At 42.1% G+C, this 106,395-nt stretch overlaps 3 protein-coding genes across 10 annotated transcripts; 1 reads left to right on the forward strand and 2 right to left on the reverse strand.

Annotated features, from left to right (window-relative positions):
• Positions 1 to 4,798: 4,798 nt before the first annotated feature.
• Positions 4,799 to 6,754, forward strand: LOC102922168 (interleukin-27 subunit beta-like). Its single transcript, XM_076559740.1, has 3 exons — positions 4,799 to 5,326; positions 5,927 to 6,059; positions 6,331 to 6,754. The coding sequence occupies exons 1-3, from the start codon at positions 5,260 to 5,262 to the stop codon at positions 6,686 to 6,688; spliced, it is 558 nt and encodes a 185-aa protein (XP_076415855.1). The 5' UTR covers positions 4,799 to 5,259; the 3' UTR covers positions 6,689 to 6,754.
• An 8,293-nt stretch (positions 6,755 to 15,047) lies between these two features.
• Positions 15,048 to 73,717, reverse strand: LOC102920016 (uncharacterized). Of its 4 annotated transcripts, XM_076559732.1 has the most exons (5): positions 73,540 to 73,707; positions 54,815 to 54,941; positions 54,546 to 54,606; positions 49,197 to 51,004; positions 15,048 to 17,062 (listed from the first exon to the last, which is right to left on the reverse strand). In XM_076559732.1, exons 1-5 carry the CDS (start codon positions 73,540 to 73,542, stop codon positions 15,990 to 15,992), a joined length of 3,072 nt encoding a protein of 1,023 aa, XP_076415847.1. In that variant the 5' UTR covers positions 73,543 to 73,707; the 3' UTR covers positions 15,048 to 15,989. The 4 variants fall into 4 exon arrangements, with proteins under 4 accessions (XP_076415847.1, XP_076415844.1, XP_076415846.1 ...); XM_076559729.1 differs by lacking the exons at positions 49,197 to 51,004; positions 54,546 to 54,606; positions 54,815 to 54,941; positions 73,540 to 73,707 and adding exons at positions 21,382 to 21,442; positions 21,651 to 21,777; positions 23,416 to 23,818 and having other exon boundaries at positions 15,048 to 18,033; XM_076559731.1 differs by lacking the exon at positions 15,048 to 17,062 and having other exon boundaries at positions 38,257 to 51,004; positions 54,815 to 54,965; positions 73,540 to 73,717.
• A 13,804-nt stretch (positions 73,718 to 87,521) lies between these two features.
• LOC102922475 (zinc finger protein 431-like) lies at positions 87,522 to 104,909 on the reverse strand. Of its 5 annotated transcripts, XM_076559713.1 has the most exons (5): positions 103,651 to 104,909; positions 96,387 to 96,513; positions 95,916 to 95,976; positions 94,732 to 94,801; positions 92,082 to 92,255 (listed from the first exon to the last, which is right to left on the reverse strand). In XM_076559713.1, exons 1-5 carry the CDS (start codon positions 103,651 to 103,653, stop codon positions 92,217 to 92,219), a joined length of 300 nt encoding a protein of 99 aa, XP_076415828.1. In that variant the 5' UTR covers positions 103,654 to 104,909; the 3' UTR covers positions 92,082 to 92,216. The 5 variants fall into 5 exon arrangements, with proteins under 5 accessions (XP_076415825.1, XP_076415824.1, XP_076415826.1 ...); XM_076559710.1 differs by lacking the exon at positions 94,732 to 94,801 and having other exon boundaries at positions 87,522 to 92,252; positions 103,651 to 103,759; XM_076559709.1 differs by lacking the exon at positions 94,732 to 94,801 and having other exon boundaries at positions 87,522 to 92,255; positions 103,651 to 103,759.
• Between the last annotated feature and the right edge of the window lie 1,486 nt (positions 104,910 to 106,395).

Consider the following 106,395-nt stretch of genomic DNA (forward strand, 5'->3'; position numbering starts at 1 on the left):
TTTTTACCTAACCACTTCTAGGAATGTGAACAAAGCAAGTAGATCCCCTTTTTGATATACTAACAGTCATTAGCACTCAGTTGACCTCCTCTTTCACCAATCCCATTTTGGGTTGTAAAAGAAAGCCTGGTGGTCCCTGCCTGAGGAGAATTCTTATCTGCCTTGATGTTCCCATAGAATTCAAGCCTGGTGACCTTGTTCGACCAGGGGATTGCTATGGCTTGGGTTTATAACTGGATTCCTGGGAGACTTAGGGGGACATGGAGAACTGAGAGACAGAACAGATTGGGATAAGGGGGATTTTGACAGAGAGAACATATGGATGAGATGGAAGATGAGGAAGAGTCAGATGGAGAAGTACTAACTGGGTAAGAACGAGAGGAAAAGGACCTAGATGAGGCAGAATTGAGAGAAGAGAATTAAGATAGAACTTCGAGGGAGCAATAGATGAATACAGAGAGAAATCAGGCAAGAAAGGAGCTAAAAGCAAACAAAAGCTTATATAGAGAGAACTGACACAGAATAATCAAGTGTGTGGACTAAGGAGTTTCATGTACATAGATTCATTTCTTTTCTTCAGTGATTAATTATCAGCTGGTTGTAGATTATTTCAGGAATCTGGGAGGGAACTATTGAGGGGCTGGACCCCCTTAGTCCTCAATAATGTTCAATCTGGATATGATAGGATTTCTGCATCACATAATCTAGTTTCCCAAGACTACTCATTTGTACCTCAACTTGGAAAATAACAGGTGGAGTCACATGCTAATGCTGATTATAGAATGGCTGCATGTTGGGAGCACAAGAGGTGTAGCAGGCTTTCTTTTGAGCAACCAACCAGCTCACACATCATGACACAGAGACTTGTTAGCTATGAATGCTCGGCCATATTTTATGCTTCTCTTACTCTTATAACTTAGCTTAAGCTGTCAGAGCTTTTTACCTTTCATTCTGTATGCCCTCTTTTCACTTTTCCTCGGTGGCTGGCAGGCTGGTGGCTGGCTGACCAGCTCTAGGTCTCCTCTTTCTCCCTCCTTGCTTCTCTCTTTTCTCTCATTCTCTCAGCTCTGCCTGTGTCCCATACCATCTTACCTCAGGGATGAGGAAATGCAGTGCATTCTTAGGCATATCCTGCAGATGCAGCAGATGCAGGCTCAGGGCCACTGAGGACACAGCTCAGCCGTTCAGTCTCCATTCTTCTCTTCTGCAGGCCAAAGCCTCAGGGACAACCTTCCCAGGCCCCAGGTTATGTACAGCACATATCATGTACTGGGGGCCCAGCCAGGGACCTTGCTGTCTTAGTTGGGGTTTCTATTGCTGCAACAAAACACTATGACCAAAAAGCAATTTGGAGAGAAAAGGGTTTATTTGGTTTATACTTCCAGATCATACTCCCACGTTAGAAGAAGTTAGAAGAGGAACTCACACAGTGCAGAATCCTAGAGGCAGGAGCTGATGGAGAGGCCATGGAGGATGCTGCTTACTGGCTTGTTCAGCCTGCTTTCTTATAGAATGAGGGCCAGCAGCCCAGGGATGGCACCACCCACAGTTGACTGGACCCTCCCCCATTGATCACTAATTGAAAAAATGCCTTATAGCTGGATCTCATGGAGGCGATTCCTCACCATTTCCTCACTGAGGCTCCTTCCTCTCTGATGACTCTAGCTTGTGTCAAGTTGACATACAAAGCCAGCCAGTAGAATTGACCCCTTGTCAACCTGACACATAAATACATCACTTTTAAAGCCACAATACCTCCTTTCTTATTCATCCCCAAGATGTCACATTATGGATTTCAGTGCAGATTGGTAATACTAATGTATCTAAAACTTTTATGTCATTTTGTAAGTAGGCCTCAAAGGATCAAAGGGTCATAAAAACCTAGACCCACTTCACAGAGGTCAAAAGGACCCCAGATAAGTATTCCTAAAGATGGTATTTTTCCTCTCTCCTGGTCTTGGGACTACTGATTTTCCCATTACTAAGGGTATGGACCTAAGGGTTCCAAATAAGTTCATAAATTTTAACTTCTGTTCCTAGTTTAAATTTGTCTCAACAGATTTCTACTCAGCTGGCAGTCACCTCCAGGTTTCAGTCGCTGACTCCACTGCTCCAGATGACTGTGTGCTCTAGACAACTGTAAGCTCTAGACTTGCTAAAAGCTGATGTGGACCAGCCCAGCTAACATGGTTCTTCCCTGTCCCTATGGGGTCAGGCAGCTACATGCTTCTGACCAATTCCCCCTTGCCCAGTCTTTGACTAGCTTTTCAGCCTTTTGGGGCCCCTGATAGCGGCACCCCAATGCCAGCTCGAAGCAGTTCTAGAAGAGAATACGTCACCCATGTTCCCTGTTCAGAAAAGGTTGAAATGCTGGGTCAAAAGGAAACTCCCTGTCATAGAGACAAGATGGCTAACTATACATGGCCATTATTAGAGAGGGATACTTAGGAGCTAACTGTCCAAAACCCATGATTGGGTTCCATTAGGCACATGAGAAGGGGGAAATGTGAGACCAAAAGGAGCCATCTTAGAAATAAGACCAAAATGCTTTCACCCTAAAATTAAGGCCTAAGATTTCTCCATTTGGGAATAGGCCATTAGTTACTGAAACCAGTCAGTTCAGATTCCAGAAACCAGGAAGTGTAGAAGTTCAGAATCACAAGAGAGTCACGAGGTAATGCCTGCCAGACTATGGAATGTCCTCTCCCTGGTTTCCAGGGTAACTGGCCACAGAAATGCCCCCAACTGAGGACAGCCAATGAGAAATGGTGGTGGGCAACCACTCCCTTAGAAGTAATTTCTAGAAGTCCTTAGAAGTGAGCCAATCAGAATTGTACCCGTACTAGCACCCCTAAATGTTGTAACCTGTGACTTTTCCCTTTAAAAACTGAGCTTGCAGACAGGTGGGCACTTCCTCCAGCCTCCACTGCCTTGGATGTATTGGACGAAGTCCCTGCCTAGGCTTGTATTGCTTTTGGATATCCAGAATTAAACCTTGCTTTTGCATTCCGGCATGCTCGTCTTTGGTAGTCTCTCTGGGGGTCACGATCTGGGCACAACAGAACCAGAGGATCTTAATTCAAAATAACAAATGACCCTATAGAGTCTTTGTCCTCCTCTCTGAAACATCACTGCCAGGCCTCCAACCTCTCTACTGCTCTCAACATTCTTGTCTCCCAAGCTCCCACAGAACATCCCACCGAGCTCTTAGTTCCAAAGTCTTGCCACAATTCTCCCAAAAACACTGGCAAGTTTGTCATGGCAATACCCCACAATCCCAGTCCTAACTCATTCTAGTTAGGCTTTCTATTGCTGCAACAAAACACCATGACCAAAAAGCAATTTGGGGAGAATAGGGATAAATTGGCTTACACTTCCAGATCATACTCTACCACTGCAGGAAGTCAGAACAGGAACTCCCACAGGGCAGGACCCAGGAAGCAAGTGCTGATGCAGAGGTCATGGAGGGTGCTGCTTACTGGCTTGCTCCCCATGGCTTGCTCAGCCTGTTTTCTTATAGACCCCAAACACACTACGGAAGGAAGGCACCACCCACAGTGGACTGGACCCTCCCTAACTGATCACTAATTGAGAGAATGCCTTACAGCCAGATCTCGTGGAAGCATTTCCTCAGCTGAGGCTCCTTCCTCTCTGATGACTCTAGCTTGTGTCAAGTTGACATGAAACCAGCCGGTACACTTACCGATGGTGCCCAGCTGACCCCAGCACACATTGCCGTCCACACTCTGGGACTCTGATTCCCATCACTCTGCAACACCTGACATGGTACAGCTTCTGATATGCCACCGACATCACTACGGTCCACCTAGGAGTATAAGAAGAACCATAACCAGTGTGGACCAGTGCGTGAGGGCAGCGATGGGGAAGGTGGGCTCAGAAGGTAACTTGTGCTTCTGGACCCAAAACTCAGTTATGGCAATAAACATGAGTTCAGTACAATATTTAAAAAAACCAGGGAGCTGGGGGTGCTGGTGTGTGCCTTTAATCCCAGCACTCAGGGGTCAGAGTCAGGCAGATCTCTGTGAGTTCGAGGCCAGCCTGGTCTACAGAGTGAGTTTCAGGACAGCCAGTGCTACACAGAGAAACACTGTCTCAAAAAACCAAAAAGAAAAAAATGAGAAAGAAAGAAACCAGGGAATTGAGTTGTGGCTTAGGATTAAAGCCCCTTCACAGAAAACCCCAGTTAGCAGGTGGAAGCTAGCAAGGTGTAATTCAGGTCCTGGGATCTGTTCCTACCAGAGTTTAAAAGAAAAAAAGTGAATAAATAAGTCCAGGCTGGATTCTCTTGTTCTTCATCATTTCAATACTTAGTTCATCTTGGCGGGTTTTGTTTTGTTTCATTTTGTTGTTGTTGTTGTTGTTGTTGTTGTTTGTGTGTGTGTGTGTGTGTGTGTGTGTGTGTGTGTGTAAATTAAATTCAGGACCCTATGCCCTAATGTTATTTTCTGTTTTTTCTTTTGAGATGAAGGTCTCTTGTGTCTCTCAGGCTGGAGTTAGAGTCACAGATGTCCCTGTCTCCACTTCCCACGTGCTGGGAGGACAGATTGCCATATCATGCCTGACTTTCCATTTGTCTTCTTTCCTGGCAGGGCCCCTGCTCCTGTCTCCCCCAATTTCTGGGCAAATTCCCTGAATCCCCTGAATCCCCAGGAGGCTCTGGGCTCTCTTGGTGCTGAAGAGAGGGGTGTGGCCTGGAGTTTCCCAGGACTCCAGTCTGTCCCGGGGGTTCCCTTGGGTGTTCTGAGCAGGTGTCCTGCACAGTTCAGAGTGTCCCTGAGGCTGGGGACACCTGGGTGGCAGTGGCTCTCTGTTGTCTGGGCCCTGACAGTTTTGGGGAGATGTGGGTGGTTACAGGGCCACCACCCTGCACTAGGACCAGTCTCTGGGCCAGTGTCCCCTGTCTCTCTCTGTCCCTCTTTCTCTGTCTCTCTCTTTCTTGCTCCCCTCCTATCCCACATCTGTCCTCTGCCTCACCCACCTCCCTGGGGCTTCCCCATCAGCAGGAAGTAAGGCCACCCAGTGACTTCTCCCTTTTGGGGCCCTCCCCCTGCCCCACCTCAAGGCCTTCCACACTCACACACCAGGCAGCTGCTGACAGAGCCTGGGCTCCCTTCTCCATCGCAGCTGTCTTCTGGACGACGGAGCCCCACTGGGCAGGTCCTCACCCAGGGCCAGGCTCCCCTTGAGCTTCCTAGTCCTTTGCCCCTGTCCTCCAACCCTAGAGAACAGAGCACAGGCATGTCCCAGCGGCTCCTCCTGTCACTCACCCTCTGGGCAAGCTGCTCCCCGGGCAATGCAGGGATAGGTAAGTGGGCACTCTGGGGACGGGGCACCTGGGCCTTGGGGACCAGCCCTTTCCTTTCAGTCTCAGGTCATATCTGGAGTTGGGTGGGATCTCACACCTACCTATACCGGTGGGACCTGTTCCCATTATGCTATAGGGATGGGGAAACTGAGACCCAGAGGGGCAAAGCCTCATTTATCCAGGCAGAGGTACCTTTGAGCTTAGAGGTTTGTGGAGATAGACAGTTGACTCTCAGCAATCCCCAAGTTTCACCTTTGTGACTCAACTGTGGATCAGAAATGCTAGGCAATGCTGGGTATGATGGTGCACATCTGTCATGCAGCCCTCAGGAGGTTGAGTTAGCAAGCTTAGGAGTTCAAGGTCATGCGCAGTTACACAGTGAGTTGAAGGTCAGCCTAGGCTACATGAGATCCTCCTTAAAAACGTTTTAAAAAAGAAAAAGGAAGAAAGAGGAAGAAAAAAAACTTTTCTTATCTAGACAATGGATCAGTTGAGGCCCTGGGGTGGGGGGTTGTAGTAGGCATGGGAGCTCACGCTTCCATGTCTGACAGAGACCTGCTAGGCTCCTGGAAGCTCATGCTCTTGTCTCTCCCGCCCTAGCTGCTCTGAGCCAGCCCAGGGTCCGATGCCGTGCCTCTCGGTACCCCGTGGCTGTGGACTGCTCCTGTACGCCGCTAGGGGCTCCCAACTCCACGATGGCCACGATGGCCACGTCCTTCGTCGCCACTTACAGGTCAGAGAATGGAGAGGGGCCAGGATGAAGTGGGGAACCAAGAGATTCCATTGTCCTGCTCCACTCAGGGTCGGAGGCTCCCTGAGACCCAGAGGGGCCTGTCTCCGAAATAACAGGACAAGTGTGGGGTGTCGGTAATCTAGGGAGTTCTTCAGAATCCACACACCCGGTGTCCCCTGTTTGTGTCCAGGTCCCACGGTCAGCTGTGGGTGGACGGGAACTGTATGGACACCCAGTGCCCTTCCTGACCCCCACGGTGCTTCCCTCGCAGGCTAGGCGTGGCTGCCCAGCAGCAGAGCCAGTCCTGCCTACAGCCGAACCCCCAGGCCACTGGGTGCACCATCCCTGATGTGTACCTGTTCCCCATGGTGCCCTATGTGTTAAATGACATGGTGATGCACCCCAGCAGGAGTCTCCTGGGATTTGTGGCTGAGCAGATCAGTGAGTGTCTGTCTTTCCCGCCCCTTACAGTCCCCACCCTCCACCACGGCGGGCCCCCCAGTCTTGACGTTCCCTGCAGCCTCCCTCCTCAGGCTCTCTTCCAGCCTCACTTGCCTCCTGTTACTTCTCCACACCCCAGGCTCGAGCCTGCCTGGGGTGTTACATGGCTTCCTTCCTTGGCCTTCTAAGGTCTCTGATGGCACGTCAGCTCCTCAATGAAGTCCCCCTCCCCCAAAAAAAAGTATATTGTTAAACATGAGTGACAATCATGGTTAAGAGAGGACTAATGTTGAGGTGGCATACAGGGCTTTAATCCCATAGGTAGGTAGATCTCTCAGAGTTCAAAGCCATCCTGGTCTACAGAACAAGGTTGAGGTATGTCGGGGTCAAGAACCCAAGACCCTGTCAATAAGGAGAGAGAAAGAGAGAGAGCAGTGAAGTTCAGTGAAAGAATACACAACCCTCAAAGGGTTAAACATGGAGTCTCCACATGATCTCCACACCCAGGTGTCTGCTCAACAGAAATAAAAATGTTCAGCCCTACAAATCCATGGCAACCTTATTCACAGCATCCAGAAGGGGGCAGCCTGTGCCACAGGTCTTCCTGTGGATGGATGGACACACAATGTCCATCTGTCTAAACTGGGGACACCACTCAGCCCTGAAGAAGTGAGGAGGGACCTTGAGGACACAGTGCTCAGTGAGCAACCCAGACACGAACCAAAAAGCATGGTCTCCAGGACAGGGGGATCCAAAGACAGGAGAATAGTGGGTGATGAGGGTCAGGGAAGGGTAGGGAGATGGCTAATGGTGTAGGCCTTGTGTTGGCATGAAGCAGTGTTCTAGAGGCAGACAGAGAAATGTAAAACTCTCTGAGGATGCACCGATGTCCTCCAGCACAGTCTTGTGCTATCAGAATGGTGTCTCAGAAAAGCCCTTCAGCCCGTTAGGGACTTTCACTCTGAAATTTTCTCGTTGTCATGACTTTCGTCAGCAGTGATGATGGCAATTCAACAAATGCTTGCTCCTTGAGCAGATGGGTGAATGAATGAATGCATGACTGATATGAGTGCATAATGAATGCATGAATGATTTAATGAATGAGTGAATAAATGACTGCATGAATGATACAATGAATGAGTGAAAGACCTAATGAGTGAGAAAATGAATACCTGAATGACTTAATGGTGCAATAAAAGCATGAATGAATGAGTGTACAAATGGATAAGTGAAGAAACTAATGGATTCAATAAATGAATCCATTACAATTAAGGAGTTAATGAATCAGTGAATAGATCTGCATGTGAACCAAACAATACATAAATGTGTAAGTGGGCTGGAGACTAAGTTAAGGAATTAGTGAATGGTTGAATGAACAAGCAAAGGAATGAACTGATGGTATGAATGGATGAGTAAAAAAAAAACAGAGCAAATGCATGAATGCTGTCTGAAGGCAAGCGAATGTATGAATAAATGAAGGTGGGAATCAGTGCCTGATGAATGAACCAAATGAGCTGCTCCTCACCAGGCTCTCTGTTCTGCACAGTCAAGTCCGATCCCCTGGAAGGCGTGTGCCTGCGGGACAGTGGCTACAGATGTTCTGGCACCCCGCTGCCTCCTGGCCTTTCCCGGGCATCTTCTCTCTCAAGTACCATATCCGCTACCGGCGCCATGGAGCCTCTCACTTTCGCTAGGTGAGAGGGGGCTAGGAGAGGGTGAGACAGGATTCCCTGAGCATCCTCAGGTCTCCACCTCCAGCCTCTCTGTGGGAGCGCTGATGTCACGTGACTCTACAGCTGCCTTGCAGAGTGCTGAGGGTTTTGAACTCACAGCAGGCACTTTACCCAGCAAATGGGCTCCCTAGCGCCCAGTGCATGTTGGTCCTACCCACCACCACCTCCTCTCTTCCTGCAGGTGGGAACCATTGAAGCCATGACTTTCACCCTGAAGGCCGCGCAGCCCCATTCCAAGTACTTTGTCCAGGTGTCATCCCAGGACCTCATGGACTATGGGAAACCAAGTGACTGGGGCCTCCCCAGGCAAGCGGAGAGGACTCCCCAGAATGCATGAATGCATAAATGATTTAATGAATGAGTGAATGAATGACTGAAGAGGGACTGGATCCATGATAGCAGACCCTGATGTTGTCTACTTCAAAGTGACTGGGTTTGGCTGGCCTGGGTTCGAGTCCAGACTGCACGTGCTGGGATGGTTGGCAGCATTGAACAACTGACTTGACCTCTCTGGACCTCAATTTCCAAACCTGTGGGGATGGTATTTTTCCTTCCATCCGTGCCAGACTTTGAGAACTGGAAATGTGCTTTGATTAGACATTTTAATTAAATAAGAATCATTAGCCTGGTAGTAGGGGTGCACACCTTTAATCCAAGTACTTGGGAGAGCACTCGGGATGTAGAGGCAGGTGGATCTCTATGAATCTGAGGCCAGTCTGGCCTACAAAGCGAGTTCCAGGACAGCCAAGGGTACACAGAGAAACCCTGTCTGGAAAAAAACAAAACAAAATTATCATTATTGGGTGGAGGGTGTGGGGGATGGGTGGAGGGAAGAGTTCGAGATAGGACTTGTGTGTGCCTGGCTGTCCTAAACCAAGCTGGCTTTGAACTAACAGACATTCTCTCCTGTCTCTGCCTTCTGAGGGCTGGGATTAAAGACTTAACGCCACCACCACCAGACAAGAATTACTATTGTCTTTTTTTAAATTTAAATATTTTCATTTTACTTTCAAAGATGTGCCTGTCATGGCATTACAGTGTCCACGGAGGCCAGCAGAGGGCGACAGAGCCCTGAGCCGGAGTTACAGGAGCACGGTGTGGCAGCTGGGTCGGCAGGCCTTGGGCTCTTGAGCACTGAGCCACCTCTCCAGCCCTTTGTCCATCTAGTCCGCTGAGTGAGAGACATGGGGGGTTGTCTGTGTTGGAGTGCCCACGACCCCCAAACAAGACCTTTATGACGAAAAGCAGTTGATGTGGCTCAAGGTTCAGGAGCCTGGGAGGACCCAGAAGGAATCCCACGTGGTACAATATCTAAAGGTGGAAAGATCCGGGAGCACGCGGTGGGAGAAAGAGAGGGGATAAAGCAAGGTGTAAGGCCCGGGTTCCCCTCACCCGCCATGCCAAAGAAAAAAAAGAGGAGAGTTATCAGTTGGTGAATGCAGGGTCACACACACACATGCACACACACACACACACACACACACACACACACACGGACACACACGCACACACGGACACACACGCACACACACACACACATGCACACACACACACACACACACACACACACACACACGGACACACACGCACACACGGACACACACGCACACACGCACACTAACACACAAAAACTGTTTCCCCTACTAAGAGCCGAACTGGATATAGAACAGCCTTGTCCAAATGAGGACAGGGGAAAAGAGTGGTGGGAAGCCAATAACCAGCCTGGAGACCCTGTCTGAAAAAGAATAAGAAGAGGAGGAGGAGAGTTGGGGGCGTGGCTCAAGGAGCCCCTGCCTAGGATCCCCATGCGAGGGCCTGTTGTTAAAGGCCATTGCTGAACCCATACAGACTTGTCTGTTAACCATTTTAAAGGCAGGGCTGATAGTGTCTTTGAAAGATCAGCAGCTGTTGTGCCCTGTTCTTGTACAATCTGGATGGCTGGTGACTGTTCTTTATAATATCTTCTAATATTTTTCTCAGAAACGTGTTAGTTTGTGGTTTGTTTCTGAGACTGGAAGAATGTTTATCTGGGTATTCCACTGTTGTAATAAATCACAGCCATATAAATTCATAGCTATGTTAGCCACATATGCCTTTAATTTTTCTGTGTGTCCTTCTGGCCCTATACATGTGACTCATCTTATGCTCTGTTTCACTTGAGATAATGTTCCAATCACTAACAGCTGAACATTTACCTCCGGAAGAGGCCAATCTGGATACCAAGATTCTGGTGCAATTATTGTTACACCCACACCTGTGTCTACAAGACCCTCAATAAGAACATCATTTATTCATATTTTTATTTTTTTGTCTTTGTTCATTTATAGAAGTTTCCCAAAAAATTCACTTTATGGTTTTTCCTGATTCTTTTTGTCCTCTCTGCTGTAGCTGTTCTATCACCCCAAGCACTATGGTTTTTTACAATAAGCATTTGGTTATTTCATTGCTCTGGGAGGGGTTTTCTTCTACAATGGCAGGAAAGGACTGAAATGAATTTGCCATGTGAGCCTGCAAGAGGCCCGTCAAGAGGCCCATCAGGAAGTTTCCCAGTGGCAAAGGAAAAGGATGACCTTGTGTGTCCCTTGTTGATCTACATTTATTAGTCCACTGTTTGCCTTTACAACACCTTCTGCATAATCCAGAAGGGAGGGGCGTTCTGCTGACATTGTTCTTGAAGAAACATTTCTAGGAATGCCCTGTTTACAGTCCCTTTTTAGGTGACCTTGCTTACCATAATTAAAGCATCTGACATTATTCTTCAGCCTTCAGGAAATCACCGCTCCTATCCAAGTATCATCATCATGAGATTCAATAAAATTGTATCTCTGATCCTTTATTTGAAGGGTACTGATCTTGCCTTTAATGGTCTAATTATCCTTTTGCATGCTGCACTGGCATTTTCAAAAGCCAGAGATTCAATTACTATCTCTCTAGCTTCTGAATTAGGTATCATTCTATTTACGGCTGAAGACAGCCTTTGTAAGAAATCTGTGAAGGGTTCTTTTGGGCCCTGTATAACTCTCGTAAATGACTCAATATTCTTTCCTGCTTCTTCAAGTCTGTCCCAAGCACTCAGGGCTGCCATTCAGCATAAAATTAGGGTGTGGTCATCATATAAAGATTGTCTTTTTTTTTAAATATTTATTTATTATGTATACAGTGTTCTGCCTGCATGTGTGCCTGCAGGCCAGAAGAGGGCGCCAGCTCTCATTACAGGTGGTTGTGAGCCACCATGTGGTTGCTTGGAATTACACTCAGAACCTTTGGAAGAGTAGCCAGTGCTCTTAACCTCTGAGTCATCTCTCCAGACCCCAAGATTGACTTTTTATTATCAGTATAATCACTATGGTGAGCCACAAGGAAATGATAAAGGGAGTCCAGCTGTATATGATTAGCTATACTTTGACCAACACATGGTCTGTCAAATGGGAAGTCATTTATTAAGGAATATTTAGTGTTATACAGCTTCAATATTCAGCTGTGTCTTGCTATGAATTCCTAGTGCTCATAATTCTCGAACCTGTGTGTGTAAACCTCTGTTTCAGGCATATATACTCAAAGTACTTGGATAAAGTCACATAGGCACAACCTGACTCCCTTTTTGAGCATTTGAATTGGGTATCTGCCTTTTGCAAATATTTCCTTTGAGCCACATCCAAAGATAGGGCCAACCCAAAACAAAGCATTAAAAGACAAGCAAGGAACAGCATGGCTACCAGATCACCCGCTAGGTGCCTGAAGCTCCTGAACTAAGGTAAAATGTCCATTCAGTGGCGACCTGGCTCCTAGATGTATAGCTTTGTTCCTTGTGCAAATGAAGCTCAGACCATGCCCTTCCTTCAGGCTTAGGGGCATGGCAGCCAGATTGTACCGGGTACAGTAAGGACTGGAGCAGAATTCCATAGGCACACAGAAGAGAGGAATAGAGATTCTGTAGATGGTAAAGCATATCTCTTATAGTCTTCATCAGGGCCTGAGGTAAGGACCCAGGAAAAATAGATGGAGGTTGAAGGAATAGAGGACAAAGATGAAACCAAAACCATAAGTGCTTATTATTACCAGGGTTATGAGGGGACAGAAAAGGTAGGTACATAAAGGAACTGAGACTCAGGACAGAACTGAAGCTGTATAGATAATTTTGTGATAAAGTAAACAGACAAAAGAGTGTAGTGTACATAGATTCCTTTCACTCAGATTCCCCACACCCAACACAGCATCTTCCCCAGGACTCTGGGAGGAATTTTCTCACAGCTGGAACTTTGGAAAATTCCATTAATCAACTTCTCTAAGAAGTTGATCTTGGAAAATTTCAAAACTACTAGCCCTACATTATTGTTCTACAGTCTTAGCCTCCTCTTTCCACCAGGTGCTCCATTGTAAATGGGGCCCAGCCTCTAGGACAGCTGTAACCAAATCTTTGTAGTCCTGAGGAAATAATTCTATTACAAGTAGGCCAAGAGTTTAACATCTGCTTTAAAAGTGGAGAATGCATACAATGAGACTATAGCTTCTTTAAATCTCCTCAAATCTAACATTTCCACTGGAGTCCAGTTAGCTCGTACACAGCCTTGAGCATTTGGCAGTTCCTGCAAGGGTACTGGATAGATTAAGATTAATTATTTGAAAACAGGCTGTTTCTCTGTAACTGTATAATTCAATGTTGAGATAGGTTCACCTTTAAATTCTTCTGTCTTAATCTGAATATCTCTATGATTTGTTTAAACAAGTTTTTCTAAAACTATTATCTTGGCATTCAAATTAACCAACCTTTTTAATGCTAAAATAAAAATGACCAAACAAATACTATTCATAATTGACATTATATAAATCCCATGAACATTAATTTTCCTCTTGTAAATTGTTCCATTTTCAGAATTCCTAATGTGTTGTCAGAGACCAAATTCTCCGTATTGTAAATGTTTCCCATTTTTTTTAATGTGGAAAAAATTTCTCTTTTAACTAATTTCTCCCTTTAGGATATTTTAATTGACTCACCAAATTTGCTGAGTGCATAGAACAGTAGACGTCCAAAGGAGTTTCAAGTCAGCTTAGTCTTTTAGCAATTGGAGACAGGTATCCAGAGAGAGGCCACCACCAACCAGGAAAGAAGAAACCAAGGAGACTCAGCTTTGTGTAGCTAAGTATGGAGCCAGGGGGGCCTTCAAGGGCATAAGCAGCTTATTAGTGAATTCATGCCATGAACATTGGGCACCAATTGTAAGACAAATGGCTAAATAGCCTCCAAAAAAAAAAAAAAAAAGAGCCAGATATTAGGTCAAAAACTGACAGATCAGGGAAGCAGAACGAAGCTAGCCATGTTCATACCACTAGAAATCCTCAGCCAAAGAGAGAACCCTACTTCCTGTATACACACACATATCTTTTCTGTGCCTGCCATCTCACTTCCTCTCTCTACCCAGCTACATCACTTCCTGTCTGTCTGTACAGACCTCCAGACCTCTATGGTTAACCAGTGTTGGAATTTAAAGACATGTGCAGCCATGCCTGGCTCTGTTCTCAGTGTGGCCTTGAACTCACAGAGATCCGGATTAATCTCCACCTCTTGCATGCTACGATTAGAGGTTGTGCTACCATTGCTCGACTTCTTGGTTTAATATAGTGACTGACTTTTTCCTCTGATTTTCAGATAAGCTTTATTGGGTTGCACAAATAAAGTATCTCCACAAGATTCTCAGGGCATTTCAAACCCCAAGATATTAGATCCTGGGCCTCGTTCCATCCTTCCATGCTGAACTGGTAGCATTCCATGTCAAGGAAGATTCTGGATTCCAACCCTATCCTAGGAACATTCTGATCTTGTCATGACCTCTGGCTACTAGCTGTGTGTCTCCAGACACATAGTTAGGCTGTTCTGTGCTCTGGCTTGCTCACTCACTAGTCCAGCCCTGTTCTCCAGGTACTTAAGCAGCCAAGGTCAAGGGGCAGGATTCAAGTGCTAGAGTGTGAGTTCTAGGCCAGCCTAGGCAACTGAGACACTTTCTCTCAAAACACACACATACAGTTTTAAACCAATTTTTTTTGTTTGTTAACAGTTTTGGTTTGGTTTTGGGGTAGGGTCTCAGTGTGGCTGTGTACAAAGAACTGGTTATGTCAATGCTTTCATATCAGATGGCTCTCCTTGGATAGAATGGTTACTTAGCACACACGAGACCTCTGCATAAACGTTTTGATAGTGAAATTTGTCATCCTAGTAAAGAGGTGGAAGCAGAAAGGTCTTAAGTTCAAGGTCAGCCTGAACTTCATCAGTCTCTTTAGAGAAAATTAACAAAAAATATCAGGGCTCTGTTGTGGGATGTTCTATATGGCAAATGTGTTGCTCTGATTGGTCAATAAATAAAACACTGGCAAGTGGCTAGGCAGGAAGTATAGGCAGCACTAACAGAGAGGAGAAAAGAAAGAACAGTAAGGCAGAAGTAGTCACTGCCAGCCGCCACCAGGACAAGCAGCATGTGAAGATGCCGGTAAGCCACGATCCACGTGGCAAGATATAGATTTATAGCAATGGATTATTTTAAGATATAAGAATAGTTAGCAAGAAGCCTGCCACGGCCATACAGTTTCTAAAATATAAGTCTGTGTTTACTTGGTTGGGTCTGAGCAGCTGTGGGACTGGAGGGTGACAAAGACTTGTCCTGACTGTGGGCAAGGCAGGAAAACTCTAGCTACAGGGCTCAGTGGACATCATGGATTGGTTCAGCAGGTAAAGGTGCTTGGAACCAAGACTGATGGAACTGGTGTGGTCTCAGAACCCAACAGATAGAAAGTAAGAACTGGGTCACACAGGCACACAGGCTGATATCTGATTTCAAAGTATATTATTCATGTACACTCACAAAGACAAAAATCATAAATTGAATCTTAAAAGAAAAAGGGATGACAGATGGTTTAGCAGTTTAGTACCTAGTGTGGACTGCACAATGACCACTGCTACTTGACAAGGTTCCAGCATTTTGACATTGCAGATCTAAATTCTCCGGCATCTTTTTATTTCAATTTTAACAATTCTCACTATATGTGATGAAGTCTCCTTATCCCTTCTAATGTGGGAAGTTTTTTTTTTTTTTTTCTTGTGAGCTACAGTGGAGGATGAGAATTATACATAGGAAGTCTCTTTAAACAAAATCTTGGAAAAAATTCCCACCACCTTGGAACCATAGAGTATGATAACTATGCCTACTCTCACAAAAGAATCCCCATTGTATCCCCTTGAGTACACCAAGAATAGAGAACTTAATGATTTACTGGGCATACCTAGTTCCAAGGATGAAAGCACACTGGAAGAAAACAATGGGCTCACATCCACAAAGGCATTTAGATACTTGCTGAATTAATCACTTTTGCCTCAAGAAAAATGCTGTGATGAGGTTGATAGCTGCTTTTATCCTGGAATCATCCAGTCTGTTTTTAACCTTGCTTTAGTCTAAACTGAGATTCAGTTATACAGTATAAAGGGTATAGTCCTTTTTCAATAAAGCAGCAGCCATGCTGATTTACGCTAAGATCATGGCAGTCTCCTGCCATTGCTAATGCCCCATCTCCTCTTAGGGACCTGAACACGTATGGAGCTGGACTACAGCAAGTGCGTCTTGTAGACATTTAGTTTCCAGCACCCACATAGCAGATCACATCTGAAATTACCACATTGATTACATCCATATGGTACTGTCCAGTATGAATTTTTTCATGGCTGTGAAGATGATTCTTCTGTGCAAACATTTTACCATATTCAATACATTCACAGAGTTTCTTTCCAAGTATGAATTCTTTCATGACTATGAAGACTTCTCTTCTCTGTAAAGGCTTTACCACACTGATTACATTCATAGCGTTTCTCTCCATTATGAATTATTTCATGTCTGTGAAAATTCCTCTTCTCTGCAAAGGCTTTACCACATTGATTACATTCATAGGGTTTCTCTCCAGTATGAATTCTTTCATGACTTTGAAGACTACTCTTCCGTGCAAAGGCTTTACCACACTGATTACATTCATAGGGTTTCTCTCCAGAATGAAGACTTTCATGTCTATGAAGATGACTCTTCTGTGCAAAGGCTTTACCACATTGATTACATTCATAGGGTTTCTCACCATTATGAATTCTTTCATGACTGAGAAGATGACTCTTCTCTGTAAAGGCTTTACCACATTGATTACATTCATAGGGTTTCTCTCCAGTATGAATTCTTTCATGACTGAGAAGATGACTCTTCTGTGCAAAGAGTTTGCCACATTCATTACATTCATAGGATTTCTCTCCGGTATGAGTTTTTAAGTGAGTGAGAAGACGACTATTATATGGAAAGGCTTTACCACATTGATTACATGCATAAGGTTTCTCTCCAGTATGAATTCTTTCATGACTGAGAAGATAACTCTTTCGTGCAAAGGCTTTACCACATTCATGACATTGATAGGGTTTCTCTCCAGTATGAATTCTTTCATGACAGAGAAGACTACTCTTCCCTCTAAAGGCTTTACCACATCGATTACATTTATAGGGTTTCTCTCCAGTGTGAAATCTTTCATGACTCTGAAGACTTCTCTTCTCTGCAAAGGCTTTTCCACATTGATTACATTCATAGGGTTTCTCTCCAGTATGAATTATTTCATGTCTGTGAAGAACATTCTTCTGCACAAAGGCTTGACCACATTGACTACATTCATAGGGCTTCTCTCCCGTATGAATTCTTTCATGTCTGTGAAGATCACTCTTCTGTACAAAGGCTTTACCACATTGATGACATTCATAGGGTTTCTCTCCAGTATGAATAATTTCATGTCTGTGAAGTTCATGCTTCTGTGCAAATGCTTTACCACATTCATGACATTCATGAGGTTTCTCTCCAGTATGACTTTTTAAGTGACTGAGAAGATGACTGTTATATACAAATGCTTTACCACATTCATGACATTCATAGGGTTTCTCTCCAGTATGAATTCTTTCATGACTGAGAAGACTATTCTTCACTCTAAAGGCTTTACCACATTCATTACATTTATAGGGTTTCTCTCCAGTATGAAATCTTTCATGACTGTGAAGGCTTCTCTCTTCTGCAAAGGCTTTACCACATTGATTACATTCATAGGGTTTCTCTCCAGTGTAACTTCTATTATGTATTAAGGGACATTCAAAGGCTTTATCACATTGCTGAGATTCATACCTTTTCTCACTAGTTTGAATTCTATGTACTTGATGAGGACTATGACATGCAAAGCCTTTACATCTTTGATTATACTCACAGGGTTTTCCTTCCAAATGAGTTCTTTGGTGTTTTAAAGAGCAATCACATCTAAAGGCTTTATCACATTGATTGTATTTATAGAGATTCTCTTCATTATTGGGTGATTGGTGTGTTTGAAGATGCCTGTAACAGCTAAAGCCTTTGGTAGATGACTCACATTTATTATATTCTCTTAACACATGAGGTTTTCCACATCTTTGAAGAGAACTTGAAGAACTCAGAGTTGGACCACACTGACTGCATTCATAACATTTTCTTATACTGTGAGCCACACTACATGTGCACAGTGAACCAGAAGAGAGAGATGAATTTCCATATTCCTGGTACTCATTTTCTCCAATGAGAGTTTGTTGATGAATTTCCACTGAAGCTGGAAAACCAGTTAATTGTAAACTTGTATCACAGTCATCATGTCTTCTCATAGTGGGGACTACCACATATCTTTCAGTTGTTCTGAGAGAGACAGAACTACAATGTTTCTTTCCATGTCCCTTATGCTCACATGGATTGTGTCTAGAGTGACAGATGACACACCTGCTAAAGAAAGATAACAAATAAAGGGTTTTCACATTGCATTCCCATAGTTGAATTTTTTTGTGTCATACAGATGTAGAATAGTGATCCATGTTTCTATATCTCCAAGTCACTCATAAAGTGCTCCTCTCAGTAAACTATGCTAAATCACTCACGACAAGAAAATGAGGAAACCTAGCTTTAATATGGAAGCTTTACTTATAAAAGGTCTTGGACATACCTAATCTCCTCATCAATGTGTATACCTTATATGATAAATGGAAGGCATGGCAGTAAGTGGATGGACAGTCCTACAACATGCCTCTCACATGGCTATGATTGAACCTGTTACATCTATTCTGGCATTGTTTCCTTGTCTTGTCCTTAAAGGTGTTGGTGGAAATGTGTGAATAGTGTGGTTACACATGGGGGTTTCTGATAGATTTTGAATGCCCAAGTTTACGTGTCCTGAATGTGTCTTGCTAATTGGATGTTTTAAAACCTATAAGGCTTGTGAATCCAGGTTGAAATTCTGCTGGAGAATATCACGTGGTCTGCCACTACTCTAATTACAAGCAGCCACCCATCTGGGAAGGTGCAATTTTGGCTAAGGTCAGACAAAGAGGTCAAAGACTTCATGCCATCTTTAATAAGGGGAACCATGTAGCCAGCTGCCATTTTGATTGAGGTTAAAGATACTTCACCACCATCTTTAGTAAGGGTAACCACTTGGATTGGCCCACCAAGGAGACATTAGGTCTCCAATACAAATTGGGTTAAGATATATTTCAATTTGATAATTCCTGTGGTTAGGATACATATCTGTTTGATAATTCCTGTCCTGTTCCTGTCTGTTCTCTCTGTTCCTGTCTGCTCTCACACACTGAATTACTACATAAATGTCTCCAGGCAGTTTGTTCTGTTTGGTCCCTCCTCCTTTCGTCCCTCCCACCAGAGCTGCCTCCACCTACGCAACCACCACGGCCACCACCACCACCACCTGTCCACTAAAAATTACAGACTGAATCATCTTGATCTTACTAACACTGGTAAGCTCTAACTAATATTGGGTAACCTGTATTTCTAGACTTAACTTACGTATGCCTTCAAATTTAAGACTAAACAACATTTATCTAATTTACATACACCTAACATTCTCAAACACCCTTAGAGATGTTTTGAGAATATGGCATTTAATATAAAAGCTTTTTATGAGAGACAGGGCAACTCCTGGAAGCATCCTGCATCTTCTCCAAGAAGATGGATGGCCACAGAAGAACTTCCACCTGGAGGCTTGCCTCAAATGTAACAAAGCCAGCCACACAGCGAAAAGCTGCTTCACACCTTAAACTACTGCTGAGATCATACCCAGACTATGCATAAGTTGAGCACTGGGGGAACAATTGTCCCACTCTGCCAAGACAGGTAGGCCAATTTCTCCAAATTTCTACTCCAAAAAGAATCTGTCAGATGCTCTGCATTTGGCATCTGAACAAGTGCTACCTCTGAAACTTGTCCCACAGTGACCATAGACAGTCTTGGGACTGCCTGGGTAACTGGAAAGCTAGCTCACTCCTGCTCATTTACTTATCTTTCTCAGATCTGATGGTGTTTGATGACCAGGGTTCTAATAGATTTGCCAATTTAAAAGAACCCCAATTGCAAGGATAAAAGCACCTTAGAAATTTATTAGTAAGTTTCCTATTAAAAATACATACAGGTGTGCCTCATTCACAGACTCCATGGTACAGGATAAACTAGTTTCTGCTATAACTTCAGAAGTTCAAAATTTTAACTTTGATCAATGCAGTTTTGATAAACTGACAGAGCACTGATTACAAACAGTCTTCAGGGGTCCTTAAATTTCTGTGGATTTTAATCTTTTCAGCATTAAGACATAGGTTAGCACTAGAGAGGACATAGAACCCTGCAGGCATGTTCAACTCCCTCCTCCTTCACTCACACAACCTCCTTTGTTCAGTGAATTTAGACTTAAAAATGTTCATGCCTTAACCCAAGGCCATAGCTTTTTACCATGATACCAAAATAAAAATCTGTACTAGTAGTTTTAAAGACACCTGAAGGTTCCTGGGAAAAGGGTTCTGATACTTTGTAAAGAAGTCTGGCCTGATGGAAACTATTATTACTTTCCAGAGTCTAATTTGACCCCACTCATTTTTGAGCATATTCTCTAGATTCACTCTTCCTTCCTGGGACAAGGCCAAACCTGCAGGGGCCCTCCACATACACCAGCCCCTGCAACAGCTCTGAAGATGCAAACGAAGCAAGGGCACCAACTGGAGAAATAATAACAGGCTGATTTCACCAAACTGCCCACTCATAAAAAGCTCCATATCTCTTAACTCTTATGACACATTCAAAGGATGGATGTTCTCCCAACCTCCAGGGCAACAGCAGATGCTATGGCTCCAGTACTCCTGGAACACTTCATCCCTAGATTTCGCATGTCATCTCCTCAAACTCCTGGGACTTCACTGCTGGTACCACCTCTCTGGGCACAAGTGGGCAACTAACCAGTAATTGAAACCTAGATTTCCAAGATGTCCCAATTAAGGGCATATCTGCCCTCATGCCTCACTCATTCACCCTTGACTCTTTTGTACAACCAGGACACTTGTCAGTTCCATTCTTTCTATCATTCTTCCTACTACCAATGGGTAGCCCCATTCAGAGGGCCAGTGATTATATCAATTTTTTTCTCCTAGCTGCCTGCATTCTGTCTCCTCAAGAACAGATTCCTGTGCATGGAGGTGGTGGCAAACACCTTTAATCCCAGCACTCAGGAGGCATAGGCAGGCAGACCTCTGTGATTCAAGGCCAACCTGGCTAGACAGTGAGTTCCCGGTAAGATAACAAAGCTACACAGAAAAACCATGTCTTGGGGGAATAAAAAGAACAGATTCCTGAGGTAACCTGGATGGCAGCTATCCAAATGTTACTCCACCCACTCCATCCCCACATCATCCCATGCCAGCAGGAAATAGAAAGACTTGAACCTGCACCCATATAGACCGAAAAAGATTGAGAGTTTGGAATCTCCAGTTCAGGGAGCCCCGTTCCACAAAGCCCACGACTGGCGGCTCCTCCTCCCAGGGATGTCTGGGACCATGCCCATGCCTACTGGCTATTTAAGACCAGGCCCATAGATCTGCCATGGGTGCTCTCCTCTTCGGTCTCATGCCTTCCTGAGAGCCCCTGGAGTCCTTTGCTTTGCTATGCACTGTTTATTAAATCTGGATTTATTAATTTGGTTTATTTGACTTATTGCATCAGTGATGGAGGAAGCCAGCACCCGGGGATCTGATATTTATCACAGAAATACATATATGCAATCTTGGACATGAAAAATACCTTCCATTTCTTCTACAGCTCTGACAATGTTCTTCAATATTATGGTCTTCCCATTTGTAACCTAAAATACAGTACCAGAAAATGTATGTGATATATTACTGGAAATTAGGCACACTTGAAATTACTATCTTTCATGAAACTTACTACCATGCCTGATTTATTCACCAGATTATCCCCCTTTCATATGCAAAATCATAGAAGACCACCAATCCAAAGAAAAAAGCTTGTCCCCCTTTAGTTAAAATGTGACAGAAAGCTCACATTCTTACCTATACAAGTGAGGTTCCAGTAGGTTTCCAGCATCACATCTTTGTAGAGACTCTTCTGGGAAGGATCCAGCAAAGCCCACTCTTCATGAGTGAAGTTTACATGCACATCCTCATAGGTCACTGCATCCTAAAATATCCCATATATATGTTCTTAATTGAAATGATGAGACTGAATTGCAAATATACACTTCATTGAGAATATATTTATATAATTCTGTGTGCTCAAAACAGTCAATGACATTGGTCAGTAAATATCAAATGCAGTCACCAACTCATTTTGAAAGGAAACATCAAAAGAGAATGACACCTTCCATTCCAGTGCCTAAAGAACAGAATATGGCACAGCATGAGAAATGCCTGGCCCAACCTCTAGTAAAAAAAAAAAAAAAAAAAATTGAGCAGGGCAGTGGTGGCACATGCCTTTAATCCCGGCACTGGGGAGGCAGAGACAGGCGCATCTCTGTGAGTTTGAGGCCAGCCTGATCTACAGGGTGAGATCCAGGACAGGAACCAAAACTACAGAGAGAAACCCTGTCTTGAAAAAACAAACAAAAACATTGCAGATAAGGCATAAAGTACTAAGCCAATGCTGTTTAAATTTCCAGAGATATCAGTCACTCATTGTGTATAAGATGTCTCTTCTCTTGGTTGTCTAAGTTTAAATGAATGTTTAATTTTTCACAGTAAGTGGATTCAAGAACAAATTTATGATTTTAATCTATATTATTTGGCATGCTCTTGTCTGTTACTGCAATTTGGCCCTGCTCTTCAAGTTGCCCTCTGGAAATTCTTGGTTAAATTCTATTTTAAAAAAATGTAACAGAACAGGTTACTCTGTTACAGGAACCTGAAACAGGGTAGGTTGTTAGCTAATTAGATAGTGTGGTTGTGAAGGCCTAGACTTCACTTTAAAGGCTCAGGAATATGCCATGATAACTCAAATGGATACAGAGTAGTATCCTCCTGAACAAATCCTGAGAGCTATAAGATAATTCAACCTATGGGATAATTACAGTCTGAAATTACTTTACCTATTCAAGTATTATGTAATTTGTTTCAAATTTTACAAGGTGACTCAGATTTAAACATTCCAAGACAATTAACAGCTAAAGTTGAAAATAAACATGGCCCAAGTAAAACAAAAATTACAAAATGCCTTTGTGGATCAGTAGATCTCACAACTGGATGTATTTTAGTAATTTTACTTTCCACTCACTCCCCTAATGGACTCATTATGCAAAGGGAAGATACTATTTTTAAATTGAATATTCCTAGCTCACAAACAGAGTAAAATGTTAAAAATCTGTACAGATTAGGTTTCTAAATTAATTATAACATAAGTAATAAGACTTCGTAAATGCTGAGAAATGAATCCAGCTAAGAGTGCAGTAACCTATTCTAATGCTGAAAGTATACAATTATGGATGACCAATGATGATTGACAAAGAGTTTGTAGTCATTTCTTAGGCAAAATTAACAAAAAAAAGTCTGAAAAGTAAGTGACCTCGGTTTATACAAAAAAAAAAAAAAAAAAAAAAAAAAAAAAAAAAAAAACCTGAATGTTATCTTCTTTGCATAGTGAAAAGAGCACTATTTCTGGGGCTCTTACACTTTATACTGACACACATAACTTAGGAATGGTAAGGTATAAAGCAGGAAAGATCAGTAAAGAAATTCAAAGTCCATATGCTTCAGTTCAGAAAAACAGAGTTATATGGCATTCTGATAGTTTTATTAGACTTTATGAATCTCTTAATATACTTACTGATTCTCTATATGCAGAAAGGATTGCATTGCATATAGAAACTGCTAAACTTATTGCTGATAATTCAGAATTGACTTTGCTATTTTTGCAACTACAACAATCAATCCTGGTGAGAAATTATCCACAATATATCACTCATATTCGGTCTCATACTGGGTTTCTAGACAATTAGAAAAAGAAATTTAAACATTGATCAATTACTGATAGGAAATGTGTTGGAAGCTTCTGAACTTCATTTAAAAAAAAGTTAATAGCCAAGGCTTAAAGAAAACAGTTTTCCATTACCTAGCAACAAGATAAGGAAATTAATTTAAAAAAAAAAAAAAACTGTCCTACATGTTCTTTGTATAGTCAAATTCCATTAGCTGCAGGAACTAATACTAAAGGTATATACACACATTCAAATAATAATAATAATAATAAAATTGATAAATGGATGTATTTCACTTAACAGAATTTACAGACTTTAAATTTATTCATCATACCATTAGAATTTACAGACTTCAAATTCATTCATCATACCATTGATACATACTCTAGATTTCAATGAACATCTATTACCTTAAGTTCTAAAAAGGCTGATTCTATTATTACATATTTATTAGAAACAATGGCCATAATGGACATTAAAACAAATTAAAACTATAATGCCCATTAAAACTGATATGTTGCCGGGCGGCGGCGGCGGCAGAGGCGGTGGCGCACGCCTTTAATCCCAGCACTCGGGAGGCAGAGACAGGCGGATCTCTGTGAGTTCGAGGCCAGCCTGGGCTACCAAGTGAGTTCCAGGAAAGGCGCAAAAACTACACAGAGAAACCCTGTCTCAAAAAATAAAAAAATAAAAAAATAAAACCCTGATAATATTTCCAGGAAAATAAAAGTTTTTTTTCTGACACAACATAAAACACATTACAAGGTTACTATATAATGCTACAGGTCAAGCAATTGTTAAAAGATCTAATCAAGGGCAAAAGACACAGTCCATAAGACAAAAAGACAGCCAACAGAATGGGAAAAGATCTTCACCAAACCCACATATGACAGAGGATTGATCTCCACAGTATATAAAGAACTCAAGAAATTAGACATCAAAATACTGAACAGTCCAATTAAAAAATGGGCTAAAGACCTAAACAGAGAATTCACAAAACAAGAAATAAAAATGGCTGAAAGATATTTAAAGAAATGCTCAACATCCTTAATCATCAGAGAAATGCAAATCAAAACGACTCTGAGATACCACCTTACACCTGTCAGAATGGCTACGATCAAAAACACCAAAGACAGTCAATGTTGGAGAGGATGTGGAGCAAAGGGAACACTCCTCCACTGTTGGTGGGAATGTAAACTTGTACAACCACTGTGGAAATCAGTATGGCAGTTTCTCAGAAAATTAGGAATCGAACTACCTCAAGACCCAGCCATCCCACTCTTGGGCATATACCCAAGGAATGCTGATTCTTACCATAAAGATACATGCTCAGCTATGTTAATAGCAGCACTATTTGTAATAGCCAGAACCTGGAAACAACCTAGATGCCCGTCAACGGAAGAATGGATGGAAAAAATGTGGCACATATGCACAATGGAGTACTACTCAGCAGAGAAAAACAATGACAGCATGAAATTTGCAGGCAAATGGATGGAACTAGAAAAAATCATCCTGAGTGAGGTAACTCAAACACAGAAAGACAGTCATGGTATGTACTCACTCATAAGTGGATTCTAGATATAAAATAAAGAACAATCAGACCACAACCCATAGAACCATGGAGGCTATATATATAGCATGGAGGTCCCTACAACAACTGTGGCTTATAATAAATTTTGGTTTTACTCAATTATTGAAAAAAAAAAACTAGCCAAATGAATGGAAACACATGAACTATGAACCAAAGGCTGGGGGGCCCCCGGCTGGATCAGGCCTTCTGAATAGGTGAGACAGTTGATTGGCTTGATCAGTTTGGGAGGCAACTAGGCAGTGGGACCAAGTCCTGTACTCATTGCATGAGTTGGCTGTTTGAAACCTGGAGCTTATGCAGAGACACTTGGCTCAGGCTGGGAGGAGGGGACTGGACCTGCCTGGACTGAGTCTACCAGGTTGATCGCAGTCCCGGGGGAGGCTTTGCGCTGGAGGAGGTGGGAATGGGGGGTGGACTGGGGGTAAAAGGAGGGGGTGGGAGGGGGGAGAATAGGGGAACCTGTGGCTGATATGTAGAACTGAATGGTATTGTAAAATAAAATAAATAAAATTTAAAAAAAAATCTAATCACACACTAAAGGAGGTGCTTTTTAAACAGAAGGAGGATATACGGACCCCCAGAGACAGACTGCACAATGCCTCACTAACTTTAAATTATTTAAACTAATGACACAGAGACAACAGCTGCTGAAAGACGGGGGCTGGGGGGGGGGTGTGGAACTGCTGAACTGAGTCAGCCTGTGTATTATAAAGATGTTTTAGCCGGGCGGTGGTGGCGCACGCCTTTAATCCCAGCACTCGGGAGGCAGAGCCAGGTGGATCTCTGTGAGTTCGAGGCCAGCCTGGACTACCAAGTGAGCTCCAGGAAAGGCGCAAAGCTACACAGAGAAACCCTGTCTCGAAAAACCAAAAAAAAAAAAAAAAAAAAAAGATGTTTTAACATCAAAATGAAAACCAGGGAAAGGGTTACAATGGGGTCAAACCTATGTTTTTACAGGAGACAAAAGGTTGCGGATCCAGGCAAAATTGAGAAAGTCCAGCAAGAGCAAGAGGAATTTCTCAGACACTTTGGCTGCTGAGATGAATGACATACCTCTGGGGGTGGGGTACAAAAACCTTTGCAGTGGATGGCTGAGCCTCCCACCTGGGCACAGCTTAAGACTTTGTGTGACAAAGAGAAGGCAGTAGATCACTGGCTCAGAAACCTCAGGATGCTACAAACCTGTTCCTTGCTCTGCTATCTGTGGTAACTAGACAGGTAACAGGGCCAACTGTACATATTGGGCCTATGTTCCTAATACTACCCAAGATAATCATAGTAAGTTTTATATTCTTCATGCATCTGGTTTTAGAAGACAGGAGATTAATGCTACTAGTTCCACAAAATCTACTGTCTGATGAGATGTAGGTTTCCAACAAGGAATCTGACTGGATACATGGGCAACCATGGAAAGGTGAGAAACCTCGGGTGCTAATTAGTATCTCCCATGCAGATGTCATTGACTGGAGCCCTTATGGCTCCCCTCAAGGAAAACATTCTCACTCATTATTAAGATGACACAAATATAGTTTAAATACAACTGCAGAAATTAGCTCTACTGTTAATGAACCTGTTCAATGGCATGGAGTTGGAATGTCAAGTCCTCTCCTACAATTTGGCAATTCAGTTCAGACTAACTTGAAGGAATTAGCAAGTACTTTCCACCCTCTTAAAGCGTGGGAAGGAGAGTTAAACATTAAGGATGAAACTTTGTCATTTAGACTAAATCAAAGCCATCCTTTTATAGTATGTATACCATTAGCTATACTAGTACTTACTAGCTACTGAAGGGGCCTGTACAATGGCACCCTAATAATTACAGCATCACTTGTGAACACTGTACCCTTCATACCTATGTTAATTCTAGTATGTCTTTAATGTAACCTCTGAAAGTTTCGACATTCTTAGAACAAGGCCAGCAGTATGGATGCCAGTAAAATCGTCAAGGTCATAGCAAGACTCACCTGTGATGACCTTGGTGCAGAAGCTCACTGAAAGAATATTAAGAAAAATACATTGAATGCTTGGACTGATTATTGCAATAGTTATGGGCATTGTTGCATTGGCTGCTACTGCTACAGCAGCTGGATTGGCCCTTCATAAAGAAAGCCAAACTGCTGAGTTCACTAGAGACTGGCACAAACAATCTCCAGAACTTTGGACTCAACAAAATAAAACAGTGAGATAGTTGATGGAATAGCTGATGTGAGACAAACTGTTATTCTGTTGGGGGATTGCCAGTCGCCATGTCAGAGGAGCAGCAGATGGCAACTGATTTCGAGGGATCGGCCCACCAGGATATAAAACTCTGATGGGTGAATCTCAGATATGCAAGGCCCTGAAAGCCTCAGCCCCAGGATGTTTCTTTCCACTGCTGTGTCTTTGTATGCTTGCCACTGCCATTGTTCTCTGGAATCTGGCATGGTGTGAGTGGGTGTGGGGGTCCCCACTGCCCTTAATTGTAAATATAACCAACCGTCTTATTAAATAAGAAACACAGAAACAATGCAAAGAAGAAAGCCAAGAGATCAGAGCTACGAGCCTTACCGCCTGCTGCAGCTAGCCTCTTCAGCCAAGAGACCTCTCTGAAAGGGACCTATTTCCTGTGTGTTTGTCTTTATATAGTCTTTCTGTTCTGCCTTCTCATTGGTTGCAAACCCAAACACATGACTGCCTCGTCACTGTCTGTCTGTAGAGACTCCTGGTCTTCTATGGTATTGAGATTAAAGGCTTGTGTCTCCAATGCTGGCTGTATCCTTGAACACACAGAGATCTACCTAGCTCTGCATTCCAAGTGCTGGGATAAAAGGTGTGCGCCATGAAAGCCCAGATCTGCTATAGCTTGCTATTAGCTCTGACCCCCCCAGGCAACTTTATTTATTAACATACAAATAAAATCACATTTCAGATAAAATATTATCACCATACTTAATGTAGTATGATTATCTCTTAGAAATATCTTGTTTTACTGGGCATTTTTACCTGTGGATTATTATGAAGATGACTTCCTCCTAAGCTGCACTGTTTAACTGAAGCAATGATTTTATACAACAATAGTGTAAGTTTAAATGGGATTTTGGTGATTGAGGGTCTTTAATATATATAGTAAGGGATTATGATGGAGGTCAGTTTAGTGGAAAAATTAACACAGGAAAAGATAGGATAAAATGCTGTCTTTGTCTCTGATAAGTCAGAGGCTGTAGAAGATTTAAAAAAAATGAAACAAGACAGTGTCACACTGATAGAACACATGAGTTTCTATTCAGGGTCATACAGACTATGGCTTAGGTTAATGATTAAGAGAAAACAATTGAGTCAGGATCATATCATTAGAAAAGGCCTTTGACAAAAATCCAACATCCCATCATAATAAAAGTCCCGCAGCAATAAGGCATACAAAGAACATACCTAAACAAAATAAAGGCAATTTCCAGCAAGCCTATAGCCATCATCAAATTAAATGGAGAGAAACTCAAAGTTATTCACTTAAAATCAGGAACAAAACAAGGCTGTCCTCTCTCACCATATCTATTCAATATAGACCTGAAAGTCTTAGCTAAAGCAACACGACAACTGAAGGAGATTTAGAGGATACAAATTGGAAAGGAAGAAGTCAAAGACTATTTATTTGTATATGATGTGATAGTGTATGTAAGTGGGCCAAAATATTCCACAGAGGAACTCCTATGGCTGATAAACACTTTCAGCAAAGTGGCTGGATATACCATTATCTCACAAAAATAAACAGTTCTCCTGTGTACAAATGGCAAAGGAACTAAGAAAGAAAACAGGGAAGGACACCTTTCAAAACTGCCTCAATTATATAAAATATCTTGGGGTAACTCAAACCGAGTGAAAGACTTTTATGATAAAACTTCAAGCCTTTGAAGAAAGAAACTAAAGAAGATATAAGAAGATGGAAAGATCAACCACACTCTTGGATTGATAGGACTAACATATTAAAAATGGAAATCCTACCAAGAGTAATCTGCACACTCAATGCAATCCCCATAAAATCCCAACACAATGCTTACAGACCTCAAAAGGACAATCCTCAACTTCAGATAGAAAAATAAAACACCCAGCATAGCTAAAGCAATTCTGAACAATAAAAGAACTGCTGGAGGTTTCACCATTCTACACTGTATGCTGTACTACAGAGGTATAGTGATAAAAACCACATGGTACTGGCATAAAAACCGACGCATGCATCAATGAAATAAAATTGAACCCAGGCCTGAACCCACACTCCTATGGACACCTGGGTTTTGATAAAGAAGCCAGAAATAGACACTGGAAAACAGCATGTTCAACAAATGGTCCTGGTCAAACAAGATGTTTGCATGAAGAAGAATGCAAATAGGGCTGGAGAGATGGCTCAGAGGCTAAGAACACTGGCTATTCTTCCAGAGGTCCTGAGTTCAATTCCCAGCACCCATATGGTGGCTCACAATCATCTGTAGTGAGATCTGGCTCCCTCTTCTGGACTGCAGGGATACATGCAAAAAGAACACTGTATACATAATAAATAAATAAATCTTAAAAAAAAAAAAAAGGGAAGAATATAAATAGGTCTATACTCACCATCCTGCACAGAACTCAAGTCCACATTTATAGGAGACTGTATGGGGGTTGAGGGATTAGCTCAGTGGTATAGCAATTGCCTAGCAAGCTCAAGGGCCTGGGTTCAATCCTTAGCTCAAAAAAAAAAAGAGAGAGAGAGACTGTATGACCCTGCCCTGTGTGAAATGTTAGCTGCTGAGTACTGTATGCTACACACAAGGCACAGCCAAATGCCCAGTGTCTCAATGCTCTCACCTGACTGAAGTGAGACAAACAGATTTGCAGTTACCACCATGAGAGAGTTGTCCAATCAGAAATTTCAGTGGCTCAGGCTAACCTCCCCAAAATGTACACCCACCAATTTGGTTTTCCTTCATTCAAATGGTATGAATTAATACATACTGGGAAAGTACACAGAAAGGCACTCACCTGCCCAATCATGTCCTTTTTGATAACAGAGACACCTGCAGCTCACTGACTTAAACAATCTCCAATCTAGCTATGGCCTAGTCTATTTTCCCCTGTGGTATACACAATAAACTCTTCCTTCTATTCTGGTCTTAATGGAGAAGCCATGCTCCACACACAAATCCTATCCCTGTTAGTGCAATGGACAGCCCATTCCATGACTCCAATGGGTAGTTGTAGAAGTGTGTGCTACTTACAGGGTGATGGTGGCACACGCCTTTAATCTCAGCACTCAGGAGACACAGGCAACTGAATCTCTGTGAGTTTGAGGCCAGCCTGGTCTACAGTGTGAGTTCCAGAACAGTCCAGGCTACATACAGAAACTCTGTCTAAGGAAAAGAAAAAAAAGTGTGCTGCTGCAAACCTTTAATCAAGAATTGAGGAGGCTGAGTCCTGAGGGCAGCAGCGTTATTGCCCTGTGGGCCTAAACACCGGGACCAACCCAAAGAGAGTCAACAGAACAAACCTTATCTTAAAATATTGTTCTGAATACTGGAAGGTGTAACTGTTTTGGAATTGATATGCCTTCCCAATGAGATATCATGCCACACACTTAGAGATTAATTGAGAAAACTCTCCTTAGAAATAGAAAGCCTCCAGCTCTACCTAACACACAAAGAGGAGCGGGCCAGGAACAGATTTGTCAACTTGTATATACAATAGGCTTATGCATTCCACATATGCTCTCAATCTGGAGATGTGCTGTTTACTGACCTCCTGATAGCATGGCTTGCTCAGTTTGATTCCTTATAGAACTCAGGACAACCTGCCCAGGGTAGCACCAACCACAGTGGGATGGGCCCTATCAATCATTAAGGAAGAAAACACCCCATAGGTTTGCCTACAGACCAGTGTGACTCTATCTTGTGTCAAGCTGACCAAAGCTAACCAGCATACCTCCTGAGTCATCTCACAGCCCCCAAAGACAGATTGTTAAGCAAACCTCAACTCTTAACACTTGCTTTTCAGCATATATGTGTGCATGCACACACATGAAGTTTTGAAAATCTGTCAAGTTTAGGGCTGGAGAGATGGCTCAGCACTTACCACCAGTTACTGCTCTTGTAGAAGACCTGGGTTGGGTCCCAGCACTAATCTGGTGGCACACAATCATCACTAAATCCCCTTGCAGAGGATCTGATGCCCCCTACTGTGTTGTGTGGGCACCAAACACACACACAATGAACATACATTTATGCAAGCAAAACAGTCACACACATAGAATAAAATAAATAAACAGCACTAATTAAAAACACCTACCCTTGCGGGGAACCGTGGCACACACCATTAATCCCAGAGGCAGAGGCAGGTGGATCTCTGGGTTTGAGAACAGCCTGGTCAACACAAAGTACTAAGACAACCAAGGCTACACAGAGAAACCCTATCTTGAAAAATTAAATAAACAAATAAAACCATATCCACATAACACTTTTATGTCACCATGGATAAAACAGCCAGAAATACTTTGAAATTTGACTAATATCTGTAGGCAAAGCTATAAATTTGTAATAAAAAGAATCAGCGAACTAAATAAAAGTAGAGAAATTCCAGGATTGCGGACAGGAAGCCTCAATATTATTTCAGTACAAAATTGAGCTACAGATTCAGCAACAGTAAAGTAAAAAGTCCAACAATTTTTCATACCAACCATAGAAAAATGATGACAAAGGTCACCATGAATGAAAAAAATGATCAACATAAGATTAGGTAAATAAACCGCACACACTCTGACACCATCTGAATTTAAAACATCATACAACTGCAATGAAGACTGGACTGTCTGGGAAAGAATTAAGAGATCATCAGAACAGGGGGACAAACTTAGAAATGAAAACACAATTAATATGGAGTTAATTGTGACACAGGAGGCCAGGAAACCCAGTAAGAATGGCCTTACTGACACACGTGACTGGACCACCCTGTCATCTACACGCAAATGTGTTAATGGCACAGAACTCACACCCTGCACAGAATTACTGCAGACAGATCTACCTACACCTGAATGTTCAGTGCCAAGTGCAGAACTTCTAGAAGACACTAGAGACACCAGGGCTCTGTGAGTTAGCAAATCTGTCTTCCCTGGAGACAGTAAAAACAGCACGTACAAGCGCCCTGCACCATAACTTTGACAACAAGGATGTTTCCACAGTTTCCCGCCTCCCATGGTCTGCGCCTGCGCACCCGGGGGCGCGACGTAATTACTTGGTCCGCCGGTTCCCGCGCAGCTCCCGGAAGTGGCATGGCCCTTGTGTGACCTCACTGTGTTGGGCGGCTGTTTCCCAGAGCCCAGGAGGACCCCACACCTGTTCCCAAGGCTCCTCCCCGCATGGGGACGGCGGCCCCTCGCTCACCATGGTGGATTCCCAGCTCGCCGCGCTCCCCTTCCAGCTCCCGGCAGCCGGTCACAGCGCAGCACACGGAACACGAGGGTCTCCCTTCCTCAGTCGCGGAGCCCCAGTAGCCGTCGCCAAGTGGGATCGGAAGTACCCGCCCACATACTGACCGGAAGTCAGTCTGGAGGCCGTGATTGACTAGTGATGCCTGAGGGACAGGGGCAGCTCCCTTAGAGAGAGAGTGCAGTGAAAAGATGCAAACGCCCATTGTGGAGTTGCTGAAGGAGGCAAAGGCAGCAGGATCAGGAGTTCGAGGCCATTGTGGGCTACACATTTTAGCACTGACTAAGGTCGGGGTGGCATACACAGCTTTAATCCCAAAGGTTGGCAGATCTCTCAGAATTCAAGGCCATCCTGGTCTACAGAACGAGTTTGAGGTAAGTCGGGGTCAAGAACCCAAGATCCTGTCAGAGAGAGAGAGAGAAAGAGAGAGACCAGTGAAGTTCAGTGAAAGACTACACCACCCTCAAAGGGTTAAACATGGAGTCTCCCAGGTGTCTGCTCAACAGAAATAAAAATGTTCAGCCCTACATATCCTTGGCAACCTTATTCACAGCATCCAGAAGGGGGCAGCCCATGCCACGGGCCTTCCTGTGGATGGATGGACACACAATGTCCATCTGTCTACACTGGGGACACCACTCAGCCCTGAAGAAGTGAGGAGGGACCTTGAGGACACAGTGCTCAGTGAGCAACCCAGACACAAACCACAAAGCGTGGACTCCAGGACAGGGGGATCCAGAGACAGAAGGAGATCTTGGGTGATGAGGGCCAGTGAGGGGTAGGGAGATGGCTTATGGTGTAGACCTTGTGTTGGCATGAAGCAGTGTTCTAGAGGCAGACAGAGAAATGTAAAACTCTCTGAGGATGCACCGATGTCCTCCAGCACAATCTTGTGCTATCAGAATGGCGTCTCGGAAAAGCCCTTCAGACTATTAGGGACTTTCACTCTGAAATTTTCTCTTTGTCTGTCATGACTTCTGTCAGCAGTGATGATGGCAATTCAACAAATGCTTGCTCCTTGAGCAGATGGGTGAATAAATGAATGCATGACTGACATGAGTGCATAATGAATGAGTGAATGAATAAATGCATGAATGATACAGTGAATGAGTGAAGGACCTAATGACTGAGGTAATGTATACTGAATGACTTAATGGTGCAATAAAAGCATGAATGAGGGGCTGGAGAGATGGCTCAGAGGTTAAGAGCACTGACTGCTCTTCCAGAGGTCCTGAGTTCAATTCCCAGCAACCACATGGTGGCTCACAACCATCTGTAACAAGATCTGGTGCCCTCTTCTGGCCTGCAGTCATACATGCTGTATACATAATAAATAAATAAATCTTTAAAAAAAAAAAAAAAAAAAAAAAAAAAAAAAAAAAAGCATGAATGAATGAGTATACAAATGGATAAGTGAAGAAACTAATGGATTCAATGAATGAATCCATTACAGTGAACGAGTTAATGAATCAGTGAATAGATCTGCATGTGAATCAAACAATACATTAATGTGTGAGTGAACTGGTGACTAAGTTAAGGAATTAGTGAAGTGTTGAATGAACAAGTGAAGAATGAACTGGTGGATGAGTAAAAGACAGAGCAAATGCATGAATGATGTCCAAAGGCGAGCGAATGTATGAATGAATGAAGGCTGGAATCAGTGTGTGATGGATGAACCAGCTGAGCGCTCCTGGCCCCATTTCCTTCTACCCGCAGTCAAGCCTGATCTCCCCATCCCAGTCCTGCCGCTGCGCGACCCCAGCAAAGCATGCATGCGCCTTACCCTACCAGACAGAGTCTGCAAGTGCTCTGGCAGCCCCCTGCCTCCTGAACTTTTTCAGACATCTTTGTGGTGGTATTGTGTTCCCCAAAATATTGTGCACCCTAATAAACTTATCTGGGGTCAGAGAACAGAACAACCACTAGATATAGAGGCCAGAAAATGGTGGCACACATATCTTTAATTCTAGCATTCCAGAAGCAGAGATCCACCTGGATCTCTCTGAGTTCAAGGCCACACTGGAAACACTCTGCTTTTAATCCCAGGAAATGAGTCTTTAATCCGAGGAAGTGAGGGCAGAAAGCAGAAAGGTATATAAGGCATGAAGACCAGAAACTAGAAGCTTTTAGGTGGTTAAGCTTTCAGGATTTTGAGAAGCAGTTCAGCTGAGATCCATTTGGATAAGGACTCAGAGGCTTACAGTCTGAGGAAACAGGATCAGCTGAGAAGTTGACAAGGTGAGGTGGCTGTAGCTTTTTCTGCTTCTCTGATCTTCTGGAATTCACCCCAATACCTGCCGTCAGGTTTGTTTTTATTAATAAGAACCTTTAAATTTCATGCTACATCTGGCACCCAATGTTTGTGGTACGAATTCACGAAAAAGCTACTTGCCTGTGGCCTTGCGGGCCCCAGCCTCAGACTCAAGCCACACTGCCGGTTGTGGTTGTGCATGCCCATAGGATTTGCTGAAGGGGGCAGAGGCAGGAGGATCCCGAGTTTGAGGCCAGCCTGGGAGGCTTGCTAAGAAGAAGCATAGGCTGGGGACTAGCTACAAACAGTGGCAGTGGGACCATGGAGGCAGTGACTGCTGCTCAGAGTTGCCAGCTGCTTCTCATCGTGTTGGTGACTGCAATGATGCTGCTACCTGGGATGAAGGGTTTCCTGCTGCTTTTTCAGAGAAGAATTGCCAGGACCATCATGTTACAAGAAAGCATTGGCAAAGGTCAGTTTGGAAAAGTTTGGCAAGACAAATGGTGGGGAGAAATTGCTGTGAAGATTTTTCTCTTCTAGGGAAGAACATTTGTGGTTCTGAGAGACAGACATTTATCAGACTGTCATTACTCCAAACCACAGAGGAGGCACTCACACAAAAATATCTACAGGGAATCATGACCACGCCTAACAGCGACTTTGAAATCTTCAAAAGGATGATGGGACCCCACAAACATAATTCCACATGGACTATGGTAAAGCCATTAAGCTGATTAACACCAAGGAAAAATCAGCTTTGGACTACAAACTGCTCAGGACAATTTTCAGATGGCTAGCTGAGATGATCCAGCCTGACAGACTACTTAAACAAGGACTTGAAACAAGCCCTGCACTTTCTCATTATGCAGGGACTGGACAAATGATACAGGTCTTGACAATTAACCCAAAAATTTTCTTTTCAGGATTCCCTAAAGTTCTTTTCACCCCCAGAAAACAGGAAGTAATTTTAAGAAAAATGATGTCCACATTCCCAAGAGGTAGAATGGGAGGTTTTTGGTTGTTTAATGAGTTATGGATATTGTCATTGTTTATGATGGTTGGTTACAAGTTGTTAATTGTTGATGATCAGGAAAAAAGCTGAACATGAAGATTAGATTCAGAGGTTTTGTTTAAAAAAAGAAAAAGAAAGAAGAAAATATAGCTATGAGGTAGATCATTGAATCTACTCTGAGAAAAAAGATAGAGGAATAATAGCATAAATGGGTAAGTCAATGAATCTACTCTAAAAAGAAAAAGGGGAAAATATAAAAATGACAAAAGGTAGATTACTGAATCTAATATGAAGAGAAAAAAGAGAAGATAGACATAATAATATAAAAAGGGAGATTATTGAATCTACTTTTAAAAAGGAGCTACTTTTTAAAATAAGATATGTAATGAAAATTTTTTGTCTGAGTTTATCAAATGTTACTGGACTGGACATTGTTATATATACAATGGAGTTTTTATCTGAATCTGTCAAATGGTAATGGACTAGACATCATTAATGTAATTCTTGACTGCATATATTGTATATGCTTATTGGATAGTTTTTCTGGTATTAGTTATAAGCTTTTTTAAATTTTTAAACAAAAAAAGGGGAATGTAGTGGTATTGAGTTCCCCAAAATATTGTGCATCCTAATAAACTTATCTGGGATCAGAGAACAGAACACCACTAGATGTAGAGGCCAGAAAATGGTGACACACACACACCTTTAATCCTATCATTCCAGAGGCAGTGATCTGCCTGGATCTCTGAGTTCAAGGCCACACTGGAAACAGCCAGGCATGGTGACTCACATCTTTAATCCCAGGAAGTAATGGCAGAAAGCAGAAAGGTATATAAGGCATGAAGACCAGAAACTAGAAGTGTAGTGGGTAGCCATTCAAGCTTTGATCTGGAAGTTCCAACCCCCACTGAGGCTTCAGCAACAGTCACGCCTACAAGGCCGGGCCAAGGGAGGACCCCTGGAGACCCAATATCTGGATGGGCCAGCTCTTGCTCTGTTCCTGGACCCTGGAAGGTAGAGGTTGACTGAGAGAGCTCCAGAGAACACCGCTGGACTGCGATACACCTTCCCCAGACCCCGCGACCTACCTATCCCTTCATTTGTACGTTACCCACTAAATAAATCTTCCTTTTAACTACGTGGAGTGGCCTTAATAATTTCACCAATATAGAAGCTTTTAGGTTGTTAAGCTTTCAGGCTTTCGAGAAGCAGTTCTGCTGAGATCCATTTGGATAAGGACTCAGGGGCTTCTAGTCTGAGGAAACAGGATCAGCTGAGAAGTTGGCAAGGTGAGGTGGCTGTAGCTTGTTCTGCTTCTCTGATTTCAGCATTCACCCCAATACCTCGCTTCAGGTTTGTTTTTATTAATAAGACCCTTTAAAATTCATGCTACACATCTTCTCTCTCAAGTACCGCATCTTGCGCCATGGGGCCTCCCACTTCCGCCAGGTGAGAGGGGGCTGGGAGAGGGTGAGACAGGATTCCCCTGAGCATCCTCAGGTCTCCACCTCCTGCCTCTCTGTGGGAGCGCTGATGTCACATGACTCTGCAGCTGCCTTGCAGAGTGCTGGGGTTTGGAAATCACAGCAGGCACTTTACCCAGCAAATGGGCTACCTAGCTCCCAGTGCATTGTGATCCTACCCACCAACATCTCCTCTCTCCCTTCAGGTGGGACCCATTGAAGCCATGACTTTCAACCTGAAGGCTGCGCAGCCCCATGCCAAGTACTGGTGGTTTCTCTTCTGTTATTCTTTACACAAGTCTTGAGTTGGACAGCGGTGTATAAATGGTACCGCTGCGATCTCTCTTGTTCTAAAAAAAACTTGAGTTACACCTCTATGCCTAAGAGACTTTTCCTACAAGTTTGCTGTAGTGGTCTACTCTGCCTTTGGGAATTAGGATGAACGGTACCATTCTGTGTCTGAATTAGGGACCGGCTTCGACTACTGAAAGAAGGACGTGATCTTATTGTCTCTAATCTTTGATTTGTGTTTCTCACTGTAACATTACTTCTAGCCCCATTTTCCCAAATATGTGCTGCTCTAAACCACTGCCGTTCCCTTTGCCTGAGATTACTACCATCTGACAGGTTTGTGTGAGTGTTGGTAACAGTGCGATGGCCACTAACTTCAGGAACACCAAGTGCTCCTCCAATTCCATTTCTTATCCTTCCCTGTGCTGAGAACAATCCTTGCACTGAACCCCGCCCCCTTGCACTACGCCTACCCCCTGGTACACTGGAGTCACCACCACTGAAACTCATGGAAGTTTGGCTTCTCATTCGCATAGCCACAGGACTAGATCTTTGGTGCTTAGGATCTCTGCTAATTCTGATTCTTTAGCACAATAAGAAGCACTTTTAAGTCTGGACTTAGGAAACAACCAAAAGGAATTTAAAATGTTGAGCCTATGATAATAGAAGCAAAACTTTCTCAGGGCTATAGTAATAGCTTCTCAAAACTGCACTGATTAACGTTAAGACTTTGAGCTTTGAAGTCTTAACAGTAGCATAGGGAGAGAAAGAAATCTTTTTATATACCTTAAATCGCTTTCTTATCACAACTTAAACCTTATCCTCAGACCTTACAAACACTTGCATTTACACGCCTTAAAACCCCTTCTTGGAACTTACAAGATTTTCAAAGATTCTCAAAGCTTAAGCTTAAAAGTTACACCATTTTCTATCCAAATATTCAGGAGAAACAGATTATTGTAAAGTGATTTTCTTTATTTAGAAAAAAAGGAATAGTAGTTGGGCAGTGGTGGCACATGCCTTTAATCCCAGGACTCAGGAGGCAGAGGCAGGTGGATCTCTGTGAGTTCAAGACTAGCCTGGTCTACAGAGCGAGTTCCAGGACAGGATCCAAAGCTACACAGAAAAACTGCAGCTCAGGGGAGGTGGGGGGGGGGGGAAGGAATAGTAGAAAGTAACACTGAAATCTGTTTTGTGAGTTTATCTCTCTTTTTGGAGACTGGTAACAAGCTAAACCATGTCTAGACGCATTAGTAGCTCCAGGAAATGAGGCCTGTGGCCAGGTTTTTATATATGAAGAGAACTGAGAAGGCAGCTGAACTGAAGCCTGGGGAAAGCAGCTGGGTGTTTGCTGCTAATAAAGCTACAGTCAGTCAGTATCCTCAGAGATCTGAGAAGGATACATTATAAGTGGAAATATAATCTAAATGATCCATGTATCAATTAAAATTAGAGTGACAAATGACCTAATCAGGTTACCATAGGCTGCAGTGACCCCCATAGTCTCACTGGGAACAGTACTTGTAGATCTTTGGCTGTCATACAGGGCAGCATAGGCCTGTGGCTGCCAGACCCAGGTCTGAGATCTTGTTCTATAGAGGAGCAATTTAGGGGACTGACCTTACTTTGACAAGGCAAAGTGGAGCAATCAACCCAAAAATATCCAGTTTGAGCAGAGACCTAGCAGGAGGTAAAGCATAGGGCAGTTTGCCCAGGGTAAGTGTTACCACAATTCAGGCCAAGTTGTCCTGTGCCATCTATCTTCTTTGGATACCTTAATGGTTCCCATTATGTTGCAGCAATTCTGTTTATTATGGGGTAATTAAACATTTTAAATGCTAAATTTGGCAGATCTCTGAAACATTTGAGAACCATCTGTCTTTTAGATCTATCTGAATAGACAATTTTTCCTTGTTTCTAATGACTTGTTTTAGGATTAACTTTAAAAATAAAAATAAAGCTTATTCTTATAATTAATTATATTAGCAATTAGCATGAATATAAGTATAGTTCTGAGCTTATTAAAGAATTTGATCATTTAAAAGGTGACTAACCATTAAATTGTATTTCTTAATTATCTTTAAAAGTTTACTATAAGTTAGGAGCTTTCATAAGAATAGGACTTTATGTTCTAGTCCTGTTTAAGGTGACTGACCTTCACATGCATTTCTTAGTCATCCTTAACAGCTTATAATAAGTGAGTAACTTTCATAAGACTAGAGAGATAGCTCAGAGGTTAAGAGCATTGGCTGCTCTTCCAGAGGTCCTGAGTTCAATTCCCAGCAACCACATCATAGCTTACAATGATCTATTATGAGATGTGGTGCCCTCTGCCTGAAGGCATACATACACTGTATATGCAATAAATCTTTAAATTAAAAAAAAACTAGGATTATGTAGTGATATATTGTATATCAAATAAAGCTTGCCTGAGGATCAGAGGAACAAGCCAACCACTAGATTAAATATAGACTCTAGGCAGTGGTGGCACACACCTTTAAATCTGGCACTCAGGAGGCAGGGATCCATCTGCATCTCTGTGAGTTTAAAGCCACCCTGGAAAAAATGAGTTTGACTCGGTCTAGTAGAGACACAGAGCCAGGCAGTGGTGGCATACACCTTTAGACCCAATACTTGCCTCTAACCTCAATACTTGGGAGTCACATGCCTTTTATCCCAGTACTAAAAAGGAAGTGGCTGGGCAGAGAAAGGCATATAAGGTGTGAGGAGACAGGAATAAAAGCTCTTATGGCTGAAGTCTTTCAGCTGAGAAGTTTTTTGGCTGAGAATGCAGAGCAAAACAGTCAGAGGATTCATGGAGTTGGCGAGATGAGGTTTGGCAATGGCTTGTTCCTTTGTCTCTCTGATCCTTCAGCATTTATCTGAATATCTGTGTTAGAATTCCTAGCCACAGCTAAATGACAATGCATGATGCTTAGTCTTCCTAGGGCATTATGTCCTAATTAATTTATGTGCTGCATGATGACATAATCTGCACACAGTGTGGTCATGCAGGCTATGCACATACAAGGCCTAGCTACATAAGCTCCATATGCCCAGCTGTGTGCCTGGGTACCTATAAAAGTGGGTCCTACCCATTCTTTCCCTCTCCTCCTGCATGGATGTTCCATTGGCCTATGCACATGCCCTCTATTCCTTAATAAAAATCTTGTAGTGGGTTTTGTTGTACCTTGTGGCTTTTCTCCCATGGTAAACAGTGCCACTTAATAAATAACATTGCGCCACATGATAACATTGGTGCAGAGACAAAGCAGGTCCTTCTGGCATTCTGCACCTGGGACCTTGTATTGGGGTTTGCTTGACCTACAACTGCCAACTTTTCCATTTGTCCGGCCACTGGAACACTTCACACAACAGCAGCTGCTTCAATTGGTGAGTTTCCCTTTACCAGCCAGTGTAAACAGTCCCCTGGATCTGTGCGAACAGCAGAATATTGTCTGGTGTACTTCTGGTCCTGAGAACTGGGGGAAACCCCATCCACAGCCTTCAAAGGCTACTGTTGCCCCTATCACAGACTTAAATCTCTAGCCACTTCCCATGACTTTTGTCTGAGATATCATTCTCAGTGTCGGACCCTAGTCCTCGGTTGTGCCGAAGCAATGAATGACCTATGCTAGCCCCTGTCAGACCCTCATCCTCACACTCTGTATGCCCCGGCTCTCATTCTTCGGCTTGACAAAGCATTGAATGACTTGTGTCCATCGCCAATCCGCACTTGATCGCAGGGATGCCTGAGACTGTAATATGGGATCACGTTTGTTTGTTTGTTGTTGTTGTTTTTCACTCTGCTGCAGCCATGAGAAATAAGGCTTCCAACTATGTCATTCCCATCTATCCTCTGCAATGTCTTCTAGAAATTTGAACCTCTCAGATTAATTTCCTTACTTAAAGGCATCTAAGCTTTTCTGCCTCTGCACTAAGAAATAGCCTAAATAGCCCTTAGATAACAATAAAAAATGGCCACCCAGTGGTTCGCTGGACCCCTATATTTTATGGAAATTATCTAACTTATGACAGACAACAGCCAAATTGGAAGAGTTACCTTACATCCAAGCTCTATTTTTTTTTTTTTTTTTTTTTTTTTTTTTTTTTGGTTATTCGAGACAGGGTTTCTCTGTGTAGCTTTGTGCCTTTCCTGGATCTCACTCTGTAGACCAGGCTGGCCTCAAACTCAAAAAGATCCACCTGGCTGTGCCTCCCAAGTGCTGGGATTAAAGGTGTGCACCACCACCGCCTGGCTCCAAGCTCTATTTTTAACCTCAGCTCTAAACCCTCCCTTCTTGATTCCTCTCTCCTGCCACTGTGCTCCTAGCTATACAAGCTGAACCGGAGGAATCTTTGACTACTGCTCTGGACCCTACCAATGCACCTCTGCCTATCCAACCTCCCGCTCCTTCTCAGGCATCTACCCCTTTGGCTCCTCCTTCTCCTCTCTGATATTGGGCCACTCCAACCACCCAAATCTGGCTCCCACCTTCACTCCTCCTGTCACTCATTCTCAAGCTGCTAAAGAACCCAACTTCAGCCATGCTAACCTGGCAACCATTCTCCCTTTCTGAGAGGTGGCTGGGATAGAAGGACTGGTAAAGGTGCACATACCTTTCTCACTCATGGAACTTTCTCAGTTAATCTGACTCATCAGAGATAAATTCTGCAGAACCGATATATAAGACCACTCTATCAGCATATTAAGAGTTAGTAACTATGTTGAGAGGTTCTAAAAAAAATCATTAAGGGACAAGTGCGGCGGCAGAGACAGGCAGAGGAAGGTAGGCCCAGCGGCAGCCCGCAGAGATAGACAGGTATGGCAGCGGTGACAAGCAGAGGCAGGTAGGCCCGGAGGTGGCCAGCAGAGGCTGGTAGGACCACCGACAGCCCACAGAGGTAGACAGGTCTGGCGGCGACCCGCACAAGTAGACAGGCCTGGCAGAGGCAGGCAGGCCCAGCAGGCGGCGGCCGAAACACAGTTGCAATAAAGACCAGAAACTGAGCTATTAACTGCTGAAGAGCTGGTGAAAACAAACTCTTAATCAAGAGCTTGGAACAGGGACACCTTTAACCCCAACACCCAGGGAAGAAGCTATCTCCACGGGACGGAACCAGAACAAATCTGAACACTCCATCTGAGGCCAACCCAGGGCCTTTATCACAGGAAAAATCCACCAAGATGAAGTCTCAATTCTAAACATTTATGCTCCAAATACAAAAGCACCCACATTCATAAAAGACACACTACTAAAGTTTAAAACACACATCAAACCCCACACATTAGTAGTGGGAGATTTTAACACACCACTCTCACCAAAAGACAGATCTACCAGACTAAAACTTAACAAAGAAATAAAGGACCTAACAGATGTTATGACTCAAATGGACTTAATAGATATATACAGAACATTCCATCCTAACACAAAAGAATATACCTTCTTCTCAGCACCCCATGGAACCTTCTCAAAAAATGACCACATGCTTGGACACAAAACAAATCTCAACAGATACAAAAAAATTGGAATAACATCCTGTATCTTATCAGACCACCATTCCTTAAAGTTAGACCTCAACAACAACCAAAATTATAGAAAACCCACAAACTCATGGAAACTGAATAATGCCCACCTGAAACATCAATGGGTCAAGGAAGAAATAAAGACAGAAATTAAAGAGTTCCTAGAATTCAATGAAAATGAAAGTACAACATACTCAAACTTATGGAACACTATGAAAGCAGTGCTAAGAGGAAAATTCATAGCTCTAAATGCACACATAAAGAAGATGGAGCAATCCCATACCAATGAATTAACAGCACAACTGAAAGCTCTAGAACAAAAAGAAACAAACTCACCCAGGAGAAATAGACGCCAGGAAATAATCAAATTGAGGGCTGAAATCAATGAAATAGAAAACAAGAGAACAATACAAAAAATCAATGAAACAAAGATTGGTTCTTTGAAAAAATCAACAAGATAGACAAACCCCAAGCCAAATTAACCAAAAGGCAAACAGAGAGCACCCAAATTAACAAAATCAGATGAAAAGGGAGACATAACAACAGACAATGAGGAAATCCAGAGAATCATCAGATCATACTTCAAAAACCTGTACTCCACAAAATGGAAAACCAGGAAGAAATGGACAATTTTCTGGATTAATACCACATACCAAAATTAAATCAAGACCAGATAAACCATTTAAATAGACCAATAACCCTTAAAGAAATAGAAACAGTCATCAAAAGACACCCAACCAAAAAAACCCAGGACCAGATGGTTTCAGTGCAGAATTCTACCAGACTTTCAAAGAAAAACTAATACCCATACTCTTCAAAGTGTTCCACACAATAGAAACAGAAGGAACACTACCAAACTCTTTTTATGGGGCTACAATTACCCTGATACCCAAACCACACAAAATGCAACAAAGAAAGAGAACTACAGACCAATCTCCCTCATGAACATTGATTGATGCAATCTGAATACCAAGATTCTGGTGCAATTGTTGTTACATCCACACCTGTGTCTACAAGACCCTCAATAAGAACATCATTTATCCATATTTTTAATTTTTGGTTTTTGTTCATTTATAGAAGTTTCCCAAAAAATTCACTTTATGGATTTTCCTGATTTTTTTTTCTCTCTGCTGTAGCTGTTCTATCACACCAAGCAGTATGGTTTATTACAATAAGAATTTGGTTATTTAATTGCTCTGGGAAAGATTTTCTTCTACAATGGCAGGAAAGGACTGAAATGAATTTGGCATGTGGGCCTGCGAGAGGCCCGTCAAGAGGCCAATCAGGGAGTTTCCCAATGGCAAAGACAAAGGATTACCTAGTCTGTCCCTTACTGATCTACATTCATTAGTCTACTGTTTGCCTTTACCACACCTTCTGCATAATCCAGAAGGGAGGGGCATTCTGCTGACATTGTTCCTTGAAGAAACATTTCTAGGAATGCCCTGTTTACAGTCCCTTTTTAGGTGACCTTGCTTACCATAACTAAAGCATCTGACATTTTTCTTCAGTCCTCGGGAAAACAAATATCGTGTCCAAGTATCATCAACATGAGATTCAATATTAATTTTATCTCTGATCCATTACTTCAAGACTGGTGATTGTGCCTTTAATAGCCTAATTACCCTTTTGCATGCTGCATTGGCATTTTCAAAAGCCAGAGATTCAATTATTATCTCTCCAGCTTATGAACTTGGAATTATTACATTTACGGCTAAAAACAGCCTTTGTAAGAAATCTGTGAAGTTTTCTTGGGGGCCCTGTATGACTCTCGTGATTGACTCAGGTTTTGTTTTCCTGCTTTTTAAAGTCTGTCCCACGTACTCAGGGCTGCCATTCAGCATAAAATTAGGGTGTGGACGTCATATAAAGATTGTCTTTTTTTTTAATCAGTATAAACATGGTGGTGAGCCACAAGGAAATGATATAGGGAGTCCAGCTGTATAAGATACACTATACTTTGACCAACACATGGTCTGGCAAAGAAGAAGACATTTATCACAGAATATTTAGTGTTATACAGCTTTAATATTCAACTGCATCTTGCTATGAATTCCTTGTGCTCATAATTCTCGAACCTGTGTGTGAACCTCTGACTCAGGCATATATGCTTAAAGTACTTGGATAAAGTCACATAGGCACAACTTTCTGCCTGAGCTCCTGACTCTCTTTTTTAGAATTTGAATTGGGTATCTGCCTTTTGCAAATATTTCCTTTGAGCCACATCCAAAGATAGGGCCAGCCCAAAACAAAGCATTAAAAGACAAGCAAGGAACAGCATGGCTACCAGACCACCTGCTAGGTGCCTGAAGCCCCTGAACTAAGGTAAAATGTCCATTCAGTGGCGACCTGGCTCCTAGATGTATAGCTTTGTTTCTTGTGCAAATGAAGCTCAGACCATCCCCTTCCTTCAGGCCTAGGGTCATGGCAGCGAGATTGAGGACAATAAGGCTTTTTGCATAACCAGGTGCAGTAAGGACTGGAGCAGAATTCCACAGGCACACACAGAAGAGAGGAATAGAGATTTTGTAGAGATCTACAAAGCAGATGTCTTGTAGAGTTTTTCAGGGCCAGGGGTAAGGACCCAGGAAGGATAGATGGAGGTTGAAGGAACAGAGGACAAAGATGAAACCAAAAGCATAAGCTTAGTTATTACCAGGGTTATGAGGGGACAGAAAAGGTAGGTACATAAAGGAACTGAGACTCAGGACAGAACTGAAGCTGTATAGATAGACTTTTGTCATAAAGTAAACAGACAAAAGAGCATAGTATACATAGATTACTTTCCCTCAGATTCCTCAAACCCAACACAGCATCATCGCCAGGACTCTGGGAGGAATTTCTCATAGCTGGAGCTTGGGAAAATTCCATTAATCAACTTCTCCAAGAAGTTGACCTTGGAAAATTTCAAAACCACTAGCCCTACATCATTGTTCTATACTCTTGGCCTCCTCTTTTCACCAGGTGCTCCACTGTAACTGTAGCCCAGCCTCTAGGACAGCTGTAACCAAATATTTCTAGTCCTGAGGGAATAATTCTATTAAAAGTAGACCAAGACTTTAACATCCGCTTTAAAAGTGGAGAATGAACACAATATAAGACTATAGCTTCTTTAATTATCCTCAAATCTAACATTTCCACTGGAGTCCAGTTAGCTCATACACAGCCTTGAGCATTTGGCAGTTCCTGTAAGGGTACTGGATAGATTAAGGTTGATTGTTTGAACACAGGCTGTTTCTCTGTAACCATATAATTCAATGTTGAGATAGGTTCACCTTTAAATTCTTCTGTGTCAAAATTTCTCCATGATTTGTTTTAACAAGTTTTTCTAAAACTTTTATCTTGGCACTCAAATTAACCAACCTTTTCAATGCTAAAATGAAAATAACCAAACAAATAATATTCACAATTGACATTATATAAATCCTATTAACATTAATTATCCTCTTGTAAATTGTTCCATTTTCAGACTGCCTAATGTGTTGTCAGAGACCAAATTCCCTCCATAGAAAAAATGTTTCCCATTTTTTAAATGTGGAAAAAATTTCTCTTTTAACTAATTCTTCCCTTTAGGATATTTTAATTGTGCATAGAGCAATAAATGTCCAAAGGAGATTCAAGGCAGCTTTTACTAGTCTGGTAGTAATCGGAGATGGGGATCAAGAGAGAGCCCACCACCCACCAGGAGAGAACCAGGAGAGAAGCCGAGAAGACTCGGCTGTGTGTAGCTAAGGACTGAGCCAGGGGGCCTTCAAGAGCATAAGCAGCTTATTAGTGAATTCATGCCATGAACATTGGGCACCAATTGTAAGAAAAATGCTAAATACTCTTTTTTTTTTTTAAGAGCCATTTATTGGGTCAAAAACTGAAAGATCAGGGAAGCAGAACGAAGCTAGCCATGTTCATACCACTAGAAATCCTCAAAGAGAGAGCTCTACTTCATGTATACACACACATATATGCTTTCTGTGCCTGCCATCTCACTTCCTCTCTCTACCCAGCTACATCACTTCCTGTCTGTCTGTACAAACTTCCAGACCTCTATGGTTAACTAGCGTTGGAATTTAAAGAAATATGCAGCCATGCCTGGCTCTGTTCTCAGTGTGGCCTAGAACTCACAGAGATCCGGATGAATCTCTGCCTCCTGAATGCTAGGATTAGATGCATGTGCTACCATTGTCTGACCTCTTGGTTTAATATAATGGCTGACTTTTTCCTCTGATTTTCAGATAAGCCTTATTAGGTTGCACAAATAAAGTATCTCCACAAGATTCTCAGGACATTTCAAACCCCAAGATATTAGATCATGGGCCTTGTTCCATCCTTCCATGCTGAACTGGTAGCATTCCATGTCAAGGAAGATTCTGGATTCCAACCCTATCCTAGGAACAGTCTCATCTTGTCATGTACCTTTGGATACTAGCTGTATGTCTCCAGACACACAGTTAGGCCGTTCTGTGCTCTGGCTTGCTCACTCACTAGTCCAGCCCTGCTCTCCAGGTACTTAAGCAGCCAAGGCTAAGGGGCAGGATTCAAGGGCTATAGTGTGAGTTCTAGGCCAGCCTAGGCAACTGAGACACTTTGTCTCAAAACACGCACACACAGTTTTAAACAAAATTTTGTGTTTGTTTGCAGTTTTGGTTTGGTTTTGGGGCAGTGGCTCAGTCTGGCTGTGAAGAACTGGCTACGTCAATGCTTTCATATCAGATGGCTCTCCTTGGATAGAATGGTTACTTAGCACACACAAGACCTCTGCTTAAAGTTTTGATAGTGAAACTTGTCATCCTAGTAATGAGGTGGAAGCAGAAATGTCTTAAATTCAAGTTCAGCCTGAACTTCATCAGTCTCTTTTAAAAAAAATTAACAAAAAATATCAGGTCTCAGTGGACATCATGGCATGGCTCAGCAGGTAAAGGTGCGTGGAACCAAGACTGATGGAACTGGTGTGGTTTCAGAACCCAACAGATAGAAAGTAAGAACTGGGTCATACAGGCTGATATCTGATTTCAAAGTATACTATTCATGTGCACTCACAAAGACCAAAATCATAAATTGAAAATTAAAAGAAAAAGGGATGAGAGATGGTTTAGCAGATTAGTACCTGGTGTGGACTGCCCATGACCACTGCTACTTGACAAGGTTCCAGCATTTTGACATTGCAGATCTTAATTCTCCGGCATCTTTATATTTCAATTTTAATAATTCTCACTATTTGTGATGAAGTCTCCTTATCCCTTTGATTGTGGGAATTTTTTTGTGAGCTGCAATGGAAGATGAAAATGTATACATAGGCAGTCCTTTAAACAAAATTCATGGAAAAAATTGCCACCACCATGGAACCATATAGCATAATAACTGCCTACTCTCACACAAGAATCCCCATTGTATTCCCCTGAGTACACCAAGAATAGAGAACTTAATGATTTACTAACTGGGCATAAGTTCCAAGGATGAAAGCACACTGGAAGGAAACAATGGATCCACATCCAAAAGGCATTTAGATAATTGCTGAATTTACCACTTTTGCCTCAAGAAAAATGCTGTGATGAGGTTGATAGCTGCTTTTATCCTGGAATCATCAAGTCTGCTTTTAACCTTGCTTTAGTCTAAACTGAGATTCACTTATACAGTATAAAGGGTATAGTCCTTTTTCAATAAAGCAGCAGCCATGCCGATTCACATTAAGATTGTGCCAGTCTCCTTCCTTTGCTAATTCCCCATCTCTTCTTAGGGACCTGAACCCCTATGGAGCTGGACTACAGCAAGTACATTTATAGACATTCAGTTTCCAGCACACACATGGTAGATCAAATCTGAAATTACCACATTGATTACATCCATATGGAACTGTCCAGTATAAATTTTTTCATGACTGTGAAGATGATTCTTCTATGCAAAGGTTTTACACATTGATTACATTCACAGAGTTTCATTCCAACTATGAATTTTTTCATGACTATGAAGACTTCTCTTCTCCGTAAAAGCTTTACCACACTGATTACATTCATAGCGTTTCTCTCCATTATGAATTATTTCATGCCTGTGAAAATTTCTCTTCTCTGCAAAGCCTTTACCACATTGATTACATTCATAGGGTTTCTCTCCAGTATGAAGACGTTGATGTCTATGAAGATGACTCTTCTGTGCAAAGGCTTTACCACATTGATTACATTCATAGGGTTTCTCTCCAGTATGAATTATTTCATGTCTATGAAGATGACTCTTCTGTGCAAAGGCTTTACCACATTGATTACATTCATAGGGTTTCTCACCATTATGAATTCTTTCATGACTGAGAAGATGACTCTTCTGGGCAAAGGCTTTACCACATTGATTACATTCATAGGGTTTCTCACCATTGTGAATTCTTTCATGACTGTGAAGATGAATCTTTTCTGCAAAGGCTATACCACATTGATTACATTCATAAGGTTTCTCTCCAGTATGAATTCTTTCATGACTGAGAAGACGACTTTTCTGTGCAAAGGCTTTACCACATTGATTACATTCATAGGGCTTCTCACCATTATGAATTCTTTCGTGGCTGAGAAGATGACTCTTCTCTGCAAAGGCTTTACCACACTGATTACATTCATAGGGTTTCTCTCCAGTATGAATTCTTTCATGTCTGTGAAGAACAGTCTTCTGTTTAAAGCCTTTACCACACTGATTACATTTATAGAGTTTCTGTCCAGTATGAATTATTTCATGTCTGTGAAGATCACACTTCTGTACAAATGCTTTGCCACATTGATTACATTCATAGGGTTTCTCTCCAGTATGAATTCTTTCATGTCTGTGAAGAATACTCTTCTGTGCAAAGCGTTTGCCACATTGATTACATTCATAGGGTTTCTCTCCAGTATGAAGAATTTCATGTCTATGCAGATGACTCGACTGTGCAAAGGTTTTACCACATTGATTACATCCATAGGGTTTCTCACCATTATGAATTCTTTCATGACTGAGAAGATGACTCTTCTGTGCAAAAGCTTTACCACATTCATGACATTCATAGGGTTTCTCTCCAGTATGAATTCTTTCATGACAGAGAAGACTATTCTTCCCTCTAAAGGCTTTACCACATTCATTACATTTATAGGGTTTCTCTCCAGTATGAAATCTTTCATGACTGTTTAGGCTTCTCTTCTGTACAAAGGCTTTACCACATTGATTACATTTATAGGGTTTCTCTCCTGTGTAACTTCCATTATGTATTATGGGACATGCAAAGGCTTTATCACATTGCTGAGATTCATACCTTTTCTCCTTAGTTTGAATTCTATGTACTTGATGAAGATTGTGACATGCAAAGTGTTTACATCTTTGATTATACACACAGGGTTTTCCTTCCAAATGAGTTCTTTGGTGTTTTAAAGAGCAATCACATCTAAAGGCTTTATCACATTGATTGTATTTATAGAGATTCTCTTCATTATTGGGTGTTTGGTGTGTTTGAAGATGCCTGTAACAGCTAAAGCCTTTGGTAGATGACTCACATTTATTATATTCTCTTAACACATGAGGTTTTCCACATCTTTGAAGAGAACTTGAAGAACTCAGAGTTGGACCACACTGACTGCATTCATAACATTTTCTTATACTGTGAGCCACACTACATGTGCACAGTGAACCAGAAGAGAGAGATGAATTTCCATATTCCTGGTACTCATTTTCTCCAATGAGAGTTTGTTGATGAATTTCCACTGAAGCTGGAAAACCAGTTAATTGTAAACTTGTATCACAGTCATCATGTCTTCTCATAGTGGGGACTACCACATATCTTTCAGTTGTTCTGAGAGAGACAGAACTACAATGTTTCTTTCCATGTCCCTTATGCTCACATGGATTGTGTCCAGAGTGACAGATGACACACCTGCTAAAGAAAGATAACAAATAAAGGGTTTTCACATTGCATTCCCATAGTTGAATTTTTTTGTGTCATACAGATGTAGAATAGTGATCCATGTTTCTATATCTCCAAGTCACTCATAAAGTGCTCCTCTCAGTAAACTATGCTAAATCACTCACTACAAGAAAATGAGGAACACTAGCTTTAATATGGAAGCTTTACTTATAAAAGGTCTTGGACACACCCAATCTACTCATCAATGTGTATACCTTATATGATAAATGGAAGGCATGGCAGTAAGTGGATGGACAGTCCTACAACATGCCTCTCACATGGCTATGATTGAACATGTGACATCTATTGTGGCATTGTTTCCTTGTCTTGTCCTTAAAGGTGTTGGTGGAAATGTGTGAATGGTGTGGCCACACATGTGGGTTTCTGACAGGTTTTTTTGGTTTTTTTTTTTTTAAGATTTATTTATTTTTTATGTATACAGTGTTCTGTCTGCATGTATCTATGCAGGCTAGAACAGGGCATCAGATCTCATTACAAATGGTTGTGAGCCACCATGTGTTTGCAGGGAATTGAACTCAGGACCTTGGGAAGAGCAAGCAGTGCTCTTAACCTCTGAGCCACCTCTCCAGCCCTCTGACAGGTTTTGAATGCCTGGGCTTATGTGTCCTGAATGTGTCTTGCTAATTGGATGTTTTGAAACCTATAAGGCTTGTGACTCCAGATTGAAACTGTGCTGGAGAACATCACGTGGTCTACCACTACTCTAATTACAGGCAGCCAGCCACCTGGGCAGGCACCATTTTGGCTAAGGTCAGAGAGAGAGGTCAATGACTTCATAGCCATCTTTAGAAAGGGTGACCATGTAGCCAGCTGCCATTTTGATTGAGGTTAAAGATACTTCACTATCATCTTTAGTACGGGTAACCATGTGGACTGGGTCCACCAAGGAGACATTAGGTCTCTAATAGAATTGGGTTTAAGATATATTTCTGTTTGATAATTTTTGTGGTTAGGATACATATCTGTTTGATAATTCCTGTCCTGTTCCTGTCTGTTCTGTCTGTTCCTGACTACTCTCACACCCCGAACTACCACATAAATGTCTCCAGGCAGTTTGTTCTGTTTGGTCCCTCCTCCTTTCATCCCTCCCACCAAAGCTGCCGCCGCCGCCACCACCACCACCACCACCTGTCTGCTAGAAACTACAGACTGAATCTTCTTGCTCTTACTAACACTGGTAAGCTGTAACTAATTGGGTAAACTGTATGTCCAGACTTAACTTACATATGCCTTCAAATTTAAGCCTAAACAACATTTGTCTAATTTAGATATACCTAACATTCTCAAACACCTTTAGAGAACTGACAATATCACATTTAATATAAAAGCTTTTTGTGAGAGACATGCCAACTCCTGGAAGCATCCTGCATCTGTCCAAGAAGATGGACAGCCACAGAAGAACTTCCACCTGGAGGCTTGCCTCTTATGTAACAAAGGCAGCCAAACAGCGAAAAGCTGCTTTACACCTTTAACTGCTGCTGAGATCATGTCCAGACTGTGAATAAGCTGAGCAATGGGGGAACAATTGTCCCACTCTGCCAAGACAGGTAGGCCTATCTCCCCAAATTTCTACTCCACAAAGAATCTCTCAGTTCCTCTGCTCTTGGCATGTGAACAAGTGCTACCTCTGGGACTTGTCCCACAGTGACCATAGAGAGACTTGGGACTGCCTGGGTAACTGGAAATCTGGCTCACTCCTGCTCATTTACTTATCTTTCTCAGATCTGATGGTGTTTGATGACCAGGGTTCTAATAGATTTGCCAGTTTAACAGCACCCCCAATCCCAAGGCTACAAGCACCTTAGTAGTTCATTAGTTAGTTTCCTATTAAAAATATATACAGGTGTGCCTCATTCACAAACTCCATGGTACAGGATAAATGGTTTCAGATATAGCTTCAGAGTTCAAAGTTTTAGCTTTGATGAATGCAGTTTTGACAAATTGACAGAGCACTGATTACAGTCTTCAGGGGTCCTTAAATTTCTGTGGATTTTACTGCTCCAGCTTTTAGAGGTAGGTTAGCATTAGAGAGGATACAAAACCCTGCAGACATGTTCAACTCCCTCCTCCTTCACTCACACAACCTCCTTTGTTCAGTAAATTTAGACTTCAAAATGTTCATGCCTTAACCCAAGGCCATAGCTTTTTACCATGACACCAAAATATAAATCAGTTCCAGTAGTTTTAAATGCACCTGAAGGTACCTGGAAAAAGGGCTGGGCCACTTTGTAAAAAAGTCTGGCCTGATGGAAACTAATATCACTTATCAGAGTCTAATTTGACCCCACCCATTTTTTTAGCATATTCTGTAGGTTCAATCTTCCTGCCTGGGCCAAGGTCAAACCTGCAGGGGCCCACCACATACACCAGCCCCTGCAACAGCTCCAAAGATGCAAACCAAGCTAGGGCACCAACTGGGAGAATAATAACAGGTTGATTTCACCCACATGCCCACTCATAAAAATCTCCATTAACTCTTATGACACATTTACAGGATGGATGTTCTCACAACCTCCAGGGAAGCAGCAGATGCTATGGCTAAGGCACTCCTGGAAAACATCATCCCTCAATTTGCCATGCTGTCTCCCCAAGCTCCTGGGACCTAACTGCTGGTACCACCTCTCCAGGCACAAGTGGGCACCTAACCAGCAACTGAAACCTTGTTTCCAAGATGTCCCAATTAAGGGCATATCTGCCCTCATGCCTCACTCATTCACCCTTGACTCTTTTGTACAATCAGGACTCTTCTCAGTTCCATTCTTTCTGGCAGTCTTCCTACTACCAATGGGTAGCCCCATTCACAGGGCCAGTGATAATATCTATTTTTTTCTCCTAGCACCCTGCATTCTGTCTCCTCAAGAACAGATTCCTGTGCCTGGAGGTGGTGGTACACACCTTTAATCCCAGCACACAGGAGGCAAAGCAGGCATATCTGTGAAATCAAAGCCAGCCTGGCTACAGAGTGAGGTCCCAGATCATACCAAAGCTACAAAGAGAAACCATGTCTCGAAAAATGGAAAAAAACAACAACAACAAAAAAAAAAAAAAAAAAACCAGATTCCTGAGGTCTCCTGGATGGCAGCTATCCAAAAACTGCTCCACTCCATGCCAGCAGGAAATAGACAGACAGACTTGAACCTGCACCCATATAGACCCAAAAAGTTGGGAGTTTGCAATCTCCAGCTCAGGGAGCCCCATTCTTAAAGCCACTACTGGCGGCTCCATCCCCCAGAGATGTCTTGATCATGCCCATGCCTACTGGCATTTAAGACCTGGCCCATAGATCTGCCATGGGTGCTCTCCTGTTCTGTCTCCCGACTTTCCGAGAGCCCCTGAAAGTGCACTGATTTGCTATGCTCTGTTTATTAAATCTGGATTTATTAATTTGGTTTGATTTGACATACTGCATCAGTGATGGAGGAAGTCAGCAACCGGGGATCTGATACTTATCACAACCATACATATATACAAACTTGCACATGAAAATTACCTTCCATTTCTTCTACAGCTCTGACAATGTTCTTCAATATTATGGTCTTCCCATTTGTAACCTAAAATACAATACCAGAAAATGTATGTGATATATTACTGGAAATTAGGCACACTTGAAATTACTATCTTTCATGAAAGTTACCACCATGCCTGATTTATTCACCAGATTCTCCTCCTTTCATATGCAAAATCACAGAAGAGAACCAATCCAAAGAAAAAAGCTTGTCCCCCTTTAGCTAAAAAGTGACAGAAAGCTCACATTCTTACCTATACAAGTGAGGTTCCAGTAGGTTTCCAGCATCACATCTTTGTAGAGATGCTTCTGGGAAGGATCCAGCAAAGACCACTCTTCATGAGTGAAGTTTACATGCACATCCTCATAGGTCACTGCATCCTAAAATATCCCATATATATGTTCCTAATTGAAATGATGAGACTGAATTGCAAATATACACTTCATTGAGAATATATTTATAAAATTCTGTGTGCTCAAAACATTCAGTGACATTGGTCAGTAAATATCAAATGCAGTCACCAACTCATTTTGAAAGGAAACATAAAAAGAGAATGACACCTTTCATTCCAGTGACTAAACAATAGAATACGGCACATCAGGAAAAATGTCTAGTAATGTATACAGAGAGACATGCAACCTAAGTAACACTATTTAGTATACATCAGCAGAATTTTATCAAAGTTATATATATAAGTCAAGAAAGGATGGGCAATAAGGGTGTGGTGGTGCACATCTCAAATCCCAAACCATGGGAGGCAGAGACAGGTGAAACCCTGAGATTTCCAAGCCTGCCTGGTTATGTAGAGAGTGCCAGGACAGCCAAAGGTACATAGTGAGACCCTGTCTCAAACTAAAAAACAGAAAGCACTCAGGCCTCACTCAAAATTCCTCCATGGACTTAAACATTCCCGCCAGTTCTGCACTTGTCTAACACAAGCTGGGGTGACCCCAATTGAACTGTAAGACTAATAAATCCAAGGAAGCAAAGCATGTTGAAGAAGTTACTGACAGTCAGATCACTGAGTTCTCAAGAACATTAGTAAAGTAAATGCTGATCCTAAAACAGTAAAACAAACACCAAAAGAGAGGGAGTAAAGACAGATGGGTCAACAGATAAGAACACACATTTGAAAACAATATGAAAGTGTAAAAACATACACAAAGGTAGGAACAATATTACACATTGACAATTCAGTGATTCAGGAGATCACTATTAATTTCATGAACGAATGCATTTTTGTTCTGAAAAATGACACCAATGCCAAAGTTCAAAAGTCATGACTTGGGTAAAGTTCAGCACAAGAGCAAATGCCTGACATGTACAAAAACCTGATTCAATCTGCCAAAAATATAACCGTAAAAATATCAGTAAAGTGTAGTTAGAGTTTTCCTGCCTTGCCCACAGTCAGGACAAATCTCTATTATCCGCCAGTCCCACAGCTGCTCAGACCCAACCAAGTAAACACAGAGACTTATATTGCTTACAAACTGTATGGCCATGGCAGGCTTCTTGCTAACTGTTCTTATAGCTTAAATTAATCCATTTCCATAAATCTATACCTTGCCATGTGGCTCGTGGCTTACCGGCATCTTCACATGATGCTTGTCATGGCGGCGCCTGGCAGTGACTCCTTCTGCCTTCCTGTTCTTTTATTTCTCCTCTCTGTTAGTCCTGCCTATACTTCCTGTCTAGCCACTGGCCAATCAGTGTTTTATTTATTGACCAATAAGAACACACATTTGGCATACAGACCATCCCACAGCAGTAAAGAAATACAGATTGGCAAGAAAAAGCAATTGCTTCTACTTTACCTTACATTATTTAAGAACAGAGTCGGGCATGGTGGCGCAAGCGTGTAGTCTCAGCACTCAGGAGGCAGAGGCAGGCAGATCTCTGTGAGTTGAGACCAGCTTGGTCTACAATGTGAGTTCCAGGACAGCCAGGACTGTCACAGAGAAATCCTGTCTCGAAAAACCAAAAAAAAAAAAAAAAACGGGGGGCGGGGGGCGGCGGGGGGGGGAGTCTCTAATGCAGGTATGGCATGCGTACATGAGAAGGAAGGGGGCTGCTCACTTTCAAAAAAACAAAGAAATCTGGTGAGACTATATTCCTCCAAAAGCTTCCTCCTAAGGGTTTTGTAGGTCACCAATGAAGGCCCACACAAAAGACAAACACTCAAACTCAGCACACTACCTGGAAGATTTTTTCATTCAACCCTCAACATTTTGACACAGGTCATGACAGGCTCACAGTCAAACCACGATGTAAAATGCATTTAGTCTGATTTCATAGATCCACATGTTATGTAATAGTCCCAATACTGTTTGAATGTCCACAGTTTCTTCTGACATGCAAGGAGGTCTCTTGACTATGACCTCATGTAATAAATAACAAATCATAAATCATATCAACCCAAACACAATGGCACAGAACATATATTTCCCTTTCAAGGAATTAAGGAAAGATTGGACCAAGGCAAGTCTGAAACCATGCAGGGCAAACACCAAACATCTAATGATAATGTTTTAGCCCATCACGGCCATCTAAGCAGAATGCACACAGGTCAGGGGAAATAGTTCCTCAGTTGAGCATTCCCTCCACTTTGTGCCTGCTCTAAGCAGTTCTAGGGAAAGGGAAAAGTTCTCCTGGGCTGAGCCCTAAGATATAGAGAAAGTTCCACTACTTTGTCTTCCATAATTTGTGTCTCTTTTCAAGCAGTGATCTGTAAACCTGGTGTGCTGAAGTGTGACTGTAGCATGAATCTTAAAAGTTATTAATAAAAATCAAACCTGAGCCAAGTATTGGGGTGAACTGGAAGATCAGAGAACCAGAACAAGCCTCAGCTTCCTAACCTCGCCAGATCCTCAGCTGGTCTTGTTTCCTCAAACTGGAGGCCTCTGAGTCCTCAACTAGAATGGGTCTCAGCTGAATTGCTACTCAAAAGCCTGAATGCTTAACCAGGCCAAATGCTTAACCAGGCCAAATGCTTCTTGTTTCTGGTCCTCACGCCTTATATACCTTCCTGCTTTCTACCACCACTCCCTGGGATTAAAGGCATATGTCACCATGCCTGGCCGTTTCCAATGTGGCCTTCAACTCACAGAGATCCAGAGGGATTTCTACCTCTGGAGTGCTAGGATTAAAGGTGTGAGTGCCACCATTTTCTAGCCTTTGCATCTAGTGGCTGTTCTGTCTCTGACCACAGATAAGTTTATTACGGTGCACAATATTTTGGGAAACACAATACCATCACATTTCCCACTTTTTGTCTAAAATTTAAAAAAGCTTATAATTAATACAAGAAAAATTATATCCAATAAGTATATACAATATACACAGTCAAGATTACATTAACGATGTCTAGTCCATTAACATTTGACAGATTCAGACAAAAAACTCCATTAATATAACAATGTCCAGTCCAGTAACATTTGATAAACTCAAAAAATTTCATTACTTATCCTATTTAAAACAAGTAATTCCTTTTTAAAAGTATTTTTCTTTTCATAATAGATTCAGTAATCTATCTTTTGTCATTTTTATATCTTCCTCTTTTTCTTTTCAGTGTAGATTCAGTGAGCTACCTATTTATCCTATTATTTCTTTATCTTTTTTCTCAGAGTAGATTCGAGGATCTATCTCATATCTATATTCTCTTTTTCTTTTTGCTTTCTAAGGGTGAAGATATCTTTAGGGAATCTTGAAAATAAAAATTTTGGGTTAATTGTCAAATCCTGTATCATTTGTCCAGTCTCTGTATAATAGGAAAGTTCAGGGCTTGTCACAAGTCCTTGTTTGATTAGTCTGTCAGGCTGGATAATCTCAACTAGCCATCTCAAAATTGTCCTGAGTAGTTTGTAGTCCAAAGCTGATTTTTCCTTGGTGTTAATCAGCTTAATGGCTTTACCATAGTCCCTGTGGAATCATCATTGTGGAGTCCTGTCATCTTTTTGAAGATTTCAAAGTCACTGTTAGGCGTGATCATGGTTCCCTGCAGACTTTTTTTTGTGTGAGTGCCTCCTCTGTGGTTTGGAGTAATGGCAGTCTGATAAATGTCTGTCTCTCAGAAGCACAAATGTTCTTCCCTAGAAGAGAAAAATCTTCACAGCAATTTCTCCCCACCATTTGTCTTGCCAAATTTTTCCAAACTGACCTTTGCCGATGCTTTCTTGTAACATGATGGTCCTGGCAATTCTTCTCTGAACAAACAACGGTAAACCCTTTCTCCCAGGTGGCAGCATCATTGCAGTCACCAACATGATGAGAAGGAGCCGGCAACTCAGAGTAGCAGCCGCTGCCTCCATGGTCCCACTACTGTTTGTGGTTCGGTCTGGGCTGAATCTTCTCCCAAGCCTTCTAGGCCGGCCTCAAACTCGGGATCCTCCTGCCTCTCCCTCCTTCAGTAAATCCTACCGGCGTGTGCCACCACAACCTGCCGAGTGTAGATCGGGTCTGAGCTGGGGCCCACAAGGCCACAGACAAGCAGCTTTTTCATGAATTTGTACCACAAACGTTGGTGCCAGATGTAGAAATAACCGTCTTAATCAATAAGAAACACAGAACCAATGCAAAGATGAATGCCCAAGAGCTAAGAGCCTTACCCTTCACTCTGCATGTGACTGCTGTAGATGATGTCATGAAGCTGCATTTCTAACTGGAGAGAAGTGCCTACCACACAAGGGACAAAGGTTTTAAACTTTACTTAACTTTTTCGTCTGTTTGGTTTTTTTGAGACAACAAACTGATGAGTACTGTGTAGTCCTGGATGCCCTGGAACTCGCTTTATAGACCAGACTGGCCTCAAACTCTTAGATCTCCATGCAACACCACCGCTGATTTAACCATTGTAACAAGTTAAACCCAAAAGTCCTCAGTCCAGCAAATATGGAGAGTCACAAATCTGTCTGATCACAGCCCAGACTAGACTCGATTGGGAGAAAATGGGGCCAAGCAACATCTTGTGTCTGGGGACTGAGGAGAAGGTGAAAGACCTGGATGACAACTAGCTTCAACAGTTCAGTCAATTGATGAAACATGTGGAATGATTCAGCTGTCTCTGGTTGGGGTCTTGGAATTCTATCCCTGTTCCCTAGTTGCATGGAGCCTACCTGCCTAAGACAGAGGCACCAACTCCTTCTACATACATGCAAACCTAATTAAGGAGTCTTTTTAAGGAAAGGGTGTAACAGTGTATATTTAACCATGGAGAGATGTGGATCCCACTGGAACTGTGCCTAATGGAGGATGGGCTTCTTTAGCAGGGAGCTGGACTAACCCTGAGTAGAAAGCAACCATGTAGTTTGCTGTCATCTTGTCTATTATGTCAATATTATATGACGACAATTCAGAATTTGAGCCAGAGATTCAGCAAAAGTCCAATAAAAAGTCTAACAAGTTATGCTACAATCAGAAATTGGAATGGAAAAGGATCTCTGTGATTTTGAGGCCAGCCTGGTCTATACAGAGAAATGCTGTCTCAAAAAAAAAAAAAAAAAAAAAGACTGCACTTTCTGGGAAAGAATAAAGAGATCAACAGAACATGAGAGCAAACTTAGAAATAAAAACACAATAAATGTAGAGTCAATTTTGCCACATGAGGCCAGGAACCACAGTATGTATGACCTTAATGACACAGGTAACTGGACCACATGCAAATGAGTTAATGACACAGACCTCACGCCCTGCACAGAATTAACTGCAGACAGATCCTACACCTGAAGGTTCAGCGCCAAGTGCAGAACTTCTAAAAGACACTAGAGAGACCAGGGTTCTGAGAGTTAGCAAATCTGCCTTCCCTGGCCACAGTACACACCCTGCATGGTGACAAGGAAGTTTCCACACAAGGGCCAACAGAGGGCTTAAAAAGAGATCTGGACACTCCAAGGACTGGAGGTAAAAAAGTGCATCCTTGGGGTAAGAGGACTCCAAGATTGCCGGGATCATGTGGAATTTAAATTCCCCATCTGAGGAGCAATTAAATGGCCCTTTGCTAAAATGCTTATTTGGTTTTTTTTTTAAAAGTATAACTACAAAATTATTACAAATATTAAAGTTAAAGAAATGGCTCGTGAGAGGTAGACAGGCCCAGCGACGGAGACAAGCAGACGCAGCTTGGAACAGGGACGCTTCTAACCCCAACACCAGGGGAAGAAGCTATCTCCATGGGACGGAACCAGAACGAATCTGAACACTCCCTCTGAGGACAACCCAGGGCCCAGCTGCTGATCCTGTGAAACCCAACAACGTGGAGGTGTTGGTGAGACTACCCCGCTCATCTGAAACCCATCTGGGAGAGGATTCAGATGCCTACAGTTGGAAGTCTGAAGAAACAAGATCAGCTGAGGAGTTGACAAATGAACAAAACGTGACCTGGGAACACAGAAGAAGGCGCTGCCCAGCCACCAAACCAGATCACCAGAATCATAAGTATATACTTCACCGACTAAGATCAGCTGCCCCTAAAGAAATAGCCCAATAGCACCAATTTAACCAAGAACCCCTACTAAACCATGACTAAAAATTAGAACAAGAGAGGCACTCTCAGACACAGACACCACTTGCACCGCACAGAGGAAAAGATGAGTAGACGCCAGTGCAAAAATACAGGCAACAACATAAAAACCTATATGGCAACATCAGAACTTAGTGATTCTACACCTGCAAGACCTGAACATACTAAGACAGAAGAAACAGAAGAAATCAACCCTAAAAATGACTTTAAAAAGATGATAGAGGCCCTTAAAGAAGAAATAAAACATTCCCTCAAAGAGGAAATAAAAACTTTCCTTAAAGAGGAAATGAAAAACTCCCTTAAAGAGGAAGTAAAAACTTCCCTTAGAGAGGAAATGAAAAACTCCATTAAAGAGGAAATAAAAAACTCCCTTAAAGAAATGGAAGAAAAAACAAACAAAAAATGGGAAGAAATCAAAGAAAGCCAAGAAAAAACAATTAAACAGATGAAAGAAACATTCCAAGATCTGAAAAATGAATTTGAGACAATAAAGAAAACACATGCTGAGGGAATGCTGGAAATAGAAATCCTGACTAAACGAACAGGAACTACAGAAACAAGCATAACCAACCGATTGCAAGAGATGGAACAGAGAATATCTGACACTGAAGACACAATAGATAAAATAGATTCGTCAGTCAAAGAAAACACTAAAGACAAAAAAGTCATAACACAAAACGTCCAGGAAGTTTGGGACACCATGAAAAGACCAAACCTAAGAATAATAGGGATAGAAGAAGGAGAAGAATACCAACTCAAAGGCACAGAAAATATATTCAACAAAATCATAGAAGAAAACTTTCCTAACCTAAAGAAAGAAATACCTATGAAGATACAAGAAGCTTACAGAACACCGAATAGGCTGGATCCAAAAAAAAAAAGTCCCCTCGCCACATAATAATCAAAACACTAAACACACAGAACAAAGAAAAAATATTAAGAGTCGCAAAGGAAAAAGACCAAGTAACATATAAAGGCAAACCCATCAGAATAACACCAGACTACTCAATAGAGACTATGAAAGCTATAAGATCATGGACAAATCTCATGCAGACACTAAGAGAATATGGATGCCAACCCAAACTATTATACCCAGCAAAACTCTCAATCACCATACGCAGAGTAAACAAAATATTCCAGGATAAAACCAGATTTAATCAATACCTGTCCACAAACCCAGCCCTACAGAAAGCACTAGAAGGGAAAATCCAACCCAAAGAAGCTAAACACATCCATGAAAATCAAGCAATAGATAATCCCACACCAACATACACAACAGAAGGACAACACAACACAACCACAAAAAAATAACAGGAATTAGCAATCACTGGTCATTAATATCCATCAATATCAATGGTCTCAACTCACCTATAAAAAGACACAGGCTAACAGAATGGATAAAAAAACAGGACCCATCCATCTGCTGCATACAAGAAACACACCTTAACTTCAAAGACAGACACTACCTCCGAGTAAAGGGCTGGGAAAAGGCTTTCCAAGCAAATGGACCTAAGAAACAAGTTGGTGTAGCTATCCTAATATCTAATACAATAGACTTCAAACTAAAATCAATCAAAAGAGACCAGGATGGACATTACATATTTATCACAGGAAAAATCCACCAAAATGAAGTCTCAATTCTAAACATTTATGCTCCAAATACAAAAGCACCCACATTCATAAAAGAAACACTACTAAAGTTTAAAACACACATCAAACGCCACACATTAGTAGTGGGAGATTTTAACACACCACTCTCACCAAAAGACAGATTTACCAGACTGAAACTTAACAAAGAAATAAAGGACCTAACAGATGTTATGACTCAAATGGACTTAATAGATATATACAGAACATTCCATCCTAACACAAAAGAATATACCTTTTCTCAGCACCCCATGGAACCTTCTCAAAAATTGACCACATGCTTGGACACAAAACAAATCTCAACAGATACAAAAAAAATTGGAATAACCTCCTGTATCTTATCAGACCACCATTCCTTAAAGTTAGACCTCAACAACAACAAAAATTATAGAAAACCCACAAACTCATGGAAACTGAATAATGCCCACCTGAAACATCAATGGGTCAAGGAAGAAATAAAGACAGAAATCAAAGAGTTCCTAGAATTCAATGAAAATGAAAGTACAACATACTCAAACTTATGGAACACTATGAAAGCAGTGCTAAGAGGAAAATTCATAGCTCTAAATGCACACATAAAGAAGATGGAGCAATCCCATACCAATGAATTAACAGCACAACTGAAAGCTCTAGAACTAAAAGAAACAAATTCACCCAGGAGAAATAGACACCAGGAAATAATCAAATTGAGGGCGGAAATCAATGAAATAGAAAACAAGAGAACAATACAAAAAAATCAATGAAACAAAGATTGGTTCTTTGAAAAAAATCAACAAGATAGACAAACCCCAAGCCAAATTAACCAAAAGGCAAACAGAGAGCACCCAAATTAACAAAATCAGATGAAAAGGGAGACATAACAACAGACAATGAGGAAATCCAGAGAATCATCAGATCATACTTCAAAAATCTGTACTCCACAAAAATGGAAAACCAGGAAGAAATGGACAATTTTCTGGATAAATACCACATACCAAAATTAAATCAAGACCAGATAAACCATTTAAATAGACCAATAACCACTAAAGAAATAGAAACAGTCATCAAAAGTCACCCAACAAAAAAAAAACCCAGGACCAGATGGTTTCAGTGCAGAATTCTACCAGACTTCCAAAGAAAAACTAATACCCATACTCTTCAAAGTGTTCCACACAATAGAAACAGAAGGAACACTACCAAACTCTTTTTATGGGGCTACAATTACCCTGATACCCAAACCACACAAAGATGCAACAAAGAAAGAGAACTACAGACCAACCTCCCTCATGAACATTGATGCAAAAATACTCAACAAAATATTGGCAAACCGAATCCAAGAATACATCAAAACAATCATCCATCACGACCAAGTAGGATTCATCCCAGGGATGCAAGGATGGTTCAACATATGAAAATCAGTCAATATAATACACCATATAAACAAACTGAAAGAAAAAAACCATATGATCATCTACTTAGATGCTGAAAAAGCCTTTGACAAAATCCAACACCGCTTCATGATAAAGGTCTTAGAAAGATCAGGAATACAAGGAACATTTCTAAACATAATAAAAGCAATTTATAGCAAGCCAACAGCAAACATCAAATTAAATGGAGAGAAACTCAAAGCGATACCACTAAATTCAGGAACAAGACAAGGCTGTCCACTCTCCCCATATTTATTCAATATAGTACTAGAAGTTCTAGCTAGAGCAATAAGACAACAAAAGGAGATCAAAGGGATACAAATTGGCAAGGAAGAAGTCAAACTTTCACTATTTGCAGATGATATGATAGTATACATAAGTGACCCCAAAAACTCTACCAGGGAACTTCTACAGCTGATAAACTCCTTCAGTAAAGTGGCAGGATACAAGATCAACTCAAAAAAATCAGTAGCCCTCCTATACACAAATGATAAAAGGGCTGAGAAAGAAGTCAGAGAAACATCACCCTTTACAATAGCCACAAATAATATAAAATACCTTGGGATAACACTAACTAAACAAGTGAAAGACCTTTTTGATAAGAACTTTAAATCTCTAAAGAAAGAAATTGAAGAAGATATCAGAAAATGGAAGGATCTACCATGCTCATGGATAGGTAGGATTAACATAGTAAAAATGGCAATCTTACCAAAAGCAATCTACAGATTCAATGCAATCCCCATCAAAATCCCAACACAATTCTTCACAGACTTGGAAAGAAAAATACTCAACTTCATATGGAAAAACAAAAGACCCAGGATAGTTAAAAAAAAAAATCCTATATGATAAAGCAACCCTTGGAGGCATCACCATCCCTGACCTCAAACTCTACTATAGAGCTATAGTAATAAAAACAGCTTGGTAATGGTATAAAAACCGTCATATGGACTAATGGAATTGAATTGAAGACCCTGACATTGATCCATGCACATATGAACACCTGGTTTTTGACAAAGGAGCCAAAATTATACAATGGAAAAAAGAAAGTATCTTCAACAAATGGTGCTGGCATAACTGGATGTCAATATGTAAAAGATTACAAATAGATCCATATCTGTCACCATGCACAAAACTCAAGTCCAAGTGGATCAAAGACCTGAACATAAATCCAGTTACACTAAACTTAATAGAAAAGAAAGTAGGAAGCACTCTTGAAGGCATTGGCACCGGAGTCCATTTCCTAAATATAACACCAACAGCACAGACACTGAGCACAACAATTAATAAATGGGACCTCTTGAAATTGAGAAGCTTTTGCAGGGCAAAAGACACAGTCAATAAGACAAAAAGACAGCCAACAGAATGGGAAAAGATCTTCACCAACCCCACATCTGACAGAGGATTGATCTCCACAGTATATAAAGAACTCAAGAAACTAGACATCAAAATACTGAACAGTCCAATTAAAAAATGGCCTAAAGAGCTAAACAGAGAATCCATAAAACAAGAATCACAAATGGCTGAAAGACATTTAAAAACATCCTTAATCATCAGAGAAATGCAAATCAAAACGACTCTGAGATACCACCTTACACCTGTCAGAATGGCTATGATCAAAAACACCAATGACAGTCAATGTTGGAGAGGATGTGGAGCAAAGGGAACACTCCTCCACTGTTGGTGGGAATGTAAACTTGTACAACCACTGTGGAAATCAGTATGGCAGTTTCTCAGAAAATTAGGAATCGAACTACCTCAAGACCCAGCCATCCCACTCTTGGGCATATACCCAAGGAATGCTGATTCATACCATAAAGATACATGCTCAGCTATGTTCATAACAGCACTATTTGTAATAGCCAGAACCTGGAAACAACCTAGATGCCCGTCAACGGAAGAATGGATGGAAAAAATGTGGTACATATACACAATGGAATACTACTCAGCAGAGAAAAACAATGACAGCATGAAATTTGCAGGCAAATGGATGGAACTAGAAAAAATCATCCTGAGTGAGGTAACCCAGAAAGACAGTCATGGTATGTACTCACTCATAAGTGGATTCTAGATATAAAATAAAGAACAATCAGACCACAACTCATAGAACCATGGAGGCTATATATATAGCATGGAGGTCCCTAGGATGACTGTGGCTTATAATAAATTTCGGTTTTACTCAATTATTGGGAAAAAAAATTAGCCAAATGAATGGAAACACATGAACTATGAACCAAAGGCTGGGGGGCCCCCAGCTGGATCAGACCCTCTGAATAGGTGAGACAGTTGATTGGCTTGATCAGTTTGGGAGGCAACTAGGCAGTGGGACCAAGTCCTGTGCTCCTTGCATGAGTTGGCTGTTTGAAACCTGGAGCTTATGCAGGGACACTTGGCTCAGTCTGGGAGGAGGGGACTGGACCTGCCTGGACTGAGTCTACCAGGTTGATCACAGTCCTCGGGGGAGGATTTGCCCTGGAGGAGGTGGGAATGGGGGGTGGGCTGGGGGTAAGAGGAGGGGATGGGAGAGGGGAGAATAGGGGAACCCGTGGCTGATATGTAGAACTGAATGGTATTGTAAAATAAAATAAATAAAATTTTAAAAAAAAATCTAATCACACACTAAAGGAGATGCTTTTTAAACAGAAGGAGGATATACGGACCTCCAGAGACAGACTGCACAATGCCTCACTAACTTTAAATTATTTAAACTAATGACACAGAGACAACAGCTGCTGAAAGACGGGGGCTGGGGGGGGGGTGTGGAACTGCTGAACCGAGTCAGCCTGTGTATTATAAAGATGTTTTAACATCAAAATGAAAGCCAGGGAAAGGGTTACAATGGGGTCAAACCTATGTTTTTACAGGAGACAAAAGGTTGTGGATCCAGGCAAAATTGAGAAAGTCCAGCATGAGCAAGAGGAATTTCTCAGACACTCTGGCTGCTGAGATGAATGACATACCTCTGGGGGTGGGGGGTACAAAAACCTTTGCAGTGGATGGCTGAGCCTCCCACCTGGGCACATCTTAAGACTGTGTGTGACAAAGAGAAGGCAGTAGATCCACTGGCTCAGAAGCCTCGGGGTGCTACAAACCTGTTCCTTGCTCTGCTATCTGTGGTAACTAGACAGGTAACAGGGCCAACTGTACATATTGGGCCTATGTTCCTAATCCTCCAACTAATTTAGCAGAAAGTAGGGAGATGTGCATATTCCTGTGATGGTTAATGAATCTTCTTGGCTACCTGGTCCTTATGACAAACGAGGTCCTGCTCAGCTTACAGAGGCAAGTAAAGAAATTAGGAATTACACTGTGGGGGTGCAAGGAATTCCTATTTGTATAGGAAATGGAAGTCAATGTGTAAATATAACCTTTCAGGTATGGCTATCTATAGTTAATACTACCCAAGATTATCATATTCTTCGTGCATCTGGTTTTAGAAGACAGGAGATTAATGCTACTAGTTCCACAAATCTATTGTTTGAGAGATGTAGGTTTCCAACAAGGAATCTGACTGGATACATGGGCAACCATGGAAAGGTGAGAAACCTCGGGTGCTAATTAGTATCTCCCATGCAGATGTCATTGACTGGAGCCCTTGTGGCTCCCCTCAAGGAAAACATTCTCACTCATTATTAAGATGACACAAATATAGTTCAAATACAACTGTAGAAATTAGCTCTGCTGTTAATGAACCTGTTCAATCACATGGAGTTGGAATGTCAAGTCCTCTCCTACAATTTGGCAATTCAGTTCAGACTAACTTGAAGAAATTAGCAAGTGCCGTCCACCCTCTTAAAGCGTGGGAAGGAGAGAATAAAACTTTGTCATTTAGACTAAATCAAAGCCATCCTTTTATAGAATGTATACCATTACCGTTTTAGCTACTGAAGGGGCCTGTACAATGGCACCTTAATAATTACAGCATCACTTGTGAACACTGTACCCTTTATACCTGTGTTAATTCTAGTATGTCTTTAGATATAACCTCTGAAAGTTTATACATTCTTAGAGCAAGGCCAGCAGTCTGGATGCCAGTGAAGTCGTCAAGGCCATGGCAAGACTCACCTGTGATGACCACAGTGCAGAAAGCTCACTGAAAGAATATTAAGAAAAATACATTGAATGCTTGGACTGATTATTGCAATAGTTATGGGCATTGTTGCATTGGCTGCTACTGCTACAGCAGCTGGATTGGCCCTTCATAAAGAAAGCCAAACTGCTGAGTTCATTAGAGACTGGCACAAGCAATCTCCAGAACTTTGTACTCAACAAAATAAAACAGTGAGATAGTTGATGAAATAGCTGATGTGAGACAAACTGTTAATTCTGTTGGGGGATTGCCAGTAGCCATATCAGAGGAGCAGCAGATGGCAACTGATTTTGGGGGATCAGCCTGCCAGGATATAAAACTCTGATGGTTGAATCTCAGATATGCAAGGCCCCGAAAGCCTCAGCCCCAGGATGTTTCTTTCCACTGCTGTGTCTTTGTATGCTTGCCACTGCCATTGTTCTCTGGAATCTGGCATGGTGTGAGTGGGTGTGGGGGGTCCCCACTGCCCTTAATGTAGTATGATCATCTCTTGGAAAGATCCTGTTGTACTGGGTGTGGGAGCCAGTTCTCAGGTTCCTCGTTGCTTTACCCAGCAGGTCCACATAGAGGATGATTAGGACCACGGGCCTGAGTGCAGGTGTCTGAGATGGTCTGCACTTGGCTGTGCTGGGGGAGGAGGTCTTTTGCTCCACCCCTTGGCGTCTCTATAAAAACCCTGGGGCAGAGACAGTTGGGGCTCCTTGGAAAAGGTTCCAGGCCCCCTCGAGGCAATCATTTACTTTCTATCTGCTTATCTCTGCAAGATTCTCTGCAATAAATCCTTGTATCTAATATTTCCTGCTGCTTACACTCAAGAAAACTCTGGGGAGCTATGGGGTTGGTGGGTAAAGGCCCAACAACTGGGCATTTTTACCTGTGGATTATTATGAAGATGATTTCCTCCTAAGCTGTACTGTTTAACTGAAGCAATGATTTTATACAACAATAGTGTTAGTTTAAATGGGATTTTGATGATTGAGGGTCTTTAATAACTATAGTAAGGGATTATGATGGAGGTCAGTTTAGTGGAAAAATTAACACAGGATAAAATGCTGCCTCTGCCTCTGAAAAGCAAAGGCTGTAAAGGATAAAAAAAAATGAAACAAGGAAGTGTCACACTGATAGAACATGAGTTTCTATTGAGAAGCATACAGACTATGGCTTAGGTTAATGATTAAGAAAAAAATAATTGAGTCAGGATCATTTCATTAGAAAAGACCAGTGACAAAAATCAACTTCATAATAAAAGTCTTTGCCAAAAATAAAATAAATAAATAAATAAAAGTCTTGCAGTGATAAGGGATACAAGGAACATACCTAAACAAAATAAAGGCAATTTCCAGCAAGCCTATAGCCATCATCAAATTAAATGGAGAGAACCTCAAAGTGATTCACCTAAAATCAGGAACAAGACAAGGCTGTCCGCTCTCACCATGTCTAGTCAATATAGACCTGGAAGTCTTAGCTAAAGCAACAAGACAACTGAAGGAGATTTAGAGGATATAAATTGGAAAGGAAGAAGTCAAAGAATATTTACTTGTAGATGATGTGATAGTGTATGTAAGTGGGCCAAAATATTCCACAGAGGAACTCCTATGGCTGATAAACACTTTCAGCAAAGTAGCTGGATATAGACTTATCCCACAAAAATGAAGAGCTCTCCTACGTACAAATGGCAAAGGAACTAAGAAAGAAAACAGGGAAAAGACTCCTTTCAAAACTGCCTCAAATTATATAAAATATCTTCAGTAACTCAAATCAAGCAAGTGAAAGGCTTGGATGATAAAACTTCAAGCCTTTGAAGAAAGAAACTGAAGAAGATATGAGAAGATGAAAAGATTGCCCACACTCATAGATTGATAGGATTAACATAGTAAAAATGGCAATCCTACCAAAAGCAATCTGCACACTCAAAGCAATCCCCATCAAAATCCCAACACAATGTTTACAGACCTCAAAGGACAATCCTCAACTTCAGATAAAAAAAAAAATAAAACACCCAACATAGCTAAAGGAATTCTAAACGATAAAAGAACTGCTGGAAGGCCAGCCTGGTCTACAAATCGAGTTCCAGGAAAGGCTCAAAGTTACACAGAGAAACCCTGTCTCAAAAAACCAAAAGAACTGCTGGAGGTCACACAATTCTAGACCGCATGCTGTACTACAGAGGTATAGTGATAAAAACCACATGGTACTGGAATAAAAACCGACGCATCCCTCAATGAAATAAAATTGAAGACCCAGGCATAAACCCACACTCCTATGGACACCTGGGTTTTGATTAAAAAAAAAAAAAAGAAAAAAAAAAAGAATCCAGAAATAGACACTGGAAAACAGCATGTTCAACAAATGGTGCTGGTTAAACTGGATGTCTGCATGTAGAAGAATGCAAAAAGGGCTGGAGAGATGGCTCAGAGGTAAAGGACACTGGCTGCACTTCCAGAGGTCCTGAGTTCAATTCCCAGCACCCATATGGTGGCTCACAACCATCTGTAATGAGATCTGGCTCCCTCTTCTGGACTGCAGGGATACATGCAAACAGAACACTGTATACATAATAAATAAATAAATCTTTAAAACAAAGAAGAAGGAAGAATACAAATAGATCTATACTCATCACTTCATCACTTGCACAGAACTGGAGTCCACATTATAGGAGACTGTATGACCATGCCCTGTGTGAAATGTTAGCTGCTGAGTGCTGTATGCTACACACAAGCCACAGCCAAATGCCCAGTGTCTCAATGCTCTCACCTGACTGAAGTGAGACAAACAGATTTGCAGTTACCACCATGAGAGAGTTGTCCAATCAGAAATTTCAGTGGCTCAGGCTAACCTCCCCAAACTGTACACCCACCAACTTGGTTTTCGTTCATTCACATGGTATGAATTAATACATACTGGGGAAGTACACAGAAAGGCACTCACCTGCCCAATCATGTCCTTTTTTATAACAGAGACACCTGCAGCTCACTGACTTAAACAATCTCCAATCTAGCTATGGCCTAGTCTATTTTCCCCTGTGGTATATACAATAAACTCTTCCTTCTACTCTGGTCTCAATAGAGAAGCCATGCTCCACACACAAATCCTATCCCTGTTAGTGCAATGGACAGCCCATTCCATGACTCCAATGGGTAGTTGTAGAAGTATGTGCTACTTACAGGGTGGTGGTGGCACACGCCTTTAATCTCAGCACTCAGGAGGCACAGGCAGCTGAATCTCTGTGAGTTTGAGGCCAGCCTGGTCTACAGTGTGAGTTCCAGAACAGCCCAGGCTACATACAGAAACTCTGTCTAAGGAGAAAAAAGTGTGTACTGCTGCAAACCTTTAATCAAGAACTGAGGAGGCTGAGTTCTGAGGACAGCAGCGTTATTGCCCTGTGGGCCTAAACACTGGAACCAAGCCAAAGAGAGTCAACATAACAAACCTTATCTTAAAATATTGTTCTGAATACTGGAAGGTGTAACTGTTTTGGAATTGATATGCCTTCCCAATGAGACATCATGCCACACACTTAGAGATTAATTGAGAAAACTCTCCTTAGAAATAGAAAGCCTCCAGCTCTACCTAACACAGAAAGAGGAGCTGGCCAGGAACAGATTTGCCAACTTGTATATACAATAGGCTTATGCACTCCACATATGCTCTCAACCTGGAGATGTGCTGTTTACTGCCCTCCTGATAGCATGGCTTGCTCAGTTTGACCGTTATAGAACTCAGGACCACCTGCCCAGGGTAGCACCAACCACAGTGGGTTGGGCCCTATTACATCAACCACTAATCAAGCAAATACCCTATAGGTTTACCTACAGACCAGTGTGACTCCACCTTGTGTCAAGTTGACCAAAGCTAACCAGCATACCTACTGAGTCATCTCACAGCCCCCAAAGACAGATTGTTAAGCAAACCTCAACTCTCTTAACGCTTGCTTTTCAGCATATACTTGTGCATGCACACACATGAAGTTTTGAAAATCTGTCAAGTTTAGGGCTGGAGAGATGGCTCAGCACTTACCACCACTTACTGCTCTTGTAGAAGACCTGGGTTGGGTCCCAGCACTAATCTGGTGGCACACAATCATCACTAAATCCCCTTGCAGAGGATCTGATGTCCCCTACTGTGTTGTGTGGACACCAAACACACACACAATGAACATACATTTATGCAAGCAAAACACCCACACACATAGAATAAAATAAATAAACAGCGCTAATTAAAAACACATACCGTTGAGGGGAGCCGTGGCACACACCATTAATCCCAGAGGCAGAGGCAGGTGGATCTCTGGGTTCGAGAACAGCCTGGTCAACACAAAGTACTAAGACAACCAAGGCTACACAGAGAAACCCTATCTTGAAAAATTAAATAAACAAATAAAACCATATCCACATATCACTTTTATGTCACCATGGATAAAACAGCCAGAAATACATGGAAATTTGTCAAATATCTGAAGGCAAAGCTATAAATTTGTAATAAAAAGAATCAAGGAACTAAATAAAAGGAGAGAAATTCCAGGATGGTGGACAGGAAGCCTCAATGTTATTTCAGTACAAAATTGAGTAACAGATTCAGGAACAGTAAAGTAAAAAGTCCAACAATTTTTCATACCAACCATAGAATATTGATGACAAAGGTCATCATGAATGAAAAAATGATCAACATAAGATTAGGTAAATAAACAGCACACACTCTGACACCATCTGAATTTAAAACATCATACAACTGTAATGAAGACTGGACTGTCTGGGAAAGAATTAAGAGATCATCAGAAGAGGGGGACAAACTTAGAAATGAAAACACAATTAATATGGAGTTAATTGTGACACAGGAGGCCAGGAAACCCAGTAAGAATGGCGTTACTGACACACGTGACTGGACCACCCTGTCATCTACACGCAAATGTGTTAATGGCACAAAATTCACACCCTGCACAGAATTACTGCGGACAGATCTACCTACACCTGAATGTTCAGTGCCAAGTGCAGAACTTCTAGAAGACACTAGAGACACCAGGGCTCTGAGAGTTTGAAAATCTGTCTTCGCTGGACACAGTAAAAACAGCGCATACAAGCGCCCTGCACCATAACTTTGGCAACAAGTACGTTTCCACCCCAGGTTTCCCGCCTCCCATGCTCTGTGCATGCGCACCCGGGGGCGCCACATAATTACTTGGTCCGCGGGTTCCCGCCCAGCTCCCGGTAGTGGCATGGCCCTTGTGTGACCTCACTGTGTTGGGCGGCTGTTTCCCACAGCCTAGGAGGACCCCACACCTGTTCCCAAGGCTCCTCCCCGCATGGGGACGGCGGCCCCTCGCTCACCATGGCGGATTCCCAGCTCGCCCCGCTCCCCTCCCAGCTCCCGGCAGCCGGTCACAGCGCAGCACACGGAACACGAGGGTCTCCCTTCCTCAGTCGCGGAGCCCCAGGAGCCTTCACCATGGGGGTCGGAAGTACCCGCCCACGTTCTGACTGGAAAGTCCATCTGGAGGCCGTGATTGGATAGTGATGCCTGAGTGACAGGGGCAGCTCCCATAGAGGCAGAGTGCAGTGAAAAGATGCAAACGCCCATTGTGATGGCGCTGTCCAGTAGGATTTGCAGAAGGAGGCGGAGGCAGTAGGATCACGAGTTCGAGGCCAGCCTGGGCTACACATTTTAGCACTGATGGAGCTTCCAGAGATTGTGAGTTCAATTACCAGCAACCACGTAATGGCTCACAGCCATCTATAATGAGATCTGGTGCCCTCACCTGGCGTGCAGGCATAATGGAGGCAGAATGTTGAATACATAATAAAAAAATAAATCTCTTTTAAAAAAAAAAATATATACCCTGTAGTCTAGATCCTGAGCAGCTGTTGGGGAAGAACCGCTGTAGTTCCCAACTGTCCCAGACCTGCAGAGATTGGCATTGAAGCAAAAACTTGCACCTGGTCTGCAGAGTCGTCCATGAACTTGTCCCTCACTCAGTAGACAATTCTCCATCTGCCCACAGGGTCTCTCTAGCATATGAAGATCATTAAACAATGTGCAGTGGAGTGACCCCCTCCCTCACCGCTGAAATGGTACCCAGTCCACCCAGTTCAAATACAAACCACCTGACTGATATTCACCAGGCACCAGCAATTGCAATAAGGCACACCTAGGACTGCTCACACCTCTCTCAGCTGCACCTTGCCATCCAAACACTGACACTTTCCCAGCTTTCTATGGTGGCACTGACCTACCATGCCAGCACTTGGGAGGTAGAGACAGGAATGACATCAAAGGGTTAAACCAGCTTGTGACCTGAAACACCAGCAATTAGGGGCCCCGATGAGGAGGTGTTCAGGGTGACGACCTGGAATGAGAAGATAGAAAGTTATGGAACAGTACATATTGCATAAACAGATGGCTCATGCTAAGCAAGTTTATTAGTACAGCTCTTACACACCATTTGATGGGGGCGGGGCAGGAAGAACACAGGCGACCTCAGGCTGAGCACCTGGAGGCCTAGGGACTGATAGCCACACCCCCTCAGGCTAAAGAGTGTGGAACCCTTGACTCCTTCAACACAATGGCTCAAATACGAAAACAGATTTCGCCATGTCTACCCTTATGCCAACACACAGAACTAGGGTCCCTTGGATGATTTCATCAGGGCCTCAGAAAAAGCCTTGCTTGGACTAAATCCAAATAGCCCACCTCCAACCTCATCAAACAAAAACACATATGAAAATGGAAACTTGCTTTTGTGGGGAGTTTTAGCCTGTGTCCTGCCTGCAGGCCATCCACTGAAGTTTCATGCAAGCCACACTAACACTTGAATGGCATGTTCTGCCACAAGCCGCAGGAAAACGTAATGGAATTCAGCTACCATCACAAAAGCTACTACTTAGAAAAGTAAGATTACAGAAAGAAAGAAAGCCTGTTTTCACACAATCACCCTTAATTTATCTGGTAGCTGTACATCAGCTACCTGATCAAGAGAATGTACAAAATACTTGGATTCCAGTTGAAATGTTAGACTTACGAAGATTTAAGGAGGCAATAGTATCTTATGACATGCATTCCCCATATGTAAAGCAAATGTTAAACTCCTGGTCAACATATAATAGGATTATACCACAGGACTGGCAGGAGATGGCACAGGCTGTTCTGGAACCTGGACAGCAGCTCCAGTGGCTAATATGGTTCGAGGAGGAGACTAAAAATATAGAAAACAATGGAGGGATAAAGGAACACAAGTCTTCCAGGATCAGCTTACTGGAGAAGGTCAATATGCTTCAGTACAAACACAGTGTTTATATGATGTCCAAACCCTAATTCTATGTCAAATGGCAGCCTTGAATGCATGGGACAGAGCTGAGGAACCAGGAAAAAAAAAAAACTGAGTCATTTACAAAGGTTATACAGGGCCCAAAAGAATCTTTCACAGATTTCTTACAAAGATTGACCTCAGCAGTACAGAGAATGATCCCAAATTCAGAAGCTAGTCAGATAATAATGGAATCTTTGGCCTTTGAGAATGAGAATGCAGCATACAAAAGAATAATCAGCCAGTAAAGGCAATATCTGCACCCTTGGAAGATTGGATTATAGACACGGTTAATGTTGAGGCTCATGACCATGATTATATGTGGGTAGGAGAAGCAATTTCAAAAGGTTTGAGGAATGTTAGATGTTTTGGATGTGGAAAACAAGAACATTTGAAAAGGGACTGTAGACAGGTCATTCCTAGAAACAATGTTTCTTCAAGGAACAATGGCAACAGAATGTCCTTCCTTCTGGAGTATGCAGAAGGTGTGGTAAGGGAAAACACTGGACCAATGAATGTAGATCAACAACAGACAGGCAATGTAATCCTTTGCCTCGGTCTTAGGGAAACTCCCAGAGGGGCCTCAGGCAGGCCCCCACAGCAAATCCAGCTCAAACCTTTCCTGCAGTTGTAGAGGAAACCCTTACTCAGAGCAATTAAATAACCACATGCCTATTGGAATAAATCATGCTGATCGGGATGATGAAACAGAGAGAATAGAAAATTCATGAAAAAACATAAAGAAATTTTTTGGCAAACTTCTATTAATGAACAAAGACCAAAATTAACAATAAAAATAAATGGTGTTTTGTTGTCTGGTCTGGTAAACAAAGGTGCGGACATTACCATAATTGCACCAGAATTTTGGCATCCAACTTGGTCTCTTCAGGAGGTAAACGTTCAACTGTTAGGAATTGGGACGTTATTTTGAGTGAAACAGAGTGCAAGATGGATCAAATGTATAGGTCAAGAAGGACAGAGAGGAAAATTAAAACCATATGTGGCTAACACAGCTATGAACCTGTGGGGTCGAGACCTGTTGCAACAATGGAATACTCAGATTAACATCCCTCCAACCTCAGAAACAAATCATAAAATAGCACATGTTACTGAGAGAAATATTAGAAGATATTATTCTAGTGAGTGGTCACCAGCCATCCATATTAAACGAGAACAGGGTACAACTGATGATCTCCCAAAGACACCAACAGCTCTACCTTTAAAATGGTTAACAGAGAAGCCTGTATGGGTTCATCAATGGCCTTTAACAACAGAGAAACTCCAGGCTTTAGAAGAGCTGGTAGAAGAACCGTTAAATGCTCAGCATATTGACGAACCAACCAGCCTTTGGAATTCTCCTCTATTTGTTATTACAAAGAAATCTGGTAAATGGAGAATGGTAACAGACCTTAGAGCAATTAACAAGGTAATTCAGCCAATGGGATCCCTACAAACTGGAATTCCTTTGCCTACTCTGTTGCCAAAAGGCTGGCCTCTCATAGTTATTGATTTAAAAGACTGTTTCTTTTCAATACCCTTACTAGAAAAAGACAGAGAAAGATTTGATTTCACAGTGCCTACTTATAATAATTCTCAACTGGTTAAAAGATTTCAATGGAGGATCCTCCCACAGGGAATGTTGAATAGCCAAACTCTGTGCCAATATTTTGTACAACAGCCACTGGAAGTGATACAGAAAAAATTTTCTAAATCTATAATTTATCATTATATGGATGATATTTTACTAGATGACTCAAATGCAGATACTTTAGAAAGAATGTTTGAAGAAGTAAAGAAAATTTTGCCTTGTTGGGGACTACAAATTGCTCCTGAAAAGATACAAAGAGGAGATTCTATTAATTATTTAGGATATAAAAGAGGTACAAAATATTAGACCCCAAAAGGTGCAAATTAGGAGAGATAGACTACAGACTCTTAATGACATTCAAAGATTATTTGGAGACATTCTTCATCTAAGAACAATTGTTGGGGTAAAAAATGATGAACTGAATAATTTGTTCAAAACCTTAGAAGGTGACAAGGACTTAAATAGTCCAAGAGAATTATCACCTGAAGCTGAGAAAGAATTGTCGTTGGTAGAAAAGAAAGTACATGAAGGGCAGATGGATTGCACTGATCCAAAGCTGGATTGCATTTTGGTTATTTTACCTTCTAGGCATTCTCCTACAGGAATATTAATGCAGAGGGAAGATATTATATTGGAATGGATATTTTTACCAAATAAACCGAATAAAAAATTAAAAACTTATGTGGAAAAAAATCTCTGACTTGATTTGGAAAGGAAAATTGAGACTTCGTCAATTAGCAGGAATAGACCCAGCAGAAATTGTCATACCTTTAACTAAAGAGGACATTGAAAAATTATGTACAGAAAGTGAACCTTGGAAAAGAGCTTGCAGTAAGTTTTTGGGAGAAATTAACAGCAAATATCCCAAAAGCAATAGATAGATAGATAGATAGATAGATAGATAGATAGATAGATAGATAGATAGAAAAGAGAGCTGATTGGATCTTGCCTCGAATTGTGTGGGAAAAACCCATATCTGGAGTTCATACCTTTTATACAGATGCAAACAAACAAGGAAAGGCAGGTTACAAATCAGAAAATTTAAGTAAAGTGGTTTAAAGTCCTTATAATTCAGTTCAAAAATCAGAATTGTATGCTATTCTGTTGGTATTAATGGATTTTTCAGAACCTCTCAACATAGTAACTGACTCTCAGTATGCTGAAAGAGTAGTATTACATATTGAGACTGCAGAATTTATCCCTGATACGTCAGAATTAACTTCACTATTCATTCAATTTCAAGATACTATCAGGAAAAGGAGTCATCCTTTATATATAACTCACATCCGATCCCATACTGGTCTGCCAGGCCCTCTAGCACAAGGCAATGATGAGATTGATAAATTATTGATAGGAAATGTGCTGGAGGCCTCAGAATTTCATAAAAAACATCATGTCAATAGTAAAGGTTTAAAAAAGGATTGTTCCATAACCTGGCAACAAGCCAAAGAAATAGTAAAGGAATGTCCTACTTGTTCCTTCTACAATCAAACGCCATTACCAGCAGGATGTAACCCAAAGGGTACTCAGAGGAATGAAATCTGACAGATAGATGGACGTGTTTCACTTTGCAGAATTTGGAAAATTGAAATATGTACACCATACCATCGATACTTATTCAGGATTTCAATGGGCAACTGCTTTGAGTTCTGAAAAAGCTGATTCTGTAATCACTCATTTGCTAGAAGTTATGACCATTATGGGTATACCTGCACAAATCAAAACTGGCAATGCTCCATCATATGTCTCTGTTAAAATGAAAAAGTTTTTTGCTTATTATAATATAAACCATATTACAGGTATACCACATAATCCTACAGGTCAAGCAGTTATAGAAAGATCAAACAGAACTCTAAAGGATATGCTAAATAAACAGAAAGGGTTAACAAAAACCGCCAGAAATAGACTGCATAATGCTCTATTAACTTTGAATTTTCTCAGTGCCAATGAGAAAGGAACAACAGGTGCAAAAAGACATTGGAAAATAGAAAAAACTACAGAATTAAATCAGCCTATGTACTTTAAGGATGTGCTGACCTCAGAATGGAAACCAGGATATGTGTTACGTTGGGGACAAGGTCTTGCTTTTGTTTCTACAGGAGAAGATAAGCTGTGCGTATGATCAAAATTGATAAAGGTTCGATTTGAACAAGAGAGACCTCTTAATAAGAGGAGGTGATAGCTCACCAACCAGCATGAAAATCCAATTTAAAGTAACTTATACCAGTAACACATTTAATCAGATAATAACTTGCCAAAAAGGAACATCCCCAAAATTAGTCTTGGGAAAAGGTTTTTGTTTGTGTCTTTTAGGAGAATGAAGGTTAAGGAATCTGAAGAACACACAGCCAGTGCTACACAGAGAAACCCTGTATCAAAAAACCGAAAGAAAAAAAAAAAAGAAAGAAAGAAACCAGGGAATTGAGTTGTGCCTCAGGATTAAAGCCTCTTCACAGAAAACCCCAGTTAGAGGGTAGAAGCTAGCATGGTGTACTTGAGGTCCTGGGCTCTGTTCCTACCAGAGTTTAAAGGAAAAAATTGAATTAATAAGCCCAATCGGGATTCTCTTGTTCTTCATCATTTCAATACTTAGATCATCTTAGCTGTTTTTCCTTTGTTTCATTTTGTTGTTGTTGTTGTTATTGTTTGATATGTGTGTGTGTGTGTGTGTGTGTGTGTGTGTGTGTGTGTGTGTGTGTATAAATTAAATTAAATTCAGGACCCAATGCCCTAATCTTTTTTCTTTTGAGATGAAAGTCTCCCTGTGTCTCTCAGGCTGGAGTTAGAGTCACAGGTGTCCCTGTCTCCGCTTCCCACGTGCTGGGAGGACAGATTGCCATATCATGCCTGACTTTCCATTTGTCTTCTTTCCTGGCAGGGCCCCTGCTCCTGTCTCACACCATTTCTGGGCAAATCCCCCGAATCCCCCAAATCCCCAGGCTCTGGGCTCTCTTGGTGATGAAGAGAGGGGTGTGGCCTGGAGTTTCCCAGGACTCCAGTCTGTCCCGGGGGTTCCCTTGGGTGTTCTGAGCAGGTGTCCTGCACAGTTCAGAGTGCCCCTGAGGCTGGGGACTACCTGGGTGGCAGTTGCTCTCTGTTATCTGGGCCCTGACACAGTTTTGGGGAGATGTGGGTGGTGACAGGGCCACCACCCTGCACTGGGACCAGTCTCTGGGCCAGTGTCCCCTGTCTCTCTCTGTCCCTCTTTCTCTGTCTCTCTCTTTCTTGCTCCCTTCCTCTCCCACATCTGTCCTCTGCCTCACCCACCTCCCTGGGGCTTCCCCATCAGCAGGAAGTAAGGCCACCCAGTGACTTCTCCCTTTTGGGGCCCTCCCCCTGCCCCACCTCAAGGCCTTCCACACTCACACACCAGGCAGCTGCTGACAGAGCCGGGGCTCCCTTCACCACTGCAGCTGTCTTCTGGACCACGGAGCCCCACTGGGCAGGTCCTCACCCAGGGCCAGGCTCCCTTTGAGCTTCCTAGTCTTTGCCCCTGTCCTCAACCCTAGAGAACAGAGCACAGGCATGTCCCAGCGGCTCCTCCTGTCACTCACCCTCTGGGCAAGCTGCTCCCTGGGCAATGCAGGGATAGGTAGGTGGGCACTCTGGGGACGGGGCACCTGGGCCTTGGGGACCAGCCCTTTCCTTTCAGTCTCAGGTCATATCTGGAGTTGGGTGGGATCTCACACCTACCTATACTGGTGGGACCTGTTCCCATTCTGTTCCCCCCAGCCTACACCACGCGGGGGAGGGGGCAGGGCCGGGGGGGGCAGTCCTGTCAGTCCCTGCAGCCTCTCTCTTAAGGCTCTCTTCCAGCCTCACTTGCCTCCTGTTACTTCCCCACACCCCTGGCTCCAGCCTGCCTGGGGTGTTACATGGCTTACTTCCTTGACCTCATTAGGTCTCTAATGGCAAGTCAGCTCCTCAATGAAGTCCCCCTCCCCCCCAAAAAAAGTATATTGTTAAACATGAGTGACAATCATGGTTAAGAGAGGACTAAAGCCGGGGTGGCATACAGGGCTTTAATCCCATAGGTAGGTAGATCTCTCAGAGTTTAAGGCCATCCTGGTCTACAGAGTGAGTTTGAGGTAAGTCGGGGTCAAGAACCCAAGATCCTGTCACTAAGGAGAGAGAGAGAGAGACAAAGAGAGAGAGAGAGAGAGAGAGAGAGAGAGAGAGAGAGAGAGAGAGAGAGAGAGACCAGTGAAGTTCAGTGAAAGACTACACCACCCTCAAAGGGTTAAACATGGCGTCTCCACATGATCTCCACTCCCAGGTGTCTGCTCAACAGAAATAAAAATGTTCAGCCCTACAAATCCTTGGCAACCTTATTCACAGCATCCAGAAGGGGGCAGCCAGTGCCACGGGTCTTCCTGTGGATGGATGGACACACAATGTCCATCTGTCCAAACTGGGGACACCACTCAGCCCTGAAGAAGTGAGGAGGGACCTTGAGGACACAGTGCTCAGTGAGCAACCCAGACACAAACCACACAGCGTGGTGTCCAGGACAGGGGAATCCAAAGACAGAAGGGCAATAGTGGGTGCTGAGGGTCAGGGAAGGGTAGGGAGATGGCTAATGGTTTAGGCCTTGTGTTGGCATGAAGCAGTGTTCTAGAGGCAGACAGAGAAATGCAAAACTCTCTGAGGATGCACCGATGTCCTCCAGCACAGTCTTGTGCTATCAGAATGGTGTCTCAGAAAAGCCCTTCAGCCCGTTAGGGACTTTCACTCTGAAATTTTCTCTTTGTCTGTCATGACTTTCGTCAGCAGTGATGATGGCAATTCAACAAATGCTTGCTCCTTGAGCAGATGGGTGAATGAATGAATGCAAGACTGACATGAGTGCATAATAAATGCATGAATGACTTAATGAATGAGTGAATGAATAAATGCATGAATGATACAGTGAATGAGTGAAGTACCTAATGACTTTGGAAATGAATACCTGAATGACTTAATGGTGCAATAAAAACATGAATGAATGAGTGTACAATGGATAAGTGAAGAAACTAATGGATTCAATGAATGAATCCATTACAGTAAATGAGTTAATGAATCAGTGAATAGATCTGCATGTGAACCAAACAATACATGAAAATGTGAGTGAGCTGGTGACTAAATTAAGGTATTAGTGAAGGATTGAATGAATAAGCAAAGGAATGAACTGATGATATGAATGGATGAGTTAAAAAAAAAAAACAGAGCAAATGCATGAATGGTGGCTGAAGGCGAGCCAATATATGAATGAATGAAGTCAGGAATCAGTGCCTGATCGGTGAACCAGCTGAGACGCTCCTGACCGGGCTACCTGCTCCCCACAGTCAAGCCTGATCCCCCCCCCCCCCCCCCGGAAGGCGTGCGCCTGCGCACAGCGGGACAGCGGCTGCAGATGCTCTGGCATCCCCGTGCCTCCTGGCCTTTCCCGGATCTCCTCTCTCAAGTATCTCCTCTCTCAAGTACCGGGTCGGCTACCGATGCCACGGAGCCTCTCACTTCTGCCAGGTGAAAGGGTACTAGGATAGGGTGAGACAGGATTCCCCTGAGCACCCTCAGGTCTCCACCTCAGGCCTCTCTGTGGGAGCGCTGATGTCACGTGACTCTGCAGCTGCCTTGCATGAGTGCTGGGGTTTTGAACTCACAACAGGCACTTTACCCAGCAAAGTAAACCTACCCACCACCACCTCCTCGCTCCCTGCAGGTGGGACCCATTGAAGCCACGACCTTCACCCTGAGGGCTGCGCAGCCCCATGTCAAGTACTTGGTCCAGTTGTCAGCCAAGGACCTCATGGACTATGGGAAACCAAGTGACTGGAGCCTCCCTGGGCAAGCGGCGAGGATGCCCCAGAATCCCTGAAGAGGGACTGGATCCTTGATAGCAGACTCTGATGTCATCTACTTCAAAGTGACTGGGTTTGGCTGGCCTGGGTTCGAGTCCAGACTGAACTCGCTGGGATGGTTGGCCTCTATTGACCTCAATTTTCAAACCTGTGGGGATGGTATTTTTCCTTCCATCCATGCCGAACTTTGAGAACTGCAAATGTAATTTGAATAGAAATTTTAATTAAATAAGAATCATTAGCCTGGTAGTGGGGGTGCACACCTTTAATCCAAGTACTTGGGAGAGCACTCGGAAGGCAGAGGCAGGTGGATCTCTATGAATTCGAGGCCAGTCTGGCCTACAGAGCAAGTTCCAGGACAGCCAAGGGTACACAGAGAAACCCTGTCTGGAAAAACAAAACAAAACAAAATTACTATCATTATGGGGCCCAGGGTGCTCGGGGAGGGGCGGAGGGCAGAGTTCGAGATAAGACTGGTATGTGCCTGGCTGTCCTAAACCAGGCTGGCCTTGAACTAACAGACATTCTCTCCTGTCTCTGCCTCCCGAGGGCGGAGATTAAAGACATATGCCACAACCGCCAGACAAGAATTATTATTAAAATTGTTTTTTAAGTTTAAATATTTTCATTTTACTTTCAAAGATGTGCCTGTCATGGTATTACACTGTCCACGGCGGCCAGCAGAGGGCGACAGAGCCCTGAGCCGGAGTTACAGGCGTGTGGTGTGGCGGCTTGGTCGGCAGGCCTTGTGCTCTTGAGCACTGAGCCACCTCTCCAGCCCTTTGTCCATCTAGTCTGCTGAGTGAGAGACATGGTGGGTTGTCTGTGTTGGAGTGCCCACGACTCCCAAACAAGACCTTTATGACGAAAAGCAGTTGGCTCAAGGTTCAGGATCCTGGGAAGACCCAGAAGGAATCCCACGTGGTACAATGCCTAAAGGTGGAAAGATCCGGGGAGGGGATAAAGCAAGGTGTAAGGCGCGGATTCCCATCACCAGCCATGCCAAAGAAAACAGGGAGGAGAGTTATCAGTAGGTGAATGCAGGGACACACACACAAAAAAAACTGTTTCCCCAACTGAGAGCCAAACAGGATGCAGACCAGCCTTGTCCAAATGAAGACAGAGGAAAAGAGTGGTGGGAAGGTAAAGACCAGCCTGCAGACCCTGTCTGAAAAAGAATAAGAAGAGGAGGAGGAGAGTTGGGGGCATGGCTCAAGGAGCCCCTGCCTAGGATCCCCATGTGAGGGCCTGTTGTTAAAGGCCATTGCTGAACCCATACAGACTTGTCTGTTAACCATTTTAAAGGCAGGGCTGATAGTGTCTTTGAAAGATCAGCAGCTGTTGTGCCCTGTTCTTGTACAATCTAGATGGCTGGTACTGTTCTTTATAATATCTTCTAATATTTTTCTCAGAAACATGTGTTAGTTTGTGGCTTGTTTCTGAGACTGGAAGAATGTTTATCTGGGTATTCCACTGTTGTAATAAATCACAGCCCTATAAACTCATAGCTATGTTAGCCACATATGCCTTTAATTTTTCTGTCTGTCCTTCTGGCCCTATACATGTGACTCATCTTATGCTCTGTTTCACTTGAGATAATGTTCCAATCCCTAACAGCTGAACATTTACCTCCTTAAGAAGCCAATCTGGATACCAAGATTCTGGTGCAATTATTGTTACATCCACACCTGTGTCTACAAGACCCTCAATAAGAACATCATTTATTCATATTTTTAATTTTTGGTCTTTGTTCATTTATAGAAGTTCCCCAAAAAATTCACTTTATGGATTTTCCTGATTTTTTTTTTGTTCTCTCTGCTGTAGCTGTTCTATCACCCCAAGCACTATGGTTTATTACAATAAGCATTTGGTTATTTAATTGCTCTGGGAGTGGTTTTCTTCTACAATGTCAGGAAAGGACTAACTAAATTTGCCATGTGGGCCTGCGAGAGGCCCGTCAAGAGGCCCATCAGGGAGTTTTCCAATGGCAAAGGAAAAGGATGACTTCACTGTCCCTTATTTATCTACATCATTAGTCTACTGTTTGCATTTACCACATCTTCTGCATAATCCAGAAGGGAGGGGCATTCTGCTGACATTGTTCCTTGAAGAAACATTTCTTGGAATGCCCTGTTTACAGTCCCATTTTAGGTAACCTTGCTTTCCATAATTAAAGTATGTGACATTTTTCTTCAGTCCTCAGGAAATCACCTCTCCTATCCAAGTATCATCATCATGAGATTCAATATTAATTGTATCTCTGATCCTTTATTTGAAGGGTACTAATGTTGCCTTTAATGGCCTAATTACCCTTTTGCATGCTGCATTGGCATTTTCAAAAGCCAGAGATTCAATTATTATCTCTCTAGCTTCTCAATTTGGTATCATTCTATTTTCTGCTAAAGACAGCCTTTGTAAGAAATCTGTGAAGGTTTCTTTTGGGCCCTGTATAACTCTCGTAAATGACTAAGTTTTCTTTCCTGTTTCAAGTCTGTCCCAAGCACTCAGGGCTGCTATTCAGCATAAAATTAGGGTGTGGTCATCATATAAAGATTGTCTTTTTTATTATCAGTATAATCACTGTGGTGAGCCACAAGGAAATGATATAGGGAGTCCAGCTGTATATAAGCTATACTTTGACCACCCCATGGTCTGTCAAATGGGAAGTCATTTATCAAGGAATATTTACTGTTATACAGCTTCAATATTCAGCTGAGTCTTGCTATGAATTCCTTGTGCTCATAATTCACAAACCTGTGTGTGTGAACCTCCATCTCAGGCATATATACTCAAAGTACTTGGATAAAGTCACATAGGCACAACTTTCTGTCTGAGCTCCTGACTCCCTTTTTGAGCATTTGAATTGGGTATCTGCCTTTTGCAAATATTTCCTTTGAGCCACATCCAAAGATAGGGCCAGCCCAAAACAAAGCATTAAAAGACAAGCAAGGAACAGCATGGCTAGCAGACCACCTGCTAGGTGCCTGAAGCCCCTGAACTAAGGTAAAATGTCCATTCAGTGGCAACCTGGCTCCTAGATGTATAGCTTTGTTTCTTGTGCAAATGAAGCTCAGACCATCCCCTTCTTTCAGGCCTAGAGGCATGGCAGCCAGATTGAGGACAATAAGGCTTTTTGCATAACCAGGTGCAGTAAGGATTGGAGCAGAATTCCACAGGCACACACAGAAGAGAGGAATAGAGATTCTGTAGAGGGTAAAGCAAATCTCTTGTAGAGTTTATCAGGGCCAGGGGTAAGGCCCAGGGAGGATAGATGGAGGTTGAAGGAACAAAGGACAAAGATGAAACCAAAAGCATAAGGGCTTAGTTATTACCAGAGTTATGAGGGAACAGAAAAGGTAGGTACATAAAGGAACCAACACTCAGGACTGAACTGAAGCTGTATAGATAATTTTGTCATAAAGTAAACAGACAAAAGAGTGTAGTGTACATAGATCCCTTTCCCTCAGATTCCCCACACCCAACACAGCATCATCCCCAGGACTCTGGGAGGAATTTTATCACAGCTGTAACTTGGGAAAATTCCATTAATCACCTTCTCCAAGAAGTTGATCTTGGGAAATTTCAAAACCACTTGCCCTACATCATTGTTGTATAGTCTTAGCCTCCTCTTTCCACCATGTACTCCATTGTAACTGTGGCCCAGCCTCTAGGACAGCTATAACCAAATCTTTCTACTCCTGAGGCAATAATTCTATTACAAGTAGGCCAAGAGTTTAACATCTGTTTTGAAAGTGGAGAATGCATACAATGAGACTATAGCTTCTTTAAATCTCCTCAAATCTAACATTTCCACTGGAGTCCAGTTAGCTCATACACAGCCTTGAGCATTTGGCAGTTCCTGTAAGGGTACTGGAAAGATTAAGGTTAATTGTTTGAACACAGGCTGTTTCTCTGTAACCATATAATTCAATGTTGAGATAGGTTCGCCTTTAAATTCTTCTGTCTGAATCTGAATTTCTACAATATTTGTTTTAACAAGTTTTTCTAAAACTTTTATCTTGGCACTCAAATTAACCAACTTTTTAATGCTAAAATAAACAAATAATATTCATAACTGACATTATGTAAAACCCATCAACATTAATTATCCTCTTGTAAATTTTCCATTTTCAGACTGCCTAATATGTTGTCAGAGACAAAATTCTCCGTATTGTAAATGTTTCCCATTTTTTTTAATGTGGAAAAAATTTCTCTTTTAACTAATTTCTCCATTTAGAATATTTTAATTGACTCATCAAGTTTGCTGAGTGCATAGAACAGTAGACATCCAAAGGAGTTTCAAGGCAGCTTCCTTAGTCTTGTAGGAATTGGAGATAAGTATCCAGAGAGAGCCCACCACCCACCAGGAGAGAAGCCAAGGAGACTCGGCTGTGTGTAGCTAAGGACTGAACCAGGGGGGCTTCAAGGGCATAAGCAGCTTATTAGTGAATTCGTGCCATGAATATTCGGCACCAATTGTAAGACAAATGGCTAAATAGTCTTATTTAAAAAAAAAAAAAAACCAGCCATTTATTGGGTCAAAAACTGACAGATCAGGGAAGCAGAAAGAAGCTAGCCATGTTCTTTTTTTTTTTTTTAATAAGGCTGTAGTGGATAATTCCTATGAATTTTAAGTTTCAACTGCTTTGTTAACTATTACACTTTTTTTTTTTTAAGTTTCAACTGCTTTGTTAACTATTACACTTTTTTTTTTTTGTTTTGTTTTGTTTTTCGAGACAGGGTTTCTCTGTGTAGCTTTGAGCCTTTCCTGGAACTCACTTGGTAGCCCAGCCTGGCCTCAAACTCACAAAGATCCACCTGGCTCTGCCTCCTGAGTGCTGGGATTAAAGGCGTGTGCCACCACCGCCGGGCACTAGCCATGTTCTTACCACTAGAAATCCTCAGCCAAAGAGAGAGCCCTACTTCCTGTATACACACACATATATCCTTTCTGTGCCTGCCATCTCACTTCCTCTATCCACCCAGCTACATCACTTCCTGTCTGTCTGTATAAACCTCCAGGCCTCTATGGTTAACTAGTGTTGGAATGTAATGGCATGTGCAGCCATACTTGGCTATGTTCCCAGGGTGGCCTTGAACTCATAGAGATCCAGATGAATCTCTGCCACCTGAATACTAGGATTAGAGGCATGTGCTACCATTGCCTGAACTCTTGGTTTAATATAGTGACTGACTTTTTCCTCTGATTTTCAGATAAGCTTTATTGGGTTGCACAAATAAAGTATCTCCACAAGATTCTCAGGACATTTCAAACCCCAAGATATTAGATCCTGGGCCTCGTTCCATCCTTCCATGCTGAACTGGTAGCATTCCATGTCAGGGAAGATTCTGGATTCCAACCCAGGAACATTCTGATCTTGTCATGTACTTCTGGCTACTGGCTGTGTGTCTCCAGACACATAGTTAGGCCATTCTGTGCTCTGGCTTGCTCACTCACTAGTCCAGCCCTGCTCTCCAGGTACTTAAGCAGCCAAGGTCAAGGGGCAGGATTCAAGTGCTAGAGTGTGAGTTCTAGGCCAGCCTAGGCAATTGAGACAGACTCTGTCTCAAAACACACACTCACAGGGTTTTTGTTGTTGTTGTTCTTGTTGTTGTTGTTGTTTGTTCGCAGTTTTGAATTGGTTTGGGGGCAGGGTCTCAGTGTGGCCCTCAGTATATGAAGAACTGGCTACATCAATGCTTTCATATCAGATGGCTCTCCTTGGATAGAATGGATGCTTAGCACACACAAGACCTCTGCATAAATGGCATGGTAGTGAAACCTGTCATCCTAGTAATGAGGTGGAAGCAGAAATGTCTTAAGTTCAAGTTCAGCCTGAACTTTATCAGTCTCTTTTTTAAAAAAAAATTAATAAAAAATAACAGGGCTCAGTGGACATCATTGATTGGTTAAGCAGGTAAAGGTGCCCGGAACCAAGACTGATGGACCTAGTGTGGTCCTCAGAACCCAAGTGGTAGAAAGTAAGAACTGGGTCACACAGGCTGATATCTGATTTCAAACTATACTATCCATGTGCACTCACAAAGACAAAAATCATAAATTGAAAATTAAAAGAAAAAGGGATGAGAGATGGTTTAGCAGTTTAGTACCTGGTGTGGACTGCACATGACCACTGCTACTTGACAAGATTCCAGCATTTTGACATTGCAGATCTTAATTCTCCGGCATCTTTATATTTCAATTTTAATATTTCTCACTATATGTGATGAGGTCTCCTTATCTCTTTTACTGTAGGAATTTTTTTGTGAGCTACAATGGAAGATGAGAATGTATACATAGGCAGTCCTTGAAACAAAATTCTTGGAAAAAAATCCCAACACCATGGAACCACATAGCATGTTAACTATGCCTACTCTCACACAAGAATCCCCATTGTATCTCCTTGAGTACACCAAGAATAGAGAACTTAATGATTTACTAACTGGGCATATGTAGTTCCAAGAATAAAAGCACACTGGAAGGAAACAATGGACTCACGTCCACAAAGGCATTTAGATACTTGCTGAATTAATCACTTTTGCCTCAAGAAAAATGCTGTGATGAGGTTGATAGCTGCTTTTATCCTGGAATCATCAAGTCTATTTTTAACCTTGCTTTAGTCTAAACTGAGATTCAGTTATACAGTATAAAGGGTATAGTCCTTTTTCAATAAAGCAGCAGCCATGCTGATTCAGGGTAAGATCATACCAGTCTCCAGCCTTTGCTAATGCCCCATCTCCTCTTAGGGACCTGAACCCCTATAGAGCTGGACTCCAGCAAGTATGTCTTGCAGACATTCAGTTTCCAGCACCCACATGGAAGATCACATCTGAAATTACAACATGATTATATCCATATGGTACTGTCCAGTATGAATTTTTTCATGACTGTGAAGATGACTCTTTTGTGCAAAGATTTTACCACATTCATTACATTCATAAGGTTTCTCTCCAGTATGAATTATTTCATGTCTGTGAAGACTTCTCTTCTCTACAAAGGCTTTACCACATTCATTACATTTATAGGGTTTCTCTCCAGTATGAATTATTTCATGTCTGTGAAGACTTCTCTTCTCTACAAAGGCTTTACCACATTCATTACATTTATAGGGTTTCTCTCCAGTATGAATTATTACATGTCCGTGAAGATTTCTCTTCTCTGCAAAGGCTTTACCACAGTGACTACATTCATAGGGTTTCTCTCCAGTATGAATTCTCTCATGAATGAGAAGAAGACTCTTCTGTGCAAAGGCTTTACCACATTGATTACATTCATAGGGTTTCTCTCCAGTATGAAGACTTTCATGAGTATGAAGATGACTCTTCTGTGCAAAGGCTTTACCACATTGATTACATTCATAGGGTTTCTCTCCAGTATGAATTATTTCATGTCTGTGAAGACTTCTCTTCTCTGAAAAGGCTTTACCACATTCATTACATTCATAGGGTTTCTCTCCAGTATGAATTATTTCATGTCTGTGAAGATTTCTCTTCTCTGCAAAGGCTTTACCACACTGATTACATTCATAGGGTTTCTCTCCAGTATGAATATTTTCATGACTGAGAAGTTGACTCTTCTGTGCAAACATTTTACCGCATTCATTACATTCATAGGGTTTCTCGCCACTATGAATTCTTTCATGTCTGTGAAGATTTTTCTTCTCTGCAAAGGCTTTACCACATTGACTACATTCATAGGGTTTCTCTCCAGTATGTATTCTTTCATGACTGAGAAGAAGACTCTTCTGTGCAAAGGCTTTACCACATTGACTACATTCATAGGGTTTCTCTCCAGTATGTATTCTTTCATGACTGAGAAGAAGACTCTTCTGTGCAAAGGCTTTACCACATTGATTACATTCATAGGGTTTCACACCATTATGAATTCTTTCATGACTGTGAAGATGACTCGTCTGTGCAAAGGCTTTACCACAATGATTACATTCATAGGGCTTCTCACCATTATGAATTCTTTCATGACTGTGAAGATGACTCTTCTCTGCAAAGGCTTTACCACATTCATTACATTTATAGGGTTTCTCTCCAGTATGAATTCTTTCATGACTTTGAAGACTACTCTTTTGTGCAAAGGCTTTACCACATTGATTACATTCATAGGGTTTCTCTCCAGTATGAAGACTTTCATGTCTATGCAGATGACTCGTCTGTACAAAGGCTTTACCACATTGATTACATTCATAGGGTTTCTCTCCAGTATGAATTCTTTCATGACTAAGAAGATGACTCTTCTGTGCAAAGCGTTTGCCACATTGATTACATTCATAGGGTTTCTCTCCAGTATGACTTTTTAAGTGAGTGAGAAGACGACTATTATATGGAAAAGCTTTACCACACTGATTACATGCATAACGTTTCTCTCCAGTATGAATTCTTTCATGACTGAGAAGATAACTCCTCTGTGCAAAGGCTTTACCACATTCATGACACTCATAGGGTTTCTCTCCAGTATGAATTCTTTCATGACTGAGAAGACTATTCTTCCCTCTAAAGGCTTTACCACACTGATTACATTTATAGGATTTCTCTCTAGTATGAAACCTTACATGACTGTGAAGGCTTCTGTTCTCTGCAAAGGCTTTACCACATTGATTACATTCATAGGGTTTCTCTCCAGTGTAACTTCTATTATGTATTATGGGACATGCAAAGGCTTTATCACATTGCTGAGATTCATACCTTTTCTCACTAGTTTGAATTCTATGTACTTGATGAGGACTATGACATGCAAAGCCTTTATATCTTTGATTATACTCACAGGGTTTTCCTTTCAAATGAGTTCTTTGGTGTTTTAAAGAGCAATCACTACTAAAGACTTTATCACATTGATTATATTCATAGAGATTCTCTTCATTAATGGGTGTTTGGTGTGTTTGAAGATGCCTGTAATGGCTAAAGTCTTTGGTAGATGACTCACATATATTATTTTCTCTTAACAAATGAGTTTGTTCACATCTTTGAAGAGAACTTGAAGAACTCAGAGTTGGACCACAATGACTGCATTCATAACATTTTCTTATACTGTGAGCCACACTACATGTGCACAGTGAACCAGCAGAGAGAGAGGAATTTCCATATTCCTGGTACTCATTTTCTCTAATGAGAGTTTGTTGCTGAATTTCCACTGAATTTGGAAAACCAGTTAATTGTAAACTTCTATCACAGTCATCATGTCTTCTCATAGTGGGGACTACCACATATCTTCCAGCTGTTCTGAGAGAGACAGAAGTACAATGCTTCTTTCCATGTCCCTTATGCTCACATGGATTGTGTCCAGAGTGACAGATGACACACCTGCTAAAGAAAGATAACAAATAAAGGGTTTTCACATTGCATTTCCATAGTCGAACGTTTTTTGTGTGATACAGATGTAGAATAGTGATCCATGTTTCTACATCTCCAAGTCACTCATAAAGTGCTCCTCTCAGTAACCTATGCTAAATCACTCACTACAAGAAAATGAGGAACACTAGCTTTAATATGGAAGCTTTACTTATAAAAGGTCTTGTACATACCCAATCTCCTTATCAATGTGTATACCTTATATGATAAATGGAAGGCATGGCAGTAAGTGGATGGACAGTCCTACAACATGCCTCTCACATGGCTATGATTGAACCTGTGACATCTATTCTCACATTGTTTCCTTCTTTTGTCCTTAAAGGTGTTGGTGAAAATGTATGAATAGTGTGGTTACACATGGGGGTTTCTGACAGGTTTTGAATGCCTGAGTTTATGTGTCCTGAACGTGTCTTGCTAATTGGATGTTTTGAAACCTATAAGGCTTGTGACCTCAGATTGAAAGTGTGCTGGAGAATATCATGTGGTCTGCCACTACCTAATTACAGGCAGCCAGCTACCTGGGCAGGCACCATTTTGGCTAAGGTCAGAGAGAGAAGTAAATGACTTCACCGCCATCTTTAGGAAGGGTGACCATGTAGCCGGCCACCATTTTGATTAAGGTTAAAGATACTTCACCACCATGTTTAGTAAGGGTAACCACTTGGACTGGGACAACCAAGGGGACATTAGGTCTCCAATATTATTGGGTTAGGATATATTTCTGTTTGATAATTCCTGTGGTTAGGATACATATCTGTTTGATAATTCCTGTCCTGTTCCTGTCTGTTCTCTCTTTTCCTGTCTGCTCTCACACATTGAACGACTACATAATGTCTCCAGGCAGTTTGTTCTGTTTGGTTCCTCCTCCTTTTGTCCCTCCCACCAGAGCTATCTCCACCGCCACAGCCACCACCACCACCACCCCACCACCACGTCCACCAGCACCACCACCACCTGTCCTGGCCTAAAAACCAGTTTTATGAAAACAGGATTTAAAACAATGCTGGTTTTGACAACTGATATTGAAACTAAATATTTTGCAACATTAAAACTTAGTTTTGTCCTGCATATCTTAGGATCACCACTAAAAACTAATGACTGAATCTTCTTGCACTTACTAACATTGGTAAGCTGTAACTAATTAGGTAAACTGTATGTTTAACTTATATATGCCTTCAAATTTAAGCCTAAATAACATTTGTCTAGTTTAGATATACCTAACATTCTCAAACACCCTTAGAGATCTGAGAATATGGCATTTAGTATAATATCTTTTTATGAGAGACATGCCAACTCCTGGAAACATCCTGTATCTTCTCCAAAAAGATGGATGGCCACAGAAGAACTTCCACCTGGAGGCTTGCCTCAAATGTAACAAAGCCAGCCACACATCAAAAAGATGCTTTACACCTTTAACTGCTGCTGAGATCATGTCCAGACTGTGAATAAGTAGAGCAATGGGGGAACAATTGTGTCACTCTGCCAAGACAGGTAGGCCTATCTCCCCAAATTTCTACTCCACAAAGAATCTCTCAGATCCTCTGCTCTTGGCATCTGAACAAGTGCTACCTCTGGGACTTGTCCCACAGTGACCACGGAGAGACTTGGGACTGCCTGGGTAACTGGAAAGCTGGCTCACTCCTGCTCATTTACTTATCCTTCTCAGATCTGATGGTGTTGATGACTAGGGTACTAATAGATTTGCTACTTTAACAGCACCGCCAATCCCAAGGCTACAAGCACATTAATACTTCATTAGTAAGTTTCCTATAAAAAATATATACAGCTGTGCTTCATTCACAGACTCCATGGTACAGGATAAATGGTTTCAGATATAACTTCAGAGTTCAAAGTTTTAGCTTTGATGAATGCAGTTCTGACAAATTGACAGAGCACTGATTACAGTCTTCAGGGGTCCTTAAATTTCTGTGGATTTTACTGGTCCAGCTTTTAGAGGTAGGTTAGCATTAGAGAGGATATAGAACCCTGCAGACATGTTCAACTCCCTCCTCCTTCACTCACACAACCTCCTTTGTTCAGTAAATTTAGACTTAAAAATGTTAACCCAAGGCCATAGCTTTTTTTTTTTTTTTTGGTTTTTCGAGACAGGGTTTCTCTGTGTAGCTTTGCGCCTTTCCTGGAACTCACTATGGAGACCAGGCTGGCCTTGAACTCACAGAGATCCGCCTGCCTCTGCCTGCCAACTGCTGGGATTAAAGGCGTGCCACGGTTTTTTACAATGACACCAAGATATAAATCTGTTCCAGTAGTTTTACAGACACCTGAAGGTTCCTGGGAAAAGGGTTCTGATACTTTGTAAAGAAGTCTGGCCTGAAGGAAACTACTATTACTTTCCAGAGTCTAATTTGACCCCACTCATTTTTGAGCATATTCTCTAGATTCACTCTTCATTCCTGGGCCAAGGCCAAACCTGCAGGGGTCCTCCACATACACCAGCCATTGCAACAGCTCCGAAGATGCAAACCAAGCAAGGGCACCAACTGGAGAAATAATAACAGGCTGATTTCACCCAACTGCCCACTCATAAAAAGCTCCATATCTCTTAACTCTTATGACACATTCACAGGATGGATGTTCTCCCAACCTCCAGGGCAACAGCAGATACATGGCTCCAGCACTCCTGGAACACTTCATCCCTAGATTTCGCATGTCATCTCCCCACGCTCCTGGGACTTCACTGCTGTTACCACCTCTCCAGGCACAAGTGGGCACCTAACCAGCAACTGAAACCTTGTTTTCCAAGATGTCCCAATTAAGGGCATATCTGCCCTCATGCCTCACTCATTCACCCTTGACTCTTTTGTACAACCAGGACACTTCTCAGTTCCATTCTTTCTGGCAGTTTTCCTACTACCAATGGGTAGCCCCATTCACAGGGCCAGTGATAATATCAATTTTTTTCTCCTAGCTGCCTGCATTCTGTCTCCTCAAGAACAGATTCCTGTGCCTGGAGGTGGTGGCACACACCTTTAATCCCAGCACTCAGGAGGCAGAGGCAGGCAGACCTCTGTGATTCAAGGCCAGCCTGGCTGCACAGTGAGTTCCCGGAAGATAACAAAGCTACACAGAAAAACCATGTCTTGGGGGAATAAAAAAAAGAACAGATTCCTGAGGTAACCTGGATGGCAGCTATCCAAATGTTACTCCACCCAGAACTCCAGGTGAGCATGGGCCCACCCAAATCCCACCCACTCCCTCCCTACATCATCCCATGCCAGCAGGAAATAGAAAGACTTGACTGGCACCCATATAGACCCAAAAAGACTGGGAGTTTGGAATCTCCAGTTCAGGGAGTCCCGTTCCACAAAGCCCACGACTGGCGGCTCCTCCTCCCAGGGATGTCTGGGACCATGCCCATGCCTACTGGCTCTTTAAGACCAGGCCCATAGATCTGCCATGGGTGCTCTCCTCTTCTGTCTCATGCCTTCCTGAGAGCCCCTGGAGTCCTTTGCTTTGCTATGCTCTGTTTATTAAATCAGGATTTATTAATTTGGTTTGATTTGACTTATTGTATCAGTGATGGAGGAAGCCAGCAACCGGGGATCTGATATTTATCATAACATACATTTATGCAAGCTTGCACATGAAAAATACCTTCCATTTCTTCTACAGCTCTGACAATGTTCTTCAATATTATGGTCTTCCCATTTGTAACCTAAAATACAGTACCAGAAAATGTATGTGATATATTACTGGAAATTAGGCACACTTGAAATTACTATCTTTCATGAAACTTACTACCATGCCTGATTTATTCACCAGATTCTCCCCCTTTCATATGCAAAATCATAGAAGAGCACCAATCCAAAGAAAAAAGCTTGTCCCCCTTTAGTTAAAAAGTGACAGAAAGCAGGGGCTAGACAGATGGCTCAGAGGTTAAGAGCACTGGCTGCTCTTCCAGAGGACCTGAGTTCAATTCCCAGCAACCACATGGTGGTTCACAACCATCTATAGTAGGACCTTGTGCCCTCTTGTGGAGTGAAGGGACACATGCATACAGAACACTGTATACATAATAAAAAAGTAAACTTTTTTAAAAAAGTGACAGAAAGCTCACATTCTTACCTATACAAGTGAGGTTCCAGTAGGTTTCCAGCATCACATCTTTGTAGAGATGCTTCTGGGAAGGATCCAGCAAAGCCCACTCTTCATGAGTGAAGTTTACATGCACATCCTCATAGGTCACTGCTTCCTAAAATATCCCATACATATGTTCTTAATTGAAATGATGAGACTGAATTGCAAATGTACACTTCATTGAGAATATATTTATATAATTCTGTGTGCTCAAAACATTCAATGACATTGGTCAGTAAATATCAAATGCAGTCACCAACTCATTTTAAAAGGAAACATCAAAAGAGAATGACACCTTCCATTCCAGTGCCTAAAGAACAGAATATGGCACAGAAATGCCTGGCCCAACCTCTAGTAAAAAAAAAAAAAAAAAAAAAAATTGAGCAGGGCAGTGGTGGCACATGCCTTTAATCCCAGCACTGGGGAGGCAGAGCCACGTGGATCTCTGTGAGTTCAAGGCCAGCCTGGTCTACAGGGTGAGATCCAGGACAGGAACCAAAACTACAGAGAGAAACCCTGTCTTGAAAAAAAAAATTGCGGATAAGGCATAAAGTACTAAGCCAATGCTGTTTAAATTTCCAGAGATATCAGTTACTCATTGTGTATAAGATGTCTCTTCTCTTGATTATCTAATTAAGTTTAAATGAATGTTTAAGTTTCACAGTAAGTGGATTCAAGAACAAATTTATGATTTTAAACTATATTATTTGGCATGCTCTTGTCTGTTACTGCAATTTGGCTCTGCTCTTCAAGTTGCTCTCTGGAAATTCTTGGTTAAATTCTATTTTTAAAAAATGTAACAGAACAGGTTACTCTGTTACAGGAACCTGAAACAGAGCAGGTTGTTAGCTAATTAGATAGTGTGGTTGTGAAGGCCTAGACTTAACTATACAGGCTCAGGAATATGCCGTCATAACTCAAACGGATACAGAGCAGTATCCTCCTGAACAAATCCTGAGAACTATAAAATAATTCAACCTATGGGATAATTACAGTCTGAAATTACTTTACCTATTCAAGTACTATGTAATTTGTTTCAAATTTTACAAGGTGACTCAGATTTAAACAATACAACACAATTAACAGCTAAAGTTGAAAATAAAAATGGCCCAAGTAAAACAAAAATTACAAAATGCCTTTGTGGATCAGTAGATCTCACAACTGAATGTATTTTAGTAATTTTACCTTCCACTCACTCCCCTAGTGGACTCATTATGCAAAGGGAAGATACTATTTTTAAATTGAATATTCCTAGCTCACAATCAGAGTAAAATGTTAAAAATGTATATAAAAAAGGTTTCTAGCCGGGCGGTGATGGCGCACGCCTTTAATCCCAGCACTCGGGAGGCAGAGCCAGGAATCTGACTGGATACATGGGCAACCATGGAAAGGTGAGAAACCTCGGGTGCTAATTAGTATCTCCCATGCAGATGTCATTGATTGGAGCCCTTATGGCTCCCCTCAAGGAAAACATTCTCACTCATTATTAAGATGACACAAATATAGTTCAATGCAACTATAGAAATTAGCTCTGCTGTTAATGAACCTGTACAATGGCATGGAGTTGGAATATCAAGTCCTCTCCTACAATTTGGCAATTCAGTTCAGACTAACTTGAAGAAATTAGCAAGTGCCGTCCACCCTCTTAAAGCGTGGGAAGGAGAGTTAAACATTAAGAATAAAACTTTGTCATTTAGAATAAATCAAAGCCATCCTTTCATAGAATGTATACCATTACCGTTTTAGCTACTGAAGGGGCCTGTACAATGGCACCCTAATAATTACAGCATCACTTGTGAACACTGTACCCTTCATACCTGTGTTAATTCTAGTATGTCTTTAGATATAACCTCTGAAAGTTTTGACATTCTTAGAACAAAGTCAACAGTCTGGATGCCAGTGAAGTCGTCAAGGTCATAGCAAGACTCACCTGTGATGACCGTAGTGCAGAAGCTCACTGAAAGAATATTATGAAGAACACATTGAATGCTAAGACTGATAATTGCAATAGTTATGGGCATTGTTGCATTGGCTGCTACTGCTACAGCAGCTGGATTGGCCCTTCATAAAGAAAGCCAAACTGCTGAGTTCATTAGAGACTGGCACAAGCAATCTCCAGAACTTTGGACTCAACAAAATAAAACAGTGAGATAGTTGATGGAATAGCTGATGTGAGACAAACTGTTATTCTGTTGGGGGATTGCCAGTCACCATGTCAGAGGAGCAGCAGATGGCAACTGATTTCGAGGGATCGGCCCACCAGGATATAAAACTCTGATGGGTGAATCTCAGATATGCAAGGCCCTGAGAGCCTCAGTCCCAGGATGTTTCTTTCCACTGCTGTGTCTTTGTATGCTTGCCACTGCCATTGTTCTCTGGAATCTGGCATGGTGTGAGTGGGTGTGGGGGTCCCCACTGCCCTTAATTGTAAATATAACCAACCGTCTTATTAAATAAGAAACACAGAAACAATGCAAAGAAGAAAGCCAAGAGATCAGAGCTACGAGCCTTACCGCCTGCTGCAGCTAGCCTCTTCAGCCAAGAGACCTCTCTGAAAGGGACCTATTTCCTGTGTGTTTGTCTTTATATAGTCTTTCTGTTCTGCCTTCTCATTGGTTGTAAACCCAAACATATGACTGCGTCGTCACTTTCTGTCTGTAGAGAGTTCCAGGTCTTCTATGGTATTGAGATTAAAGGCATGTGTCTCCAATGCTGGCTGTATACTTGAACACACAGAGATCTACCTAGCTCTGGCTTCCAAGTGCTGGGATTAAAGGCGTGCGCCACGAATGCCCATCTCTTCTATAGCTTGCTATTAGCTCTGACCCCCAGGCAACTTTATTTTTAACATACAAATAAAATCACATTTCAGACAAAATATTATCACTATACTTAATGTAGTATGATTATCTCTTGGAAATATCTTGTTTTACTGGGCATTTTTACCTGAGGATTATTATGAAGATGACTTCCTCCTAAGCTGTACTGTTTAACTGAAGCAATGATTTTATACAACAATAGTGTTAGTTAAAATGGGATTTTGATGATTGATGGTCTTTAATGAATATAGTAAGGGATTATGATGGAGGTTAGTTTAGTGGAAAAATTAACACAGGAAAAGATAGGATAAAATGCTGCCTTTGTCTCTGATAAGTCAGAGGCTGTAGAAGATTTTTAAAAAATGAAACAAGACAGTGTCACACTGATAGAACACTTGAGTTTCTATTCAGGACATACAGACTATGGCTTAGGTTAATGATTAGAAAAAAAAACAATTGAGTCAGGATCATCTCATTAGAAAAGGCCTTTGACAAAAATCTAACACCCCTTCATAATAAAAGTCCTGCAGAGATAAGGGATACAAAGAACATACCCAAACAAAATAAAGGCAATTTCCAGCAAGCCTATAGCCATCATCAAATTAAATGGGGAGAAACTCAAAGTTATTCACTTAAAATCAGGAACAAAACAGGCTGTCCTCTCTCACCATATCTATTCAATATAGATCTCGAAGTCTCAGCTAAAGCAACAAGACAACAGAAGGAGATTTAGAGGATACAAATTGGAAAGGAAGAAGTCAAAGAATATTTATTTGTATATGATGTGATAGTGTATGTAAGTGGGCCAAAATATTCCACAGAGGAACTCCTATGGCTGATAAACACTTTCAGCAAAGTGGCTGGATATACAATTATCTCACAAAAATAAACAGCTCTCCTAAGTACAAATGGCAAAGGAACTAAGAAAGAAAACAGGGGAAAGACACCTTTCAAAACTGCCTCAAATTATTATCAAATTTCACTCGGGTAACTCAAACCGAGTGAAAGACTTTAATGATAAAATTCAAGCCTTTGAAAAAAGAAACTAAAGAAGATATAAGAAGATGGAAAGATCACCCACACTCATAGATCAATAGGCTTAACATATTAAAAATGGCAATCCTACCAAAAGTAATCTGCACACTCAATGCAATCCCCATAAAATCCCAACACAATGCTTACAGATCTCAAAAGGACAATCCTCAACTTCAGATAGAAAAATAAAACACCCAGCATAGCTAAAGCAATTCTGAACAATAAAAGAACTGCTGGAGGTTTCACCATTCTACACTGTATGCTGTACTACAGAGGTATAGTGATAAAAACCACATGGTACTGGCATAAAAACCGATGCATGCATCAATAAAATAAAATTGAAGACCCAGGTCTGAACCCACACTTCTATGGACACCTGGGTTTTGATAAAGAAGCCAGAAATAGACACTGGAAAACAGCATGTTCAACAAATGGTGCTGGTCAAACAAGATGTTTGCATGAAGAAGAATGCAAATAGGGCTGGAGAGATGGCTCAGAGGCTAAGAACACTGGCTATTCTTCCAGAGGTTCTGAGTTCAATTCCCAGCACCCATATGGTGGCTCACAACCATCTGTAGAGAGATCTGGCTCCCTTTTCTGGTCTGCAGGGATACATGCAAAAAGAACACTATATACATAATAAATAAATAAATCTTTTAAAAACAGAAGAAGGAAGAATACAAATAGATCTATACTCACCATCCTGCACAGAACTGGAGTCCACATTATAGGAGACTGTATGACCATGCCCTGTGTGAAATGTTAGCTGCTGAGTGCTGTATGCTACACACAAGCCACAGCCAAATGCCCAGTGTCTCAATACTCTCACTTGACTAAAGTGAGACAAACAGATTTGCAGTTACCACCATGAGAGAGTTGTCCAATCAGAAATTTCAGTGGCTCAGGCTAACCTCCCCACACTGTACACCCACCAATTTGGTTTTCCTTCATTCATGTGGTATGAATTAATACATACTGGGGAAGTACACAGAAAGGCACTCACCTGCCCAATCATGTCCTTTTTTATAACAGAGACACCTGCAGCTCACTGACTTAAACAATCTCCGAACTAGCTATGGCCTAGTCAATTTTCCCCTGTGGTATACACAATAAACTATTCCTTCTATTCTGGTCTCAATGGAGAAGCCATGCTCCACACACAAATCCTATCCCTGTTAGTGCAATGGACAGCCCATTCCATGACTCCAATAGGTAGTTTGAGAAGTGTGTGCTACTTACAGGGTGGTGGTGGCACAAGCCTTTAATCTCAGCACTCAGGAGGCACAGGCAGCTGAATCTCTGTGAGTTTGAGGCCAGCCTGGTCTACAGTGTGAGTTCCAGAACAGCCCAGGCTACATACAGAAACTCTGTCTAAGGAGAAAAAAGTGTGTACTGCTGCAAACCTTTAATCAAGAATTGAGGAGGTTGAGTCCTGAGGACAGCAGAGTCATTGCCCTGTGGGCCTAAACACCGGGACCAAGCCAAAGAGAGTCAACATAACAAACCTTATCTTAAAATATTGTTCTGAAAGCTGGAAGGTGTGACTGATTTGGAATTAATGTGAATTCCCAATGAGACATCATGCCACACACTTAAGAGATTAATTGAGAAAACTCTCCTTAGAAATAGAAAGCCTCCAGCTCTACCTAACACACAAAGAGGAGCTGGTCAGGAACAGATTTGCCAACTTGTATATACAATAGGCTTATGCATTCCACATATGCTCTCAACCTGGAGATGTGCTGATTACTGCCCTCCTGATAGCATGGCTTGCTCAGTTTGATTCCTTATAGAACTCAGGACCACCTGCCCAGGGTAGCACCAACCACAGTGGGTTGGGCCCTATTACATCAACCACTAATCAAGCAAATACCCTATAGGTTTACCTACAGACCAGTGTGACTCTACCTTGTGTCAAGCTGACCAAAGTTAACCAGCATACCTACTGAGTCATCTCATAGCCCCCAAAGACAGATTGTTAAGCAAACCTCAACTCTCAACACTTGCTCTTCAGCATATACTTGTGCATGCACACACATGAAGTTTTGAAAATCTGTCAAGTTTAGGGCTGGAGAGATGGTTCAGCACTTACCACCACTTATGCTCTTGTAGAAGACCTGGGTTGGGTCCCAGCACTAATCTGGTGGCACACAATCATCACTAAATCCCCTTGCAGAGGATCTGATGCCCCCTACTGACTTCCGTGGGCACCAAACACACACACAATGAACATACATTTATGCAAGCAAAACAGCCACACACATAGAATAAAATAAATAAACAGCGCTAATTAAAAACACATACCGTTGAGGGGAGCCGTGGCACACACCATTAATCCCAGAGGCAGAGGCAGGTGTAACTCTGGGTTTGCACCAGCCTGGTCTACACAAAGTTCTAAGACAACCAAGGCTACACAGAGAAACCCTATCTTGAAAAATTAAATAAACAAATAAAACCATATCCACATATCACTTTTATGTCACCATGGATAATAAAACAGCCAGAAGTACTTTGAAATGTGACTAATATCTGTAGGCAAAGCTATAAATTTGTAATAAAAAGAATCAGCGAACTAAATAAAAGTAGAGAAATTCCAGGATTGCGGACAGGAAGCCTCAATATTATTTCAGTACAAAATTGAGCAACAGATTCAGCAACAGTAAAGTAAAAAGTCCAACAATTTTTCCTACCAACCACAGAAAATTGATGAAAAAGGTCATCATGAATGAAAAAAATGATCAACATAGGATTAGGTAAATAAACCGCACACACTCTGACACCATCTGAATTTAAAACATCATACAACTGTAATGAAGACTGGACTGTCTGGGAAAGAATTAAGAGATCATCAGAAGAGGGGGACAAACTTAGAAATGAAAACACAATTAATATGGAGTTAATTGTGACACAGGAGGCCAGGAAACCCAGTAAGAATGGCCTTACTGACACACGTGACTGGACCACCCTGTCATCTACACGCAAATGTGTTAATGGCACAGAACTCACACCCTGCACAGAATTACTGCGGACAGATCTACCTACACCTGAATGTTCAGTGCCAAGTGCATAACTTCTAGAAGACACTAGAGACACCAGGGCTCTGAGAGTTAGCAAATCTTCCCTGGAGACAGTAAAAACAGCGCATACAATCGTCCTGCACCATAACTTTGGCAACAAGTACGTTTCCACCCCAGGTTTCCCGCCTCCCACGCTCTGCGCATGCGCACCCGGGGGGCGCCACATAATTACTTGGTCCGCTGGTTCCCGCCCAGCTCCCGGTAGTGGCATGGCCCTTGTGTGACCTCACTGTGTTGGGCGGCTGTTTCCCACAGCCCAGGAGGACCCCACACCGGCTCCCGCGGCTCCTCCCCGCATGGGGACGGCGGCCCCTCGCTCACCATGGCGGATTCCCAGCTCGCCCCGCTTCCCTCCCAGCTCCCGGCAGCCGGTCACAGTGCAGCACACCAGGGTCTCACATCCCCAAACTTAGGGAGCCTTCACCAAGTGGGATCGGAAGTACCCGCCCACATTCTGAATGGAAGTCCATCTGGAGGCCGTGATTGGCTAGTGATGCCTGAGTGACAGGGGCAGCTCCCTTAGAGACAGAGTGCAGTGAAGAGATGCAGCTCTGTAGTTCCCAACTGTCCCAGACCTGCAGAGATTGGCATCGAAGAAGAAACTTGCACCTGGTCTGCAGAGTCGTCCATGAACTTGTCCCTCACTCGGTAGACAATTCTCCATCTGCCCACAGGGTCTCTCTAGCATATGAAGATCATTAAACAATGTGCAGTGGAGTGATCCCCTCCCTCACCGCTGAAATGGTACCCAGTCCACCCAGTTCAAATACAAACCACCTGACTGATATTCACCAGGCACCAGCAATTGCAATGAGGCACACCTAGGACTGCTCACACCTCTCTCAGCTGCACCTTGCCATCCAAACACTGACACTTTCCCAGCTTTCTATGGTGGCACTGACCTACCATGCCAGCACTTGAGAGGTAGAGACAGGAAGGACATCAAAAGGTTAAACCAGCTTGTGACCTGAAACACCAGCAATTAGGGGCCCCGATGAGGAGGTGTTCAGGGTGACTGACGACCTGAAATAGAAGATAGAAAGTTATGGAGCAGTACATATTGTATAAACTGATGGCTCATGCTAAGCAAGTTTATTAGTACAGCTCTCACACACCATTTGAGAGGGGGCGGGGCAGGAAGAACACGGGCGACCTCAGGCTGAGCACCTGGAGGACTAGGGACTGATAGCCACACCCCCTCAGGCTAAAGAGTGTGGAACCCTTGACTCCTTCAACACAATGGCTCAAATACCCGAACAGACTTCACCATGTCTGCCCTTAGGCCAACACACGAAACTAGGGTCCCTTGGATGATTTCATCAGGGCCTCAGAAAAGCCTTGCTTGGACTGACTCCCAAATAGCCCACCTCCAACCTCATCAAACAAAAACACATATGAAAATGGAAACTTGCTTTTGTGGGGAGTTTTATCCTGTGTCCTGCCTGCAGGCCTTCCACTGAAGTTTCATGCAAGCCACACTAACACTTGAATGACATGTTCTACCGCAAGCCGCAGGAAAATGTAATGGGATTCAGCTACCATCACAAAAGCTACTACTTGGAAAAGCCAAGAACTTCTCCAAAGGTCAAGCCATGGCTTAAGAAGTCTTGGTGATATTTTAGCTTTTTTTTTTTTTTTTTTTTTTTGTGTGTGTGTGTGTGTACACACACACACACACACACACACACACACACACATATGATTCCTATATATAACACATATATATGGTTCCTAAAATGATTTTCTTGTGTGCATCCAAAAAACTCCTAACAGTTTAATTAACTAAAACGCCTATCAAGCATCTAAGGCCGAATGAAACTACACCGGTCTCTTAGGTCAGGCAGATAGCTTTATTTCTTTTTTTTTTTTTTTTTGGTTTTTCGAGACAGGGTTTCTCCGTGTAGCTTTGCGCCTTTCCTGGAGCTCACTTGGTAGCCCAGGCTGGCCTCGAACTCACAGAGATCCACCTGGCTCTGCCTCCCGAGTGCTGGGATTAAAGGCGTGCGCCACCAACGCCCGGCTTAATAGCTTTATTTCTTGTACAATTTAGGGTGAGACCCTCCTTTCTTATACAACCTTTCTAATGGAGCCCTAACTTCTTACCTAACCACTTTTAGGAATGTGAACAAAGCAAGTAGATCCCCTTTTTGATATACTAAGGGTCATTAGCACTCAGGTGACCTCCTCTTTGACCACTCCCATTTTGGGTTGTAAAAGAGAGCCTGGTGGTCCCTGCCTGAGGAGAATTCTTACCTGCCTTGATGACCCCATAGAATTCAAGCCTGGTGACTTTGCTCAACCAGGGGATTGTTATGGCTTGGGTTTATAACTGGATTCCTGGGAGAATTAGGGGGACATGGAGAACTGAGAGACAGAGAACAGAGAGGGATAAGGAGGATTTTGACAGAGAGAATGTGAGGATGAGATGGAAGATAAGGAAGAGTCAGATGGGGAAGTACTAGCTGGGTAAGAATGAGTTGAAAAGGACCTAGATGAGGCAGAATTAAGATGAGAGAATTAAGATAGAACTTCGAGGGAGCAATGAATATTTCAGGCAAGAAAGGTGCTAAAAGAAAACAGAAGCTTGTAGAGAGAGAACTAGCACAGATAATAAAGTTCATGGACTAAGGATTTTCATGTACATAGATTCATTTCTTTTCTTCAAAGATTAATTATTAGTTGGTTGTATATTCTTCCCAGACTCTGGGAGGGGACTATCGAGGGGCTGGACCCCCATAGTCCTCGATAATGTTCAATCTGGCATATGACAGGATTTCTGGATCACATAATCTAGTTTCCCAAGACTACTCATTTATACCTGAACATGGAAAATAACAGGTGGAGTCACATGCTAATGCTGATTATAGAATGGCTGCATGTTGGGAGCACAGAGGTGTAGCAGGCTTTCTTTTGGGCCACCAACCAGCTCACACATCATGACACAGAGACTTGTTAGGTATGAATGCTCGGCCATATTTTATGCTTGTCCTACTCACTCTTATGACTTAACTTAAGCTGTCAGAACTTTTTACCTTTCATTCTACACGCCCTCTTTTCACTCTTCCT

Source organism: Peromyscus maniculatus, chromosome 22 (assembly GCF_049852395.1).
Source record: "Peromyscus maniculatus bairdii isolate BWxNUB_F1_BW_parent chromosome 22, HU_Pman_BW_mat_3.1, whole genome shotgun sequence".
Lineage (NCBI taxonomy): Eukaryota > Metazoa > Chordata > Mammalia > Rodentia > Cricetidae > Peromyscus > Peromyscus maniculatus.

Bases quoted from the DNA above. Each gene is read 5' to 3' on its own strand.
- LOC102920016 (XM_076559732.1), bottom strand. The intron at 54,607-54,814 runs GTAAGAATGTGA...ATTGTATTTTAG, and splicing joins CTGGAACCTCACTTGTATAG to GTTACAAATGGGAAGACCAT. The intron at 17,063-49,196 runs GCTTTGCAGAGA...AATGTGGTAAAG, and splicing joins ATGTAATCAATGTGGTAAAG to CATTTGCACAGAAGCATGAA.
- LOC102922168 (XM_076559740.1), top strand. From the start codon at position 5,260: ATGTCCCAGCGGCTCCTCCTGTCACTCACCCTCTGGGCAAGCTGCTCC. The intron at 5,327-5,926 runs GTAAGTGGGCAC...CTCCCGCCCTAG, and splicing joins CCCGGGCAATGCAGGGATAG to CTGCTCTGAGCCAGCCCAGG. The intron at 6,060-6,330 runs GTCAGAGAATGG...CTTCCCTCGCAG, and splicing joins TCCTTCGTCGCCACTTACAG to GCTAGGCGTGGCTGCCCAGC.
- LOC102922475 (XM_076559709.1), bottom strand. The intron at 95,977-96,386 runs GTAAGAATGTGA...ACTGTATTTTAG, and splicing joins CTGGAACCTCACTTGTATAG to GTTACAAATGGGAAGACCAT. The intron at 92,256-95,915 runs GTATTTTTCATG...ATCTTTCTTTAG, and splicing joins AGCTGTAGAAGAAATGGAAG to CAGGTGTGTCATCTGTCACT.